The sequence below is a fragment of the Mus musculus genome, chromosome 2, assembly GCF_000001635.26.
Source record: "Mus musculus strain C57BL/6J chromosome 2, GRCm38.p6 C57BL/6J".
In the NCBI taxonomy this organism is placed as follows: domain Eukaryota; kingdom Metazoa; phylum Chordata; class Mammalia; order Rodentia; family Muridae; genus Mus; species Mus musculus.
In genome coordinates, this window is record NC_000068.7 from 173,080,140 (window position 1) to 173,206,078 (window position 125,939).

Sequence of the window (125,939 nt, forward strand, 5' to 3'; positions counted from 1 at the left end):
CTGTCCTGAAGGTAAAGAGAGGACCCAGAACAGCCAGTCCAGAAGGAGACTGAGGCCAACAGCAGCCACAGAAAGGGCTTTCAGCAAACACGGCCTTCCTGGTAACACAGGATTCCATGTCAACATTCCTGTTAGGATAGCGGGCAGCCAGCACATGCCAAAGCAGTGCCCTTCCCAGCCTTGGTCAATCATCAGGCCCAATGCCTTAATAATCACCTGCTTGGTCCCAAGGGCCAAACGTTTGAGTTGTGGTCCGTGGCCTGGGGTGTGTGTCTTGGCAGGGACATGTGGTTCCAGATGGACAGATGTCTCACATGTGGGATGAAGTTTCAATGTGATGCAGACATGGTATTTCCTCAGACTCAGCCTTGTTTTAAAGGAGGGGGGTACATGGTACATTCTCATAGAACAGCAGCATGCTCACTCAATGGGCACAGGCCTGAGCTGCACAGGGCAGCCGCACACACCTGACCCGCACTGCTCCTGGCTCTGCTGACTGAGGAGAGCTGCATCCTGCATCACAGCCTGTCCTCAGTTTCTCCATCTGCGGACCAGGAGGACGACCTCCCTCCCAGGCGGCTGTGCAGATCCCATCAGAAGTCACAGAGTAGAATGGGGTCTCGCGTGTCCCAGGTTGGCCTAGAACTCCGTGTAGCCAGGAATGACCTTGAACTCCTCAGTCTCCTCCTGTACCCATCGCTGTGTTAGCCCTGTGCTGCGGCTACAGCCCAGGGCCTCGTGCATGCCGGGCAAGCGCTCTACCAGTGACACACATGCCCAACTCTAAGACGCTCACTTCTTAGGCCCTCTTAAATATTGCTTTGTAATGGTGAGAGCCACATAACTGCCCTCACCTCCCTGCCTTTCCCCCTGCACTCTCTCTGTTCCTCCCTCCCTCCTTTCTTGGATCTCTTTCCAACCTTCTCTTGCCTTCCCTCTGGCGCCATCTACCTGCCGTCAACTGCAGGGCAGTTGCAGCTGACAGTGTCCAGTGTGGGCTTTTGTGAGCACCCTAGGACTCTGACCTTGTGGGGAATGGACATCTCTGAACTCTCATCCACAGGTGGAGTGGGCGAGTTTGGACTCTTTCCCACAGGGGGAGTCAGGGTACCCGGACTGAGCCACAGGTGGAGTGGAGTCAGGGTGAATGGCACTGTGACAAAGACTCTTGTTTCTGACTAACCTTGGCATCCGTTATTTTCACACTAAGTGGCCAGGGCTGACCATTAGGTCAGTGGATAGGACTGGACTGTGGAGCCTGGCTGGGGTCACCATCTCTCTGTTTATCCAAAGGGGTCACCCCAGCTTCCCACCAAAGTCAACCATCCAGGATTTGAGGCAGAGGGGAACAACACCCACACATCGCAGTACTCATAATGCCCTCTCCGTGGGAGGCTCTGGGCCAGGGGGCTAACTGGACATCTGGGAGCCCAGCTGACCGCCCCTCTTAATGGATAAGCCTGGTGGCCTAGCCAGGCTCCTAGTCTCCTCTTCCCAGAAAGTGGCTCCTACATCCCTCTACCATGGGTATCTGGAGCTGGTGGAAAGCCAGGGCTCTACTGAGGGGCAGGGAGAGCACTGTTAGCCCATGGGGCGCCTGGCTACACCTGGGCAGGGAAGAAATGAAACCCTTGCAGCCTGGGCCTTGGCTCCTGTAACCTCCTGAGCAGCGTGGGTTATTCAGCCACCGAGTCTCATTTGTGAGGCCAAACGTCATTCACCGTTGACCTCAGGGTGCTGTGAGAACCCCATCCATTTCCACACACACCTGGAGATTCTCTTTTCTAGGTTACCCATTCTCATTTCTCCTGAAGACTCCCCACTGCCACTAGGCACCACGTATGCATATGTCATCTTTAGGTCCTGCATCTGACAGGAGGTTGGTCTGGACCAAAGGCCAGCTCTGTGTCCTACTCACATGCTCCTTAGAATGTCACCAGTGCTGTCTTCGTCTGTACTGGCTGGCTTTGTGTGTCAACTTGACACAAGCTAGAGTGATCACAGAGAAAGGAGCCTCAGTTGAGGAAATGTCTTCATGAGATCTAGACATAGGATGTTTTCTCAATTAGTGATCAATGCGGGGAGGACCAGCCCACTGTGAGTGGTGTTATCTCTGGGCTGGTGGTCCTGAGTTCTATAAGAAAGCAGACTGAGCCATCCTGGCCTACAGTGAATTCCAGGACAGCCAGGGCTATACAGAGAAACCCTGTCTCGGAAAAAAAAAAAAAAAGAAAGAAAGAAAGAAAGAAAGAAAGAAAGAAAGTAAAAAAGGAAGAAAGCAGACTGAGCAAGCCAGGAAGAGCAAGCCAGTAAGCAGCACCCCTCCATGGCCTCTGTATCAGCTCCTGCCTCCAGGTTCTCTGTGTGAGTTCCTGTCCTGACTTCCTCCAATGATAGGCAGTGACGTGGAAGTGTAAGCCGAATAAACCCTTTCCTCCCCAGGTTGCTTTTTGGCTATGATGTTTCATCCCAAGAATTGAAACCCTGGCTAAGGCGCTGCCCTCAAGCCCCCGCTTCTATTGAACCGATGCACACAGGCACTGGCTGCATGGCTTATGGCTCACCGCTAGCAATGGAACCTAATTGTAAGTTCTAGAATGTCCAAAGAGCAGAAAGTTCTAGAATGTCCAAAGAGCAGAAAGGAATGAGGCCAGTTGGAAGAGCCACAGAGGTGTCCCTTTGCTCTGTTCTGAAAGCTTGGGGGTTGGGGGGATCTAGCAGACCTCAGTCACCTGCTGCAGGAAGCGGATGCTCAAACTGTCACCAGTGAGTGTCACTGACGGTTTTGCAATGTCCGGGTTTGCCTGTGTCTCTGTGGAGGGGAGATGGGTTCACAGCCTGGTGTGCCTCTCTCTGTGCCTCTCTCTCCTTCCCCCTCTGTTGCTCCCTCCCTTTCCCCTCTTCCTTCCCCCTTCCCCACTCCTCTTGGGAGTTCTGGTAGCCCTGAGTTAGGTTCCACCCCATGTTCTAGAATAGCTGGTCCAGGAGCTGGACACTGGGTTTCTTCAAAGGTCCCAGAGTGGTGCACACCTGTAATCGCAGCAGTCAGGAGATGCAGGTTGGAGGACCAGGAGTTCAAGGATAGCCTCGGCCACGTAGGAAGTTTGAGGCCAGCATGATCAACAAGAGACTCTATTTCAGAAAACCAAAACCACACGATGACAAGATGTTTCAGTAAGTAAAGACCCTTGGTGCCAAGACTCATGACCCGAGTTCTGTACCTGGGACCCACGTGACGCCCGAAGGGAGCCCAAGCTGGGCGTAGAGGCACACACCTTTAATCCCAGTGCAGAGGAGGCAGAGACAGGCAGAGCTCTGTGATTTTTGAGGCCAGCCTGGTCTACACAGTGAGTTCCAGGACAGCCAGAGCTGAAGTGGGAAAAGCACCCACACATTCTTTTTCTTTAACCTTCCCTGGGGACTTCTAGCACCTAGCCAAGCTTGCAGATTGCTGTGGCTTCTAGACGCTGGGGGCTCTTGGAGGGCTGACATAATCAGAAGCCCTTTATCAAGCAGCTTTTACCGTCTGGGAGCTCCCTCCAGGGGCCAGGAAGGGCGGGTCACTGAGAGAACAGAGTGAGAGGAAGGGGGCTGTGCAGAACTGGGGAGCCCTTCTGAGGTGGGGTTGCTCTTTTCCAATCACCAGCGCCTCTGACCCTGTGTACTGCCTGCTGCCTCTGACTCGATTCACTCATTCTGTGAATGAGAATGGCCCCTCCCCTGCCAGGCTCACGTGTTTGAGTATTTGGTCCCTAGTGGTTAGAACTGTTTAAGAATTAAGAGGTGTGGCCTTGTAGGAGGAAGGGTGGAGGTGGAAGTGGTGGGCGGTGTGTGGGGGTAGGGGTGGAATTTGAAGTTTCAAAAGCCCACACAGTCAGTTTCTCTCTCTCTCTCTCTCTCTCTCTCTCTCTCTCTCTCTCTCTCTCTCTCTCTCTCTGCCTCCTCTTGTAGATAAGAACGTAAGCTTGGGACTGGAGAGATGGCTCAGTGTTTAAGAGCACTGGCTGCTCTTCCAGAGGACCAGGGTTCAATTTCCAGCACCCACATGGGACACCTGTCTGTAACTTCAAGACCCAACACTCCCACACCGACACACACGCAGGCAAACACCGATGCATATTAAAAAAAAAAAAAGATTTAAGCCCTCAGCTGCTGCTCCAGCACCACCCTGCTCACACACCTGGCTGCTGCCCTGATCCCTGCCGAGATGGTTAGGGCGGTAAACCTCGGGAGTCGCCAATTAAATGCTGTCTTTTAAACTTTGCTTTGGTCACGGGTCCTTGGGAAGAACTCTGGAAGAGCTCTTCACCACTGAGCCATCTCTCCAGCCTCTCAAGACAGGAGAAATTTTTATATCATTGGGATTATATAAATAATATAAACAGGTAAACAAGTAAACATTTACTGATAATAAATCATAGAGACACTTATTTTAATGTCTTTGATATTTATATAATTTGGCAACCCCCCCCCCCCCCCTTTAAAAACAGGGTCTGACTATGCAGTCCTGGCTGACCTGAAACTCTATGTGTAGACCAGGCCTGCTTTCCCCTGCCCAGGTGCTGGGATTAAAGGCAGATACACGGCTCCCACCCGTTACTGCTTAGTTTCCATAGAAATGTCAATCTCGGGTGTCCTTCAGTTACTGTCTACCTTCGTTTTGAGACTGAGTCTCTAACAGGGACCTGCCATTTACTGAGTAGGCTAGACCAGGCTAGACCACATGGCCATCCAGCCCCAGGGATCTGCCTGTGAGTTCTGGGATCACGAGCACCAGCCAGCAAGATCAGCTTTTTACATACGTGTGTGCTGTGCTCAGTCTCAGCCTTATGTTTGCACGGTGAGTACATACCGCCTGAGCTGGCGCTCCACGTCCAGGTCATGCGACAACAGAGGCTCAAGAGGATATGGCCAAGATGAGGTTGGGAGACACCTCCTCCCAACCCCCACCCACCCCGAGTCCCGCAGATGACCCAGGCTGTGGTCACATTCTGAGTTTGCTGTCTTTCTCCATTCACCTACTCCATCATTCATTGGTTCAAGGAGTGTTCAGTTGCACCAACATTGTCTCCCACGCTGAGGTCGAGGCATCTGCCCCTGCCCTCCTCAGTGGTGGCTGCAGCCTCATTGATCGGTAGATCTTGTAGGTGTGGATCGGGCACCATGATAGGAGTGTTAGGTTGAATCTTAGATCTCCCTCAAAAGGCTTATGAAGTTAGTGGTAGATGGTAGAACCCTCAGAAGGTGGGGTCCTTGTCCACCCATGGTGGCCCATGCTTTTAGATCCAGCACTTTGGAGGCAGAGCCAAGATGATCTCTGTGAGTTCAAGGCCAGCCTTGTCTATATAGCAAGTTCTAGGCCAGCTAGAGCTACTCAACAAATACCCTGTCTTAAATATGGGTGTGCCCTTGAAGGGATGTGGGCCCTACCGTCCCCTTTTCTCTTCCTTTCTTGGGAGGCAGAGAGAGCAGGGTCTTATATTAGCTCAGGCTAGCCTCAAACTCACTACCGAGCTGATGATGTCCTAGAATGTGTGATTCACCTGCGTCTACCTCCCCAGAGCTGTGTGCGTCACCACACCTGATTTTATGTCGTGTTGGGGAGCAAACCCAGTGTGTCCTGAATGATGGGCAAACATGCTACCAAGTTGCCCACATCCCCAGCCCCGATTTTCCTATTCAAGATGAAAGCTGGTTAACATCACACATTAACGAGATGGACGTTTGTCTAATGTAGCGCAAAGACTGGAATGAGCAACTGGATGTAGGGAACACAGGAAGCAAGTTCAGACTGAGCCACCTGGAGTGGGGGTGGGGGCTTTCCCTAGGCATACCAGCGCAGAGTGGGTGGGCCCATCCTCACCACATCCTGAGCCTCTGCTGTCTGAAGACTCAGAGGAGCTTAGAGAGATGGCTCAGGCAGTAGCAGTGCCTTACAAGCAGGAAGACCTGAATTTGACCCCCAGGACTAACGTAAAAAGCGTAAAAAGCTCATAACCCACCACCTGGGACGCAGAGACGGACAATAGCACTCGCCACGTTTGCAGGGGATCCAGGTTCAGTTCCCAGCATATACCTGTGTGTGTGCGTGTGTGTATGTGTGTGGTTTTTTTCAAGACAGAGTTTCTTGGTGTAACCCTGGCTGTCCTGAAACTGACTCTGTAGGCTAGGCTGGCCTTGAACTCACAGAGATTCACCTGTCTCTCCCTCCCAAGTGTTGGGATTAAAGGTAGGCATACCACTGTCCGTCTATAAATAAATCTTTAATAGTAATAATGATGATAATAATAATAATGATATAGTTTGTGAACAGTTGAAAAAGAACCAACCAAGCAAAGGTGGACAACACATGAGAAGACACACGACACATGAGGTTGACCCCTGGCCTCCTCTTGTGTACCCACAGACGCTATTGTGCCTCACTCATGGGCTGGTGCCCAGGTCAGTGAGGTGACACTGGAGACCGTTGCAGAAGCTCCTGGCCTAGAGAAATGCTGAGGCCTGCCGGTCAGCACCAATAACGGCAGCAGTTATTAGTCTGCTGTGCACTATCTATCGCCTCAGCCACTGTCCCTGCGGACAGGCAACACTGGCTTTCCATTTCCAAGAAGCAGTCTTTGGTTGTGTCATTTTATTTATAAAACTCACGCATGCATGAGTGTATGCATGCGCGTGCGTGTATGTGTGTGTGTATTACATGAGCACACCGTCGCTGTCTTCAGACACACCAGAAGAGGGCATCAGATCTCATTACAGGTGGTTGTGAGCCACCATGTGGTTGCTGGGAGTTGAACTCAGGACCTCTGGAAGAGCAGTCAGTGCTCTTAACCACCGAGCCATCTCTCCAGCTCTTCTTTCTGGTTTTTGCCTAGGCTGTCTTTGAATTTACTATGTAGTCAAGGATGTCCTTGAACCTCTGCCTCCACGTTCTGAGATTACAGGCCTGGCCCCAACACTCTGCTCATGGTGGGAGTTGAACTGGGGCTTTGTGCTAGGCAAGCACTCTGTCAGCTTGCTAGTATGTAGCTCAGGCTGTCATCAAACTCACGATTCTCCTGCCTCAGCTTCTTCAGCATTTGCCTCCTGGGCTGCAATACAAGCTACTAATTTATATATATATATTTTTCGTTTTAAGACAGGAATTGAAGGTAAGTCTCAGAACCTGACCCCAGGGTGCAGTCCAGATCTGGGAATTAAGCCGAGTATCTGACCATCTGGGAAGGCAGCTTCTGTAACCTGCGTCTTGTCACTTAGAATGGCCGGGGCTGGTCATTCCACAGTGTCGATGCCATCTAGACAGACCAGGCTGTGGAAGAGAACAGGACACTTTGTCTGCATTCCTGAGATCCCCTCACTGTCGTCCAACCGTACTGCGTGCGGCTTCCACCCCAGACCTGGCTGGTATTTTTAGCTTGCAGCGAGCGCTTGGCACCCTGCACGGCCCTGAACACTGACCAAATTTAGAAATCTCAGGAGTCTCGGCACTATGAATGAACGGGCTCTGGTGAGTGAGCTGCTGCTGACAGGGCTCTGCTGCCGCTGCTGGGGAAGCCTGGGGATGCTGAGCAGCCAGAGAGAATCAAGACACCGTCACCCCTGAGCTCCAGCCAGCCCTGGGAACGGCAAAGCTAACACAATATGCATGTCCACCAGAGCCTGGCAGGTGACCAGACAGGGGTGGGGTGAGGGTGAAGATGAGGCTGCAGGGCAGTGTGGGGAGAAGAGGGGGACATGCCACATTTATGTTGCCAAAGTTAGTGTGTACTTCATCTGAAATTAGAACACTGGAGACAGAAAAAGTTCAAATACTCCAAGACCATAGACTAATTTATTATGTCTGTCTGTCTGTCTGTCTGTCTCTGACTGTCTGTTTCTTCTCTGTCTCTCTCTCTCTCTGTCTCTCTCTCTCTGTCTCTCTCTCTCCTAGACAGATAATAGACAAATTATCTGACTACATAGTCTTTTTCCATCTGGTAGATATCTTTAACCTCCATGTTGTCAATATTCACAGACACACGCTGAATATTCAAAGACACAGCCTCCATTTGGGGAAGGGCCTTTCCACCCAGCAAGAGGTTCAAGGGTCCAGGAGCCCCCAGGAAAGGCCTTGGCTCCTCTCAATGTTTCTGCCTCTGGTTCTTATTGTCACGGGTGCTGGGGATGGGACCAGCATAAGCTAAGCTAAGCAGGCATGCTCTCTACCACTGAGCTACCCCCACTCCCAGGTCTACATTACTCCTTTTCACAGTTCAGGCCTTAGAATAGAATCACTGTTTGAGAAATCTTAATCACGTTTGGATTGCTCTGCACGCTTGCAGCCATTAACCAGAAATGATGAGTACAGCAGGCCACCCTCTAAGCTCAGTTGCCTCTAAGAGAAATATTTAAAAAAATTTTTTTTAGATTTATTTTTATTTTATGTGTGTATTTTGCTTGCCTGGGTATCTATTCACTATTCGTGTGCCTGGTGCCTGTGGAAGTCGGAGGAGGGCCTCAGATCCCTCGGAACCGGAGGCAGTTGTGAGCTGCTATGTGGATGCTTGGAATTGAACCTGGGTTCTCTGGAAGAACAGGCAATGCTCTAAACAATGGAGACATCTCTCCAGCCCCCAAGAGAGCTATTTTACCAGAGCTGTTTGTATGACATCTCCTGGCCACAGGAGACTTTTGTGGCACTTTCTGTGGTGTCCAGCACAGCGGGCCTCCTGTTCTGTCCTCTGCTCAGGGTGGAAGCAGAGGCAGGCACACCATTTGAAACACTAGGTTGTGCAGGTTGCAGAGATGATTGGTGGTGACCGTGTTTATGACAGCCATGCCTTGGGAATGTGGGGCGGCTGGTGTGAGCATCTCACACCAGGTACTCACTACAAATCAACTTCTACGAAAGGCTGGGGCGAGGGAGTGTGAGCGGAGATGAGCACCACACTCCAAGTCATTCGCTGTCGTCGGTATGTTTCACTTGCCTTAGAGACAAAACCAGGACCACTGATAGGACCAGCCTGAGGCCTGTCATGGGCATCAGAAGAGATGAGCGTTCATTCGGGAGACCAGACCTAGGAAAAAACCTGTTCTTGCCACTTTCCAAAAGTGAGCCATCATGACATGGATGCCACCAATGGACCTCGATGTCAGCTGTAGAGGTTATCACGATGTAAAGCATGCTTTCTGTTGGTCTCTCTCTCTCTCTCTCTCTCTCTCTCTCTCTCTCTCTCTCTCTCTCTCTCTCTCTCTCTCTCTCTCTCTCTCGTTTTAACGGTCTTTGTAGGAGAATGCTGTCATCAACCTAAGTTACAAGGGGATATACTGTCTCCTGGCAAAACAGGCGTGAGCTGGGGCAGAGGTGAATCTCCAAGTCTCTAAAGGAAGTCCTTCCCAGGTAGCTCCCCTAACCTGCCACCCTCATCAACAAATTCTCCTCGGGTACAACACAAGGTAAGCTGCCAAGATTGAGTCCGGACTTTGTGTGTTTATGGAAGTGCCTTGAATCACCAGTACCAGTGTTTGAGAAGTTGACGCCTGCCCTCTGGTGGGCACTAGATGCACTGCAGCTGTGTTAGAGCCCAGTGCATTGGAATCTGCCACCCTTCAGCAACTGTGTGCTGCGCTCTCCTCCTGGATGGGGTTTGTCATAGAACAGAGTCAACATTCCAGCCAAACTTTGCTGTCCGATCCAAAAGTCTGCTTATAAGGAGATTTTTGACTGCTCTTTAGAGACCTACGAGGCTTGCTTTTTTTTTTTTTTTTTTTTTTTTTTTTTTATTTTGAGACAAGGTCTCATATAGTCCAAGTTGGCTTTGAACTCACTATGTAGCTAAGAATGACTGTGAACTCCCAAGCCTCTTGTCTCCCCAATGCTGGGATTACAAACCCTGCACCACTGCATGCAGTTTATTCTGTGCTGGGATCAAACACAGGGCTTCATGCTAGACAACCACTTTCCTGACTGAGGGACGGCCTCGCCCCAGCCTCTTAGGTTAGCATCCTAAGAACATGTTCTTTCCCTTGCATGCTCTTTAAAAAGGCTTATTTTTATTTCATGTGTGAGTGTTTTGCCTACATGTATGTGTGCGTACACTGTCCCCGGAGGCAAGAAGAGGGCGTCAGATGCCCTGCAACTGGAGTTACTAACAGTTGTGAGCTGCTGTGTGCCTGCTGGGAGCTGGACCTAGGTCCTCTGCATGGGCCAACAGTGCTCTATAACCACTGAGCCACCTCTCCAGCCTCATTTGTTCTTAAACTAAGAGTGTTAAAGTGCTGTGAAGTGCACAGAAGAGCTCCCACTGTGGTACTTCTTCTTTTCAAAAGATCTATTTATTTAATGTATGTCTTCAGACGCACCAGAAGAGGGCATTGGATCGCATTCCAGATGGTTGTAAGCCACCAGGTGGTTGCTGGGAATTGAACTTGGAATCGCTGGAAGAGAAGCCAGTGCTCTTAACCTCTGAGCCACCTCTCCAGCTCCCATGGTACTTCTTTAAAACTACAATGATTTGTGTGCACGTATAGCACTCATGTGTGTCAAGGTATGCATGTGGGCTCAGAGGACAAGTGTCAGGATGGCTTCAGTTCTCTCCTGGGGATTGAACTCAAGTCATTAAGGCTTGGCAGCAAGCACCTTTTACCTGCTGACCCATATTGCTGGCCCCACAATGGCTAAATATACAGTTAGTTTAGAGGTGTTCAGAGTGTCGCACTGTTGAGTAGCCTTCATGGCCTTTCTAAGTCTTCATGCTGAATAACGGTTCAATGGGTGTTGCAATGTCCTCATTAAACGCTATTCCTCTGTGCTCCCGCCCCTGCTGCCCTCTGTTCTCCTGTCCTTCCCAAGGATGCTGACTCCCCTGGGAGCTCCCACCACACCGCCCAGCAGAGCTCAGTGTTCACCTAGGCTGGAGAGCACTTGCTCTTTCAGGGCTGCATAGTGAGCCGTTGCACATATGGTCCACATTCTATTTTTCTCCTCGCCCACTGATGGGGTCTTGCTTCAGTGTGGGCATACACGACTCTCTCAGAAACCCCAGTCCCAGTTTGGTTGGGAGCCCAGCAGCGAGCTGTGGAACCACGTTGGCATTTCACTTGAATGTTCTGGGGAAATGTGCCTTCCCAAAACACCGCCTAGATGTTTCCACCCACAGAACACAGGGCACCAGGTCCTCTGAATTTCTCACTACACAGAGGTGACACCTTGTGTGTGCATGCCTCTGCACGTGCACGAGTGTGGAGGTCAGAGGTCGACACAGAGTGCCTAACCCAACCGCTCTATACCTTAGATTTTCAACACAGGGTGAGTACTGAACCTGGGACCCACGGAGTCAGCTATGTCAGATCCAACTGTCTCTGCCCCGAGGTACAGGTTACAGATGCCTGCTGGCACACCTTGCCTTCCACTTGGGTACCAGGGAGCCAAGGTCCTCCTGCTTGTGCAGAAGACACTTGCCACCCCACCCTCCGATATTAAATTGTTCCAAAAAATGTGTGTGTTTGTATGTGTGTAAGTGTATGTGTGTGGTGTGTATGAATGTGTCTGTGTGTGTGTATGAGTGTATGAATGTGTGTGTGAATGTATGTGTGTGGTGTGTATATGTGTGTGTGTATGAGAGTGTGTGGGTGTATGAATGTATGTCTCTCTGTGTGTTTGTGTGTCTGTGTGTGTGAATGTATGTGTGTGGTGTATATGAATGTGTGTCTGTGTGTGTATGAGTGTGTGTGTGTATGAATGTGTGTCTGTGTTTGTGTATGAATGTGTGTCTGTGTGTGTATGAGTGTGTGTGTCTGTGTGTATGAGTGTGTGCATGAATGTGTCTGTGTGTGTGTATGAGTGTGTGTGTCTGTGTGTGTGTATGAATGTGTGTCTGTGTGTGTGTATGAGTGTGTGTGTCTGTGTGTATGAATGTGTGTCTGTGTATGTATGAGTGTGTGTGTCTGTGTGTGTGTATGAATGTGTGTCTCTGTGTGTGTATGAGTGTGTGTCTGTGTGTGTGTATGAGTGTGTGTGTGTGTATGACACCACTATGTACAAGTAAAGGGCAACTTAGCAGAAGTTCATTCTTTTTTTCCCCGATGTGGGTCATGGGAATCGAACTCAGGTCATCAGGCTAGCCAGCAAATGCTTTTACTCACTGAGCCATCTTACTGGCCCAACAAGGCATTAAAAACAAAGGTTTTGTTTTGTCTTGTTATTTTTTTTTTTGTTTCTGTTTTTTAAACTAGTTGGTCATGATAGCACATGCCTTTAACCTCAGCACTCGGGAAGCAGAGGCAGGTGGATCTCCTGAGTTAGAGGCCAGCCTGGTGTACACAGTGAGTTCTAGGACAGCGAGGACTGCCCAGAGAAATCCTGCCTTAAAAAACAATAATAATGTCAGATCTCCTGGAGTTAGAGTTGGTCGTGAGCTGCCCAACATGTGTGCTGGGAGCCCAACTCAGGTCCTCTTCAAGAGTGGTATGTACTCTTAACTGCTGAGCCATCTCTCCAGCCCCCCAGGACATTTTAAAGACCATAATTATCTGGGTTTCTGGTGCAGGTGTAACCACGGTCACTCAGGGGGTGAGGACTGAATTCCAGCTCTGCCTGACCTACACAGAGGGAGACCTACAGACCAGGAAGCCTAAGCATGACTGTGGTCTCTCGGGTGGTGATGCCCTGCCTAGCATGCCTGAGGCCCCATGCTTGATCTCTAGGACAGCAAGAATGAAAAAGACTACCATTTGCACATCACAAAGATGGGTTTTTAAAAATCATTTTATTTTTTATTGAAATATGCAAAAGTTCTTCCAACAGTAAAAAAAAAAAAAAAAGAAAGAAAATATAAAAATCAAGTCACAATGACAACAGATGACAGATCACAGAGTAACCCTGTTTCATGTCAGTGTAAGTGGAATTCATTTTCAGCAAGAGAGAGCACTGTAGCCCGGATGCTGGGGGACTGTTCCTGTGCCTGCACCACAGTGGCTTCACGCGTGGGGTGCTTTGAACAGATCAACATTTTAAGCATATGAGCTTGGGGCCTATGGGGAATTCAGAGACGTGGCGATGTATTTGCACTAAGCAAAGATAGGGACTCTGGTCCCTGTAACAGACCCTGGCTAATCTCAGCTGTATAGCGATACCTCAGGCACTGAGTGCCAGCGCAAGGGCTGGGAAAAGATATTCTCTCTAGATAATGAAAATTAAAAAAAAAAATCAAATTCTTCACAAATGCACATTTCATTATCAAACTTCCTGGTCTCTTCTCACAGCCAATCATTTTTAAAATGTTAATAAAACACTTTTTAGCAAAAGGATCAGAAACTTAAATACTGAGAAAACATATATATATATGTTATATATATGTATTCTTTTTTTTTTTTTTTTTTTGGAGAGACAGTCTCATGTAGCCCAGGCTGGCCTGGAGTTTGCTATTTGGCTGAGGATGTCCTTGAACTCCCCACCCTCAAGACAGGTGCGACCCACATCACACCCAGCTAAGGAACAAAGCCAATGCTTGCAACAATGCCAGTGTAATTTCATAGCGGGCGAAGACTACAATTAAGAGAAGACAAGCCCGGCCTGGTGGTAAAGGCTCGTCATTCCTGCAAGACGGAGGCAGGAGAATGGACAGTTTGAAGTGCAGCTGGACTCCAAATTGAGTTCAAATCCAGCCTGGATAATTTAATTTTTTTTGGAAGTTGTGTGGGGGCTGGGGGTATGGCCTGGTGGTGGGGCACTTGTCTAAATTGTGCCAAGCCCTGGGTTTAACCCATAGGCCTACAAGATGGGGGAGGAGGGGCAAAAACTAAAGGTGAGCCTTGCTCTATGCCAAAGAAAGAGCTATGATATATATATATTTTTTTTCTAGTTAAATGAGCATTGTTTCTACCAATTCATCTTTCCGCAGCATTAAGATTCTCAGGTTGACTTTAGAATTCATTGAAAGCATCGTGGTAGCTTTAAATGTCATGGAAAATTCATTGGCATTTAAAAAAAATATACAATTCATTTTAGTGCTTAAAATCATAGTATCAGAAATATCAGCCGGGTGTGGTGGCACACGCCTTTAATCCCAGCACTCGGGAGGCAGAGGCAGGCGGATTTCTGAGTTCGAGGCCAGCCTGGTCTACAGAGTGAGTTCCAGGACAGCCAGGGCTACACAGAGAAACCCTGTCTCGAAAAACCAAAAAAAAAAAAAAAAAAAAAAAAAAAAAAAAAAAAAAGAAATATTGAGGGTGGGTACAACAACTCAAAAAATTTTCTGCTCTGACCACCAAGGCGTTAACTGGTCTGAGCCCCCGTGGACATAAGTATCACCTAGAATCTGTCCCTGACTCATTCTGGGCACCTGCTAGGGCCCAGATATGTGCACCTTCACTTCGAGCTCTGACTCAAGTCTTTGGAAATAGCTGCAGGGTTTTTTTTCCCCTTCTCTCAAACATTTCTACACACTATCTCAAACTCTGAGAACACTGTGCTGTGTCTGGGAACTTATTTCTAACTGGTTTCTTCCCCCAGAGGCCACAGCACGGAGAGGCACGACTGCTCACTTATCCATCACTTATCCATCATGTTAAAGATTATCTCGCAGGTAAGGCCGTGGTCTGGGCTCTGGCTCCCCGCTGCTTCTCCTTGGTGGCCCAGAGCCTGCTCCCCAGGGCACTGAGGCTCCCCTGAGGTGGCGCTCTCTTGGGTGGCAACATCTTGGGGAAAAGAGACAGAGAGAGGAAACGTGAGAGAACGACAAGGCACGCAGATGGAGGAACCAGAAAGTATATATTGAAGACAGTCAATGTTGTTGGAGCCCTGCTGTAGGCACCCCAGAAACGCAACCTGATTCTCAAACTCTGGTGGTCAAGTCTCCCTGCTTCTAGGCAGGGCTCTTTTGTGGGGGCACCGCAGGTACCAAAGACCAGCAGCTTCTCACCCATGAGATGGCTGTGGCATAGTTCTCTTCAGATGTGGGAAGCAAAAATATCACCATACATGACCCCGGAAGTGGCTCAGCAATACTTGACCCGAGTTTGAGGGGTGAATGTGTGCAGAGATATGATTGTCATGAAGCCATTTTGATTAAGGTGGCCAAGCCCTCCAGTGACCCACCTGTCCCCCATCTCACTGACTCTCTGGCTGGGGTTAACAGCAGGGGTGGGGTGGGGGATGGGGGAAGGGGCGGAGAACACCGCCAGGGTAAAGCAAAGTGGTCCTAAGGGACATACCTTCCTTGTGTCCTGCTTCTCCCTCCGAGGCCTGTGTCCTTGTCACTGGTCTCCTGTCCTTGTTGGGGGCTAACGTCTCATGCTCCGGGTCACACTTCTTTCTGTGTCTCTGCAGGTTACTCTGTGGAAGGTGACACGGGCCCCCAGTGAACATCAGTGTCCCCATGTGCAGTCTGCACAAGGCAACTCAGCAGGGAGAGAGAGGTCCTTGTCTGCTGGCCCCGAGTGGGTGCCTGAGGAGCCACGTGATGGGAGGAGGGGTCACTCCGGTAAGTCCTGCTCTGAGCTCTGCATGTGTGCCCCGTGGCATGCTGCACCCTCTGATTCGCCACAAGATACATCAGTAATTACGTATATTTTAAAAGGTGGCCTTCAGAAAGACAGTGGGCAAAGTGCACCTTTTAGATTTTGGGCCCCAAACAAAAAGCAAACACAAACAAAATGACCTTTGTGTGTGTGTGTGTGTGTGTGTGTGTGTGTGTGTGTATGTATAGGTATTTGTACCTGGATGAAGGTGTCTCTGGAGGCCAGAAGTGGGCATCAGATACCCTGGAGCTGAAGTAGCGTATGGTTGTGAGCCATCTGATGTGGGTACTGGGAACCAAAGGTAGGTCCTTTACAAAGTAACACATGCTCTTCACTGCCGAGTGTATGTATGTATGTATGTATGTATATATATATATATATATATATATATATATATATATATATATATATATGGTGTGTGTGTGTGTGTGTGTGTGTGTGTGCGTGCACTGCTATTTTGCCTGCTTGTATGTCTGTCAAAGTGCCAGGTCCCCTGGAATTGGAGCTACAGCCAGGTGTGAGCTGCCATGTGGGTGCTGGGAATTGAACTCTGGTCCTCTGAAAGAATAGACAGTGCTCTTAACCACTAAGCCGTCCCCCCAACCCCCCAGTGGTTTCTTTTAAAGGGTAACCTCCCTCTTATAACTAAGTCTAGCCAAAAGCTAGCTTGTTTTAATTTTTAAAATAAGAGCCATCAAAGAGAAGACAAAGATAAATTTAACCTTCCCACGATGCTTACACTCAGTTAAACGAGGCCTACCAGTGAACTAGAAACTCAATGCCCCATCGATTTCTAGGCTATGGGGGCCTCTCACCTGACTGCTCTCCTGTACTATGTCCTAAGTGCAGGACATAGGCCTCGTGTTTGAACCACACCGGGACTCAGAAAGGACGGCTGGGCGTGGTGATGGATCATGTCTGTAATCCCAGCTAAGCGGGAGCCAGAACTAAGACAGGTATAAGAGACAGAACCCATTTTGGCTGAATGGGCTTGCTAGCCCAGCTTAGGTTCGAGTTCATGCTTTGTACAAAAGGACCTGCCTTGCCAAGCTGCTTTCAGTTCGTGTGTCCTTGTATGACACAGAGGACAATTTACCAGCTCATCTAGGACTTCAAATCTACCTGGGGGAGTGTCTCGATCCCCCGCCGTGGGGAAGGTGCGCCCCACTCTCATTGCGATGACACCCGGGGTCTCCGCTGAACAACACTCCTTTAGATAATGATCTTAGGACAGGAAGTCTCTCAGCAACAGATGGAGGTGGGAGAAAATGCCATGGTGACCAGGAGATTCTTGTTCCCAAGACCCAGGTAGGAAATGCCAAGAGTGTCGAAGGTGCTCCTTGGTGTCTGGGGTGGGTGGCCCTTGGGGTTGAGTAAGAGAGTGAATGAGACTCATTGTCGACCCCGTGTGAAAAGAACAGATGGACTCACAGCTCCACACGTGCCCCTGTGGATTCTGATTGTCAAGAAGCATCTAACGTGGGTGCTGGGCAGTGGGGGAGTCAGCTGGAGAAGAAACCAAACGTAGACTACAAGGGACCTCCATCACCAGGGGCTGAGATACAAGAGGCCTCTATATCTGGGGTTGAAACATGCCAGGAATCCAGGACAGGAAGCAGCTAGGTTAAATATGGCTCTGAGGAAACGTGGCCCCCAGAGGTGGCTCCAATTGTTCAGTAGTCACAGATCGATCTGATCCGCTCACACCAAGGTCACTTCTCTTCCCCAGTTTCCCCTTGGGCTCCCCAAATCACAGCGCCACCTACAGGCTCCACTTCCAAATCACAGCGCCACCTACAGGCTCCACTTCCAAATCACAGCGCCACCTACAGGCTCCACTTCCAAACCACAGCGCCACCTACAGGCTCCACTTCCAAACCACAGCGCCACCTACAGGTTCCACTTCCAAATCACAGCGCCACCTACAGGCTCCACTTCTTCATGAGCTCACTCCTTTCCAGCTTGTGCCTAGGAGCTGCAGGGAGATTACAACAAGGCCCAAGGCCAGGAGAACACTGCCTAGCATCTGCTCAGTTACAGTTTGAGACGTCTGCGCTCCTTGCCGTGAGAGCGTGGAATGCCTTCTTTGCTTAATTGCTTTTTTCCCCCATTGCCTGGGTGACATGTACTGCCTCTCCCTCCCTAAAGCCATGCCTAACTTGGTATCTGTCTTAGGGTTTCTATTGCTGCCATCCATAACATGACCAAAAGCAACTTGGGGAACTTTGCTGGGATGTCCTGGAGGGGGACACTGAGGTCCTTCTTTCCCCCAACAGATTCGTTCATAAGTGGCCTACCCATGTCTGCTGTGAAGCCGTAGCAGACACTGCCTGAGAGGCCGTGAGTTCTCACTCCGCTGACGGAGAAAATGTGCGGGTCCCGGTTTTGCATAGTAGCTTGTTTTCAGTCGTATACATGGTGTGTTCAGGACTCCTCTGAGCACCCGAGACAAGCCATAGGCTGCTTCCCCAAGCAATGTAGGAAGCAGCGACTGACCTGCCTGCCATGAATAAAGATTAGGGCTGGGAACCTCTGATGTATATGCTGAGTTAATACACACAAATACAGGCCTGCCAGCCTCCGAAAGGATCACACCAAGGCTGCTAAGTGCGGCATATTTAGACTCTTCAGGACACAGAGACAGTGGCACGTGACAAATCTCTGAGCTGGGCTAGAAGGAACCTCGGAGATGTCACCTGGGTCAGCACTAGGGCCACCACTGGAAGGGGAGTCATTTTGCTTGGCCGGTGACATTCAGATACGGAGACAAACTGATGTGTGTGCTAGTGAGCAGATAACCTGTGAATATGCTTAGGTTGACAGATTGGGACAAATCAGGGTACACTTGCCTGCAGTCTCCCACCCCTCCCCAGCATCCTGCCAGAGAGCAAGTATGTGCATCTGTACCAGGCTCCTGGTGCCAGGACTCCAGAGAAAGAAACGTTAGATCCCAGATCAGGCAGTGGCTTAAGTTGCTGATCTATAAGTCCTAGTTGATCTTGAAACTCCCTGCTGCCACAGAGAAAGACACCCTACAGAGAGCCTGACACTAAAGGACCACCAGTGTGCGTTTGGGGCACCTATTAGACATGCCCCTCCCCTCTACATTAGAGAAACCTAGCTAAAGGCTCCTATTGTGAAACACCCTCTTTCTCTGAGACCTATAACGACCCTACTCTTCCTTATCAGACCCCGTGCTGCTGTCTGTCTGACCATGGCATGCTGCTGTCTGTCTGTCTATCTGACCATGGCATGCTGCTGTCTGTCTGTCTATCTGACCATGGCATGCTGCTGTCTGTCTGACCATGGTGTGCTGCTGCCTGTCTGACCATGGTGTTCTGCTGTCTGTCTGTCTATCTGACCATGGCATGCTGCTGTCTGTCTGACCATGGTGTTCTGCTGTCTGTCTGACCATGGTGTGCTGCTGTCTGTCTGACCATGGTGTGCTGCTGTCTGTCTGACCATGGTGTGCTGCTGTCTGTCTGACCATGGCATGCTGCTGTCTGTCTGTCTATCTGACCATGGCATGCTGCTGTCTGTCTGACCATGGTGTTCTGCTGTCTGTCTGACCATGGTGTGCTGCTGTCTGTCTGACCATGGTGTGCTGCTGTCTGTCTGACCATGGCATGCTGCTGTCTGTCTGTCTATCTGACCATGGCATGCTGCTGTCTGTCTGACCATGGTGTGCTGCTGCCTGTCTGACCATGGTGTTCTGCTGTCTGTCTGTCTATCTGACCATGGCATGCTGCTGTCTGTCTGACCATGGTGTTCTGCTGTCTGTCTGACCATGGTGTGCTGCTGTCTGTCTGACCATGGTGTGCTGCTGTCTGTCTGACCATGGTGTGCTGCTGTCTGTCTGACCATGGCATGCTGCTGTCTGTCTATCTGACCATGGCATGCTGCTGTCTGTCTGACCATGGTGTTCTGCTGTCTGTCTGACCATGGTGTGCTGCTGTCTGTCTGACCATGGTGTGCTGCTGTCTGTCTGTCTATCTGACCATGGCATGCTGCTGTCTGTCTGACCACAGTGTTCTGCTGTCTGTCTGACCATGGTGTGCTGCTGTCTGTCTGTCTATCTGACCATGGCATGCTGCTGTCTGTCTGACCACAGTGTTCTGCTGTCTGTCTGACCATGGTGTGCTGCTGTCTGTCTATCTGACCATGGCATGCTGCTGTCTGTCTGACCATGGTGTGCTGCTGTCTGTCTGTCTATCTGACCATGGCATGCTGCTGTCTGTCTGTCTATCTGACCATGGCATGCTGCTGTCTGTCTGACCATGGTGTTCTGCTGTCTGTCTGACCATGGTGTGCTGCTGTCTGTCTGACCATGGTGTGCTGCTGTCTGTCTGACCATGGTGTGCTGCTGTCTGTCTGACCATGGCATGCTGCTGTCTGTCTGTCTATCTGACCATGGCATGCTGCTGTCTGTCTGACCATGGTGTTCTGCTGTCTGTCTGACCATGGTGTGCTGCTGTCTGTCTGACCATGGTGTGCTGCTGTCTGTCTGTCTATCTGACCATGGCATGCTGCTGTCTGTCTGACCACAGTGTTCTGCTGTCTGTCTGACCATGGTGTGCTGCTGTCTGTCTATCTGACCATGGCATGCTGCTGTCTGTCTGACCATGGTGTGCTGCTGTCTGTCTGTCTATCTGACCATGGCATGCTGCTGTCTGTCTGTCTATCTGACCATGGCATGCTGCTGTCTGTCTGACCATGGTGTTCTGCTGTCTGTCTGACCATGGTGTGCTGCTGTCTGTCTGACCATGGTGTGCTGCTGTCTGTCTGACCATGGTGTGCTGCTGTCTGTCTGACCATGGCATGCTGCTGTCTGTCTGTCTATCTGACCATGGCATGCTGCTGTCTGTCTGACCATGGTGTTCTGCTGTCTGTCTGACCATGGTGTGCTGCTGTCTGTCTGACCATGGTGTGCTGCTGTCTGTCTGTCTATCTGACCATGGCATGCTGCTGTCTGTCTGACCACAGTGTTCTGCTGTCTGTCTGACCATGGTGTGCTGCTGTCTGTCTGTCTATCTGACCATGGCATGCTGCTGTCTGTCTGACCACAGTGTTCTGCTGTCTGTCTGACCATGGTGTGCTGCTGTCTGTCTATCTGACCATGGCATGCTGCTGTCTGTCTGACCATGGTGTGCTGCTGTCTGTCTGTCTATCTGACCATGACGTTGATGACTCTTTGACCAGAACTTCTTATCCAAACTCTGCTCCTGTCTCGCCCTTGAGGCACACACCTGAGACTTTTCTCTTAACCTAAAGCTAAATTGGATTCAAGCACCCAGCTGCACTTTAATTTTTAACAGCCAGAGCCACTCAGCCACCTTGCTCCGCCATTCCAGACTTATACACTCTGTGACGTGATACTTGTTTGTTAAGCCCTGACATTTGGAAGTAATTTGTTATGCAGAAATGGAAAAATGAATACACCAACTGACAGAATCCAAAATGAATGTGAATCCGTAGCCTGATTTCGCACCCTGGAAATGCCTGGGAATGGAATTGTTCCGTGAAGACATCTCTGTTTAGCTCACAGACAGTTGTCAACCGTCATACTGTAAAAGCCAGGCTGCACCCAGCCTGTGGCACACAAACCTTTAATCCCTACATTTAGGAGGCAGAGGCAGGTGAATCTCTGAGTTTGAAGCCAGCTTGGTCTACACAGAAGCTACCCGGGGCTACATCATGAGTTCCTATTTCAAAAGTCGGAAACAAAGAGCTCGGTTCTCTCGGGAGTCAGAGAACTCCCTGAGCGGTTTTCAGCATGTGTGGACAATCTGCCCCAGAGTCCCCCACAGCTGGACCTGATGGAACAGCAGTTGTACCAAAATGAAAGAAGTTAGAAACAGAAAGAACACTAATAAGAAACCATGGGGTTCTTTCATACCCCACAAAGAACATCACTGGCAGGCCATGTGAGCCTGGCCTGGCGGCCATCAGCTCCTCCGGAGACTACTCCAGCACAAGTTTAAGGCCAGAATGGACAATTTAGTTAGAGCTGGTCTCAAAATAAAAGATAGGGGGCCCGGTGCAGTGCGGTGCCTGCCTGGTACGGTACCTGGCTCAGGTTCTATCCCCCAAAGGCTGTGTGTATGGGGTTCCCTTTGGCCCCTGGAGGGAGAGTGCAGATTTATAAAATGAGTGAGTTTTCCCCATCCAGAGACTAGTGGAAACCGTCCGCAGAGGAGGTGGTCACTGTTTGAAGTCCTGACAGCCTCTGAGGCCGATGGATGCTTACCCAGCGGGAGAAACGTTTATCACACTTGAGGCACAGGTGCAGATTGGGGACGAAGTTCGGGTCATGGTACTTCCTCAGGTGCACGGTCAGTAGCTGCTTCTGTCGGAAGTGCTTGTTGCAGGCCAGGCAGGAGAAGGGCTTCTCTCCTGTGTGCATGCGCATGTGCGCCTTCAAGCATCGCTCCTGCGGGAGAGCGGGGACATAGCTGACATGGGGTGGAAGAGTTCCTTAGAACCATCTGTCATTATCATGCGTCCCCCTCAGGAGTGCTGTGGCCTTCCTCAGAGCCAGGTCCTGCTGCACGCAAGGGGGTCACGGTCATCCTTACCTACACATGCAGTTCGAAGCCAGCCTGGTTTACAAGAGACCCGCTTAGGAAACCTAAAAAAATTCTCTATGGTCCATACTTTGAAGATTTATTTTATTTCCTAATTCTTAATTAATCAACTAATTTGTATTATTGTGTGTGAGTGTGTTATGTGTGTGCACGCAGACCTGGGTCAGGCTACCAGAGGAGGTTAGAAGAAGGTGTCAGAGCCCCTGAAGCCAGAGTTATGGGCAACTGGGAGTCACGTCGCCTACACTTGTTAAGACGGAGAGTGGGAAATCCTGCCGCTGGTGTCCGCTGGTGTCCGCTGGTGAGATAGTGACCAAGCATCCAGCCACACTGAGATCGCCACACACTGCGAAGTGCTTTTGTGTATGTGGGTGGGATGTAGCCGTGATCACTGTGAGAAACCCAAAGCGAGGAACTAACAAACACTCTGAAAAGCTAAAAGAAAATCAGCACATTTAGAACTAACTCCTCGTCCTAAGGTTCCAGTGCTGGCTGGAGGGTTTGGGGCTCCATACTTTTCCTGATGGGTCTGAAACCCTCTTCAGGGAACTCAGGAGAAGCCTGCCTCTGTTCTCCCTGATCTGTGGGGTGTTTGTTCAGTATATGAGAACCCAGGAGTGCAGACATGCTAAAAAAATGACTCAGAGGGAGCTGGGGGCTGAGGAGCTGGGGAGCTGGGGGCTGGGGGGCTGAGGGGCTGGGGAGCTGGGGGTTGAGGGGCTGGGGGCTGAGGAGCTGGGGGCAGGGGGGCTGGGGAGCTGGGGGCTGAGGGGCTGGGGGCTGGGGAGCTGGGGGCTGAGGAGCTGGGGGCTGAGGGGCTGGGGGCTGGGGAGCTGGGGGCTGAGGGGCTGGGGGCTGGGGAGCTGGGGGCTGGGGAGCTGGGGGCTGAGGAGCTGGGGGCTGAGGAGCTGGGGGCAGGGGGGCTGAGGGGCTGGGGAGCTGGGGGCTGAGGGGCTGGGGGCTGAGGAGCTGGGGGCTGAGGAGCTGGGGGCAGGGGGGCTGGGGAGCTGGGGGCTGAGGGGCTGGAGGCTGAGGAGCTGGGGGCTGAGGAGCTGGGGGCTGAGGAGCTGGGGGCTGAGGGGCTGGGGGCTGAGGGGCTGGGGGCTGGGGAGCTGGGGGCAGGGGGGCTGAGGGGCTGGGGGCTGGGGGGCTGAGGGGCTGGGGGCTGAGGAGCTGGGGGCTGGGGAGCTGGGGGCTGAGGGGCTGAGGGGCTGGGGGCTGAGGGGCTGGGGGCTGGGGAGCTGGGGGCTGGGGAGCTGGGGGCTGAGGGGCTGGGGGCTGGGGAGCTGGGGGCAGGGGGGCTGAGGAGCTGGGGGCTGAGGAGCTGGGGAGCTGGGGGCAGGGGGGCTGAGGAGCTGGGGGCTGAGGGGCTGGGGGCTGAGGAGCTGGGGAGCTGGGGGCAGGGGGGCTGAGAAGCTGGGGGGCTGAGGAGCTGGGGGCTGAGGGGCTGGGGGCTGAGGAGCTGGGGAGCTGGGGGCAGGGGGGCTAAGGAGCTGGGGGCTGGGGAGCTGGGGGCAGGGGGGCTGAGGAGCTGGGGGCTGAGGGGCTGAGGAGCTAGGGAGCTGGGGGCTGAGGAGCTGGGGAGCTGGGGGCAGGGGGGCTGAGGAGCTGGGGGCTGAGGGGCTGAGGAGCTGGGGAGCTGGGGGCTGAGGAGCTGGGGAGCTGGGGGCTGGGGGGCTGGGGAGCTGGGGGCGGGGGGGGAGGGGCTGGGGGGCTGGGGAGCTGGCTCAGTGTGTATAATGCTTCTCTGTAGTTCTGTGATTAGATTAGCTGGATAGAGAGCCCCAAGCCCCTGTCTCTCTCCTCTCAGAGCTGAGCTTACAGGGACACATCACCCCAGGGGTCTTGGGGATCCAAACACCAGAGTCTCACAGAACTACAGGATCCCCAGTCTATCTCAAAATGTACGGTGGGGAAGTCATGGGGAAGAGACCCAGGGCTGAGCTCTGGACTCGGGCACTGTTCATCCCACAGTCAGGTGAAAGCCTGCTTCCTAGACATCGTGCGATGTGACTGGGAGACTCAAGGGTCAGAAAGCTGCCAAGTTCAGCGCAGCGACGGCAACATTTCCAAAATCTGAACTCTAGTTTTCTTTTGAGAGGCAAAGTTTCATCGACGGCAACAGGAGTCCCCTGAACTTCCCACTGGGCCGTCCAGTTGTCAAGAAAATGGCACCCGAGTGCTTATCACTGCATGCAGAATCTGTCTGCTGAGGACTTGTTCAAAATGAAAACGGCAACTGTGAAAAAGTGGGTAGAGGGCTGGAGAGATGGCTCAGCGGTTCAGAGCACTGACTTCTCTTCCAGAGGTCCCGAGTTCAAATCCCAGCAACCACATGGTGGCTCACAACCATCTGTAATGAGATCTGACGCCCTTTTCTCGTGTGTCTGAAGAAAGCGACAGTGTTCTCATAATAAACAAACAAACAAATAAATAAATAAGTAAAATATTTTAAAAAATAAAGAAAAGGTAGGTAGAGCTGGCAACTCAAACTTTCCCACTCCCTGGGCTGCAGAAGGCAGGGGAGGTGCTGGCCACAGCCTCTTTCTCCCCCCACAGGACATTACAGATTGCTGGCTCAAGATTTACTAAGGTAACAACCTTGAGAGCATCGCTGAGGACATTTGACGTTATTCATCATTGTGTGTGTATGGTGTGTGGGGGCAGCGCGTGTGTGGAGTCAGAGGATATCTCTGTGGCGTTGGCTCTCCCTTTCCACCCTTGCATGGGTTTGGGGGATGGAACCCAGGACATCAAGCTTGCTGGCGTACCTCACTGGCTGAGGGGCACTTACTTGCCAAGCCATCTCACAGCCCTTCAGACATTCTTGAGTGACATGCCCTCCTTTGGTTTGGCTTCCAGGCATGAAGGACCACATCCACGCCCAGTCTGATCTTGTAGGGTGTCACTGCCAGAGCTAGGGCAAAGACACACCACCGCCCTGACAGCAGATGCCCACTAGGGAGAAGGTAGACCATTCTGGCACCTCTTTGATGCTGTCCTGGCTTGTGTGGGGGCCTGAGTGTGGTGAGGATTTCAGCCCTCTCTGCAGCTCCAGATGATGGCCTGTGGTGTGTGTGTGTGTGTCTGTGTGTGTGTGTGTGTGTGTGTGTGTGTGTGCGTGCGTGTGCGTGTGTGTGCTCACGGAGCTCTGAAAATACACTGGATTCCCTGGAACTGACTGACTGACTGCCACCCAGCGAGGGTGCTGGCATTCAAATTGCAGCCTTCACGGGACTAGCCATCATTCTTCACTCTTGGACTCTTAGCGCTCCCTAGCTTCTTTCCTTCCATTCTTTTTTGTTGTTGTTGTTTGTTTTGTTTTTTGTTTTTCAAGACAGGGTTTCTCTGTATAGCCCTGGCTGTCCTGGAACTCACTTTGTAGACCAGGCTGGCCTAGAACTCAGAAATCTGCCTGCCTCTGCCTCCCAACTGCTGGGATTAAAGGCGTGTGCCACCACTGCCGGGCCCTTCCTTCCATTCTTTTAAAAATTCATTTACTTATATTTTACTTTAATACGTATGAGCGTTTTGCTTGCTTGCACATACATGCACCACGTGTGTACCACGCGTGTACCACGTGTGTGGTGCCCAAGGAAGTCAGATCCCCTGGAACTAGAGTTACTGCGCATTATGGGGAGTTATAAACCACCATGTGGGTTTGCAGGATCAACAACTGCTCTTAAGAGCGGAAGCATCTCTGCAGCCCTGGCCTCTTCCTTAAGGACGACTGCTTCCCGGATCTCCCACCCACTCACACACCTGCCTCACACAGCTCGCCTGCGTGCATGAGCAGTCACGGCGACACAGTACCTGCTTGCACGCGTAATCGCACTGCTTGCACTTGAACTTCTTCTCGTTCTTGTGGGTCCTCTGGTGCTGAATGAGGGCATAGCGCTCATGGAAGCCAGCGGGACAGTATCGGCACTTCATCTCCTCCGGGCTCTGGCTGTGCAGGTTACGCAGATGGACACCTGTGGCATGAATGTCCCCGTGAGCACCACTGCCAGGAAGGAGCTAAGCAGAGGGCTCAGTCTAAGATCTGTTCAAAGCTACAGAAGGTCAGCCATGAGTGTTGAGAACAGTAGCACCTTGTAGGGGGTTCGAAGCAGGGCTGGGGGGGGGTCTTCTGTAACAACCATGACTGTTGTCCTGCTAGGAGTCTAACCCCCCTCGTCCCATGACCTGAGCAATGTTAAGTTCCCTATAGGAAGCTCTTTATGCGGCTAACCCTCAGGCCTGGTGCGCACGTGGCACTGTATGATGCTGATCAAAGGACATCGGTATCCCGGAGGAGCAGCCTGTACCCCATATTAGACTCAGAGATGGCAGACCACCTTATTCTTAGGAGAGCCAGGATCTCCACAGCACCCCTGCAAGGGCTGCAGAGGTTGCCTCTGGCCTGTGACAGACTGGCTGTTCTTGGCTACTGGCTAGCTATCCTTTGGTCCTAGCAGACCGCAGTGGGCAGCGCTTCGTGGTACTTCAGGAACCACAGAAGCATGACAGAATATTTCAGCTGCTAGGTGAGATTGGGCAAATACCTTTACCCCCGCAGGAATATTTTTTAAAATCTCTGGAGTTTTCCAAGGCAACTGGTTGGACTTTTATTTTTGCAGACACTTTTACTGTCTCTCTTGTAACATAATTTTGGAGAGAGAGAGGGGGGAGGGAGGAAGAGAGGGAAGGAGGGAAGAGGGAGGGGGAAGGGAGGGAGGAGGAAGTAAGGGAGGGAGGAGGGAGGAGTAGGGAGGTCACAGAGATCTAAGGGCTCCCTCTGCCAACTCTCTGCCCTTGATAGCTCCTTGCCCTAAATAAATTCAGCCCTCTGTAACTCCCTGCCCTCCACACTCCCTGTCCACACCATCTCCCTCCTTCTATGCCAGAGGCTGCCCTCCCCCCTCTGCAGGCTCCCAAGTCCAAGCACAGAGTCGCTCCTGCAGGTCTCTTCCAGAAAGTTCTGTGTCACAAGGGCCCCCCACAGGAGAAGGCAGACTTTGTATCTTGCTGAAGGCTGCCTCTTACTGAAGCAAGTTTCTCAGGGAGAACCCTGTCTCAGTTTCTCCTCTCTACCCTCAGCTCCCAGCAGGGTGTGCAAAGGGCAGGCTGAGGAAGGGACAGGGACAGGGACAGAGTTGAACTTCGGACGCAGTTGCACAGTTGCCTTGTGACACTCAGATCATCAGGACCGCTGTCCCTAGCAGAAAAAGTCTCCATGTCTCCCAAGCCTCAGTGTCCTTACCTGTAAGAGCAAGTTCAACGTGAGATAAAACAACACCCGCGGATTAGATCAAACCTTCTGTGGACCTGCAGGACTAGGCTGGCCAGCTTCTGAACCGCACTTACTAAGATTAGCCACCAGAGGGTGCTACAGGACCTCTGTAAAAACATCTCTAGAAAAGTTTCCCAGGCCAGGTAATGGCTTCAGGAGTCTGAAGGCTGGCTCTGCAGATTTTCAAACTGAGGGGACAGGTGAGAGGGGACACTCACGCAGGTCGCTCTTCCTCGCGATGATGGTGGCACAGTGGGGACACTCGTATTTGGGCACATTCTCTCCGTGCTTCTGTGCTATATGGATTTTCATGGTCCCGCTCTGGGTGAACCGGACGTGACAGGTGGGACATTCATACGGCTTCTCACCTGTCACACAAACAGCAAGCAATTGACTCTCTGGAGTACGGCTTCCCCGGCTTCCCCGTGAGCCCCGGCCAGTCCCAGGGATGCTGTGTTGGGGCTTCTTTCCCAAGCAATGCGTTTTTGTAGGCTAAAGCTTTAGCCTCAAAGGCAGGAACAGGAAGGCAAGCCAACCAGACAGCAGCATCGCAGGGCCCCAGCTACGGAATTCCCTGACACAGGCGGCCCCTCACCAGCCCTGAGTGGGAGCCTGAGGGTGTACGTGGAGAGGAGACCGTTCGTGCACGGTCTTCAAATGATAAAGCAACTGAGCGGGTGCATGGCCCTCACCTGAGTGTGTCCTCATGTGGCGCTTCAGCTTGTAGGAGTCCCTGCTGGCGTAAGCACACTGGCAACACTGGAAGGGACGCTCACCCGTGTGTGAGCGGATGTGACGCTTCATCTTGCTTGCCTAGGACATGTGGAAGAGGGTCATCGTGATGGGTGGTCAGGGCTCCAGCTAACCAGCTCCATATGAGAGACGAGACGTTTGCATGGCGGCTCATGCCTGCAACCACGGCACTCAGGAAGCTGAGGCAGGAGGATTGCTATAGTCTAGGCTCCATCTGAGGTTATACCAGGAGACCTTGTCTCAGACACCGTTCCCCTCTCCACCGCCCCCCAAAATTCCCAGAAAAAAAAACCTATATACGATAGCACAGGCCTGCAATTTCAAACTTTGGGGGAGTTAAGGCAGGAGAATTGCTGCAAGTCTGAGAATACCCTGGGCCATACAGTGATCCCAAGGCTAGCCTGGACTGCAGAGACCATATCTCAAAACAGGAAAAGGAAAAACTTAAGTTAACCAGACCTTAGTATCAGGGTGTCCCATAAAACAGAACTGCCCAATCTGCTGGTGATAAACTTTGTCACTAGCTGTGTGCACAAGGTCCTTTGGGGTTAATGAGCAATGGTTGAAAGACTTTCATGCTAAATATCACTTCTACAAACGGAAGCAGAGCTCTCTGCTCAGTCAGTGCTCTGTGTGTTTCTATCTTTATTTCCAAGGCCTGGTCCGCTCACAGCAGTAAAGTTTAAACCACTTGTAAACACGCAATCCGGAAAAGCCTTCTGAAGTGGAAACCTGAACCATTAGCTAATGGAGAGTCACCTGTGAAGCAACCCCCAGAGTTCAGAGTCCTCACCAGTCCTCTGCTAACTGGGTTCAAGACAGACGAACCCCTTGCCATGAAGTGTGGTTCTGTGGGCTACTGGCTTCCTTTAATATATATATATGATTTATTTAATTTATATGAGCACACTGTAGCTGTCTTCAGACATGCCAGAAGAGGGCATCAGATCCCTTTACAGATGGTTGTGAGCCACCATGTGGTTGCTGGAAATTGAACTCAGGACCTCTGGAAAGTCAGCCAGTGCTTTTAACCACTAAGCCGTCTCTTCTGAGACAGGGACTCACTTTGTAGCTGAGGCTGGCCTCAGACGCGCAGTGAGCAATCCTGCTGCCTTAATCCCCTGAATGGTGGTCCTGCTCTTCTCACTGGGGAGATGGAGGCAACGGGAGCTGTGAATCTGAGGTCAGCCTGGTCTGCATAGTGAACTCCAGGCCAGCCAAGGTTACAATGTGAGTGCTGGACTAGCCAGGGCTACATCGTGAGATGCTGCCTCAAACACAAGAGTGACAAAGAGGGAAGCGGCAGAGAGTGAGCTCTCTTAGGCTCTGGAGGCCATTAAGTAGAAATCATGGGGGACCTCTCATCCACCCCTGACAGCAGGCTTCTCTGATGCCACACCCTCACCGCAAACCCTTCCTGGTGTCTCCTGGGGAACAGGGCCATCAGCTACATTGGGCCAGAGGCTTGGGAAGCAACGCCAACCCCGCTTACGCTCAAGAAGACGGCGTGGAGCTGCTTCTCTGGAGTGCAGGAGGACACCCAGGCCAGAAGAAGGTCCCCAGTGAAACAGAAGCTTCCAGATGAACAACTCAGTTTGGATTTTTTATTTTAAAGGAGAAATAGAGAAGCCAGGCTGTTGTGGTGCCCATCTTTAATCCCAGCACTCGGGCAGGTGAATCTCTGTGAGTTCGAGGCCAGCCTGATCTACAAAGTGACTTCTAGGACAGCCAGGGCCACACAGAGAAACCCTGTCTCACAACAACAGCAGCAACAACAACAAAACAAAAACAAAACCCCAAAGCAAAACCAAAACCAAGAAAACAAACAAACAAAAACCCCCAAAACAACCAACTAAACAACCAAAACCCAAAAGAACAAGTAGGAGGAGAAATAGTAATAATATGAGGATTGCAGGAAGGAAAGAAAAAGAATTTTTAACACGTTGTACAGGAGGGTTCGGGGTTCAGTGAGGCACAAAGTAGGAGGTCAGAGTGGCAACACAGGGCATCCCTGCTGGCTTCTTGAGGTTAGCAAATGCCCTACCACTGAGCTACACCTCCAGCCCTCTTTCTCCTTTTTATTTTGAGACCATGGGTTTAAGCTCACGATGGAGTCCAGGCAGGCCTCTAACCTGCCCCCAACTGGGGCTCAAGAGAGTGCAGAAGCACAAGAAACTGTTGTGTCTAATCCACTTTCTTGCTCCTGAGTCAAGGGTAAGGCGGGAAGGGTGCAGCTCGTCACCCTATTTTGATGTTAGCCAGCAAGCACCATCAAATGGTGGTGCTGCAAAGTGGTCAGCGCCTCACGGGCCATCTCTGAGTTGCACGGACAATGGACCCTTTGCCACCTGGCAGGATCTCAGAGCCTCGATGTCTCCTTGTCGGACACCTTCTGCCCCCTCACAACCTTTGCCTCAGATAGGAAAGCTCCTTTTAAAAATAGCCACAGCAGAAAGAGGTTCTTGGAATCAAATTCTGACCTGTCTGTGAAATGCCCCAATTTATGAAACACACTTGCGTCATTACTGGGTTTAAACTTTCTCTGTCCCCTTTCGCTTAGTTCCTGTTAGAAGTCTCTGCTTAACCCTCCTGTGCCGGGCTCACGAACAGGACGCAGCCAGCTTCTTGGAACCTTGGGCATGGTGGAACCTTGGGCACAGACTGCTAGAAAACGGAACTGACCAGGAGATGCCTGCCACACACGGCCTTTGTCTTTCTGAGAGAACTGATGGGAGGCCGCACAAGCTACTCAGGAAGCTGAGGTAGGAGGATTTCAAGTTTGAGGCCTGCTGGGGGCTGCAGAGTGAGTTCAAAGCCAGCCTGAGCCACTTCCTGAGACCCTGTCTTAGAATAAAAGGCATAGCTGAGGCCACAGCTCAGAGGCAGAGCTGTTCAAGGCCCTAGGTCCAAACCCTGGTACCACATACAAAACACACACACATGCACGTGTACACACAAACCACACCTGTTTGCCACGAGCAGAGCACGCAGCTAAATTCCATTGAGTCAGTGATCGTGCAGTGCGCGTGCACAGGGTTATATCATCACGCCAGTGGCTCTGTCTGTCAAGGTGGTGTTGAGGCAAAGCTCAAAAGATTGATGCCCAATTTCCAAGTCCTATGCTAGAGGAGGCATTCTGATTCGTGGCCCCAACTGTGACATAAGATCTTGGAGAGACCCATTCAGCAAGTCTGAGAGCTCTCTCCTTAGTGTCTACATTTTCATCTTGTGCATATGAGTGCTCTGTCTGCACCATATGTATGTCTGTATGTCCGTGCACCACAGGCATGTCTGGGACCCAGAAGCCAGAGAGAGCATAGGACCCTTAGGAACTGGCTACAGTTCACTGGTTACAGACATCTGTTTGTCAGCAACCATGTGGGCGCTGGGAACCAAACCCAGGTCCTCTGCAAGAGCAGCCAGTCCTCGTAACTGCTGACCAGCTCTTCAGCCCCTGCAGCTAAGAGCACGCAAAACCCTGCAGAGGACCCAGGTTCTATTTCTGGCACTCCTGTCAGGTGGCTTCCAACCGCTACAACTCCAGCTGCAGAGAATCTGTTCTCGCTTTTATGCTACCCTCGGTAACCTGCATATCATCCACAACAGAAATACATACAGATAAGTCTTGTTTGAGAGGAAGCAAGATGACTTGACTGGTAAAAGCACTCGCTTCCAACCAAGGTCTGAGCTTAATGGTCAAGAAAGAGAGAACGGACTCCATAAATTGTCTTCTGATGTTCACTATGTAGATCAGGCTGACCTTGAACTCACAGCAATCCTCCTGCCACAGTGCTGGGATTGTAAGTATGAGTCACGATACTGGGCATTAGCTAGATGGTAATGACTGTAGCTTCTATCATAGACTTAAAAATGTGTCTTTGGTGAATGGCTGGGTAAGACAGACGTTAGTGTCCCTCAGGGTGTACAGCGCTGACCGAGCACTAACCCTCAGAGCAACGATTTCTCGCTATGGTACAGGGCTGACCGCAAGGGAGCTCACCTCGACGCTGGCGTACTTGCACAGGGAGCACTTGAAGGGCTTCTCATAAGTGTGTTTGTAACGCCTGTGCCGGACGAGTTCTCCACTGGTGACAAACGCCATGTCGCAGTCCCTGCACTTGTGGGGCCTGGTTCCTGGAAAAAAATCGCACGGTTCACACTTTTTAAACGAGACTTAACTGCGAAACTTCCAGTGACTTTCTAGTTTTGAAATGGCAGTCTGAAAGGCTTCAGCAATTAAGAAGTTCTTTGAACTATAAATACCGTAGATGTACGGAGACAGAAGTGTGGGTAACAGTCAGTGCTTTTAGCTGAAACTCAAGAAGGCGTTGGGGGTGGGGGTGGGGTGGGGGAAAACTAAGCTGGGGATGGTGCGGCAGGCTTGTAACCCCAGTGCTCAGAAGGCTAAGGCAGGGGACTGGTGGTTAGAGATCAGCCTGCGCTACAAGCAAGAGAGACCCCCTAGTTCCAAAACAAACAAACAAACAAACAAAATCAAGCAAAACTAAACTCCCCCCTCCTGCTGGAGAGTGAGGTCCAAATGCTTCAGGGATGCTAAGGATGAGGTTTAATTAATAAATTGGTGTTAAAAACCAGAACCAGAGCTGGGCATGGTGGCGCACGCCTTTAATCCCAGCACTTGGGAGGCAGAGGCAGGTGGATTTCTGAGTTCAAGGTCAGCCTGGTCTACAAAGTGAGTTCCAGGACAGCCAGGGCTGCATAGAGAAACCCTGTCTCGAAAAACCAAAAAAAAAAAAAAAAAAAAAAAAAAAAAAAAAAAAAAAAACCCCAAAAAAACAAAAACAAAAAAACCCAGAACCAACAACGATAAGAAATCAACAGATGGATTGGTAGGCTGGGCCGGTCCCTAAAACAATCATTCATCTTGCTCAGGGAATTGAGACTGAAGGATCACAAGTTCCAAGCTTACTAGGACAACGTAGACCTCTGAAAATAAAAAGGAAAGGTCTGGGGAGATGGCCGTCGGGGGCGCACCTGCCTACCATGCTTGAGACCCCTCGGTTAGTCCTCAGTGCAAAGGAAAGTGAGTGGAGCAGACGCTGAGAGGAAAGGGAAATTATTTAAATGTTTGAGTTGCTGCTTCTGCAATTTGTTTTGTTTTTTTCTGTGCTGAGGATGGAACCCGGGACCTTTCCCTTCGTGGGCTGGGCAAGTGCCTTCCTCAGCTTCTGGGATTTTCTCCAGACAGTGAAGCCCCAGGTGAAGAGAGAACTCGCTGGGGCTCCCTGAGATTTATGGTGCGTCTGTGATGAAAGGCTACCCCGGCCGGGCACCTCACCTGTGTGGGTGTTCACATGGTTCCTAAGAAGAGTGACAGTCCGGAAGGCCTTCAGGCACAGGTGACACAGGTGTGGCCTCTCATTGCTGTGAATTTTGATGTGACGATTGAAAGTTGAGAGCTTGGAGGAAGTGAACGGGCAGGTGTCACACTGAAAGCTCTGAGGCTTTCCTGTAGAGAGAAGACACACACCAGTGTAGCTGGAAAGATCGTCCCTTGAGCAGCCCCTCAGAGGCCGACGTGACTTCCTTAGCTTAGTGCTGTTGAGGATTATGAGATGTCTCAAAACCTCGGGACACTCTGTTTTTGATGAAGAACACCTTGTTAAGAAGTACCCAGCTTCTGTTTCCTGCCACAGAACTGTCCAGGTCCCTAACCCACCCTCTCTGTTGTTAACAATAGACAACAGTGCCCTCCCACCCCCCACAACACCGGGAACTGCAGTTCCAGGGGGGTCTGATGCCCTCTTCTGGCCACTATGGGAACTGCACACAGGTTGTGCACAGAAATACATACATTCTTTTGTTTGTTTGTTTGTTTTTGTTTTTCCAGACAGGGTTTCTCTGTGTAGCTCTGGCTGTCCTGGAACTCACTCTGAAGACCAGGCTGGCCTCGAACTCAGAAATTCACCTGCCTCTGCTTCCCAAGGGCTGGGGTTAAAGGTGTGCGCCACCACGCCCAACTAATACATACATTTTTAACACATAAATTAAAAATAAATCAATCTTAGCCACGCAGCAGTGGCTCACACCTCAAATCCCAGCATGCAGGAGGCAGAGTCAGGAGGATCTCTGTAAGTTTGAGGTCAGCCTGGCCTATAGAGTGAGTTCCAGGACAGCCAAAGCTACAGAGAGAAATTCTGTCTTGAAAATCAAGAAACAAACAAACAAACCAATCAGTCTTAATAAACTGTCATTTACAGTGTGGTATAGATCAAGGAAGTCAGAAGACAAAGTCTTCTCCAAGCAGGGAGTCCCAGAAGCAAGTCTCCCATAAACATGGACCCAAGTGGGTACCCAAGTTCTCTGTTGTTGTTAAAATGAAGACCCCCCAGCCCCCAATGCCTTCCCAGAATCCTCCACCCAAGCCAGGGGAGCTCTGGGAAACTGGCATGAAGCTGAACAAAGCCACAGCCCACAGCCACAAGTGACTATTTAAATTTGTATCAAAAATAACTAAAAACAAAAACAAAATGTGCCCCTCATTTGAGTGCTGTCAGCCACACACGGATGGTGGCTACAGACCTGGAACCATTCCTTTCCTGTATCCCTGATGTTCCCTTTGGCAGAGCCAGGCCATACATCCTTCCCAGAAGACAGCCGTGAAGGAAGGATGCAGCCTCAGCTAACACTGCCTGACAAAGCTTGCGGGGTGGGGGGGGGGCTGGCTGAGGGCAGTTTCTAGCTTGTAGGGGATCTTATCTGCTGTTTGAAGACACTAAACTTGCTGACAATAACCATAGGAGACTCCCAGAAGCAGCCAAGGCTGGGAAGGTGTTTCTCCACAGAGGACACATAGGTGTCCAATACATGCTTGGAGAAACACCCACTAGAAAGATGTACATGAAAGTAGCAAGATTCCCCTCCACACCTGGGACCAGACCAGCAGAACTTGGTCAGGCTGTGGGGACAGCAGCCTCGGACACTGCAGGTGGCTGTGGAGATTGTTTGGCAGTTTCTCAGAAAGCTAAGCATGGAGCTGGAGAGAGAGTGTGGAAGAGTGCTTTCTAAGCAAGCACGAGGACCTGAGTTCAAATCCCCAGCACCCATGTAAGAAGCCAGGCATGGTCATGCATGCCTTTAACTCTAGTGCTGTGGGAGTTGGAGACAGAAGGAGCTGGGGTTTGCTGGCCTCCAGCCTAGTGAGAGAGGCATGGTCCCAAGAGAGTAAGTAAGGTAGAGAGTGATAGAGCAGAATAGTCTATGGCCTCTCCCTGTGGGGTCTCCACATGCACTCATGGGCATGCACACACACACACACACACACACACGCGCGAGTTAAACATGGGACAAAGAAATAATCCATCAATTCCACTCCATATGTACAGTCCCCTAAAGTAAAGTACATAAGTAGCCAGAGCAAAACCATTCACAACAGCCAAAGGGCAGGAACCACCTCAACATCCCCAAAGGAGGGATGAATAAGTGATTGTGGTATGTCCATACAATAGAATATTAGGCAGCCGCGAAAAAGAAAATGCTAATATATGCTACCATATGGATGAACCCTGAAACTATACTAAGCAAAAGAATAAAGAGCCAGAGAGCACATGGTTGAAAAGTATTATTATGGACATATGAGTCCAGACGTCCATATCCAAAAAAGTATACTGCTGGTTCCCAGGGCGTGGAGGCCAGGGATGGAAAGTACGAAGGTGGAAGAGACAGGGTGATAAAATGCTTTGGAATTAGCGTGCTAATGGTTGCGTGGTATTGCAACTATATTAAAAACTGAAAAATAAGCTAGGAGGGAAATTTGGGGCTTCAGCCTCATGACTGACTGTTCTGTGTCATTACCATAAGGCAAAGCGTCAAATCTCCGCCTCCAGAGGCAAAATCTACAGGAGGGGGCTCTGACCACGGACAGGGGATTGAAAACCTACAGGAGGGCTCTGACCACAGGCAGGGGATTGAAGCACTGCAACGCTGGCTGGTCCCTTTATAAACCGAGTCGCCTCCTTCCCTACCCTGGCCATTGGCTACTCGAGGAGAAAGGTGGCTTTTAGTGGTGTATTTTGGTTTTTTGTTTTTTTTTTTTATTCTGGCTGGACTGGGGAAGGGATCCAGGGTCTCATGCATGCTGAGAAAGCCACTGAGCCACTTCCCAGTCAGACAGAACTTTTTAAAAGTCACCTAGAAATTGAGATAATAGGATAGAACGTCTCCATTTAAATAAGTGAGAAATTACTTTGAAAGAGCAGCCCACTAAACCACTGTGAGAGTCAAATGCTTCCTGTGGGTTGCTAGGATGCTGTCTATTGCAATATGAGAATGGGGCCTCCACAGAGCCTCGCCGGCCCCTCCCTATCTCTGAGTGCCCACCACAGAGATTCCCTAACAGGGTTGCCGACGTCCATCCACACACGAAGGTCAGTCACTGTTCCTGCTGTCTTGACCCTCCATCCCAGACCCTAGCCTGGCTTCGTTCCACACAGTAGTCTCCAGCCTGGCTCTCCTTCCTGGCCTTCAGTCTGATTGCGTCTTTCTTTCTGACCCCCTCTTTTGCTGGTCCTCTTTTCTAGCCTTCTGCAGGAAGGACGCTCTGGTCTTATTCCCTAAGCCCCAGCTCTTCTACAGAGCTCGCTGCCCTGGTCTGTAATTACCTCACTGAACACTCACAAGGAATTTCAAGCCAGAAAGCAGAGGCTGGGGCCCGGCCTGAGATTTATGTGTGTAATGTTTTCTGGAACGTTTAAAAACAGCTTTTTAAATGTCTGAGTGTAAAATAAAATAAAAAAAAAAAGAAAAACACTTTGGGATTTGATTTACAATACAGAGCATCAGTTTAAAATTTCTTCCACTTCCTGATGTTCTGAAAGAAACTTTTAGAAGTCAACACTTCAGACTTCAATAATTGCTACCCTCCCAGGAGAGAAACAAGGGTTTCCCAGTGTGTCTTGGGGATGGCCAGCCTACCCTTGGTCTGCCTCCGCCGTTTTGGTTTTGCGGCTTTGGCTCCCGGCACACTTGTCTGATTGGCCGCTGGTGGATCTTGCTGTTCTTCGAGGCTTAGATGGGAAATGGTCAGGACAATTTCGTCGTCTTTTCCCTCTTTTGGTTTCATTTCCAGAAGGAGCAACCTCTCTTCTCTCTTGTCTGTCTCTCCCTGGGGCGGGAGCTGGTCCTTTTCATCTTCTTCGGGCTAATAAGTCAAAATGAGCAAGTGGAGGCAATGCTGTTAGTTACAGTTTGATAAAATTCTTCATTCTGGCAAGCTACGCGCACAGAAGGGGAAGCCGGCATGTGAGACCACGTATGGGCATCAAACGCTTGCTGGAAAGCCATCGGTGACTCAGCATCTGGGGTTCTGTGGGGACTCTGTCTTTGTTGGTGGTGGTTTTTCGTTTGTTTGTTTGTTTGTTTTGTTTTGTTTGCTTTTTTTTTCGGGGAGTGGGGGCAGGGTCTCAACTACTTGAGCCAGTCTCAAACTCACCATGTATCTGAGAATGAGCCTGAACATCTAATCCTCCTGCCTCCACCTCCTGAATGCCAGAATCACAGGGTACCACCAAGCCAGGGTTATAAGGTGCTCGGGATGAAACCCAGGCTTCGTGCATGCCAGGCAAGCACCGACTGAACTACATCTCCAGGCCATAATACTTCTTTTTAAAAAACGCAATGTACCTTATGCTAATAGCATCATTTCCTGCAACTTTTTAAAAGCCTTTAAACACACACATATTTATGTGTATTTATATATGGTAAGACATGTATACATATACATATATATGTATACATATATGAGTGTGTATATGTGTGTATGTGTGTGTATATATATATATATACATATATATATATATATATATATATATATATATATATATGTATATATATATATATATATATGGCAAGGTCTTGTTATTTTATTGTACTTTATTTTCCAACTTCAAACATATCGTCTATACATAACATCGCCCAAAGCTGCTTCAATCTAAGAAAACTCAGTTTTAGCTTTCTCTATCCCACAAGGCATCAGTGTGTAAGAACGATGCACCGTACCTTTTTCAGGGCTGTGCTTTCGTCCAAGTCTGGTGTTAACTCTGGGTTCTCCTCGGCCATTAGCACATTCTCTCTCAGCAGGTGAAAATGTATCCGCTGCAGCTCCTCTGGTGGGTACAGCTCTTCCGGGATGCTGACCGTCACGCAATGCTGAAGGCTGAGCTGGGGCTCTGGGTCGAGCCACAGCACGGATGGCAACTGCAGTATGCCTTCCGCCTCTGGTACCGTCCCTGAAAGCTCCTCAGAGTGTGGCACGCTCAGCCATCCCAGCCCCTGTAGGTGCACATCCTGGGACTCCAGGTGCACCGTTTGCAGGGTCAGGATCCGCCTGTCGCTCTCCACCGGGGCCCTGGCCTCCAGAAGCAGGCAACTGTTCTCGGCCTCCACCTCCTTGACAACTCCCTCCTGGGCTTCCACTCTTTGTACCCCGTCCTCCTCTTTCTCCTCCTCTAGGTCTCCAGGCTTCAACTTCTGCTCTTTGATCTGGGTGAAGTACCCAGAAGGGACAGGGACCTCAGCGGCAGCCATGGTGACGACCCCTGATGGAAAAAGAGCGTGCAATCTTTATGGGGTGCAGAGGTGCTGGGGCCTAGTAGACATGGGCTTTGATCAAGGTGCACAAAATGGGATCAACATTCCAGGCCAGTTTGGACTCTGTAGTGAGTCCGTGTCTCAACCCCACACCCATACCCTGCAAAAATCTCTAACGGGATTTAGGTGATATTCCAACATTCTAAGTCCCAGGCTGGGCTCGGGATGGTGAAGGGTGGTAGTTTGCGTTGGCATGGTTCAGGGCTGAGCACAGCCGGGGTAAGCCCCCCAACTCTGTGGGACACGCGAGGTTTTTAGGGCAGAGCAACCTCTCTTTGGCCTCGTGGCGCTTGGCAGCCATGTGCACACGGCCCACCAGCCTCCATGCCTGCCTCCCAAGCTCGGCGCCCCGCCCGTCCTGCCCCGCCCAGCCTCACCCCACCCATGCCCATGCTCCCTGGTGCTCCCCAGGAGGCAGGGGCACCCCAGGGCCTCACCACAGAGGCAGGGCCTGGACTGTTGACCGCGTGGCCGCCACCTTGCCACCTCGTGCTAAATTGCTCTTCGTGCAGCAGCCGCTGCCACCACCTCCCTCTACCAGAGCCCTGCGCAGGTGCTGGCGGGAAAGGGGTGGAGCCAAGGAGAGGAAAATGGTGGAGATGGAGGAATGGAGTAAGGGTCCCAGGACCCCAAGGGGGCGCTGGAGTCCTCGGGGGAATGATGGACAGAGAAGAAAAGATGGAATCCTGGGAGTGGGTGGAGTCCTGAAGGATGAGGGACAGAGTTGTGGAGTCTTGGGGGTGGGGCACTGTAATCCTGGGGCAGATGATGGACAGAGAGGGAGAGATGGAGTCCTGAGGGGGCGCTGGAGTCATGGAGGGGATGGTGGACACACAAAGAGAGATGGAATCCTGAGGGGGCGCTCGAGTTTTCCGGAGGAGATGATGGACAGAGAGGGAGAGACGGAGTCCTGAGGGGGCGCTGGAGTCCTGCGGAGAAGATGACGGACAGAGGGGGCGCTGGAGTCCTGCGGAGGAGATGATGGACAGGAGTGGTCCTGAAGGGGGAACTGGAGGCATGGCAGTGGATGATGGACAGGAAGGTGGAGGAGAGGTCCAGAGGGGCGCTGAAGTAACTTAAGGACGACGAAGTGGAGAGGAACCGACCTGGAGACTCTGGGAGGACCGGCAAGGTAAGAGTGCTGCAGGAGAAAGACCTGCAAGAGTCGAGGGGGCCTATGTGCAGGGGGTGCTGGAGGGTAGGATGGGGTTTGAGAAGAATCTTGCGATGTAAACTGGAGGCCCACAAGCCTCGTGGGTGCAGAAGTGGTAAAGGAACTGTAAGGGGGAGACGGAAGGGACAAGGGAGGCCGAAGGGAGACTGATGGAAACAAAGTTCTGTTGAAGTTTTGGAATATTGGGGAAAAAAAATCAACTGGCTTCAAATGCTGTCTTTGACCTTGTGTTTATCTTCAAACTACCTTCAGCCTCTATCAGTCAGTTGCAGGGCACCATCAGGTGGGTGGAGCCAGGACAGCGATGCAGAGAGGAGAGGCAGGAGGCAGGAGGCAGGAGGCAGGAGGCAGGAGGCAGGAGGCAGGAGGCAGGAGGCAGGAGGCAGGAGGCAGGAGGCAGGAGGCAGGAGGCAGGAGGCAGGAGGCAGGAGGCAGGAGGCCTCCGTGGGCTCTGTAGGTCTCTTTCAGCTCTTTCCACTTGATAATGTTCTCAGCAGAAGCATTCTTTGTGGGCAGGTGTGTGTGTGTGTGTGTGTGTGTGTGTGTGTGTGTGTGTGTGGAGTGGATGGAACATGAGAGTGGAAATTGGGGGGACTGTGGTAGACACAAAGGCCAACTGGATCTTTTCTTCCCTTGGAATCCCCCCCACTCGTCCGAGATCTTTTCTTGCTATCCCACGACTAGGCGTTTTGTTTTGCCTTTTCTTTTTCTTTTTCTTTTTTTTTTTAAAGGCATGGCTTATAACTCTCAACATTTAACACATTTCAAAAATGTAGTGTAATCATGTTTGCTGGTTGTGAAGAAACATGTTTGTTGGGATAATTCTTAAAGGACAGCACACAGTTTGAGGAACAGGCTTTTAAAAAAATTAAATAAACTAGCCGGTTTTCCAACAGTCTTGATTCAGACACATTCCCCAATACCTGAGTGTGGATCCCCCTCCTGTCTGTAGCCAGGGAAGTTAGTGATGTCCCCATGGATGCTTCTACTTCTAGCCTATTCTCCTCCCACTTTCTCATAGCTATGTCTCTTATTTGAATATAGCATATATGCAAATATTTTTTTAAAAAAATCAATAGTGCAACAAATGGAACTCATTAAATTTAACATAAACTCTCGTATCGTTCATGAGTTAAGAGTCTTGGGCCACTGTCTTTCTTCTCACGTCTGAGATTTGTGTGTCTGTGTGTGTGGTCACACTTCTTGTGGCAGTTGACTGCACGAGGGTACAGGTGTGCGTAGCACTTGTGGTAGGTTATCTTGTCACAGCTATACTTCTGGGCAAGCTGACGAAGGGATAGTTTGATGGTGCCACTGCTCAGGCGCAGCATGAGGTGCAAGGTGGACTCTTCCTGGATGCCGTAGTCCGACAGGGTGTGACATCCTCCAGAAGTTTGCTGGTGAGGATGGTCCAGTGGGATGCCTCCCTCGTCTTGAATTTTGACCTTGACATTCTCGATGGTGTTACTGGGCTCTATCACAAGAATGATGGGCTTTCCCGTCAGGGTCGTCATGAAGTTCTGCAAGTTGGTGTCCTCTCTGCCTCCTTGAGGAAGAGAAAGACTTTTTAAAATAATAACTTTTTAAAAAATCACTTCAGTGACTTTTCTGCTTGAATAATAACTAACTACCTGCCCAGTATCTTCATGAGTAATTTTGCATCTAGAAGATTTTCTCAGGATATATATTTTAGATTGATGTAGGACAAAAAAAAAAAAATTAAAAAAAAAAACAATTAAAAACCTCACTGCTATCTCTCTCTCTCTCTCTCTCTCTCTCTCTCTCTCTCTCTCTCTCTCTCTCTCTGTGTGTGTGTGTAGCCCAGGCTGGAAAGCCTGGAACTCTGTAGCTCACTCAGCTTGTTGTTTTGAGACAGCATCTCATGTAGCCCAGGCTGGCCTAAAGTGCTAAATCCTACTTCAATCTCCCTGGTTCTGGGATTGCTATGTAGTTCAAACTAGCCTGGAATTCTCTTTCTTCCAGTGTCAGTTCCCTGGTGCTAGGATTGCAGGCATTTTCCACCTGGCTTAGCTTGCCTTCCATTTTTTCTAAATGTCTGGGGAGTGGGGGTGGGGGGGGCAAAATGGCGCAGCAGGAAAAGGTGCTTGCTGCCAAGCCTGCCTGTGGAAATTTGATCCCTGGAACCTACATAGTGAAAACAGAAAAAGTTCTTTTTTGGTTCTTGCTTTTTTCTTCCTTAAAAAAAAAAAAGAAAGGTTGTATTCATTTTGTTTTGTGTGTGCGCGTGTCTGCTTGCACGCATGTGCACCTGCGTGTGTGTGGTCCCTGAGGAGGTCGCAGGAGGAGGTCCCTGCGTGTGTGTGGTCCCTGAGGAGGTCGCAGGAGAGCTTCTGAATTTCTGACCTGGGCTTAGGGATGCTTGCAAGCTGCCGCATGGGTGCTGAAGACGGAACCTGGATCCTCCGCAACAGCAGCACGTGTTCCTAGCTGAAGGCCTCTTTCCACAGCCCTTCCTCTTCTTGTAGATAAATTTTCATGTAGCCCAGGATGGCCCATGTACCTGGGGATGACTTTGAACTGCTGATCCTGTCCCCACTTCTTGAGTGCTAACATTACCAGCTTGTGCCATTGTCCCCAGCTCAAGTGCAGATGTGTATGTGTGTGTGCGTGCGTGCGTGTGTGTGTGTGTGTGTGTGTGTGTGTGTGTGTGTGTGTGTGTGTGTAGGTATAGGTAGGTATGTAGACATATATAGCTATAGACAGAGATGATATCGACATAGATATAGATGATATAGACACAGATGATATGGATTTTAGATATAAACGATATAGTTTACAGATATAGATGGAATAGATTATAGGTATAGAGATAGACAGGTGTAGGTGATATAGACATAGTATAGATGATATAGGTTATAGATATAGATGATATAGAGATAGACAAACAGACATAGACTTAAAGATATAGACATAGTATATATGATATAAAGGTAGACAAAGATGATATAGATTTATGAATGAGACACAGGCCAGTGAAATGAGGGAAATGGGAGGGGAAACTGAGGCAGACATGGAGGAGCTGAGTGGGAGTCTCATAAAGGGAGACAAGTGGACTGGGAAAGAGGAGCTGGAGAGAGGCCGAGAGGGAGATGTGGGAAGCCTTCCCTGTTCTGATTTTTGCTTGTGGTCCTGGAGATGGTATTTGGAGGGAGGTTTCACACCTCTGAAAGCTGTGCTGGTTTCCTGCTGGCAAAACTAAGAAATCAAGCCATTTAGGGCAGTGTGCTGTGACCCTGTGTAGCCCTGGCTGACCTGGAACTGCTCTGTAGACCAGGCTGCCCTCGAGCTCACAGAGATCTGTCTGCCTCTGCCTCCTGAGAGCTGGGCTTAAAGATGTGCACCACCAGTGCCTGGCTCATAGTCCCTCTAACCACCTCCCTTAGACACCCCACAGCATCTTTGTCTTAAATGCTGAGTGATATTTACTCATTTCTTGTTATTTATATATAACAAAATATTATATGTAAATATTTTGATGTCTAAACATTATATTTAATTTAACATGCTTATTTTACTATACATTGTAATTAAATATGAAAAAGTATACACATGATATGCAAACATAACTGCCCATGGTATGCAAATGTATATCTGGATGTGAAAATTCAAGTGTCTGTTTGCATATGACATGCAAGTATACATATGTGCATGTGACAGCCATGTGTGTGCATGCATGGTGGAAAGTTGTAGGTGGGCAGGGATCTCTCTCCCTTGTACTGGCCCAGCCCTGACAGATATTGGTGGGGAAACTTCACACTAGAGTCGGTCCTCTGGTCCTTTGTGATTCTGTCTTGCTACCTTGCTGACAGGTATGAAGAGTACATGCGACTTACATGTAATCCGCACAGCCTACACGTTTACAGGGTGTCACGGTGGGTAATACTTTTATTACCGTAGAGCAGTGAAACCTTCCAGAGCTTTTGACGTTGTCCAGCAGCGAGCTGTGCATTCACGCTCTAGGCGGTTGAAGCGACCCTGTGATGTGCTTCAAGGACCTTTATCATTGGAAAGTGGGTACCCAAGAGGCTTTGATGAGGTGAGCTCTGGCATCTAGCACCTCTAGCTTGGAGCTGTGTGTGCTGTTTCTCAAGATGGACTTGGGATATGTATATGTTTTGCCACAAGAGGAGGCGGCTGCCAGGGCTGCGTGTGCAGCCGCTATCACCTGCTGGTGTGTACAGGAAGTGTTGCCACACTGGCTGCTGCTTTGCCACACATGAGAACTGTTGATCAAATGGCCGGATCTTCTTCTGCATGGTTAGTTTCTATTTCTATTTCTTGTTGCTCTGAAGCAACGGGTGTGTGGATTATTAATTAATCCACATTTACATGGAAAGTTTGGTCCTTCTAAATGTTGAAGATAAAAAAAAAAAAAGCAAACAGCTTTTGTCCAAAATGTTCCTGAGGTCACTCTGACTTCAGCCCTAGGTGGCCCAGGACTGACTGTGTTGGCACATGTTGGTGGCCTGTTGGGCAAGCACTGTTGTTATACCCAGTGCTATACTTTGAACTTTGACCTGAACATGGAAAGAATGTTCTGACTTCATGAACAACTCAGTACTGCCTTGGACTTGGACACTCATGGAGACTTTGGGGACAAATGAGGCAAAAGATTCACAAAACCAGAAAGTTCATGAGTCAAAGAGGCAGTTCGTTAGAGGAATCGTTATATAAACATGTCCTTGGTTTCCAGAACTCTCCAGAACTTTATTGGGAAGGCCTCCATGTTATCCTGTTTGACAGTTCGAGAGCTAGCTTGTCGATGAAGAAAGCCTTTGCTACATTCAGTCTGTAGACCCTGATTGGCAAGCAGCCTTGAGAGGGGTTTTCCTATACCTGGCAGACAGTTCCAGTATTGGGGCGCTGAAGGTAGCTCATGTTGGGTGCTGAGTCCCCATTTTCCTTTGCATAGCATAGACTGGTGCAAATGGGTGTGCTGTAAGGGTTTTGAGATGGGAGTCTCCTGAATTGGCCTGCTGTCTTTGGGAGGACCTCGTGGGGGTAGGGGTGTTATGGTCAGAAGATGTAGTCAAGGGAAGGCAGAGAGAGATTCAACAGAATGTGCCCCGGGCTTTGGAAGTGGAGAGAGAGACTGGAAGTAAGGGAAGAGGAGGAGTCCAAAAGGTAAGGCAAAGGAAAGGACTGTCCCCAGAGCCTGGAGAGAGGACCCGGCTCACCAACTCTATAATGCCAAGGTCCAGAAGATATGTGTATGTCCCCAGAGCCACTCAGACTGAGCAGGAAGACAGTGCAACTTGCATCTGAATGTCCGATGCCCTGGTTCTCTCTTTGGGGCTATCTCAGTCTCCTGTTATATCTCAGTCTCCTGTTAGCTTCCTGCTTTCCTTGCCAGACCTCAAGGACCAGGGAGGGCCCATGGTTTGCTCCTGGGTTGGCCTCTCCAGCCTCTCCCTTGGAGATCTCAGTGTCTTGGTGCTTTCAGGGACCCACGTGAATGGTTCCTGTTGGGGGTCAGTGACCCACGTGAATGGTTCCTGTTGGGGGTCAGTGACCCACGTGAATGGTTTCTGTTGGGGGCTTCTCACACCCTGTCCAAAGCGGAATCCTTTATTCCCCATCCCACCCCACCCCAAATTCTGCCTTGTTCAGCCTTCCACTCTACTCAGTGAAGATCCTTATAGGTGTTTCTAGATGCTTCTGGAAAACATTGCAGAGACTCCTCCCTCTTTTACAACAGCATCTGTCCCTTCAGCAAATGGACTTACCTCACAAATCTCTCCAGAGCCTAGGCCTCTAACCCCATCTCTGTAGCCCCCACCCAGATCTGGCCAGTACCATGCTATGCCTCCACGTCCCATCATGCCCCAGGCAGAGCCTCCGAGCAGCCTTCAGGACTCATGAGAGCTAGTGCCCATCCTCTCTTCTCCATTTGCACTCCATGATTGCCCCACGGTCAGCTCTGCTCTTCCACGTGGTGCCGTGTTTCTCCCAAAGCCCCCAGGCCTGCTGTTCCCTGGAGGATTCTGCCCCTGATTTTCCTTCCACTATGGAAGAGTCTGGTCCTCAGAGTATCAAGACTGGCTCTTTGATCTTCTCAAAGTCCCCTGAAGTAAAGTTGAACCACTCCCCCGAACCCCCGTTCTCTTCTGGGCGGCCTCAGTGCTTCAGAGATGGCTTTTCTCAAGAAGGTGGAATTTTCCAACTTTGCTGGCAGTAGCATCCAGGTGGCATGTGTGCCATCACTATGCTAGGTCAGTGTCTTAGACAGAGGCAGTCCTCAGATGTTTGCTGACTGAAGCAGCCCAGGGATAGAGTGGCACAGTCACTTTGTTTGTTTGTTTGTAGAAACTTGGTCTGTAGTCCAGGCTGGCCTTGAACACCTATCCTTCTGACCAGGTCTGCCCGATGCTGGGATCACAGGTGTATATCGAGGCAGCCATCTGCAATCGTTCAGCTTGGTTCTGAGTAGCTTTCCCCACCCCTTCAGTATGAGGGATCAAGTCTAGGACCTGTAATGTGGTTGGTTAAGTGCTCTACCAGTGAACCAATCCAGTGCCTTTTCCTGGTTCAGATGGAGGCTTTGTATTTATGAGAGCTGTGTGGTGGTCTGGCTTATCTGCACTCATAGTCACGTGTATCATACTAGTTGAGTGTAATATGCATATTAAAATGTTAACTGCCAGACTTGTAAAAGTTCTAAGACTGTAATCAAACTGTGAAATCCAGTTCTCAGGGAGAAGCTGCCAGAAAGTCCTGGCCAACTTCTCTTGCTGAAAACACCCTTTGCTTTTTTTTTTTTTTTAAAGACTTTTTAACTGTTGATGGGTGTTTTGCCTGCATGTGTGTCTGTGAACCATGTGTGTGTCTGCTCATGAGTGCCAGAAGAGGGCGCAGGATCCCATGAAAGAGGAGTTACAGACAGCCGTGGGAAGTCATGGGTGCTGGAAATCGAACCCAGGTCCTCTAAAAGGACAGCCAGTGCTCTTAACCAATTGAGCCATCCCCACAGTCCCCTGAAAACACTCTTGGCTTTTTATGGACATAAGCTCTAAAGCAGAGGAGAATCCCAAGGCCAAGCCTGGAATGGTGGGGAAGAGAATTCACCTCTTGTGCAGGACACATTCAGGGATAAAGGGTTGAGGGACAATGCTCTCTCTGACAGCAAATAGCTTTCTGTCCGGCTTGCTCTTATGAGAGCTTGCCAGGAAGCTGGGAAGAAAAGAAAGAACGAGCGGACAGCAGCCAGGAAACTGGAAGAGCAGGAGGAAGGGAAGAGGCTTTGGAACCTGGCTCTGCGCTGCTGAGCTTGGCCACAGCTCTCAAGGAGAGGGAGAGAGGTGGCTTACTTCAGCTGGCCTCAGTGTGATTGCCCCAGATTAGGAAACCGCCCTGAGGACATCCTGGCGGGTAGGAGGGGGACGATGATCGATGATTGGTCCCTGAGAGCTGTACACTATGCGTTACAGAGGAGGTGGGCTTGGGGATGTGGCTCATTTGGTAAAGCAACTTTACTTAGCTTGCACAGACCCCTGGCTCCCATTGCTAGCTAGCACTGTGTAAGCTAGATGTGGTAGGCAGTACACAGCTCTGATCCCAGCACTCAGGAGGTGGAGACAGGAGGGTCTGAAGTTCAAGGTCATTTCCTGGTACCTAGTGAGCTCCAGGCCAGCCTGGGCTACTTGAGGCCCTGTCTCAAGAAGAGAAAGAGAAAGAAAAGGAAAAAGAAAAAGAAAAAGAAAAAGAAAAAGAAAAAGAAAAAGAAAAAGAAAAAGAAAAAGAAAAAGAGGAGGAGCATGTCATAGGTTGTTTCTCTCTGCACCTTAGTCTGTGTCTGTGTCTGTGTCTGTGTCTGTGTCTGTATGTGTGTCTGTGTCTGTGTCTGTGTCTGTGTCTGTGTCTGTGTCTGTGTCTGTGTCTGTGTCTGTGTCTGTCTCTGTGTCTGTGTCTGTCTCTGTGTCTGTGTCTGTCTCTGTCTCTGTCTCTGTCTCTGTGTCTGTGTCTGTGTCTGTCTCTATGTCTGTGTCTGTGTCTCTGTCTCTGTCTGTGTCTGTGTCTCTGTCTATGTCTCTGTCTCTCTCTCTCTCTGTGTCTCTGTCTGTGTCTGTCTCTCTGTGTCTGTGTCTGTCTGTCTGTCTGTCTGTCTGTCTGTCTGTCTCTGTGTGTGTGTGTGTGTGTGTGTGTGTGTGTGTGTGTGTGTGTGTGTAGACAGACACAGATGAGGAGGGAGAGGTCAGGCTAAGGAGTGGCAGGCAGCTCCGCACAGACAGCTGACCCACTGCATTGGTTGCCTTTCGATATAGTGGCCCTCTGCTGACACACTGGCTTGGGAGCGTGCTGTGAGGTCTCTGTGTGTACACACGCCCTTTGTGTGCGAGTCATATGCAGAAGGTTCCCCCAAACTGTACCTCAGGCTGCACCAAACAATCGTCCTCTCCCCCTCCACTCCAGTGAAGGACACAAGGACCTGAGCCTCTGGGGACCTGGCTGGGTCTGGTCTGGGTCTGGGGAGGAACGCTGGCTGTTTCCACATGCTCACAAGGGAGGCCTGCACCTGTCTTATCAGAACCTGAGGGCCTGGGGCACCAGTACTATAACCCTGGCACACACTGGTACTGCCCGAGATGGCGCTGATTTTAATCCTCAGGATTCTTGCTCCAAAGTCCTCTCATTCCATGTCACTGGGGCCCCGGTTTCTGTAAGGGGGACTGACATTGTCTGACGCATCTTTTAGAGGCTCAAGCCCAGGATGTCTGTAGAGAAGCCCACTCACATGGTAGAGAAGCCCTGGACCCCTCTGGTCTGATCTCCTTCTTATGGTAGCACAGGGGTCTCCCCCAGTGTTCAGTTGCTTGGTTAGAGTGACCCCACAAGAAGCTTGTGTGGTGGATAAGTGATGTATTTCTAAATCTAAGATAAAGGTTTCAAAGTAGCTTCCACGGAGGGACCAGGCAAGTCACTGCCTTTGGATGGAGGGTGTCAGGGTCTTGCTCACAGTAACACTTCTCTTTGGGTCCAATAGACTGCAGCGGCAGAGGGGTTCTTCAGGTGTTTATGGGTGCACGAGTCAAGTCGCCCCAGTTTAAAACTGGCAACAAGTTGAAAGATCATCAAGTTTTCTTGCCAACCAAGTAAAAGAGATGGATGTGTGGAGCAGATCTGGTGTGGGCCAGCGGGTGACCTATGTACCTGTCCACTGACCCTCAATTTTTTTCCTTTTAGGCCCCAGAACAAGAAGAGCTGGAGGAAGCTGGGTGGTGACACTTGGAATCACTTTAGTCATTCATTAAATTGTTGCTGTTCTCAAGTTCGAGTGAGTTCTAGAAACCTTAATGATTAACACTGCCCAGTGCCCTGCAGCTCAGGATGCTGGAGACTACTTCCTTGGTTTCCCCCCTGGGGATATGGGATGGGCAGAGTGTGGTCAAGGTCTGGAGGGTGGGTAGCATAGGGCAGGCATTGTCTGGACTCAGTGCTGGTTCAGTGTGGAGTGTGGTCTCACCTAGCTCTCTCCAGGCCAGTCCTCTGGAAGGATCTGTTGGCCCTTGTGACTTCTACCCTCCATGATCATGACGTGGGATACCCAGGTCACTGTCCCACTAACACCCACTCCCAGCAAAGCACATTTTGGGGACAGGAACAGCAACACAGTCTCTAGCAATTTCAGTTCCATGTACTAGGTGGTGGGTTGTGCTGTTCTTAGGTGTGTGCGTGTGTGTGTGTGTGTGTGTGTGCGTGTGTGTGTGTGTAGGACAGGTCACAACCCTGATGTCCTCAGGAACACTCTACATGTAAGACTCTCACTGGCTGGGGGTTAGTGTAGGCTAGGGAAATCACAGAGCCCAAGGACCTACTTGTCTTCACTGAGCTGAGGTGACAATGATGCCACAGGGCCTGATTTTTTAGATGTGGCTGTGGTTTGAACTTGGGTTTTCCTGATGTGTGGCAATCATTGTATTGATTAAGACATCTCTCTCTCCAGCCTCCCACAAGAACTATTCTATCATAATTCCCTAACACAGCTGATTGTAGCTGTCCTTCTCCAATACTCGAAGATAGACATTGGTATGTAGGTGAGTACAGACACACATGCACACTCACACAAACACACACCCACACAAACATACACACATACTCTCACATACCCCCCCACAGTCACACACATACACACATACTCTCACATACCCACACTCACACACACAGTTCACACACACATAAATACACACTCACACACACATTCACACATTCATATTCACACACACACACACACACAAGGGTGGGGAGAAGAGAACTTTCTGGATAACCGCATCTCTCTTTTGTGAACCAACCTCTAAATCTCCTTTTAAGGACCCTCCCATGTCCGTCTGGACCCTGAGGGTGCTGCATACCCACCCCTGCCTCCTTCCCATCCCCAGAGCCCGTGGGAGGGTGGAGAAGACACAGGCCTGGCTCCTGCGTGCTGGTCATGGCCCTTAGGAAAGGCCTTGGGTTTGGCAGGAGAACACTGGAGGAACGAAAGCCAGGTGTAGAGACTTCTTTGGGAAGAAGAGGTGGCTCAGTGGTTAGGGGTATGCACTTTCCTCCCATAGATCCTAGTGTTTGGTTCAGGGTGGAAGCTGAGAAAACTCACGTCAGATATGAAAGCTTAAAAATGAAAGCTTTATTTTCTGACCGCTCAGGATGGAGGCCAGTTCGGGCTCTGAACCACATCCCCAGAGAGAGAGTGTATAACATCTCTAAGGAATGAGAACACAAAGCAAGCTGTGGGGAGCTGCAGTGTTATCCGGTTGTATTTTGACATTGTGGGTTAAGCAAGGGAAAACCTGTTGGAGACTGGGCTGTGCCCAGGGCACCTGGCTTCAGGGTACTTAATTCATTCTCCTAGACATTAGTTCCGGAGCTCCGAGTGAGAAGGGGGCAAAGGAGCGGGTCAGCCGCATGTAGCTAATTAGAGCATAACAGGCAATGATTGTATATTTTTTTTACAACATATGCACCTTGGTTTAGATAATAGCAGTTTCTATATTCTTAACCAGTTAACAGACAAGTAAGAAGACACTCGGAGAAGCGAGGTAGGTGTTCGTTCCTAGGCCTGGGAACGTGAAAGTGTTTGATCCTGCTGGCAAGATGGAGAAGTTGTCCCTGAGATGCCCGGACTCAGACAACTGTTTACAGCAGGAGCTGTTCAGCTGTAGGGGGGTCCCCAGGTCCCCTAGAGCCTGGGACCTTGGGTGTCATTTCTCCCTGTGGTTAGATGGAGACTTAGTACTTATGGTGGTATTTAGAATTCTTTTGCTTGTTCCCAGCGCTAGGGTAAGTATTGGATCCTCATAACCTGTACCTAACTCCCGCACCAGGGGACCCAATGTCCTCTTCTGGACTCTGAGCACCTGTACTCATGTGTGTACACTCCCACACAGACACTCTTAAAAAAAAAAAACTTGGAGGGAAACTTTGCTGCCAGCCTAGGTGGCGCAGTGAGTTCAAAGCCCGCTGGCCTTCATTGTTGGACACGGCCAAGGCTGGTGTGAAGGAAACCATTCTTTGCATGTTGACTTGTGAGAAGGCCAGAGGTCAAACCCCCTTTCCCATGGTGTGTCCTTTTGTGCTGGTTCCCACCTGTAACCCAGCGCTGTCCTGAAGCTTGTGGGTCTTGTTCTTCCTCTTGCCACTGCAGTCCTCTGACCCTTTTCCTTGTCAGAGATGTCACTCGTGGGCTCATTTCTGGATCCGACGTTCCCTCAGGAAGGACACCTGATCGCCCATGCCTTCCCAAGCAGGACCCTACCATATCTGTGCTGTGAGCTTCTTTGTCCTAACCCCCAAGCTCCCAGCTTTAAAAGGTGTCTGACTGACCTTCATCGGTGGAATCAAGAAGTTCAAATGCCAAGGATGCCAGACAGCATGCCGCAACCACGGAGCAACACACTTGAAGTCTAGCTTCCTAACGCAAGTCTTCCCGCAACTAGCTGGAACACTTTATGACACTGCCTGTTCCAGAAGTTCTGTGGGGCAGACATGAAGGTAGAGGACTCTGGCCTCCATTGCTGATGTACTCCCACATACCTTTGATATTCTCTAGAACCTCCTATCAGGTCTGCTTTCTCCTGAGGAACATACTCTGGCTTCTTGCCAGCAATCTGTCTCGATGCTATGGACTAAACTGCCCGCTAGCAATTAGTCTGGACTTTAGTTGTTTTTGAAAGATGAATTGAGATGTAATTTTCTAATTAACAGTGGTTGTCAAATAAAGGGGGACAAAGTCTCTGTCTGGGCCTCGACAAGGCCACGGCCACGGCGTGGCAGGCTGGAGCCTCTCGAGGACAAATGCGAGGAACCAGTGGCTCAGGAAGCAATTAGCTTGTGGCTTCTGTTGCTGATGGGGGAACCATGCAGAGCAGAGAGGGCCTGCTGGGGAGTGGAGCTCAGATGGGGCTAGCTATGGTGGTTGAGCTAGCAGAACGGATGCAGGGACACGCTCCAAGGACCCCCCGTCCACCTCCCCCGTGCACGCTCACACTGCCATCGTACTGTGTGATGGAACACTTCTGGGTTTGCATTGTTGGTGCCTGGGTTAAAGATGTAATAGCTACCAATGTCTGTTCTAGATAATAACCCTTGAAGGCACGGGGATGGGAGGTATTTGTCATGGGGCTTACAGGCACAGGGGGACGTGTTTTCAGAATGGTTACTCCCCGCAAAGCTGTCTTATCTCAAGCCTGGTGATATTTCTAAGGCGTCATTTGTATTATTGTTTGTGTGACTCCTGGCTCCTTTTCCCTCTCCCTGCACGGGTGACTGAACCTAGCTGCTCACATAAGACAGACAAGCCTTTCCCACCAAGCTGCTTCCTAACTCTCTTTTAACTTTTGTTTTGAAATAGGAGGTCACCGGCCGTGAACTCATGGCTCCTCTGCCTCAGCTTCCCAGGTAGCCTGGGTGACAGGCCTGTGCCACCGGGCCTGGCTATGACTCTGCTTCCGCTTTCTCAATGGTCCCCTTTGCTCATGTGTTGATGACACAGGGCAACCAATGTCACAGAGGACCTGGGGGAGGGGGACGTCTCAGTTTTGACTCTTGGCTCAGGGTCTGGCTGGCACCTCGGGCCTCCAGATGTCTGCTTCTTTCAGATCTCTGTAGGGACCTGACCAGACACAGAGGGCACGGGGGCATCCAGAAAGGGCCAGTTTCTTACTTGACAAAAAAAAAAAAAAAAAAAGCACCAAGTCTCTAAGGAGATAGATGCCAATCTGCCACCCAAGACACACTGCCTCTTGCAGTTATTGCTAAAGATTCTTTCAAAACAATCCCACAATGGCTGGGTGGTGAGATCTAATCTGGAAGGCTTGTCTCAACTCCACTACAACCTTAAACTGGGGTCCATTCCCCCCACCCCACCCCAACCCCCCGAAGATAGGATTTTTGTCTAGCTCTGGCTGTCCTAGAACTTGCTCTGTAGACCAGACTGGCCTCAAACTCAGAGATCCACCTGTCTCTGCTCCTCCCATCCCCTGAGGACTGGGACTTAAGGCGTGTGCCACCACCCACCACCACCTAGGCTGTATCTCTTGGTTCTTGTCCCCTTGAAGGAAAGAATTCAGTCAAGAGAACTACCTGGATTAAACAGAAGTTTACTTCGTAAAGCTAAAGAACATGAATATAGAGAGATTGGAGTGTGCTTCCCTGAGGCACAGAGTAGCCCAGTGAGTTATTAAGCAGTAATTAAGCAACAAGTTATTACATTGTGAATTGCAAAGATTTTAGGAGTATTTCTGAGGTAGTAGCATCTTCTGGGGGTGAAGTATCGATTATAACTGGCAGATTCCTCCATGTTACTGTCCTTAAGTTTTTCCTTCGCCAGAGTCAACCTACACTCTTTATTCCACTTGATAATTTGACTCTTTTCTGGGGAGATATGAACATTTAAATATACCTTCACTCCAGATAGAGGATCTAGATAAGTCAAAGAAAAGATTCCATTCATGTCCAGCTCACTGAGCCAATGAGTTAATCAGGGTGACTTATGGAATGTGGGTGAGGGGTGATTTATGGAATTATTGATACCTCAAAGACACTCGTGTAAGCCGCAAGCCTGGAGCTCTCTGACAGGGGAGCTTTTCTCCACTGCAGTCTTTACTCTTATATAATTCTGGGAAGGGAGGGGCCTTGTGGACCTTGTAAGTTTCTGGGCTGTCTTGAGACTTGTGAGTTGTTTACTGCAGGTTCTTAAAGGTCCCCCCTCCAGGATGGAAATCTTTCAACTTGGAGAATATTGCTACATATCAGCATCCAGCCCTCTCTTCAGCCCTGTCTCTAGTATTTTCTCTTCCTTTGTATATTTGACATTTGTGTGTATGTGTGTGTGTGATGCTTCTGTGAACATGAGTGCATACATACATGTGTACACCTACAGGGCAAGAGCTATGGCACACATGTAAAGGCTTGGAGAGTTGGTTCCCTCCTTCCACCACATGGGTTCTTGGGATGGAACTAGGTTATCAGGCTTGATCTCAAGTGCCTTTACCTGATGGGCCATCTCACTGACTCCTAGTGTCTCTCTTAAGAGTGCCACAGAGCGGAAGACAGTCTTCTGGTCATGTGTGATCTATAGCAGGGTACTGCTTGGACATACTGTGATACAACGTCTAATGGAGTCAGAACCTTGGCGGGCAGGGTGAGTGAGTCCCTCTGGACCTCAGTTTCCTGTGCAGATGAAAGTGATGACATCCTTTGAAGTGGTACCAGGTGGGGACTGCGACCTAGTCCTGCTCTTTTTTTTTATTCCCTCAGTGACAACTTGATCCGAAGCTCAGAGGCACCTCTCAGAGTTTGCCCAAGAGCGTTTGAAGGACAGCTCTTTCCTGCACGTGTATGTCTAGACTCAGGGTTTCGCTCCAGCAGCTCGGTGGCTATATCTGTCTGTGTTATTGTCCAATTTGAAATGTTGAGTTCTTCACCAACAGAGTTCAGTGGCCTGGAAAGCTTTTCATCACGACAGACTGTTCGTTTCATTTCCTTATCATTTGGACTGACGTCTGAGAAGGCTTAGCTGGCTGTATAAGAAGGTTAAGTGACTTTCCCAATAAAAAACAAGGGCAGGGGGGTTTGATTACTTTTAAAGCCGATAAGAACAGGGCTAGCAAAACTGTCCCAGGAGATGGGAAGTTGACAGGATAGGACAGTTCGGAACTCTCTCTTCAGGGTCAGTATTGATCATGCCCTGCACGATCCTCACTGAGAATTTGCAGCTCTAATCCAGGCCCCATTTGATGCACTTGAAAACATCCCGTGCTTTTTTTTAAAGCACTTTCAGCGGGCACCAGAAATCTTGTTGACAACATTAATTTGCTTAGCAAAGCCTTTCTTGAAGCTCTGAAAGGATAAACTTTAACCTGCCCTCTATCAGGCTGACTATACATTAGAGGCCTCCAGAGTTGATGGGGTTTGCTGGACGTACATCCACCAGGTCTTGTTAATAGAGACACAGGCACAACTGGATAGCAGGCTGTCGGTAAGGGGCACAGACACAAGGAGCCCCAGAACCCACCAGAAAACCAGGGAATGTCAGGATGCACCTAAGATCCTAGCAAGGAGGAGGTAGGCGCAGGAGAATCTCTGAGGCCCACTGGCCAGCCAGCCTGGCTATACTGGCAAGCTGAGGGTTCAGTGAGAGTCAAAAAAAAAATAATAACTGAAAAAGGTCAAGGGTGACTGAGGAAGATACTTAAGCTAACTTCTGGACTCCACATGCACTCACACAGATGTATACACAGACAGACGAATGGGAAAACACTGTAAAAGCCGTAAGCTGCTGACAAGAGGGGCGGTCGAATGTGACATGTTTATGTTTGTTGGTTCTTTCTTTCTTTCTCTTCAAGACAAGGTTTCTCTTATTAGTCCTAGATGATTTGCTCTGTAGACCAGGCTGTCCTCAAATTCAGAGATCTTCCTGCCTCTGCCTCCCCAGTGCTGGGACCACCCAGCTAGGACATGGGTTCTATAGGTGCCTCATGTTATTGACTTAGGCACATTGGGTTTTAAATTTTTATTTATTATTTATTGTGTAGCGTGTGTGTGTGCGCACACGTGCGCATGTGTACACACACACAAGTGTGTGTGCACAACACACATACGTACCATGCCTTATGTGTGGAAGTCAAAGGATAACTTCTTGGAATCTATTCCCTCCGTCCACTCCGTGGATCTTAAGCTGAAACTCTTGGCTGGGTAGCAAAGACCCTTTTCCACAGGGCCATTTCTCTGGCCAGACATCTGATTTTAATTGCCTTGTTTGCCTGTGGGCTTTCTACTGACCAACCAATGATTTTTAAAGGAATTTTTGGTCATTGTCACCTACATGAGCTCGTGCAGATGAGGCAGTGACAGATCTGTACCTGGTTTTGCTTCTGACAAGAAGGGTCCATTTCTCGGATGCTTGGCTCCATTTTTCTTGAGTAATCCTCCATTTTCTCACCTATCAGAACTGTGGAGACTGAATTTTGGGAGCTTGAGGGAACCAAAGAAAAACTGTAGATATACTTCATGTGGAAACTGAACTGCAGGCTCTCTCCTATCTGAGCGTGAAGTGATGGATCGGTTAATCAGAAATCTGAAGGCTCGAGACGGGGTGCAGGAAAGGAGACATCGAGAAAATTGGAAATGTCGTCAGGACATTTGGCATGATAGGTTGCCACTGAGATAGTGTCAGGGTTTAGGCAGGACATCAGCTTCTAAGGAAGATGGATTGCTCAACAAAGTTTGATTTTGACTGAGTCCATTGCAGGGCTTTTACTCAGGCAAGAGAGATTAGGGCAAACATGAACTGGCAGCAGCTACCAGCTGAGTGGTATCCACCAAGCAATGTTAAAAGGGAAGGGCAGGCAAGACTATTATACCAACACCCAAATGGAGACAACCCAAGTGCTTATTAACTAACGAGCAGGAAAGGCTCAGTGTAGCCTCATGGTGGAATATCTTTCAGCCGTGAAAAACTCGTGAGATGTGTTGCAGTGTAAATGAACCGAATGGGAAGATGCCAGTCACAAAAGCCCACAGAGCAATCGTATGATTCCACATAAGTGAACCCTCATAAAGGGCAAGTGTATGAGCGTGGAGAGGGCTGGTGCTTGCCGAGGGCCTGCAGGGGGTACTGATGTGTGTGGAGGGGAGTGTGCTGTTAGGGGAGAGATGGTGAGGTGTGCTGAAGGGGCCAGGGAGGTGTCTGCACACGTCTGTGACTGCAGTAGAAGTCGCTGAACTGGACATCTTAGGTGAAGTCAAGCAACCATCAATGGGATCTGAAGAGAGAAGCCGCGACCAGTAGGGGAGACAGAATTGAAGAGGGTGCTGGCAAGAGGTTCTCTGATCACAAGCTGGGAAACTGAATGTCTATATATGTGTGTGTGTATGTATTATATTATGCTTGTGTTTGTATGTGGGTATCTGCATCTGCACATGGTATGCCTTAAGAAGAGGGCATGAGGTTCTCCTGGAGCTGGAGCCGGAGCTGCAGACAATTGTGTTTCCCGATGTGGGTGCTGGGAACTCAGCTCCTCTGCAAGAGCAGTATGTGCCCTTACCCCCTTGAGCCATCTCTTCAACCCCAGGCAAAGCACCCTTAACTCCTGAGTTCTCATTCCTAAGGCTCTGCCCAGGGACTGTGGCTACCGGGTGTCCCGGTCTTATTTGAGTACTTCATATTTGTTCTTATGACTAGTTGATTGGTGGGGAGTGTGACCATGAGGGTAGCTAACTGGCCTGACCTTGCCTGTCTCAGTCACCATGTGTGTGCGCTGCAAAGCCTTTCTTTGATCTGCATTCTTCTCTGAACTTCAGACTAATCAGGTAACATGGGTGCTGGGAAGGACTTGGGGTCTGGAGCCTAAAGATTGTGCTCCAGCCTTGGCCAAATCTGTTTTCTTCTGTAAATATTAATGTCTGGCAAGAGATCTTATGCCCTCGACCTCAAGATTCTCTTTCCCATTTCCCTTCTCAGCATCTTCAGAGATAGCCCCACGCCAGCTACGACAGAGAGAACTTCATACTTAACTTTCAGATATTTTCGACACGGCACACCTAGGCCAGTGAGATGACTCAGACTGTAAAGGCTCCGCTGCCAATCCTCAAGACCCAAGTTCAATCCCCGGGACCCATGCCCTCCCATGTGGAGAGAGAGGGAGAGTGCTATAATTTGTTCTTTGACCTCCACGCATACTCATCCCTCTCTCCAGTAAATAAATTAAAATAATTTTAAAATAAAAAAAAATGTAGAAGTTGCCTCTGACTTCTCTTAGGATTGTTAACTTAAAAATGCCCAGGAGCTCCATGCCTGGTTGTCCCGGGCTGGACATTAGCCTCATTTCTGTGATCTGTCACTGGAGTCATGTAGTGAAGTCCAGGTTGCAGAAAGGAGTGTCCTGACTTGTCTTGGTCCAAGATCTGCCCGTGGGACCAATGTATCACTCTCCTGTCCTTCTTGAGTCCTGTTTACCACATTCTTGTTTTGATCCCAAGAGACCTGGGAACACAGAGCACAGCACTTCATTTGTTTGAACCAATTGCCTGGGTGGAAGACCAGGAGGCCACTGGCTCAGAGCCATAGATAAGCCTGTCTCTTCTCGATACGGTGGCATGGCTTTGAACAGACAGTGACTTCTGAAAGTTGAGGGCTGAGGAGGCTGTGAGGAGGAGGGGAGGTAGAAGAGGAGTTTGTTACAGCAAGAAAGGTTAAGGTCTGACTCACCAGCTCTGGGTGGGAAACTAAGTAATAAAATAAGTGTGTAATTGTGGGCTGCCAGGCAGACAGTGGGCTAATACCAGAGTGACAGCTGAATGCTGTGGAGAGACTGAGCCACAGGGACGAGTGGGCGAGAGGGAAAAATAAAGAAAGAAAGAATAAAAGCCAACACAGAGGGGGAGCGCCCGGATTCCTGTCACTTCGTCTTAGGAAGAATTAAGCAGCCAGACAAATTGCCAGTGTACTTTGTTTGGGAAACACGATCAGACAGACAGTCTGGGAGCAGAGCTCTGGGGAGGGGGCTCGTCCCTGGAGGGTCCTGAGAGTGGCTTGGGAATAGTGGGGACTTGGTAAGGTTTGCAGGTGTTGCTGGTGCTCAGGGAGACGGCACTTGGAGGCGTACCTGTGTCTCCCTGATGCCCCGTGCTCAGAGAAAGTTAGAATGTGCTACCAAGAGACCTCGGGATCAGGTTGGGGAAACTGAGGCAAGCTGCTTGTTCCATGCCAGACACGTGGTATGATCCTTGCTTCTTTCTGATCTTCGGTCTCCTCCCAAGCTGCTGTGGCGATTCATACACCCAGCCCTGTGTTACAGTTCCAGGGAGGGGTTTCATGGCACCTGCATGTAGAAAGCAGAACACGGTGTCTTGGAGATCCCGTGACTTTCTTTCCTCTCCTTTAGAAGGCTCCTACTGCCCAAGTGAAACCTGTGTTTCCGTGAGTTGAAAGAATGGAGGGAGCCCAGATGCTGGCGAAGGCTCAATTCAGATGAATTGAGTTCAAGTTCACATGGCAGCTGGCTTATATAAGGTCATGGAGAGAGAGAGAGAGAGAGAGAGAGAGAGAGAGAGAGAGAGAGAGAGAGAGAGAGAGAGAGAGAGAGAGAGAGAGACCTTGAAGAAGGTCTCTGTGCCCGAGACCTGCTATGGATCCTGTGCCCTTCATAGGACCTCCTTAGCCACAGCAATGTTCTTAGTGAGGTGTGGACATTTTTCTTCTGGAAGGTTCTGGACATGTCTCAAAGGTTCTGAGCAAATGGAAAAAGAGATGTTGCTTCCTTTGAAATGGACAATCGGAGAGGGGCTGACATAGTGGAAGGTGGTCTCTAACCTTCCTGGAGAGCAGAATTGAAGTCTTTTGTCCTTCTGACCAGCTAGAAACAAGGGCTTGGAGGGCAAGCAGGCCCAGCATCCTCTGGGTAAGTTCCCGATGAAAGAAACACCTGGCGAAACAAAGGTTTCTAGCATGCAGTCCAGGCCTTGCTAATGTTTCATGAAGACAAAAGAAGGTATAATTTGTTTCCAGAGAGTAATTTTATTATCTCTTAATGCAAAAAAGGTAAGATAAATTCCCTATTATTTTATAATAACCATATCAATTTTATAATACCACACTGGTAATAACCACTTCAGAGCAAGTGATGAACGTATAATTGCCTTTCTTACGTATTAGCATATTGTAATTTACCACCACAATTGTGGTGGCTTTTTTTTTTCCTTCCTTCATTTTGGTACTTTCAATATTGAAAAACTTTTTCTAAAGTGGCTTGTTCAGGCTTTCATTGTTGAGTGCAGCCATAAGCCCCTGTTTCTGCCGTCATCACTTCTCTTTTCAGATGGTAAATTGCCCTGAAAGGTTTAATGAATAAATGAATAAATTAATTAATAATGACCAGAGAAGGTGTTCAGCTGGTACCTGGTGAATGGTGACAGAGAAACTTTTATGGAAGATGTGCTTACCCAGCCCCCACCCTAACACACACTCCCCTGCTCCTAAAGCGCTCTTCTGGCATGGTTGGCCCGTGAGTGGGACAAGAAGGAAATTATTACTTAATCTCAAACACAGAAATGAATCGTAAGGTGAGCTGCACAGCGGCCTCATGTTCAGTGTTGGAGGTGACCAGTGGTGGAGTTGGGGTGATGTTACATAGCAGGGTGAAGCCAAATGGACACAGGATGCCCATCCTGTGGGCAGCTGTCCCAGCAACCCCAAAAGGTCCAGAAATTTCAGGAGGCCCTATGATGCTGGTGACAGCTTTTTAAAGGCCAGTCCACTCTCTGCAGGGGTCAGAACATCCTTGACCTTTGCCCTCTAAAGACCTACAGTAGCTCCTCTGTTTCCATAACAACCCCCAGACTCATGGGCATGGTATGCTTGTGTGTGTGGGGGATAGCAATCATTTAAGCTAGTGCTGCTAGTAAATAAGCAAGAAGAAGCTAGTGTCAGGGCTGGGGAGATGGTTCAGTAGATAAAGGCACTTGCCACCAAGTCTGACAACCTGAGATTGATCCCTGGGACCCACATAGTAGAAGAGAACTGGCTCTCAAGTTGTCCTCTGACTCCCACAACAACATGTACATAAACACACACACACACACACACACACACACACACACACACACACACACATGAATGCAGTATGTTGGAGGGGCTGGGAAAGGCAGAAAAGGCAGTGCTCCACCATGAAGAAACCAGGAAGGGTATTCCAGGCAGAAGGCAGGGCAGGTACAAAGGCCCTGAGTGGGTGCAAGGCTGGCTCAAGGACGGCTAACTCGTAAAGGGAGAGTTGATTTTGAAGTTCCACGCTCTCTGCGGCTCTGAGAGGATGAATGTCCACTCTCTGATAAAGGAAGCTTATCTCCAAGCTGTCCTGAGAGACAGCCAGTCTTGGAGCTTGCTTTCCGACGGTTGTCTTAACCTGAGGAGCCTGTATCCCTGTGCCTGGCCTCGTGGCCTTTACAGACCGAGCCCTTAAGTAGCCAGGATTCTGTAGGGATCGACTGACGGCAGCATCTGTGGCCAGCTTGTTCTATATCAGGACGCCGTGGTCCCCACGTTTACCAACCCCGGTAGTTTCAACCCCCTGTACGAAGTTAGACTTCGTCTTCAACTTACTTTTTTTTTCCCTTAAGGAACAACACGTGCCACCTAAAACTTTCTTTGACAAGCCCGTAACTAGAATAATTAGATACATAACGAACAATGGAGAGCAGAGAGATTCTAAGTATATTTTGAGCGCCGTGTCCCCACCACCCGTTCCCTGCAAATGTCACTTGTGGAACATTCGTCTGTTTGTCTTGAAGCACAAAACTTTTCTCTCCCCTGTTCTTTTTCAAAGTGGCTGGGAGTGTCCTCGGTCTCCGCACTGAAGCACGGCAAGTCACTCCCCGATGAAAGTGCTCAGAACCTTTATTTTTAAAGCCCGAACTGTGCCCATCAAAGCTGTGCTCAGAACACATCTTTTTAGGTTCTACCGAGAAACATTCATCTACAAATGTCACCCAGGCTCTCATTTAAATAATGTGACAGCTCAGAGAAGCTGCTGGGTGAAGGTGGCTCCTGATTGTTAAAAGTACAACAAAGAAAGTCCCAAAAGTCCCCTCCCCACAAAGAATTGATCGTTAATGATTCACAGCTGGCACTTGAGACGTGGTCCCCACAGAGGACCTACTGCATGTGTTCTCTCCCTTTCTCTCTTCCTGAGCTGGGGCTTCGAGGATCTTGTAAGGATGCCAGGGACTTTTACCCAAAAGGGAAGGAGGAAAAAAAGCTCTAAGTATATGGGTTTATTATGTGTCGATCAAAACATAAAATAAAGAACTTACAAGAAAATCAATCTCAGGAAAACGAGATCCTAAACAGACCTAAGAAACAGATTGAGTTGAATGTTAAAGTTAAAAAGTAAAGATAAGGCAAGGCTGTGTGTGGTGGCGCACACCTTTAATCTCAGTACTCTGGAGGCAGAGGCAGGCAGAACTCTGTGAGTTTGAGGCCAGCCTGGTCTACATAGTGAACTCCGAGCTTACCAGAGCTAAGTGGTGAGATTGTGCCTAAAACCAAGCCACATCAGACCAGACCAAACCAAAACAAGACAAAAAACCAAATGGACACGTCCCACCTGCCACCAAATCACACCAAAGAGTGAAAAAGCAAAGATTCCTTTTGAAGCTTGCTTCTCACATCCTCCGGGAGTACAGAGATGGCCACACCCAACTGGATGGATACAGCTTTGAAAAGCATGTATTCATAAAAATGTTTTGACCCAAACACTGGAACTTTCCAACTGCCACTGTGGAGTAACTGCAGTCTCCTTTGTTTTGTGGCTCTGTGTGTGTGTGTGTGTGTGTGTGTGGTGTTGTGCATATGGGATGGAGCTAGAAGTCAGCACTGGGTGTCTTTATCTTCCTCTATTGCTCTCTACTTTTTTTTTTTTTGGTTTGCTTGTTTGTTTTATTAAGACAGGGTTTCTTTGTGTAGCCCTGGCTGTCCAGGAACTTGCTCTGTAGCCAACATTGGCCTTGAACTCACAGAGATCCATTTGCCTCTGCCTCCTGAGTACTGGGATTAAAGGCATGCTGATGTACCGCCATTTGAGCTGGAAGGAGGGCCATTGGCCTGTGAGCTGGGTGTTGGCGCTTTCAGAACAGAAGCCGGGCTCTGAGCCCCGCACCCCGTCTCGACCTGTAAGTGCTGGACAGGCACAGAGGAAGTGGCAGCTTCAAGTCTTCTTTGGACCAAGCCCATTTTCTGTAGAAAATGACAGGGCAGAGTGTAACCCGGAGAAGTATCACAGAACAGAGGTGGATGAGACCAAGCAGGTACCCTGAACCCCAAGTTCCCCTTGCTGTTTGAAACACCAGATAACTGGGGAGACACCCCCCTTCTGTGCTGCACACTGCAGGTGCAGCTTCTTTCCCACCTTTCGTGCAAAATGCAAGTTTCTCTCTGCTTGGGTGGAATGGACACCTGGTTGGCATGTTTCCCCAGCAGAGTCGGGTTCTCTTCCAGACAAATGGGGAATGTGTTTGTATGTGTGAACAGCCTGGTTCGGTCTCCACCTGTGAACACAGCAATAATCCCTAGGTGCCTCATTTCCTCTGTATTCAACTGGGAAACATCTCCGGATTTCTAAGCTTCCAGCCCCAGTCAGTAACCGCCCAGTCTTGGTGGCCAGACCTCCAGGCTGAGCCATGTGTCCCTCAGCCTGAGCTGTGCAAATTCTGCCCTTGCCAGGAGAGGAGCTGACAGTGCATTCGATTTATTGAGTTTTAGACATTCTTTCCGGCGTGGATCAGAACAGATATTTTTGTTCTGAGCGGCAGGTCCCAGGCAAGCTGGGAACAGTGCCTAGTTACGGGGGAGCTCGGGGAAGGGGTGCACTTGGTTCTCAAGCAATTATCATCCTCCAACAGCTAAACACACCCCAAAGCGATCCATTTTCTCACTGCAGAGCAAAGGCATCGGATCGGTTTTTGTGGTAACTATGCAATTAGCTCTCCCTGGCACTGCGGTGACTTCTTGGGGAGTGTGTTTGCTACAGAGCACAGTGACAACTGATTGTGATCTACGACATAACATTTCAGAAAGTGGACTCTGATTTCATATCGTGGAGTCAAGCCTTTCATCAGAAACAGTTTACTGGCTAAGTTAAGACAGAGGTCCAGGAGGGGCGGCCCAAGCTGGTTGTAAGGTGGGGGTCAGGAGGGGCCACTGGTCTGTCTACTGAGACAGTCTGCTGTCTCATGATCCAGCCTCTTAAGAGACCCCGAGAGGCTGTACCACAGAGCTCTCCTGTAAGTCCCTGTCTTTGGATATCCTGGCTTTGTGCAGCTAGAGGTATTCCAAGCACTGGGTGCTTTATACAGAGTCTGCAGGAGAAGCCACGTGCAAACCAAGGCTCAGAATAATCGGGAACTGGGAAATCTCAGGTAAAAAATCGACCTCCCTTTGTTGGAACAGGCAAACAGACAGAGAGAGCAAGGTGGGGCTGGGCTAATTAGCGCCGACTTGAACTTTTCGTTTTGTTCTTTTTCACTCTTGTGGTTATATCGAAGCCTCGAGAAGCCTGAAGTCAGGCGGGAAGAGTCCTACAGTGTCCTGTGCGTGCCAAACAAGACATTGTCCTAGCTGGGTGTGGTGGTTCACAACTTGCTCAGCAGGTGAAAGTAAGTCTGCTAACCCTGACAAACAAGTTCAATCCCTGCACCCTATCTTTAGCCAGAGGGTGTTCTAGCACTCCTCTAGAACCCTGGCTCTCCTACAGTGAGATGGGAGGCAGAGACAGAAATCCAAAGTCAACAGGCTTGGGAAACTGAGGCAGGAGGATTGCTATGAATGTGAGGCTAGCCTGGCCTGTAAATTAAAATCTTATCTCTAAAAAGGTGGGGAAACGACATAAAGACATAGACATACCTTCCCAAGCCTCCATCAAAAAGAGCAAACATGGTGACCGGCTGTCCTACGCAGGTGAGAGAGAAGCCGTGGGCTCTGTAACAAGGGACAGGGCTTTACAAATGGCAATGACCTTGGAATTTATCTCTCCTCTCAGTACTGCATGGTTCTGTTAAGCCGAACGGGGCACGGACAGGCTTCTGAGAGCTAAGGATCTAGGGGAGACTGCTCAGGCCTTGGAGTCCTGCTCCCTGCAGACTGGACAGGCTTCATCTTCACTGCTTTATCTGCTCGTGGAAAGGCCAGGGTCAAGGGCTTTAAGACAAGACGTGTGGTGACCTCAAAATGAAACCCTGTGTCTGCCCACTTGTCCTGAAAGTTGTCATCTGAGCCCAAGTGGCCATATTAGCTGTCAGAACCATACAGAGGTGACATTGAGCTTTGGAGGGCCAGGTTGTTCATGGGCTGGGGTACCATGTGATGCTGAGCTTCCAAACATCACCATCTCACACGCCAAGGTGCTGCCATCTACTCTGCCATCCACCCTGATGAAGAAACCATGGGGAAATTAACAAGGGCAGCTGTGGCGCACACCCCTGTCACTTCTACACTCAGGAGCCTGAGGCAGGATTGTGGGTTCCAGACCAGCCGGGCTGTAGAACAGTCCTGTGTCTAAAAGAAGAAGTCATCGAGAACTGGAGGTATGGGTCAGCTGTCCTGTGTGTCTCTGGTATTTAGGAAGCCTGGGCTTTACTCCTCAACACTAACAGAATCACACAAAACAGGGGTTTTGAGAGTACCCATTCCATGGGTCTGGAATTCCAGCGGTGGAGAGAGCTTGTCCTCAGAAGGCTCTAACGGCTGAATGTTTGCACATCTCTTGTGCGTCTTCTGAGTCCACTCTTGTAGCAAAATTGACACCTCATTCCTGAGCCCCAGGTGAGGTGTTTTCCTCTTAGATCAGCGTTTTCATTTCTTTGTTCTAGAATGCATGCAAGCAGGCCTGGTGGCTTAAATGAGGAGCAGCATTTGTGGTCAGGCTGACTCCACATGGTGGAAAGGGAGCTGATGCCTGCCAGCTGTTCTCTGACTTCCACAGGCACGGAACAAAGGAGCCACCACACTCTGTGGGAAAGCTGTGGCATAACCCTGGTAGGTCAGAGTCTGCCAGCTGGACACCACAATCTCATGGTGTCCCAGGCCATGTGGAGGAACACTGAGGGGCGTCCTCAGTGGAGATGGGCAGACATTGGAGACCTTCCTGTACCCCAAAGTAGGCTTTGGATCCCTGTTGTTACGCTGCCCCAACTTTTCCCAACGTTTTCTAGAAAGGGACTGGACTACAAGGCCGGATCTTTGTTTTCTTGTTATTGCCCCCCCCCACCCCCCAAGACAGGATTTCACTTTGTAGCCCTGGCTGTCCTGGAACTCTCCCTGTAGACCAGGCTGTCCTCAAAACTCACAGAGATCTGCTTGCCTCTGCTTCCTGAGTGCTGGGATCGAAGGTGTGTTCCACCACTGCCCTCCCCCATTTTTTTGTTTTTAGGGATGAAATTCTGAGCTGGAGAGATGGACAGTGGTTAAGAGCATTGACTGCTCTTCTAGAGGACCTGGGTTCAATTCCCAGCACCCATATGGCCGGTCACAACTGTCTGCAACTCCAGGATCTAACACCCTCACAGAGATGTACATGCAGGCAAAACATCAGTAAGCCTAAAATTAAAAAATGAATTATTTAATAAAGGAGTGAAATTCACACAACACGAATGAACCATTTAAAGATGCACAGTTTAGTGGCTTGGGTACATCATGTCTAACCACCCCTCTTCCTAGTTCCAGGACAGCTAGAGGGGACCAAGAAGAGATGTTAAGGACCTTTCAATTCACCATTCATTCAATTGAAAGTCTCCTCCCTCCAGGCTGCAGAGAGAACAACTAAATATTTACCCCTGACAAACATCATTGGGGTGGATGACCCAAATCGCCCCGGTGACGATTCTAGGCTGCAGTGTTTTCCTGCTGTCGGGAACTTCCAGAGAGAGGTCAGCCAGGTGACCTTCCAGTGGCCCATCCTCAGTAGAGATGCCAGAGAGACCTGTGAAAGGGCCTTTGACTCTAGTGTGCTGTTTCTTGCCTCCTTCTAGAAAAACTTAGCCACTGTTTCTTTGCTTTGCCAGCAGGAGTCTCTGTGATTTCTGATCGCTGCATGCAGCGGCCTCTCAGCAGAAGTCTTACCTTGTTGTCGATGTAGGGAGGGACCCTTCCATCCTTGGCTGGGATGAACTGGGGAGGCTGTGGTCTGGGAGTGAAAGGTGCACCTTGGGAAGACAGGACATGGCTTGATCTCTAGTGATGAGTAGATTTTCCTGGCTGTGAAGTTCTCTCACACACTAAGATCTAATATGGAAACCTAAGGCTCACATCGGGGGAGCCAGGCTCTGCGGATAAAGGGAACTCGGGGTATATCTCTCTGGTTCTTCATTTTAGTCTGGAGGAGGCTTGATGGGATACCCCAGCCCTGAGGGTACCATCACAAACCCACAGACCCGGCTTCTGCTGTTTCCAGAGAAACAGCTCAGCTGTGGAGTGGATGCTCTGTCAATAGCTTCCAGGCCATGAAAGCTCACCAAGACATGTCCCCAGCCACTCACCAATCTTCAGAATTCTCCACCGGGAGACCCCATGAAGTCCACGGTGTTTCTCACGATTTCCTGGTCCGTAGACTCTGTCCGTGGCCACCACCCATCTTTCTCTCACAACCCTTGCATCTTGATGGGGCCTGGCCAGGGTTAGATTGCTTTTTTTCTGGAGGCAGGGTCTTGTGTTGCTGTGTCTGGTCTTGAATGTATTATGTAGCCAAGGATGACCTTGGACACTTTAATCCTCCTGTTTTCACCTCCTGATTGCTAGGATTGCAGGTGTTTACCACCATGTCTGATTCATGGGGGTCTGGGGATCAAACCCAGGGCTTTGTGCATGCGGCCTTCATCTTGCTTCCTAACTGCTCTATTCTGTATGGGCTTCTAGAGCCCTGAAGACAGCCTGTCTGAAGAAACCATCAGGCTGATGTATTACCCAGCACTCTTTATCTCTACCTGCTCAGGAGGTCAGCAACATCAGGAGGGCCAGAGCCTGGCTGGGAGGCTCGGAGTCCTTGGCTTTAAAAGATTCCTTAAATGTATGGCTCAGCCGTGTCTGTTTGTCTCGTGGCTTCTGAGGACAAGTGTAAGCATGTCTGGGAAGGTACTTGTGACCGTAGGACCCACAGTTTCTGTCTACGTCATCACTATTGATCCTAGTTTGTATGCAAATACAGCTATCAATGTTGTCCTCACAGGACATGAGCTGTGGACATGGGGATGGGGCAGGTGTGTGTAGCCTCTTTTTCTATAGGACCACTGAGTGAGTCAAACTCACTATCCTCCTGCCTCTGCCTCCTGGATCCATGTATGGATTATACTGTACATGGCAGGATAATCTATCTACCTATCTATCTATCTATCTATCTATCTATCTATCTATCTATCTAATTAACTCTATTGCTATCTCTCTTTTGCTTTTTTGAGACAGGTTTTCTCTGTATAGCCCTGGCTGTCCTGGAACTCACTCTGTAAACCAGGCTGGCCTCGAACTCACAGAAATCCACCTGCCTCCGCCTCCTGAGTGCTTAAAAGCATAGCTAAAGGTGTGCTCCACCACCACCCAGCTCAGGAATTTTCTTAGAGCATTCAGCACCACATGTATGGGCTGGCTGTGTGATTAGCCAAGTACAGAACAAAAAAAAATGAAGAACCCTTGGTTCTAAAAGGATGACGAGACATTTCTCTTTTTCTTAGCTTTCTCCACCTGCATGGTGCCCACAACTTGCTAGTTAAAGGTCACACTTTCTCAGGCACCAGAATACTGACAGACATCAGAAGATGCCTGAAGATGCCTGGACCCAACCAAACTCCCTCTGCTGAGGCACAGGTCCTTTTCAGGGTCGTCTACTGGGAAGGGTGGTCACAAAGGCCCAGGAACAGAGAATATATTCTTCCAAGAGCCAGCCATGCGCATAGCTTCTTGCGTCGTCCTGGGGATGAGTATGCATGTGGTGTCGGCTGTGTGTCTGACAGTGAAGTCCTAGAGTCATACAGAGCTGATAAAAGCCCTAGGCTCAAAGTCTGTGGAACTTCTATTCTGCTCAAGAATACCAGTAGCCATCCAGCCAGTGTTTGCTGAGTGAACGCATGTGATTCCTTTCTCGAGCCTCAATTTCCTGATCTCTAAATTGGAGAAGACAATGACGATCGGAGAGGACCATGGGAAGCCCGCCTTTAGGAAGTTTGTTCTTCACAGGGCTGGGACCCAGAGGGCACTGGAGAGAGTGCAGTTAACAAATGGGACTTTAAATAGTTCTTTATCTTGTCACTCAAGGATACAACCGATGAGACTATCGTTGAGGTAACATGTAGAGTAGGTTCAGGAAGGAATCATGGAAGAAGACGGCTTTGATGGCTGTTCTTGGTTGTCACCCTTACTACACTAGGAATGGACTGCAATCCAGAAAGGGAGGGCACACCCGGGAGAGATGTTTTTGCTTGGTTTGAAGTGGGTGAATCCACTTCTAGTGTGGATCTTTGAGGTAGGAAGACACAAACCACAAACTCTTTTTGGTTTTTCTTTGTTTTGCTTTTCTGAGACACAGTTTCTTTGTATAGCCCTGGCTGTCCTGAAACTGGCTTTGTATAACCAACTGGCCCTAACTCACAGAGGCTCTGCCTGCCTCTGCCTCCTGAGCGTTGGGAGACACACATCTTATTCCAGATCTTGAAGCAGGAATTCACACCTTTAATCTGGGCCACACCTTGTGCTGGAAGTCTATAGAGGGACACGGAAGAAGGAAGCTTTTGCTCTCTGCCTGATGCCCTCCCGATGCCAACACATCCATTCCTTCACTGACATTAGCACCTAATTCTTCAGGATTCCAGCATACACAGAGGATCAGCAGAGACAGTCAGCCTTGTGGGCCGAGCAACTACTGGATTCTTGGACTTTTCATTCACAGCCAGACATTGTTGCATTAGCTGGACTGCAGCCTGTAAATCATTCCAAAGAGTCTCTCTCTCTCTCTCTCTCTCTCTCTCTCTTTCTCTCTCTCTCTCTGTGTGTCTCTCTCTCTGCCTCTCTCTCTATATATATAAATATATGTGTGTGTATGTGTATGTGAAACCATACATATACACATATACATACATAAAACATATTCATATATTAACACACACATATATAACACAAACAGATAGATGATAGATAGATAGATAGATAGATAGATGATAGATAGATAGATAGATAGATAGATAGATAGATAGATAGATGATAGATAGATGATAGGTAGATAGATAGGTAGATAGATAGATGATAGATAGATAGATGATAGATAGATAGATAGGTAGATAGATAGATAGGTAGATAGATAGATAGATAGATAGATAGATAGATAGATGATAGATAGATAGGTAGATAGAAAGGTAGATAGATAGATAGATGATAGATAGATAGATGATAGATAGATAGATAGATAGATAGATAGATAGATAGATGATAGATAGATGATAGATGATAGATAGATAGATAGATAGATAGATAGATAGATAGATAGATAGATAGATAGATAGATAGATGATAGATAGATGATAGATAGATAGATAGATAGATAGATAGATAGATAGATAGATAGACAGACAGACCATATGTTCTGATACTCTAGAGAACCTTGACTAATACAGCAGTATAATTTTGAGTCTGTTTCTGAGTGTCTGGCCTTCCTCTCTTCCTCTTTAAAGCAGCTTTACATCTGGAAGCAACTGTTTACAGACTTGACAGAAAGCCACTTTGACTTAAGGGAACATGAGTCTAAGGAACCCCTGAGAGTCTAGGGGGCCTCCATATGTCTGTGTGAGAAACCACATGGGAAACTCCCACCCTGTGGGAACCCATGGCCCTCTGCCTGTCCTGTACAAGCACTGAACGTCACATAAGGTGGGCTGGGCACTCTCTGGGACGCCCCCAGCAGGGCAGCTGGCAACCAACACCCAGCAGTCCCTTTGAGACTTCTTCAAGATGAAGCAGTAGGAAGATGCCGTGGCTCACAGTGCCTCCCTGGGAAGGGGACAGAGGGCTGCCCAGTGAGGCCTCTTGCGGGCAAGAAATCACCAAAGACAAGGGAAGACCGGACCTCAAGATGTCCTCAGTTAGGGGTGAGGACACGCTAGCCAGCTTTGCCTGACTGTCCTCAGAATCCTGCTGTATGTCTCAGTTCTCCTAGAGGATCATGGACCCCCAGGTCATTTTGAAACCCAGTTTTGACAAGATCCAGCATAGTGTATGTGGGGATTTGGACTAATTGGAAGGTCGTGGGGACCCCTGCTCCTCCACCATCATTGGGCTACTATATCCCTCCCAGGAGGCCCACAGCAGAGGTACCTTGGATGTATGTAGAGTGATTAAAACTCCAGCTGAATTAATAGTCTCTCCTTTTTTTTTCCCAACTTAACCTTCCAGGGTTAAGTTGAAACAAACGGCAGTTTTAGCAGTGGAGTGGAGACTGGCCAAGACTCTCAGAGGAAGTGTGCACTGGAAAGGCTGGTTTAGCCCGTGCCTGATATGGAGACACTGAGCAGGACACTCTGGCTGGGTTGACAGCCTATAGTTTACATAGGGTGAGGCCACCCTTCATGAGCAGTCTCAGTGACCTGAAGAGGAAGCCACTTCTTCTGTACCGACACGGAAGGTCCAGTGGACGGACCCCCAGAATGCTGGCAGTTGGGGTGCAGGAGGCAGTAGCTCTTCACACAGCTTTGCAGAGTGAGTCAAGCCCCCATAGTTCAGGCCAAAAGCACTCTGTTTGGGATGGCTCTCACAGTGCCTCAAATCTGACACAAGTCTTAGTAAGCAGAGTCACAAAGTTGCCTGTCACCATCCTCCTGCCTACAGGGAAGTGGGCCATGTCTCTGCCCCTTACTCTGAGGCCAGCTGTGGGAGCCGGGCCTGCCCATGGGCTCTCTCCCATTGACTTCTCACTCACTTCTGAACTCCGACAAGCAAGCTCTCAGCTCGCTCAATTGGCATGAAGGTCTGTGGCTCGCAGAGAAGTCTTTACAACTGTGGTAAAGGTCTTGTTGCTCAAGTGCCACCCAGCAGCACGGCCAAGCCCCCTCCCCTCCTTTCTCCAGACACTTGGGCATTCAAGACGATTCCAGGCAGCTCCAAGGGTGATGGTGTCTAACGCAGAACTTCTTGAAGAAGACACTGAAGGGTCTACAACAGACAGCAGTCCTCCCAAGGGACCCCACAGTCCTCTGTAGCCCAGCCTGCCTGATGCATACTCTTCTGGCTCTCGCCAGCCGGCTGGGACCTGTTTAGTGACCTTTCTGCCTCAGTTTCCTGGTCTGTACCCGGGATCATCAGAGTTCCATTTCAAGAGGTAGTAATGAATGATATGACAGAAAACATTTAGAGCAGGGGTCAGTATGTACGTATGAGTGATTACTGTGAGTCAGGTATTGTCCTGTCAGAACAAAGCTTACAGCCACTCCTAATCTCTGCAGTGTTCATCTTGGGATGGCCAGAGAATCCACCACACACCTAGTGAGGTAACACACCCCAGCTAACTCAGCAGGTACAGACATTATCTAGAAGTCTCATGGCTCAGAGCTGAATTTCCTTCTCATGACCTTTGGCCGTGGGAGTGACACCTCACAGCTGTGGTGTTTTGACAACCAGCAGCCACCGGCACACAAAATGTGCAGCCAGCAACATATGAAGTCCAAGAGGCGTCTCGGCTAGGCCTGCCCTTGACCCCCACCTGACAATTAAGGCAAGAGCCTGCAGTTTGCATCAGCAACAGGCAGGGTCAAAGTTTAGTCAATCAAATGTTGTGTAAGGACTCACTATGGCTGATAGAGGGGCCTGAGGCCTCCCAACATTCATTAACAACCACAAGTTCAATCATTATCTCCCTGGAGTTTATTGTGTTAAGTCAGTTCCAAACCGTGCTGACCATGGCTATGATCCAAAGGCCTGCCCCTTACGTCAGAGGCGAGCCTCCGGGTCCAGCTGAGGGGCAGGGCTGTCCTCCCTTCTATATAGTATTTAAAGCAAGGAGGGCGGGCTACCAAGCACAGTTGGCCTTCCCTCTGGGAACACACCCTCGGTCAACAGGGGAAATCCGGCAAGGCGCTCAGCGATCTCTGATCCAGACCTTCCAAAAGGAAGAAAGGTAGGCAGGGTCATTTCATTCACCTCTCCAAAAATACAATGAGGGGCCCACTCATGTTCTTTACCCTGACAGCCATGGCTCCCTAGCCACTTGCAACCCATGCAAAGTCTACGGAAGGACCGAGAAGGGGCCCATGGGTGCTCCATGGTGTTCATGAGTCCCTTTTTCTGTTTCAGGTGGCACCAGAGTTCCTGCCTCTCTCCACACCATTGCAATTATGCCTCCTCAGCTGCATAACGGTCTGGACTTCTCTGCCAAGGTCATCCAGGGCAGCCTCGACAGCCTGCCCCAGGCAGTGAGGAAGTTCGTGGAAGGCAATGCTCAGCTGTGCCAGCCGGAGTATATCCACATCTGCGATGGCTCCGAGGAGGAGTACGGGCAGTTGCTGGCCCACATGCAGGAGGAGGGTGTCATCCGCAAGCTGAAGAAATATGACAACTGGTGAGTCCCCTCAGCCCTAACTCTCTGGCCCACAGCCTCCCTAACTCTATCTTCTTAGCGTTTGGAGAATGAAGACCTTGCCGTAGCAAACACCTGAGAAGCTTAAGAGATGCCCTGTGAGGTTAGCATAGCCAGCCACTAGATTCTGGATAACTATACAAAGCAACTCCTTTCCCCAGGGCCAGGTCACAGTCTAGCTAATGTCCACCTGGTCAAGCTCCTGTTGTCCTTGTTTCCCGCAAGGCTTGGAAGGACCTGGCGTGGGCAAGAGAGGTACATCCCCGAGGATACCTTGCTGAAGGAGTCCCTGTGACTTTTTCAGTTGGCTGGCTCTCACTGACCCTCGAGATGTGGCCAGGATCGAAAGCAAGACAGTCATCATCACCCAAGAGCAGAGAGACACAGTGCCCATCCCCAAAACTGGCCTCAGCCAGCTGGGCCGCTGGATGTCGGAAGAGGACTTTGAGAAAGCATTCAACGCCAGGTTCCCAGGGTGCATGAAAGGTGGGTGAGACCAGACCCCAGGCCTGACAGTGTGCTGTGTACATAGTTCATGTTCCTAATGGCGACCTGAGCTGCAAAGCGTGGCCCACGTGTGAAGTGCACTGTCTGGTTCTGTTTCATGGGTGGTGACACACAGGAATATTAAAATGTTCTCTGCAAGTCCTGGTGGCTCAGGCCTGTCAGCCCAGACACGGAAGCCGAGGCAGGAGCATTCCAAGTTTCTGCCAGCCTGAGCAATTTACACTTGGTCTCAAAAGAAAAACTCAAAAGGTAGCTGTAGCTATGGTTCCGTGGTAGAGTGTTTGCCTAGAATTTCCAAGGCCCTGGGTTCAATCCTTAATAGACAAAATAGAAAATACATAAAATGCTTCCCACCCATGTGGATGTTAAGCTGCCAAACAGGAGGGTTATGAAAAGTTTAATTTCAGCACTTTGCAGTTTCCGACGGCCTCCTAGACCAGAGGTTCGTGGCCAAAAGGCATGATGTGGAAGACACGGCTGTGGGTACCATTAGGAGGAGGAGCCGAGGATGCTCAGTGGGCCTCCGTGACTTCTTACCTATTTCTGCCCACCCGCCTCTGCAGGCCGCACCATGTATGTCATCCCATTCAGCATGGGGCCACTGGGCTCGCCGCTGGCCAAGATTGGTATTGAACTGACAGACTCGCCCTATGTGGTGGCCAGCATGCGGATCATGACTCGGATGGGCATATCTGTGCTGGAGGCCCTGGGAGATGGGGAGTTCATCAAGTGCCTGCACTCTGTGGGGTGCCCTCTCCCCTTAAAAAGTAAGTACATTCTTTCCAGATCGAAGGTGGAGGGAGAAGTTGGGGAAGGGTTCAGCGGGTGGGGTGCTCTCCTGGCGTGCATGAGGCCCTGAGTTTGATCCCAGACACCAAATAAACTGAACATGCTGGGTCAGGCCTACCACCCCAGCACGCAGGAGTCAGGAGAACCAGAAGTTTCAGGTCCTTCTCAGCTCCGTAGCTGGTTCGAGGCCAGCCTGGAGACTTGGGCAGGGATGTGCACCACAAGCTCACTGTGGCTTGCTTGTTTGCAGAGCCTTTGGTCAACAACTGGGCCTGCAACCCTGAGCTGACCCTGATCGCCCACCTCCCGGACCGCAGAGAGATCATCTCCTTTGGAAGCGGATATGGTGGGAACTCACTACTCGGGAAGAAATGCTTTGCGTTGCGGATCGCCAGCCGTCTGGCTAAGGAGGAAGGGTGGCTGGCGGAGCATATGCTGGTATGTGGTCAGGGAACCCTGGGAGGAAATTTGGAGGGCCTGGGGTGGCATAGGTGAGCTATGTCAAGGTTCCCCAACATCTGGGGACTTGAGGGCAGAGTGGAGCAATACCAAGTTGACTCTAAGTACCCCAGCGTTTGTCTCTTTGAAAGGGACTCAGACACACTGGGGCTGCAGTGACCCTGGGGGATTTTATTCTTTGGTACCCCATTAGTTTATCCTGATGCGTGAGGGATGGATCATGGCGATCTGCCTTTGGGAAGACCCTACGCGCTTTCCCAGACCTTTGCTGCAGGAAGGAACACAGATCTTCCTTTCTTAGACAACAGCACCGAACTCAACCCCCTCCCCCACCTCCCTCCCATTTATTCCTCAGCATCTTCCTTTTCATTTTCTGCCCCCTCCCACCCTCCGCTAGTTTGGAAGACAGTCCTAGGTTTATGTTGAAGATACACACCCTTCATTTCTCTCTTTTACCATATGAAGGATACAGAGTAATGGGTTTTATTGTGAGTTTTCTACATGCATGCCAAGGACCAGAGACACTAAAGCTGATCCCGTCCATCCCTGCAGATCCTGGGCATAACTAACCCCGAAGGCAAGAAGAAATACCTGGCCGCAGCCTTCCCTAGTGCCTGTGGGAAGACTAACTTGGCCATGATGAACCCCAGCCTGCCCGGGTGGAAGGTCGAATGTGTGGGCGATGACATTGCCTGGATGAAGTTTGATGCCCAAGGTGAGTCTTCAGGTCTGGCCAATGACAGTGGTGGCCCCTGGTGAGTGGCTGGCTTCAAACACACTACACCACAGTCTCCTAAACTGTCAGCACCGGGCATTCAGGGTGAGCAAGGCCTTCGCAGTGCTGTCCTGCCGGCCTTCGGTGAGGATCATCTGGATAGAGAGGGACATGATAGGCTGTTTGCTTGCACAGATCCATGTTTGTACGATGTGGCTGGGGCCACCGAGACAAGTCTATGGGTAAAGGCACTTGCTGCCAAGCTTAATGATCTGAGTTTGAGTCCCAGAAGCCTAAATGGTGGGAAGAGAGAACTGATTCCTGCAAGTTATCCTCCGACCTCCATATGTGTGCCCCAGAACACTCACTCACACACACACACACACACACACACACACACACACACACACACACACTCACACACACTCACACATACACACACACACACACACACTCACACACACTCACACATACACTCACACACACTCACACACACACACTCACATAGTCACACACACATACACTCACACACACACTCACACACACACTCACATAGTCACACACACACACACACCACAAAATAAATAATAATACTTTTAAAAGAAGAGAATGTGTTTTAGGAACCGTGAAGAAGCAGAAAACTGCAGAGTCTGAGCTGTGGTGTGTAGATCAAAATGGCTGGCTGTGTAGTTTAGGGACGGGAAAGAAAAAGATGTGAACTTTAGGACATGAGCTAGCCTGGCAAAGCTTTAAGAACTCTGGGATGCTTGGCTTGCATTCATACCTCCTTCTCTGGCCTGCAACTTTCCAGGCAACTTAAGGGCTATCAACCCAGAAAACGGGTTTTTTGGAGTTGCTCCTGGCACCTCAGTGAAGACAAATCCAAATGCCATTAAAACCATCCAGAAAAACACCATCTTCACCAACGTGGCCGAGACTAGCGATGGGGGTGTTTACTGGGAAGGCATCGATGAGCCGCTGGCCCCGGGAGTCACCATCACCTCCTGGAAGAACAAGGAGTGGAGACCGCAGGACGGTGAGTCCCTCGAGAGGCTGTGTGCTCTGGCTTCTGGGTGCCACCTATCTGGGCCATGCTAAGGGGTATCTCTCTCGTTCTCTCTCTTGCAGCGGAACCATGTGCCCATCCCAACTCGAGATTCTGCACCCCTGCCAGCCAGTGCCCCATTATTGACCCTGCCTGGGAATCTCCAGAAGGAGTACCCATTGAGGGTATCATCTTTGGTGGCCGTAGACCTGAAGGTGAGGCATCTTCTATTCAGGCTGGGAACCTGGGGTGTGGCGATGCAAAGAAATCCAGGAAATATTTTTCCAAGCTGGTTCCAAAGATCTCCCTCCTATATCCAGACTAACTGGGCAGTTTTAAACATAGGGCCAGCCTTCTGATCACCAATGGCTTCTCTGGGTCTGTGATCTGAGGTAGCTCAGGTTGTTCTGCTCCACTGAGTGATCTCTCTGCTGTGACTGCCCTTAGCGGTTTCCTGTTCATTGTCTCTCTAGGTGAAAGGTTAACTCAACAGAAAACTCGGCTTGTCAGACCTAGAGTGGCTCACAGCTGTAATCCTAGCACTTGGGTGGCTGGGGCAGGGGGATTGCTTTGAGTTCAGGGTTGGCCTGGTCTACAGAGTAAGCTCCAGGCTATCTTGGGCTACCGAGTGAAACTTTCTCATCAAAACAAAACAAGAAAGGAAGGAAGGAAGGAAGGAAGGAAGGAAGGAAGGAAGGGAAGAAGGAAGGAGGAAGGAAGGAAGGAAGGAAGGAAGGAAGGAAGGAAGGAAGGAAGGAAGGAGGGAAGGAAAGATACAGCATGGTTGAACAGTGACATAGAACTAAGATGTCCTAAGTCTTTAATGATCTTTGTCTCCCTGCTCAAGGTGTCCCCCTTGTCTATGAAGCCCTCAGCTGGCAGCATGGGGTGTTTGTAGGAGCAGCCATGAGATCTGAGGCCACAGCTGCTGCAGAACACAAGGGTGAGTCACAGTCTACAACCCAAACCCTCTTCTTGGTGTCTGTCAGGGAGGGAGAAATCTGGCCTGATTGGGTCAGAGGTAAATGGTGGTCTCTCTGTGGCAGGCAAGATCATCATGCACGACCCCTTTGCCATGCGACCCTTCTTCGGCTACAACTTCGGCAAATACCTGGCCCACTGGCTGAGCATGGCCCACCGCCCAGCAGCCAAGTTGCCCAAGATCTTCCATGTCAACTGGTTCCGGAAGGACAAAGATGGCAAGTTCCTCTGGCCAGGCTTTGGCGAGAACTCCCGGGTGCTGGAGTGGATGTTCGGGCGGATTGAAGGGGAAGACAGCGCCAAGCTCACGCCCATCGGCTACATCCCTAAGGAAAACGCCTTGAACCTGAAAGGCCTGGGGGGCGTCAACGTGGAGGAGCTGTTTGGGATCTCTAAGGAGTTCTGGGAGAAGGAGGTGGAGGAGATCGACAGGTATCTGGAGGACCAGGTCAACACCGACCTCCCTTACGAAATTGAGAGGGAGCTCCGAGCCCTGAAACAGAGAATCAGCCAGATGTAAATCCCAATGGGGGCGTCTCGAGAGTCACCCCTTCCCACTCACAGCATGCGCTGAGATCTAGGAGAAAGCCAGCCTGCTCCAGCTTTGAGATAGCGGCACAATGCTGAGTAGATCAGAAAAGCACCTTTTAATAGTCAGTTGAGTAGCACAGAGAACAGGCTAGGGGCAAATAAGATTGGGAGGGGAAATCACCGCATAGTCTCTGAAGTTTGCATTTGACACCAATGGGGGTTTTGGTTCCACTTCAAGGTCACTCAGGAATCCAGTTCTTCACGTTAGCTGTAGCAGTTAGCTAAAATGCACAGAAAACATACTTGAGCTGTATATATGTGTGTGAACGTGTCTCTGTGTGAGCATGTGTGTGTGTGTGTGTGTGTGTGTGTGTGTGTGTGTGTGTGTACATGCCTGTCTGTCCCATTGTCCACAGTATATTTAAAACCTTTGGGGAAAAATCTTGGGCAAATTTGTAGCTGTAACTAGAGAGTCATGTTGCTTTGTTGCTAGTATGTATGTTTAAATTATTTTTATACACCGCCCTTCCTTACCTTTCTTTACATAATTGAAATTGGTATCCGGACCACTTCTTGGGAAAAAAATTACAAAATAAACTTTTATAGAAAAAGTAGATTTCATTGCCTCTTTTTGGTTTTTATTAGAAAGGGAGAACACACTGATTAAACACCCTGGGGCTCTAATCTTGCTCCCCCGGGAGCCTGGGGGATTCACAGCTGAAAGGAGGGGACTTGTCAGGGGCCAGATGTATGAGGGACGGGATGTGTGAGGGACCGGAAGGAGGGGAGAAAGCAGAGCACCGGCTTCCCATGTTATAAAACATTGTTACCACTAGTTGGCGCTCTTTGGCAGCGTTTCGGGACAGGTCTGTGCGTTTGCACAGCTGGATCTAGAGGGTTTAAGGTGAATTTTAAAGAGAGTTTGAGCCTCAGGGCTCAGCCATCTCCAAAAGTGCAGTGTGAACAAGCACAGGCCTTTAAGCCCTTTTATGAGCAACACTTTTCTCCGTTTCCACGGGCCTAGAGAGTGTGGAAAAGACAGAAGGAAGAGCGTTAATTGTCTTTTCGTGTGTGCTCAACAGAGCGGCTGCGCCACAGGCTGCCTGGGAAGGGAGATTGCAGGGGTAGGCCCAAGGTCAACCTCCAGCCCTTCCTGAATCTCTTCTGCTCCCTGCGTTTATTGGTTGTTCCAGAAGAGTCTAAACAAACCATAAACTTTATATAGTGTATTATAGGGTGCGTCGGCTCCCCCTGAGTGTGTTGTTCTTTGGAAGAGCTGGCTCAGATCCCGCCACCCTCCTCCAGCACGCCCCAGCTGCTGGCTCATTCCCACAGTTATTTAGACACCTCCGGCCACTCCCTTCGAGAGTCACCTCCACGGGTCCACAATGCTCCAGGGCCCTCCCCAGACCCACAGTGCAACAGGGCTCCAGGAGCATCCACCCGGGTTGGGACTCAGGAGCCTTCCCTTCCCCTTTAAGTGAAGCAGGATCGGATCCTTGAACCAGAGCCTTGGACTACTCATGGGCTTCTCAGGGGAGCTAAGCAGCTCGGGCCTGGCTGGCTCCCTTGCTCTGTGTCCCTGCCAGGAATACTGGACCCCAGGAAGAGGAGCTTATTCTGTGCAGATGTTGCACTAATGGCTCCAGGTGGGCTCACCTGTGGGGAAGAGCTGATCTCCGGTTCCACCGTCCTCCCTCTTTCCTAGCTGACAGGCTCTGACACGTGACAGCAGGGTCTTCCTGTACCTCACCTATGTTCCCCAGGCAGTACTAGCTCGGTAAGGTATGGGGATGAACGGGATGGCCCAGCTCAGCACAGGCCTTGGGGTGTGTGACACAGAGTACAGCTGCATGTCAACAAATCGAGACTGCCTCTTTCCTCAGTGTGCCCTTCGGTGATCGACTGCATGGAACTCCGAGCCTCAACTTCCTTGGCTGTAAAATGGGTAGATTTGCATTCTCTTGAGGATGTCTGAAGGAGTGTGACACAGAAAGGGAGTCTAAGAGGACAGTAATTTCTTCTGCTTTACTTTAGACCTTCGGTGTGGCTGAGTGGAACCATATCGCGGTGGGGCCCTGTCCTTCCCCTCCCTGACTCAGATGAGCAACTGTGGCTCTGGGTGGCACTTGGTGTTCATTGTGGCCCCCATCCCCATCCTCCCTTCTCAGAGATGTCAGGGTGAGGGGTGCGAGAAGGAAGGAAGGCAATCGGGACCATGAACAGCATTTCTTTCTATGCCCGAAGGTCACAGTTACCCCCTTTCCCAAGCCAGGAACAAAAGGGTTTGAGCCCGAGTGCAGCAAATCTGCCTTTCTGGGGTGGGCACTGAGCTAGGGTTGTTGTTTGTAGCTCTTATGTAGCTCTAACATGCAGGAGGCCCTGGGCTCAATCCACAGTACCACAAAAAGAGAAGGGAAAGAGAGAGAGGAGGGAGGGCGGGAGGGAGGGAGGGAGGGAGGAAGGAAGGAAGGAAGGAAGGAAGGAAGGAAGGAAGGGAGGGAGGGAGGAAGGAAGGAAGGAAGGAAGGGAAAAAAAAAGTAAAAATTGCTTTCCAAGAAAAAGAATTCACATCTATCCCAAGAAGAGTATTCAGACCCTGAAGGCCAAGTTGCTGACTACCACGGCCAAGGCCTAGGAACCATCAGGAAAAGCCCCACCATAAGAAGTAGTGAAAGAAAATGTATTTCTTCCACGCTAGGCTACTGGGTCATGTTAGAACAGAAGAAGTGATCTACCTAGGCAGCGCCTGCCCCAGATTTCCCCTCCCATCTGCGAGTCCTGGTCTCTGGCCTCATGTCTCAGGGTTACCAGTTCTGCTAGCAGATGATGTGTGTACACTTCCTGTCATCCTCACCCCAACCTGCTATTCCACAGAAGCCCCCAGCTGCAAGCTGGTATTTATATCAAGTCTAGAGACCCCTACCCCCACCTCTGATGAAACACTGAGTCTGAGCCTGTCCGTAGGTGTAAAGTTCCTGACGTGGGGACAAACTGTGCCTTGAGGTGGAGCACCTGTTGGCTGAGGTATTTCAGAACCGTGCCCTTCTCTCCCACCCTGAACTTTTGCCTGAAGTTTTCCTGGCTAGCTCTCACAGGAAGCTCAGCAGAGTGAAAGGGGTCTCCAGGAGAGGCTCAGGATGCAGGCCAAGCACACTTCAGGAGCCCTGTATCCATGACAGGAGGGCATCTGGGCAGGATCAGTGTGGGGTTAATTATCTCAGAACCATGTCCTCGAGTCACGTTCTCTTAGCCATCTGGGTCTCCTCAGCATGGGCACAAAAGCTTAGAGGTGTCTGAAATGCATGGAGTGGGGACTTGGGGGCTGCCACAGAGGAGCAGCAAATGTCATTAGTCCACACTCCTCCCTGAGAGTTCTTCCCCTGCACCCCAGGTCCCGTGGTCCAGCAAGGCTGTGAGCCCCTTGGTAATGGGATATGCAAATGAGCCAGTGTTTGCCAGCCTGAGTGGCAGACCTGCTCTCCAGGAGAAGCAATTTACAGCAAAATATGCTGTAAATATTTGTTCAGCTCAGGAAAATGACTTTAATTGCATAATTAAACTTGTAGGCTCTACTTCCAGCTGAAGGGGTGGGGAGAGGCGGGCAGCCCGCAGCTGTCCCTTGGAACTTGTTGACAATGGGGACCAGCCACTGGTTCTGTACTTCCTTCAGGCCCTTCTGCCTGAGGAGAGGGTGAAGGAATGAGTGAGGGGAGACAGTGGGTATGAGAGATAGGGAGCAGAGCAGACCCCAAATCAGGGCAGCACTGGCGAGGGCTCTGAAGACCCTCAGGCAGGCCCTAGCGCCAACGCCCAACTATCTCCAGCGTGTTCCACTGTCCGGGGGCGCCAAAGGTCAGTCCCCTTACATGGAACGGTACCAGCAGAGGCTGTGACGGTGGCACAGGGATGGCATCGCACTGCTTGGTAGGTCGAGGTGAGAAGATCACAAGTTCAAGGCCTGCCTGGGCTCTGAGTGAGTTCAAGCTGTGCCTAGACAACTTAGTGAGACCTTGTCTCAAAAATCAAAGGTAAAAACAAGGTCTGGGAAGCAGTGCAAGAGCAGGGTGCTTGCCCAACATACGTCAGGCCCTGTGTTCAATTCCCAGTGGAAAAAAAGCAAACAGGCAAACAAAAACAAAATGGACGGAAAGAGGAAGGGCGTAATGTCACAACTCTGCACCAAACCCTTGCAAAATCAAACATTCCTTCCTTTGCTCTCTCTTTCTCCTCCTTTCCTTCCTCTCCCTCCTCTTCCTCCTCTTCCTCCTCTTCCTCCTCTTCCCCTTCCTCCTCCTCTTCCTCCTCCTCCTCCTCTTCCTCTCCCTCCTCTCCCTCCTCCTCTTCCTCCTCCTCTTCCTCCTCCTCTTCCTCTCCCTCCTCTCCCTCCTCCTCTTCCTCCTCTTCCTCTTCCTCCTCCTCCTCCTCTTCCTCCTCCTCTTCCTCCTCCTCTTCCTCCTCTTCCTCTTCCCTCTCTTCCTTCTCTTCCTCCTCCTCTTCCTTCTCTTCCTCCTCCTCTTCCTCCTCTTCCTCCTCTTCCTCTTCCTCCTCTTCCTCTTCCTCCTCCTCCTCTTCCTCCTCCTCCTCTTCTTCTTCCTCCTCTTCATCCTCCTCCTCTTCCTCCTCTTCTTCCTCCTCCTCCTCTCCCTCCTCTTCTTCCTCCTCCTCCTCCTCCTCCTCCTGCTCTTCCTCCTCCTCTTCCTTCTTTCTTAGACATGGTCCGTGTAGTCCAGCCTGGCCTCTAAACTTTCTGTGTAGCAGAGGGTGATCTTGAACTCCGGATCTTCCTGCCGCTACCCTTCAGCACTGGGACCACAGGTGTGTTCCACCTCACCAGGGTACGTGGCACGGAGGAGTCACCCAGTCAGCGCCTGCTAGACAAACACTATTAACCGAGCTACAGCTTCGGTCCAACAACCACACTCTCTATTGTAAGCAGAAAAGCCAGTCAGCAAAGACACAAGTGCTGGGTGACTCCATCTCTGTGAAAACCAGAACAGGCCAGTCTGGGAGACAGAGGTGGGTTGGTGGTGACCAGGCATCCAGGGAGCAGGAGGCTGGGCAGTGTTCGGAGGGTACAAAGTTCCTCTGGGAAACATTGCAAGGCAGATTGTTAGGGAAGTTTGTACAGCTTTGTGAATATATTAAAATCCATTAAATCATGCATTTTAATGGGTGGCTTTTATGGTATCTAAATTATAGCTTCATAAAGTTTGTTTTTAAAAAAGAAAAAAAAACATAAACAAGCATTCACTTAACGCACATCAGAGACCAGCTGCCTTCCAAAGAGAGCGCTGGAGAGCAGCATTTGTCACCTGCTGAGAGATATCTGTGTCTCGAAGGAATTCTTCCTAGAAGAAATGGCAAATTTCAAAGCCGTGGAACAGCCACAAGCTTACTTCAGGCTCCCAGGTTCAAGACCACTTAATTCCAGGCCTGTGAGCCTCCTAGGAAGTCATCTCATTAATGGCTGGATAAAAAACTAATGCCAGCTGGGCTTGGTAGTACATGCCTTTAGTCCCAGCACCTGGGAGGCAGAGGCAGGTGTGTATTTCTGTGAGTTCGAGGACAACCTGGGCCACAGAGAGTGTTCCAGGACAGCCAGGGCTACACAGAGAAACCGTGTCTTGAAAAAAACAAAATAAGGAAATAAATAAGTAAATGAATAAATATTTAAGTAATAAAAATGAATGAATGAACAAAAGAAAAGAAAAGAAAAGAAAAGAAAGGAAAGGAGAAAGGAAAAGAAAAGAAAAGAAAAGAAAAGAAAAGAAAAGAAAAGAAAAGAAAAGAAAAGAAAAGAAAAGAAAAGGGAGAAAGAAAGGAGAGAAACTAAGGCCAAAGAAGTCAGGTCCAGCAAAAAGTCCTTTAGCCAGCAGGTGGCAGAGCTGAGACCACCAGGTCTCTCAGGTTCCAGGCACAGACATTGACCAGGTAGGTGTTCCTTCTAAGCGGAGGAAAGAGACCCTAGTCCAGCGCCTAGGACCCTCACCAGTCCTGCCATCAGTAGGAAGCCACAGGGTTAGCCATTGTGCTGCCATTGGGAAGGGCTGGCCTCAGAGTCAGGAGCCTTTCACCATTTGTCCTAGGCCAGAGTCTGCTTCCGACCCTGGAAGAAGACAGGCAGAAGCCTCCAGGCTGCCCTTCCAGGGGCTTGCAGAACCATTTAGGCCTGACGATAAGACACCGGGCTGGCTTTGGGAGAACCCATCAGGGAGGTGGAAAGAAACCTGTTTGGTGTCCCAGAGGCTAGTGAGAGGACAGCATTGGGATCTTGTCACCCAAAGACCTTGGCCACCATGTCAGATGCCATCCCACAGAGTATGGGGCAGCTCTCCAGGGTTGGGCAAAGGTAGGCCCGTGCACTCAGTTTTGCTTATCGACAAGTTCCCTGTCCAGGCTGAGGCTCTGGGTCCTGGTAAGTAGACCTGGGAGCCTGAGTTGCTCAGGACTGACCGGTATGGTCCAGACCGGTTTGGTCCAGTTGGAGTTTCTTGGGTTAAACCCATCCCCTGTGGCTGGCATGCATCCCCTGCCCCATGCCCCATCGTTAATAGAACACTCTATCTCAAGGGTGAACTCAGATCTAGCCGCACGGTGGTCAGAGGCCAGGGCTGTCTGTCTGAAGGGTTGGCGAGGGTTGGAGAAGAGGGAGCCAGGGGCTTCCTGACTCGTTCATACGGCAGTTGCTCCCCTCTTATGTAAAGTGGAGCTGAACGCCATTAGCTGATAGGAGATGAAATTTACATTTTGAATTAACGGGGATCATTGACAATGCTTCTTTCTGACCCCGGGAAATTAAACATCAAGTCAAAGGGAGCAGTGGGCAGGAGAGACAGGGCGCAGTCAAGCATGCCAGATTGGCTTTTTCTTCTTACTGTGTTTTTTCTTCCAACAGGCCGCAGGGGATGAGAGGACTCTGCCGCAAAGTCAGCCGCAGAGAGAGATGGGAAGGCAAGACAGTCATTGTCTCCACCCCCCACCTTGGGCAGAAGCACAATAAATCTACATGGCTGAATTAAATTCTGATCTGTCCGATTTCCCCCGTCGCACCCTCCCTTAATAATGGTTATTTATTGAGCACTTACTGTATGCCAAACACTTAGCTAAGCACTTTATAGATAAAGCAGAAGTGAGTTTGTCTTCTTGATGCCTCCTCACTTCCTGCCGGGGAAGGAGTGTGGTGGGAAAAGTGGAGAAGAGAGTTTTATGAAGCTTGGAGTCATGTTGGAAAGGTTGGCTCATCTTTAGGGTGCAGCACTTGGGAACCTGTGGCCCTAAACCTACTGTCACAAGTCTGCAAAATGATACAGGCTGCCCTGTCTCAGGACCTGTGGACAGTCCCATCCGGGAACACCAGCTCCCTGGCTAGCCTTGGCTAGCTAGCATCTTCACAATTTCTGGGCCTGAGGAGAACTTGAAAACAGCAGCTGGAGTTGAGGGAGAGAGGCGAGAAGGGAACCACACCCTTCTCTGGCTTCTCGGTGAGGATCTTCCTTCTTGAAAAGGATCAAGTCCCCATGTCCTTCTAACTCTCTGCAGAACAGGCATGCTCTGTCACTCAGTCTCTCAACAGCGCCATGGGGTGGGGAGCCCTCCTACTGGTTGTCTTGACTTTGTGGACAAATGGTCTCCCAGAACCTGGGTCAAAATCCGAGTCATCCCTGTGCCCTCAATACCAACCGGGTCAGATGTGGGTAGACCTTGCAGTTTCCTGAGTATAGTACCAGCAGAAGAGACATGTCTCCTGGACTTTCTTGTGCACTAGGGATAGCCATTGCATAGCCATGGAGAAGAGGGCAGTGATGAGAGACCCAGCATCTCCCAGTGCTGATGGAGTTCAGCGGGGCACTGGGCACTGAGTGAAGATGCCTCTGCTGTCCCCAGTCAGTCATGCTTCTCTGCCATGGCAGATAGCCAGGATCAATCCATCACTTTCCAATGAATAGTCAGCAAATGTCCTCTGACTGCCTGCCACTTAGAGTCAGCCCAAGTGCTTAAATGAGCTTATGGGGATTGGCTTTTCTAATGAGTGGGTCCCGCAGGAAGATCCCTCCTTCTCTAGGGGTCATTGACAAACTTCTTGAAGTCCCAACATTTCAAGAGTGACTCACGGTGTGTGTGTGTGTGTGTGTGTGTGTGTGTGTGTAAGACTCACAGGTTCTCACTTCTGTTGCACTCTGAACTGTCTGGTCACTTTTGGGCCACACTCCAGAGTAGGCAACAAAGTCTGTGCAGCTGAAAGTGGGTGTCTCTGGGGTGTGCCTTGTGAATTCATCCAAGCACTTATCCACCCATCTATTCCTTCACTCACCCATCTATCCACATAGCCACTAACTTACCATCCATCTGATCTTCCACCCATCCACCCATCCATCTACCCATCCATCCACCCATCCACCCACCCACCCATCCATCCATTGACTCATCCACCCATTCATCTATTCTTTCACACATTCACCCATCTACTCATCCATCCAACTATCTATCCATCTATCCATACAGGCATACATACATACATAATCTACTCATCTACCCATCCATCCATCCATCCATCCATCCATCCATCCATCCATCCACTCACCCGTCTATCCACATATGTACTAACTTACCATCCATCTATTCTTCCATCCATTCACCCAGCCACTCATCCATCCATCCATCCATCCATCCATCCATCCATCCCTCTAGCCATCCATCAAAACATACACACATACATCTATTCATCTATCCATCCCATTTACCCATCATCCATCCATCCATCCATCCATCCATCCATCCATCCATCCATCCACCAATCTTCCCTCACACCTACCCATCCATCTACCTATCTACTAATCAATATGCCCACATACTCATTCATCTACTCCTCCCACCCACCCACCCACTCATCTATCCATCCATTAACCTAACCACCTACCCGTTCATCCATCTGCCCATCCTACCATCTACCCATTCACATAGCCCTCCACCTACATATTCATCATCCACCTATCCATATAAGCACCAACTCATGCATCTACCTACACATCGTTCAACCTGCCTATTCAGACAGCCAGCTTTCCTTTTTCCCCCTTCTTCCTCCTTCCCTCTCTCCCTGTTGCCTGTTGACTCCTTTCCCTTCTATTTGGTTACCTATGTAGATATTCTCCAACCATCTATGCGTCTAGATGTTCTACATCATCCATGCCTTCACCCTCTTGCCTTCAGTCTCCACTCACTCAATCTCCCTCCATGGACCAGTTATAACCCCTGTGCCTATCCTCAGTCTGCCTTCCACCTTATCACTAAGACAGCAACTGAACCATCATAGCTCTTCCATATGCCATCAGTACATCTGTCACCACTAAAACACAGGCACACAGGGAGCCCAGGAAGAGCTGGGAGCCATGAGGAGCACTCTTGAGTAGTCCATGGGATGACATGGAATTCTAAGATGTTGATGCATGGAACACAGCCTCTGGGTTTGGGGTGCAATGGAGAATCAATGGAGGAGAAGCTGCATCAGTGGTGGCCCACTGGATGGATTGAGGCCTTAAGGACAGGAGAACTGTACTGTGCCCAACCTTACACTGGGGAAGTTGGTGAAAAGCCACCCATATGGCTGACCTAAGCTGTATTCTGTTTGTTAGGGAGTTAGGTTTGTGGGGGTGAGGTGTCCAGAGTAGCCCTCTTCCCTGGCTGCTCTTCTCAAGTTGGAGAGATGAGGTCTGTAGTGACTGTGCATTCAGGCCCAGAAGTCTGGCTTTCCTCTCATTACATCAAGGCTCATGTCCCCAGCTCTAACCTCCAGGGAACCCGGGCAGCCGGAAGTCAGAAGCCAGCTGCTATCAGCATAACTAGTGGCTTGGTGGCCAAGCCAAGTCCCCATGATCAATTTGTAATGGCCATTTTGGAACAAAGAGATGGAGGGAAACAGACACTTCCCAGCCCTGGCCCTTGCCAGGGACAGAGTGGGCCTTTGATGGCTTCACACATAAGTGCCGGCCTGCTGTTAGGCAGAACTTTCCAGCACCCAACAAGTTCCAAGTTAATTTCCAGGGAGGAAATTAGATGAGAACTGGCTTTTAAAACACAGAGAATCTTGTGTTTAAAAACTTGGTTGCCAGGGAAACTCTTTCTCCAGCGATAGCTTTGCCACCGAATGATAAATTAAACCCTAACTGAAGGGTAATTAAGGAGATTGGTGGAGCTGTGGAGAGGCTAAGGCCAGGCAGCTGCAGGAGGTGCCTGAGTCTTTAGGTGTCCCCTCATCCTGGAAATCAGGCCCCTGACTGCAGGGGCTTGAGTGTCCCTCCAAGGGGAGGCTAGCAAGCAAACAGCTGGGTGCCATGTTCAGTGAAAGGCCAGGTACTGCTAGAGGGAACATAAAATGTCATCCTGTTACCCTGTGAGTTGGTGAACTCCAGGAGTCAGTAATAATGACACTGTGAGAGCTGTGTCTTGCACCCCTGCGGTCTGCGTAATGTTGGCAAGCATCAGGCAGGGGCTAAAGCTACTGCGATCTACCAACCTGGGGGAACAAGACAATTTAGCATGGAGAGCATGGTCCCAGCCAGCTAGCAGTCTCTCTGTTCATCCATCTAACCGGCTGTTGGAACATCCATCTACCTACAATCTATCTACCCACTAAGCCAGCCATCTTTTCACTTCCTGGCTCACTCACCCATCTGTCTAGCTGTCTATGTGGCCAAGCACCTGCCACTACCCTACGCACACATGTGCAATTGGGATTCATAGGAGAATGGATGAACGGATGGGAGGATGGATGACTGGGCAATAAATGAATGGGCAGCCAGGTGGAGAGACAGATGAATGGGCAGATAGATGGATGGATGGATGGATGGATGGATGGATGGATGGATGGATGGATAGATAGTGAGACTAATGGGTGGATAGACTGGTGGATAGATGCATGGATAGACAGATGGACAGGTGCAAGAGTGGATGGATGGATGGATGGATGGATGGATGGATGGATGGACGAATGGACGAATGGATAGAATGACTAATGGGTGGGTAGACTGGTGAATGGATGCATGGATGGACAGATGGACAGGTGCAAGAGTGGATGGATGGATGGAGTGACTATTGGGTAGATAGACTGGTGAATGGATGCCTAGATGGACAAATAGATGGGTGCAAGGGTGGATGGACAGGTGGACAGATGGATGGATGAATGGATGGGTGAGTAGGTGGACAGGTGGGTAGATATTTGGCTGCCTGGTGGGATGGCTGGATGGCTAGAGGGATGGGTATGGGCTGAGTGTCCATGGATACCTCCATTTAACTATCTAGTGGTATTCTAAAGCCAATGACTTGCTTTGGTTTCTTAGGGGTCTCTGTTGCCTGTAGATTTCCCAACCACTTTCTCCTTTCATCACAGTTACTTGGGTGTTCTTTCTATCCTCTTTCAATGAGGCTGCAAAGGAGCTCTTAGAGCCATCTGGGAGGAAAGGTTGGACTGTCACCCTCATCTGCAGTGCAGAAGGGAGGGGAGCTGGGCTTCATGGCCCTCTCTACCTGTCTGTACTTCTGCTCCTAAGAGGGACTCATAGGTGATATAGAAAGCCACCATCCCAGGCTGCCCTGTGCCCAGCCCCCAGCACTGTTCCATGGAATAAACACAGCTGGTGCCAGCGTGGTCAGCAGGGGTGAAAGTCCAGGTCAGGAACCTCCTGCTGATTCCGGATGGTGAGACTTTATCCCTTGTGACATCTGGCCTACTTCTTCTATCCCTTTTCAGGAATTGTTCACTGGAATTCACCATCTTTCACCTCTATCCAAGCCCCCCCCACCCCCACCCCCTGCTCTCATAACCAAATCTGTGGTTGGAGATAGGGTCTGTATGCTCAGCCAACTCAGGGACAGCTTCTTCAGAGGCAGCCCAAATCAGTGTTCTGGCTGGAACAGGGCTTGTGGACCTTATTTTGTACTGGAGGAAACTGAGGCCCACAGTGGTGAGGTTGGGCCTTGTGGAAGGGCTGGTGACATCCAGGGTTTGGAGGCTCTTCTAAGCTTGTCTTCTGAACCCTCCTCACAGGCAAACGTGGGGACCAATGCTCAGGGTCTTTTGAGGGCCAAATGGAGAAGTGGGCCATGTTGAGTGACTCCAGGGATTGTCTCCCTATTCCTCTCTCTGATCCCCAGCTCATGGTCCAGGGCCCTGAGACGTGTGGGAGCCCAGTACTGAGGACACTTAAGACAGGCTGCTCCCTAGAAGGCCACAGAAACCCAGTGTCCTGCTGACCACTAGGGGGACCTCTCACCTCCACCCAGTCACAGTCCCTTCTCTTTCAGGCTTGACCAGTGTTGGTGACTAGGCACAGGCTAGCCCATCCTATTTTAGCTGAATGGTAGGTGAGGGGCTCTGGGACCAAGTGGCCCAGGATTTCTTTTGGGGTCCCTGTCCAAGGGATGAACTAGAGTGGGTTCTCAAGTCTAGAATGAAAACGGAGTTTACATTTATGTCCTGGCAAATCCCCACAAACCCCCAACCCATTGAGGGCACCCCAGAGCCAGGCTTTCAAAGAGCCCCTTCCCACAGATCCAGGGTACATTTGCTTCTACATTATATCCATCCCTCCATGCCCCTCCACTCATGTTGGCAGCAATGCTAACTGCACTAACCTGTATTCTGGCACACAGCCCCACTCCCTGCCTTAGACCCTACCTAGATAAACAGAGGGAACTGGGTTATGCATGCCCTCTCCTTGTCAGATAGGGAAACTGAGTCTCAGAGTTTGAGCAAGGTGGCCTCAGGGCTCATGTGACTTGCTCTCACTTGAAACAAACAACCAGGGAGAGTCATCCAAGGTCGCCAGAGCCGCCACTGCAGCAAGACACCACAGTGTTGTGACTTCTGGTCAGGTCCCGACACGACGCGCCGCGGGGAGGGCGGAGGGCTGAGGGCTGCGGCGGGAGGGCGGCACGACGCGCCGCGGGGAGGGCGGCGGGCTGAGGGCCGGAGGGGCCTCTTTAATTCATGAGCTGCTGGCAGAGGCCCCGTCTAGGGGAAGATTGATGGCCGGCTGGAGGGAGCGGTGGGTGGACTCATAAAACTGTCGGCAGCGACCATAAATCAGATGAATATTCAAGATGCGGCTTCGCCTCCAAGCAATTCCCCAGCCCTGCCGAAGCAAGATGGATCACTGCAGGAAGGTGCGCGGTGGCCTCAGAAGCCCTTGGCTCCCTCCCTCCCCAGAGTGAGGTACTCTGGACACCCAGAACTTCTGTTTCTGCCTAGAAACTCAGGAATCCGCAGAGAGGAAGAGCCAATTGCAGACCCCAGACCAAGGCAGATCCCCCTGGGCACACACTTGTGACAGTACAATCCATCTCTGTAAGACACAAATATCAACTGCAAAGGACTCTGTAGGGTGAGGGATGAGGGTAGGCAACAGAAAACAGCCCCCTCTCAGATCCAGGCCTAGAACATTCCATGCCCTGAGAGTGACCGACATCTCCGAGCCAAGCAGTGTTGGGCTTTCATGTTCTGGACAGTGGATGCACGTGGGGCTGGGACCTCAGAGCAAACTCAATTCCACCTCCACCCCAACCGCCACTCCACCCCTGCAACCGCCAAGCTCCCTCCATGTGACCACACTGACTTCTCCTTCTCATGGCTCTGTCTCTTTGGACTTGTTTAGGGAAAGGCTAATGGGAGTCTGAGCTAGTCTTTCTAGAATGTTCTCTTGAGCCAATAAATCTAAATGAGATGCTGGGAGGTGGGTTATGAGGAACTTCTGGGTACAGCCTAGAGTCCAAGCCCCTCCTAGCTCCTACCCAAATCTCTATGAGCCAAGGGGCCTCTGTTCATGTCTTCACCAATTGCAGGTGCTGGCTGTTTTAATGGCTTGTGGTCAGATGGTATCTTGAGGGAGAATTGCGTACTCTGCAGAACTCATACAGCCTCCTGAGCCCCCAAGCTGATCAGAATGAGCTCCACAGGGCTGCAGTGGGGCCTGAGACTATGAAGGCTGAGACTCAGACAGACCCTCTCCAAGCTTCCTGTGCCTGTCACTACATTGGGGTGCAATCCCTCTTCCCACCAGCCAAAGGACTGTGTGACCAGCACTGTCTGCCTCTCTGTTGTCATCTTAGGCTGCTGTCCTCAGGGCCTTTGCACTGGCTATTCCTATTGCCTGGACTTCATCTGAATGCAGATGTCTGCCCCTTGACTTTGGTGGCAGCCAACCTACATGGGTCAGGTGCTGGGAGCATTGCCATGGCAATCCCTTCATGACTCTCAAGCATGGCCATCAAGAAACAGACTCAACAAAGTATGGCACTTGCTCCAGGGCACAGCTGGGGACAGGGAAGAGGCCTGTCTCAGAGGAAGACTGTGGACCTATGCCCCCTTTGGAGTGGCCCAGAGTCTGCCCAGGGAGGAAGCTTCTGCTCTGGGTCAAGGGGATGTGAGATGCAATGTTCACACCTGAGGAACTGCATTCTTCCAGCTGAGCAAAAGGGAAGTGCTGGGCCCACTCACTTCCCTGTTTGTAGTGCTTCTTTCCCAACGCTGGGCTCCTTGCAAACCATGGCACAAGCCAGCTTAGAGTGGTAGCTCACAGTGGGCCTTGCCCCAGTGAGGAAAGAATCAAATGAGCATCACCATGGCAACCAGCTGTCAACCTAGGGGCTTAGCAACCAAGGTCAGGGCCCCTTCCCCACGGGGCTGCCTTCTCTCCCCCAAGCCAAGGAAGCTAATATCTCCATGGAAGGGTAGAGGCTGTTGCCAGAGACTCTTGTGGGCCCTGACAGTCGTTCTGATTTCTCTTGCAAACACTGAAGGCATAAACCCCCTAAACACCCCCTCTAAAGCTGTTTCCCCCTCACCCCCCCCCCCTCAAGAGGTAAAAGTTTCTTGTTCTAAACTTCAGAAGAGCCTTAGCAACCTGGGCACGTCCTGGGCAGACAAGTGCGTCATGGAAAACTTGGAGCTTGCTGATTGGCTGGTCTCTGCTGCAGCGATGCGAGTCCCTGAACACTCAGGAAAACAACATAATGTATTCCTGTCTGCAGCTCCGAGCAGAAGCTCATTTCGTGTCTTGTGTTTCCATTTCCCGAGGATTAATAAGTGTGGAGGGGACGCGGGCTTCGTGCCGAATATTTATTTAGTCAATATACACATCAATTTAGCAAATTAGAGATTGCAAGCCATTTCTGAGCACGGCTGTAAAAATAATAGCTGTGCTTTAACTGGTAATGGATTCGGGGGAGGATGGCCGCTACGTGCTTGGCACTGAATAAGGACACAGAAGTTTAGTTTGTCGAACTTCACAAAAAGCCTGAGTCACTGTGGGTGTTTGTGAAGGAGAAGATAGCTAGATTCCGGAGACAAAGCCAAGGAATGGGCTCAGGGTCTCTGAGGAGACCAGCAGGGTCCTGACACCCAGTGGGAGGGGACAAAGAGGGTCTTAAGATACCATAGGAGGGGACAAGGAGGCTCCTGAGCCACAGTAGGAGGGAAGAGGAGGGTTCTTAGAAAGAATGGGAGGGAGCAAGGAGGGTCCTGGGGCATAGTGGGAGGGGAGAGGAGGTTCCTGGGAGGGGACAGGAGGGTCCTGAGATACAGTGGGAGGAGAGAGGAGGTTCCTGGGAGGGGACAGGAGGGTCCTGAGATACAGTGGGAGGGTAGGGAAGGGTCCTAGGATACAGTGGGAGGAGACAAAGATGGTTCTGAGACCCAGTGGGAGGAGCGAGGAGAGTCTACGCCGCCCCCATAGCTGTGTGGGCAGGCTTTGGAGATTCTGGCTCTGTTAGATGTGGTGGTTTGTTCTCTAAGATAAGGCATTCACAGCCGCCTCCCCCTCCCCCCCGCAGCTGTGACAATCCCAAAATGCCCCCAGACCTAGGCTCCGTTGGAGTCTCTCTCAGTTGGGGTGTATGAAGGAGGGGAGAGTCTCCGGGCTGTATGTTTTGTTTATGGAGGCCCCACCTGCGAGCTAGATCTGCAACCTGCAGAACATCTTACAGTGCAGTCAATGCTCCTTGGTCATAGGTGGGAACCTGGAGGCTCAGAGCACCCTACTGAGCTAGGGACTGTGAGCTTCCCCCTCCCTGGTCCCTGGGAGGATCTTCTCCTCCTGTCCTCTCAAGTGTCCCTTCCTCTGAGCCCCCTTCCCCTGGCCTGGGCTGGTCACCTTCATGATCCATGTTCCTTCATCCCTTCTGAGTTCTCCACAGGCCTTGCTTGGCCTGACCCAGACTGCATTCTTGTCTATTGAAGAAGAACCTACCCAGCCCCTGCCTCTGCACTGATGAACCAAAGACTTCCAAACTGGTCCTGGTCAGTCAGCAAGCAGCAGGCAGAGATGCCAGCTGCCCACACTATGTATCAGGCCCATATCTTTTGGGGGGGGGGGTAGAATCCTTACTCTTTAACTTCTAAGCACATGAACTTGTGCCCAAGTGGTGACCAGCAAGGCAAAAGTGGAGGAGTCATGTGTGTTATTTTCCAGAAAAATTTCTTCCACATCTACTTCTCTTTCCTGGCACCTGGGAAGGGGACTTGATGGCTGGAGCACCAGCAGCAACATTGGATTATGAAGTAGAAATATTGTATTAAGTATAGAGGAGCTTAAGGGAGAGGGGATCTGGTCTTTAGTGATTTTTAGGTGTCTTGCAGAGTCTGAGCTTCCTTCCTCTGGGATTTTATTATTCAGAGGTGAAATAGATTATTTGGTTTAAGCTACTTAGGATGGTTAGTTTTAGCCATCAACTTGGCACAACCTGGGAAGTCTTCATAAAAGATTATCTAGATAAGGTTGAGAATGTATGTAGGGGAATTGCCTTGATTGCTAACTGATGCAGGAAAACACATCCCACTGTGGGTGGCACCATCCCCTAGGCTGGTGTCCTGAGCTTTGTGACAATGGAGAAATCTAGCAGAGAACAAGCAAGAGAGGAAGCATAAAGTCATTTCTCCTGCTCCTAATGATGGGTGTGGTGTGCTGAGCTGCTCTAAGTTCCTGCCTTGACTTCCCCACAGTGATGAACTGCAAACTGAATTTGTAAACTGAAGTAAAGCTCTTTACCCTCTAAGTTGGTTTTTGTCAGAGCGTTTTATCACACCAACGGAAATGGGACAGGACAGAAGTTGGTACTGAGGAAGTGGGGCTACTGCTGTAATTAGTCTGAATTTTTAAAGAAGCTTTGTTTATTTGTATGTGCATGGGGCACATTACCTACATGTATGTTTATGCACCATGTGTGTGCAGTACATGGGGCAGCCAGAAGAGGGCGCCATATCCTCTAGAACTGGAGTTAAAGATGTCTGTTAACTTTCACAGAGGTGCTGAGAACTGAACCCAGTTCTTCTGCAAGAGCGGCAAGCTCTCTTAACCATCTCTCCAGCCCCACATATATTTTTTGAGGGGAGGAACATGGAAGACTTAGGGGTGGAAAAGCCACGGGATTCTGTGGGCAGGAAGTTTAATGGCCCTTTCTGTGGAGCCACGGCAGACAGGAGTACTGACTGTGTTGTACACAGGGGAAGCCCAGCTTACAAGGTTTCAGAGAGGAATGAAGCTGGAGGCCATTTGTGTGATGTTTTAGCTAAGATCTGTGTGTGCCAATCATCTGGGGCTGAAAAGGTAGCTGTGATCATATCATCAAGGAGATTAGAACCAGTGAGGTGAAACTTTGGGTGTTTTGTCTGGATAATAGGATCCAACCAGTCTCTATGTATCCATGCATCCACCCACCCACCCACCTACCCATCATCCATCCATCGTCTACCCATCCATTAATAATCTATTCATCCACTAATTCATCCATCCATCCATCCACCCACCCATACATTCATCTACCTGCCCATCTATTCACTCACTCATCCATCCATCCATCCATCCATCCATCCATCCATCCATCCATCCATGCATCCACCCACCCACCCATCCACTTATCTATCCATCCATCCCTATTTCAGTGTCCATATTGCCTCCACCCTACAAGAGGTGAGTGCTCTTGGCGGCTGGAGATGGGTGGTCGCCCAGGCACATTTGTAGCTGGGTTAAAACAGGGGATCACACCTGGAGGTTCTGAAAGGGAGGGATGAAAGGAGGGGTGAGTGCCAGGGCACAAGTGTGTGTGATGGGAGTGGGGGGTGGGGTTGGAAAAATGACCTCACTTTAGGCTCAGGAAGGTCTTTCTTTTTGTTTTTAGAGTCAGGGTCTCACTCAGTAGCTCATGCTGGCTCTCTATGCACCTGCCCCTGGCTCTGATGCACAAGCCACCTAGTCCGACTCAAAGTGCTAGAATTACAGGTAGGCACCGCCAGTTCTGGCTCTAGGAGAGTGCTCTTGATCAAGGGACATGGTGCAGAGCCTGGACCTAGGGAATAATGTGATGCTAGAATCATACCCCAGGCAGAGGGACCATTGGTATAGACCCATGCCTTTCCCGGTGTGAGCGCTGCTGTCACACCCACTTGTAAACACTCTGTCTCCATTGTTGCTCTTAGCCTCAATGGTTGGTGGCCAAAACAGGACCTGTCACCTAGTCCTGGGACACTGAGCCTGCTCCTGCTGCTTTGCAAACACAGGTGGCTTCTCAGACCCCTCACAGCTGCCAAGGACACGGGCAGACCCTCAGTTCTGCTGAAGCAACTTTTGCCTCCAAATTAACCATGCTGCATCCTGTGTCTTGTTCCCAGTGCCCCGAGGAGCATGAAACTGCAGGCCTACCACTTCCCCTTTCCTCTTAGCTCCCCGTCTTTGTTGAGACTTCCCAGGATCCTCTCTCGTGTTCACGACAGAAATGTTGAGTTTGCCCACTGAAGCCTCTTACAGACCCTGAGAAGGGAGAACTGTCAACCCCTAATTTGCAGGCGTAGAGAAGCCAAGTCGGGGATCAAGGATACACAGGAAGTGGTAGAATCAGGGTTTGACCCCAAACAGTCTAGTTCCCTAACCTATGCTGCAACTATTTGTGACCCTGGTTTCTGACTGAAGTCAGAGAGGGGCTCGGTGTGCACAGGCCAGCAGAAGGAGTAGCAACTGGTGGAGACCCGAGCTAGGGTAGCTTGGGAAACCCAGCAAAGCTGGGAAGGAAACCTGGGGCTGGGCTTAGGGTCTCCCTGCAGGACAGGGCTGATCTGCAGATGAAGGGTTTGGTATTTGTAAGGCATGGGGGAAGACAGCAGGGATGGCTGTGCTGCAGAAAGGGACTTAGGGGTGATAGGGCCAACTCAGACCACACGGTGAAGGCTCTACCCACAGATTTGGAGATGGGCAGAAAGCTGGGTAAGAAGGGTTCTTAGCCTTTGCTGCCAGTGGCCCAGGTTCCAGTAGGAGATCTCTGGGGTGCATATAGAGCCGTGGTTCAGCGCCTCTGTGGGCGCCTTGAATCTTCCAGAACAAAGATCTTTCTTGAGGACCATCTGCTCTGCAGCATAAAGCCCGCCCTGGAGACTTCAGAGAGGGGTGTACGTGCCAGAGTCCAGCATCTAGCTCCTGGCCCGTGAAAGGGTGGAATTCTGCCCAGAACTTATGCTCCAAGCAGGGACAATCTGGTTGGGGCCAGTCCTAACTGGGCGATATCCTGTGCTCAGAGAATAACAAATTCCCTGAGAGTTTTGAAGACCTAGGGCTGAACTCTGAAGACACATTTCAGCTTTGCAGCAAGCTGCCCATGTTGCAGAATCTCCTGGGAGAGCCGCCTGTTGGCTGTCCTGGATACAACTGTGGGTGTCCACACTGGTAAGCGGACTTATCCTTATGTTCTGATTAAGATACATGAGCTGCTATTGTTATCATCATCATTGGTAAGTTTACTATGTAGCCCTGGCTCAGCTGGTACTAACTCTGCAGCCCAGACGTTGATCTTACAGTGATCCTCTTGCTCCAGCCTCCCGAATGCCAGAATCAGAGGGATGTGCCGCCATGCCTGGCTTCAAGTGATCTGATTACACTTTTAACGCCTGTTACAGGTGGAGGAGTGGTCAGGAACACTGGCCGTCCTTCTAGAAGACCGGGACTTGGTTTCCAGCACTCACATGGCAGCTCACTATCTTCTGTAATGCCAGTTCCAGGAGATCTGTCACCCTCTTCTGGCTTTTGCAAGCCCCAGGCATGCAAATGGTGCACATAAAACGAAATATACAAAACCCATAATATAAAATAAAATAGGCAAAACACATAATATAATATAAATAAAATTATAAAATAAAATATGCAAAGCCCATAATATAATATAAAATATGCAAAACCCATAGTATAATATAAAATATGCAGAACCCATAATATAATATAAATAAAATTATAAATAAAATATGAAAAACCCATAATATAATATAAAATATGCAAAACCCACAATATAAAATAAAAATATTTTTTAAAAAGTAATTTCGTGGACGGAGGGCACCACTCATGCACCCATACAAGTCACCCTCAGTCCTATGTCTTGACCAGCATAGGCAGTGGAGAGAGAGGTGGGGTGACGTCTGAGGCAGGAAGGAGTGAGGAGAGGCTGCAGGCTGGAGACAGAGAAAGATGGACACCAGGGTCAGGAGGGGCAGGTTTCCTGTTGCCTGAGCACAGGGTGGGTGCCCATGAGTGACCAGTGTGGAGAGATGCGTCCCTGCTGTGGTGCACAGGCGTGTGAGTCTTGGGGTGGCCGGTGGGGAAGCTGGTGTGAGGTACCTCAGGAAGCAACTAAGCTTGTGTTAACTGATTATAGTCCATAGGGCTATTCTGCGCATAGGCACATTGACGTCTGATGACAACATATGCCCCCTGCTCTCAGGGCACACGCCTGTGGCTTATAGATTCTTCTTGGAGGCCTGGAGGAACAGAGAGAGACAGGATCTGCCAAGGTCACAGAGGCAGACAGACCTCCATACTGCCTGCTCTGTGGTAGTCCTGGCAGGGGAACATCTCAGGGACCGACTTCTGGATCCTGGGTCTCCTGACATTTTCTCAGGTGGCAGAGTGAACTTCCCTGTGGATTCTTTCAGATAAGACATATTCCAGCTGCTAGTGTAACTTCAGTTTTTTTAAAAAAAACCTCTTTCTCTTTTATCTTCCACTGAAACCATTTCTCAGTGTGGAGCAGAATGTCAGACAGGAGAGGGTAGAGGCTTATATCAGTCTTCCAGCATGTGTGCTGTGTTTACAGAAGGCATGGATAAAGTCAGGCAAAGGAAGGTGCTGTAGTCGGGGCAAATCTGTTGGGGCTACAGCTGGCTCAATAGGAGGGTGACACAGCTCTGCTATACATACAGAAGGCAGTGGGAGAGTCACTGTGTACAAACTCCTGATCTCTAGAAGCACCCTTACAGACAGACACACTTTCCACCACAGTGTGGGATTTCTCACCACACTGGAGGACCCTCAGACATCTGAACAGTGGAATGCTAGAAACACCCAGACTCTTTGGTTGCCCTCTACTGGAAGCCCAAGCTTCTAGTCCTCCCTCCTGCTCTGCATCTTGAACCATACACAAAGCTGTAGAACACAGAAACCAGCAGGTCCCTAAAACACCCTGACACTTGCTTAGGGTCCAACTCCACGCTTGGCCTACTGACACTGCCAGGGTGTAAGGGAGAAGAGGGAAGGAGAGGGAAGCCCACCTCAGCAGGCTTGGACCACCAGGCTGGCCCTGGGGCATCCTGGACAAAGCCAACAAAAACTGGGTGGTGATGAAGCCGTGTGCACAGTGCTCCCTCTCCATGTGAGGAGGGGCTCTCAGTCGCCATGTTTCTGATACTCCTGCAGCTGTCTCAGAGGACCGAGCTAAGAGTCCAGAGATAATACATGACAGACACAGGAAAAGGCCTCACACCTGGTAAGCTGACAGGCCCAGTGGATGGGGAAAACTGAGGCCCAAGAGAATTAAGAAACGAAGCTTAGATTTATGACAGCGTTTCTGAACCTGGTTCAGGGCTCCCCAGAGGTGAGTCCCAGGTACCCCAGCCCTTGTGTAATCCAGCAGAGGTGATTAAATGAAACTTCACGTGTTCAGAGGCGCCTAGGCTTTACCCCTTAGAGACTCTTCCAACGGATGAGGAAAGCGGGTGCTGTGTTCTTGACATGTACAGGGTCAGCTTGACTCAGGAGACTGGCACCACCTGGGGCCAGGGGAGGAGGTGGGAGGGAGTTGAACTTAGTTCTCATTCAGCAGTCCCCACGTCCCCACAACCACCGTGCTGTTGCTTCTCTGTGGCAGACATCAGTCACCCACCCAGGCAGGCTTCCAAGGGTGCACTTCCTCTGCTGACACACCTAAAGGTGACCCTAAGTTTGGCCATATCACCAAGAGTGGGCTGCGGAGTGCCACTGTGCGTGGCTCTTGCTGTGTGACCGGGGCCAGCGGTCTGCTGTCTCTGGGCCCTGAGTTGGGGGTGGTGGGGCAGTATGATACTTCAGGGGAGCCCCCTATGAGGCTCAGGCAGACTAGTCAGAGAAGGATGTGTGAGCTAAGACCTCAGAGGCCCGTGACCTGAGCACCTGAGCACGTTGTGACCCAACCTGTCACAGTTGGGTGCAGAAACAGGAAAGGCGTTCTGGGAAATGAAAACATCATAAGAGGCTGGGAGGCGGGACCTGGCCAGGTGGGTGTGGAGCTGGCTGAAGCAGTGTGGTCAGCCCACCCAGGTTGAGATGGAAGCAAGCAAAGGGGGTGATGGCTGGATCTGCACAGCTCAAGGCCCAGTTTAGGGGCTGGGTCTTGATCTGAGGGGCCATAGATGGTTAAAGTGAGAAGATGACTAGATCTGTATCCCTGACGTCCCTGGTTGCCGGGCAGAGAATGAACAGAGAGGTGAAGAAGGCCAAGGTGGGGAATGGAGGCTTCCTCAGGGAGACAGCGGTGGCCCCCCCCCCCCCCCCCCGTTAGTATGCTGCTGCAAGCTGGGGAGGAGGAGTCTGAGGACTCCAAGAGAGAGGGGCCAGGGATGTCAAACCACCTGATCTGAGGACAGCTGGAGACTCTTTTTATCTCCCCAGGAAAAAGCCAGGCTCCCCAGAAATTCAGAAAGAGAACGGAAGGGGATCAGTACCCAGTTTTCCCAAGAGAGTCGGGCTGGGGGCCAGGGAGAGCTCCCAGGCTGGCCTGAGGTTTATGAGACCGGTGAGGAACGGTTTGCCAGGAGCTTGAATATCAGCAGGGAGGATGGGAGTCAGGGGATGACACCCCATCCCACCCCATCTCTCCCTAGTCCCCACTCCACCCACCCCATCCCATCTCATCCCACCATATCCTACCCTACCCCATCCTACCTCATGTCCTTTCATTTCAGGTAAAAAACCTGGAGGGGTGGGAGGAATCTCAGTCCCCCGTGACCTCTGGTTTTAGCTACCAGGGCTGCCCTGAGCCAGAATGGGCCAGAAAAATTAACGATTATCCCAGTGGTTCTGAGAAGGCCACTGGCCACAACGCCAGCACTCCGAGGGAACTCGGGTCATTGTAGACACCAGCTCTGGCTCAAAGTCTGGGGTCCCAGTGAGGTGCTTGCCACTGAGAAAGTGAGTTTAGAGACTGAGTTGGCAGGGTGCTGTGTTCTTAATAGACACAACAATGGCCATGGGTCCTGGCTGGAATGTCCTCCCCAGGGATCGCAGTGGGTGCAGGGGATGCGAAGGAAGTGGGGAGACCCATCCCTGCTGGGACAAGAGTAAAACTGGACTTGCTTCCCCAAGAAGACAAAGACCCCGAGCTAAGGGAATGGACTTCGCTCTGGAGACTCACAGAGACAAAGGGACTGGCTAGGAGCAAAGTCTCACCTGGTCCTTCTACTGAGGCCCGAAACCAGGTGGATGGGAACCCCAATAGAGACGAAAGAACCAAGAGGGGGAGTTCAAAGGGGCTCCTGGCAAGCAGAAAGCACAGCAGAGCATGGCCAGCGAAGCCACTACTGCATGCTTCCCCGCTCCAAGGTGGGCAGACCCAGCAGACCCAGCTCAGCAATCTCTGCACACTAACTTCCTGCCCAGCAGATGATACCGTTCCACAACTCTCTGTTTGTCAGCACCAACATGAAGCCAGGCACACACAGAGAGAGGACGTTTGCTTAGGACGTTTACATGGCCCTAGCGGAGGACTTGGGTTTCCCAGGCAGCTCTGGTGCACGGTGGACCAGGGGCCCTTCGCTTACTCTTAAGTAACGGCCTCCCTATGAAGGTCAAGGCCAGAACAGCCCCTTCTTTGTCCCTCAACTCACCCCAGGCTCAGGTAGGTCAGATGGCGCCTGCAATTAGGAACTCTGGTGGTGTTGGGGGAGCCCAGGCCCCCTGCTGGGCAGGGCTATAGCGTGGGCTGGGACAGATGCTGATGTCCTGGAATCTGAGGACTGTGGTTCCTGCCTAGCCCAGAAGAATGCTGACAAAGGTGGAAAGCTACAGCTTCGGAATGGACCTGTGGGTGACCGTGTGGCAGGTCCCCATGCTGACCATGTGGCCGGTACCCATGGGCAGGTCCATGCTGACTCAGGGAAGAGCTAGGACATCTTAATGGACGAAGGACAATGGAGGCCTGGCCTCATGGTGGGAGGTTGAGGGCAGGAAGGAAGAGTACCCAGAGGAGAGGTCACTGCCCGAGTTGAGCCAAGATGTCACCTAGGACTTTCTGAAGGAAGGGCATGGATCCTGGAGAACAGGAGGAACATGTGGAAGAGAGAGAGGCCTGGGGTCAAGGTGTCCAGGTTTCCGGATCCACTGGATAGCAGGGTCACCGGTGAACTTCATTCTTTTAGTAACTCCCGAGCGACCACCGGCGGGGTGGCTGCTCTTGGCATTGGAACGCGCTAAACCAATAGATGGATGCTTACAGGACGGATGCATGGGAAGAGGGTTATTCAGGACCCACCAGCCAGCATAGCACATGGAGCCTGAGAGATGGGCCAGAGGAAACTGAGGAAAAAGAGCAGGCGACATTTCTGCAAAGAGCCTTGTGCAGGAGAGCTTGGGAGAGGCTGAGGGGCCTGGGTGTGGCTGGGGCTGAAGGTGGAAAGAAGCCAGGAGGAGGGCACAGGCCACTGGGGTCTGGTCAGCCAGAAACAGAGAGGGTATCATGAGAGAGTGAGGTCTCCGGCTGGTGAGATGGCTTAGCAGGTAAAGGTACCTCTTTGTCAGGCCTGACAACCAGAGGGCAGAGTGGTCACCCCTTTAATTCCAGCACTCAGGAGGCAGAGGAAGCTAGGATCTCTGAGTTCGAGGGCAGCTTGGTCTACAGAGTGAGTTCCAGGACAGCCAGGGCTACACAGAGAAAGCCTGTCTTGGGGGGTTGGGAGAGATGGACAACCTGAATAAACTAACTCCAAGTTGTTCTCTGGTCTCCAGATACTGTGGCATGTACACACACACACACACACACACACACACACACAGTGGGGTGGGTCTGGGCTGTAGAGTTGACCTAGAGTTTGAGGAAAGGAAGCACAGCAGGGTGCCAGCCCCATGGTGGTCTTGTGGCACAGACAGACCCCTGCTGGTAACCTCTGCAGGGGCAGGGACATGAGACAAAGCTCACTTCAAGGCTCACATCAGGCAGATCTCACAGCAGAGCAACTGCCCTTGCTCCACAGAGGGCTCTCAGAGGGACGTTGGGAACCCTCCTGGCCTGGCTCCTGGGCTAGTCCGGCCCTTTGCCCACCTGTTAGCCAAGTCCGAATTTTGAATCATCTGTTTAAAAATAGATCAAGGGTGCCACCTGGTGGCCGAAATCTCAGCCATGGACGCTCCGGACCAGACCTCTGTCCAGGTGTGTCAGTGTCCCAGGAGGGCGCAAAAGACATTCACGCACACTTCCCAGTTAGCACAGGTGATCCTCAGATGACACTGAAAGCCAAGGGACCCTAAGAAACCCAGGGGCTGGAGTTTCATGCCCAGTACCAGCCTTTCTTCCCACACTCTCCGATTTCCTTCCAGACTTTTCTCCACACACCCAGATACTTTCTAATGTAAAAAGTGATTCGCAGCCCACAGAGTCAGGAAACTGCTGGGCTCCCACGCACTTCAAGATGGGGTTTCTCCCTCTCTGTCAGCCGAGATTTCTCCTGGTGGGCTGAGAGTGCTTTCGAGATGCCACCAGACAGGGCGTGACCAGGAGCCAGGTGAGCTTCCCGACATCTTCTCCCCTTGTTCTCCCTCCACTGAGGAAGACTGGATGACCACAGACCTCACCAAGAGGACAGGGAGTGGGACAGGGGACAGATATCACACTACCGGGCTGCTTCTGTCCACAAAGGTGGCAACTCAGGACAGTCACTGTCCTTAGCTTGCCCCAGGGGCTCCCTAACTCGTGGTCCTGCCTGCTGGAGGTAGGCACGTAGTAGCCAGGACAGAGCAGATCCACCCATGGGGCACCTCAGCCCCAGGGTGGCGTCTGCTGTGCTTCCAATGGGCTGTGCTTCTCAGTGGAGGCTCCCTGGCCACCTGTCCTGTTCTCCCACTCAGAGGACTTCAGAGCACAGAGACCACATCCCCGTTGTTGTCTGGGAGACTGGAGCAACTTCACAGTCACCTGTCTGCTCTTGTCACTTGTGGACGAGGCGATATGGGACAGGAAGTGATTGTCTCATTGGATGGACCTACCCATCCAATGAGACTAACTGTAAAGGAGCTGCTGATACGGGGACCACGGCATCTCAACTGCTTACAGCCACTTCCGAGGACCCCCGGGGTTCATTTATGCTTTCCATTTTCCAGATGGGGAAACTGAGGCCTGGGGAGGGGAACAACAAATTGAGTTGCACGTTTGCTGAGTGTCCAAGGACCTTGTCAGTCACTTCCCACTTGGGAAAGCTCTGGTTGAGGGGCGGGGCTCTCTCTGGCCATGTGACTCATGGCTGGACGTGGCTAGGTCTGGTGTGTGACATGTGGTGTGTGACATGTTGTACTGGAGTAGTTCAGGGTGTCACAGCTCAGAGCACAAACTGACTGGAGGACATCAAGCACTCACCAGGGCCTCCTGAGTCCTGCTGGAGGGACCGTCCCACTCACACCAGGTGTGAGACGGTAAAGAGGGACGGCAGAGGAGGAAGGAGGCTCCCTGCTAGTCCTAGGTAAAGTTTAGTGATATGAGTGGTGACAGCAGATCATTCGAAGGATGAATATGGCCAGTCACCTGGCTAGACATTTTCTCACCTGGTCCTAAAAACAACCCCCAGAGGGAGGAAGGTGATGGCCCCATTTAACAGATTTGAAGACTGAGGCACAGAGACTAGGAGATAGGAAGGCCTAACCTCTGAAGCTGAGGTGTCCCGATATCTGTCCTCCGTGTACCTGGAATATTACTCATGCATATTTTCGGATAGCTTGAAGGATTGTGGGCTGGATGTGTGCCCTGGGACCCCACAGGCAAATCACCACTCTCGGTTGGGGTCCAAACTTCATCTTTGTCCCTCCCCCGCATCCCGGAGGTATTTCCACAGTACAAGGGGCTTTCTCCTACCCACAGGGGTCATGAATCCTTGCTCTTTGCAGGCTGTGTTACCTCTGGCCAGTAGTTCAACATCCCTGTGCTCTTGAGATAGACAGCTCTTCACACATAGGCACGGAGGGTGCACTGGTGCCTGTAGGAGTCGGATGGTGTCAGCAACTGCGGGATAAGCTGTGGGCTCCAGGAGGGAGCAAGCAGGTCTTGGGTGGGTGGGAGCTCTTCACAGACAAAGCACGTTGCGGGGTTGTCCCTGATAAGGGTGCAGGTCCTTGAACGTTGAGCGTTGGCGTCGGTTGGAGAGAGCCTGTGTAAGGAGGAACCTAGCTTGAAGTGTGTTTACAGTTTAGGGGTTGTGATGTAAAACTCCAGAAACTTAGCCACGCGGGCACAGCCCCGGGAGTCCTCCGCCCGGCCCACCCGAGACCCTCAAGTTCCCTGGCCAAGCTGACTGTGTGGTGCTCTGGCCAGACAGTACGTGACCAGCAGAGGGCGCTCGGCCCAAGGCTGTGAATCTGCAAGAGCCAGGACACCAGCGAGGTGGCCACTTCCCTGCCCAGCGCCTGAAGCCATCAAGAGTGGCCAGAGGAGTGGCACTGGAAACCGATTGTGTAGCAGGATAATTAGGGTCCCTCGGTGCCCTTGGTGTGTTCAGGTGCGGGAGAGCAGCTGAGACATCTCAGCTTTGGGGCTGGGGCTGGGGGAAGGATATAGCAACCCTTCCTACCATACAGCCCCGCCTGTGTCTTGTTCCCCCCTGCCCTGTCCCTGCCCTGGCTCTGGAATGACCGAGTGTCTGTCCTCACTCGCCCTTGAGTGAACTCTGTGAGGAAGGCATTGCCCTCACCTTTGTCCCACTTTACCAAAAGACCAGAGCAGGTGGACAGGGTCCCACTCAAGTCCCATCTGACTGCACAGCCTGGGCTCCAGCATCAATCTAACCTCATTCTTTCTTTTTCATGGTATTAGGAAGGTTGACAGAGCAACAGACAGACAACCACAGATCACTTCCTGTCTGGCACTGTTGGTGATCTGGACTAGGGAACTCGGCAAGGTCTGCCCGGTGGCTGAGGGACACTCTGAGATGAAGGCTGGGGATGTCCTTCCGCGGGGCTGGCTTCCCAGAGGCCACGGCTGTGTTACCTTCGCTGTAGAAACACAGTTTTTTCAGGAGTGTTAACAGTTAAGGGCTCTGAGGCAGGGGGTTATCCTCGAATTTGTTTTAGGAGGGTCAGAGCTGTTAAGAAGGCTACTGAGGTGGCTGGTGTGTAAACCTTCTCTCCAGAACCTCCCTCCTGACTCCTAGGCCAGCCACACCCTCGGATTTAGCTGCTGGGGGCGGGGGCATTGAAGCTGGAGGTAGGAGTAGCCAGGCCTGTGACTCCTCCCTCTGACACTCCTGTCTAGGCCTGTGACTCCTCCCTCTGACACTCCTGTTCCCTGAACTTTCCTCTAGTGATAGTGTCCCAGGCCAAAGGACTGGGGGACAGCAAGCGGGCCACCAAGACACTCTGGGGAGGAAGGTGACCACGGAAGAGGGTTGGGGGTGGAAATTAGGTTTAGGGGCCATAACCTGAGGTTGAGGCCTGCCCCTGTCCCTTCAGCAACTGTCTAGACTCTGAGCCTCACTTTACCTCCCTGGGCATGGAGGCTGCACTGGGCTGTGGGCCACAAGTGGGTGTCCAGGGAGCCTCGTATCCCAGCCTCTCATGGGAGGAAAATTGTTTTCAGGGAGTGCAAGACACGGGTTCCCTCCCTCCTCTACTGGACATTGGAGCCCTCCACTCTCCTCAAGATGGTCTGGTGGTGGGATGGCCAGGGGGAGGGCTCAGGCCTGGGTAGGGGGATGGCCAAGGGGTAAGGTTCAGGACTGGGTGGGGGGAGGGCTCAGATCTGGGTAGAGGGTGGCCAAGGGGGAGAGGAAAATCTGACCCCACCTCTCAGCAGTTCACTGTTCTTTTTTCTTTGTATTTAAGATAGTTATTTTAATATACTATATTCTGATCTGTTTCCCCTCTCTTGTCTGCCCCCTGCAACACACTCACTCCATGCCTCTTTTTTCTCTATCTTAAGAAAACAGACAGGCAAATAAAAAAGACAAACAAAAAAACAAATAAAACAAAAGACCATGAGAAACGCACATCACGGACGCATACACACACACACACACACACACACACACACACACACACACACACGCACCCATGAATGCACACATACATGCACATACACACCCATACGTGCACATGAACGCGTGCACAGACAGATGCATGCACACACGTGTGAGCACACACATTCCAATAAAAACACAAAATTGGAAACCATAATATAGAAGCAAAACTCTAGTAAGGTTTTTTTTTTTGAGTCCAAATAAAACAACACAAGATAATAATAATAATAATAATAAAGATATTTTCCAAAAATACCTTCAAATTTGTGCTGGCCATCTACCCCTGGGCATGGGGCGTGCCCTTCAGTGTGGTTTGTATATCTAGTGAGACTCCCTTGGAGAAAGTCATTTTTCCCTTGTGACAGGATGTCAGTTGGAGATAGCTTCTTGGTTAGGGATGGCAGATGGTGTCCATTGCCCCTTCTCAGCACTGGAACCCCATCTGGTTTGCACCCGTGCAGGTCCTGTGTGCAATGCCATGGTCTTTGTGAGTTCACATGTGCATGAGCAGTCCTGTGGTGCCTGGAGACATGGATTCCTTGGTGTCCTCCCTCCCCTGTGGCTCTTATAGTCTTATAGTCTGCCTCCTCTTCCCCAGAATCCCCGAACCCTGAAGGGAGGGAAATGATGGGGACACTCCATTTAGGACTAAGTCTTCCAGAGCGTTCACTCTCTGCACTTCATCCCCAGTAGACTCTATTCCCATCTACTGCAAAAGGAAGTTTCTCTGATGATGGCTGATCTATGAATATAGCAGATTGTCATTAGGAGTCATTTTATCGCCATGTTCCTTTAGCGGAACAATAGTATTTCTTCTTCCCATAGGCCCATGGCCTCTCTAGTCCCAGATTTCTCGACCCCGAAAGCAGTGTCAGGCGTGGGTCTCATCTCATAGAGTGGTCCTTAAATCCACTCAGACAGCGGCTGGTTACTTCCACAACCTCTTTGCCACTATTGTGCCAACGGGCCATGTTGGCAGGTCAACACTGTAGATCAATGGTTTTGTACAGGGCTTAGTATTTACATCCTCCTCTGGTAGCGGGCAGGGTACCTTCCAGTAACCATGGACACTCGTCAGTAGTACTGAAGGCTTTGGTTAGACACCAGCTTGACTTCTCTGTGTTCGGTGAATTACAGCCATAGGACCTTGCCTTCATATTGTGGGAGGTGACCAATAGCTTTGGCAATAGCCTGGGTTGCTTGGGGGTTTCCTTGGGAGCCCTTTCACCAGCCACTCAATTAAATGTAATCCATACCTTGTCTTGGATTTCACTTAGTGTCAGGAGACATCTAGCTGAGACTTCGTCTTCCCTTTGATAGAGTGATTATATTTAGATTTCTTTCATGTGTGTATATATTCTTAAAAGCATCAACTACAGTAGGTTTCTATGATTCTTCACTTGTCACTTAGTGTTAGCTGTGCCTCCCCATACTCCTTCCTCTGATCTTCCCTCCCATTCCTGTAACCCTCCCCCCCTCCCCCCCTCCCCCTCCCCCCTGTTCTATCTCCTCTTCCTTGGGGAAATAGAATCTCCCCTAGTTCTCTACTCTACACCTACCTCTTTCCTAATTCCTTATCAATGCCTAGTACTAACCGTTGTGGTTCATCACATAGCAGCACAATTATCGAGTAACCTAAAAGCTGACATCCACATATAAAAGATTACATATCAGAGTTGCCTTTTGAGGTCTGGGTTACCTCATTCAAGATAATTCTTTTTTCTAGATTCATCCATTTACCTGTAAATTTCATGGTTTTTTTTTTTTTTTTTTTTAAAAGCTGAATAGTACTCCATGGTGTAAATGTACCACATTTTCCTGATCCAGTCATCTATTGATGGGTGTCTGAGCTGTTTCTGATTTCTGGCTATCTATGAATAGAGCAGGAGTTAACACAGATGGACAGGCGTCTCTGTGTGAAGAGCCCTCTGGGTATATGCCCAAGGAGAGGCATAGCTGGATCTCCAGGTAGATCTGTTCCCAGCTTCTTGAGGAAGCCCCCACCCATGGACTTTCACAGTGACTGTAAAAGTTTGTACTCACACCAGCGATGGAGGCGTGTCCCCTAACTCCACATCCTCATCCCTGTGAGCTGTCATTTGTTTTATTGACCTTGGCCACTCTGACTGGTGTAAGATTAAATTTTGAAGTAGTTTTGATTTGGATTTCCCTGATGGCAAAGACGTTGAACATTAAACAAAAATTTTTGTCAGCTATTCGTGCTCAATCTTCTGAGAAGTCTTGGTTTAGACCTGTACACCGCCATTTTATTAAAAATTGGGTGATTTGTTTTCTTTATGTCCAGTTTTTTTAGTTCTTTATGTATTTTGGATAGTACCAGACATATAGGCGGTAAAAAATCATTTCCCATTTTGTAGACTGTCACTTTGTCCAAATGCTGGTGTCCTTTGCCTCTAGGAGCATTGTCCCGAGGTCCATTTATTAAATACCGACCTCAGCGCCTGTGTTAACGGTGCTCTGTTCAGAAAGTCTCCTCCTGTGCCAATGAGTTCAAGGCCATTCCCTACTTTCCCTTTTATCAGACTCTGTAACTGGTTTTGTGTTGAGGTTTTGATCCATTTGGAGTTGAGTTTTGTGCGGGGTCCTAAGTATTTGCATTCTTCTACATGTGGACAATCCGTTTGGCCAACACCATCTGTTAAAGATGATGCCTTTTTTCCAGTGTGTATGTCTGGCTTTTTTTAAAAAAAATCAAAGATCAGGTGTCTCTATAGGTATGTGGATTTATGTCTGGGTCTTCAACTCAATTCCATTGATCAATGTGTGTTTTTGTCAATAAGATGTGGTTTTTATTACCATAGCTCTGTAGTACAACTTGAAATCAGGAATGATGGAGGAGACCTCCATCCATCTTTTTATCATTCAGGATTGTTTTAGATATCTTAGTTTCTCTCCCCCACCCCCATATGAAACTAAGAACTGTCCCTTCAGGTTCTCTGAAGAACTGTGTTGGAATTTTGATGGGGATGGCATCAAATCTGTAGATTCCTTTTGGTAAGATGTCCAGTGTTAATTCTACAGATCCAAGAGCTTGGGAGATCTTTCTAACTTCTGATGTCTTATTCAATTTCCTTTTTCAAAGACTTGAATTTTCCATCATACAAGTTTATCTCTTACTTGATATTTTCTAGTATCTGAAGCTATTGTGAAAGGTGTTGCTTCCCTGATTTCTTTGTCCTTTGTATATAGGAGGGCCACTAATTTTTGTGAGTTGGTTTTGTACCAACTCCTTGGCTCGAAGTGTTTATAAGCTGTAGGAGTTCCTTAGTAGAATTTTTAGGGTCGCTTATGTATACTGTCATGTCAGCTGCAAATAGCAGTTGACTTCTTTCTGTCCAATCTGCAGCTCCTCGATCTGCTTTAGTTGTCTTACTGCTCTAGCTAAAACTTCAAGTACTATATTGACTAGATATGGAGAGTGTAGACAGCCTTGTCTTTTTTTCTGATTTTAGTGGAATTGCGTTGAGTTTCTTCCCATTTAAGTTGAGGTGTCTATGGGCTTGCTGTAAGTCACCTTTACTGTGTTTAGGTCCTTTGGATCCCTGATCTCTACAAGACTTTAAGATGTCTCATATAAGGGCTGCTGCACTTTGTCAAATGTCCTTTGTGCATCTAGTGAGAAGATCCTCTGTGTGTGTGTGTGTGTGTGTGTGTGTGTGTGTGTGTGTGTGTGTGTGTGTGTTTTCTCTCAGTGTATTTATATGGTCTATTACTGAGGTGATCTTTGCAGGTGTCGTACAGGAAAGCAAAGAACACAAAGAGATAAGAAACCTCAGTGGAAATGGACTTCAGAGTCTGACAACAGTTTGTTTATTCTCAATGTATTTAAACCCAGTAAAGTCTGGGGGGGGGGAAGTATTTGTGGTGTAATACAATCACAACTGCACAAAGATAATTACATTGACCTGAACTCAGGACGTATGCCATCTCTTCCAGAAAGGTTCTAGAGATAGGCTACCTGTTCTAGCTTAAGGGCCTAAGGGTCTGGCCTGGTCTCTGCCACACGGTTAGTGCAAAGGTCATTTGAGGCATAAATTTTACCTCTTGTAGGCATACATTTTTTTGCAATCTACTTTTAGTAGGGACTCAACCTCTCCTCTAGCCCCCCCTCCCCAGCAGAGGTCCTGGAAGATAAAAGTTATTAGGATATGGGGGGAAGTGGACCTGTTCAGCAATAGTCCTTTGGGAGTGGGCTTGATTTTTCTTTCTCAGCAGTTCAGTCCTGTAGCAAACACCAAAAACAACTCAGCACCAGTAGAGGAGTCCTCTAGCAGGCAGACACCACACATGTATCTAGGTAGGCAGATACCACACACGAACCAGCAGCTACAGTCCAGTCCTTTCTGCAGGTGGACTCCAGGCATGAACCAGCAGCTGTAGTTCAATCCCGAAGAAACCCACAAGGCTTGCCAACAACCTGAGATAATGCAGAGGAAGCAACAAGCGTCCACAGGAATCTCGTGAGCAGTTCTTGGGAGAAGTTCTCTCAATGGCAGTGTTACCATGAGTTGAGCTCAACCATGCTATGTAAGGTGAACCAATACATGTGTGCTGAAGAAAAGAGATGTGGAACAAACCAAGCCAATACTCAGTGCTTGTCTCCCATGTCTGTGGGGTCACATTTATACTCCTTCATCATGGGTCCTTTCTTGTGTTTGCTACATCAAAACATCCTTTCACCTGTGTCTGCTTCAGCAAAACACCCTTTCACCTGTGCCCCCTCCCCCACTAAGCACCATTTGACATTAACTAAAAGTTTCCATTTCAACCTCTGGTCCTGGTTGTGGGAGCTTGGGGGAACCTGTGACAATAAGAAACATTTAGACTACTAGGTATTTTCAGTCCTAGTTGTAGTAGTGTGATATGTGCAATTCCCAGCTTTCTGGATGGAAGAATAGGTTTTTCATTTTTCCCATTGGAAGGATAATCCTGTTTCCCTGGAGATCTGTAGGCAAAAGGACCTCCATGCCATGTTCCCAACAGATTACACTAACTTACTTTCATATGTTAAACTATCCCTGCACTTCTGGGATGAAGTCTTCTTGATCATGGTGGGTGATCTTTGCGATATGTTCTTGGATTCGGTTTGAAAGTATTTTATTGAGTATTTTTGCATCAATGTTCATAATGGAAATTGGTATGTAATTCTCTTTCTTTGTTGAGTTTTTATGTAGTTTTGGTATCAGGGTAACTGTGGCCTCATAAAATGAATTGAGCAGTTCCTGTTTTGTGGAATAATTTGAAAAGTATTGATGTTACCTCTTCCTTGAAAGTCTGGTAGAATTCTGCGCTAAAATCATCTTGCCCTGGCCTTTTTTGTGGTTGGGGGTCTTTAAAACAACTGCTTTTGGTAGTAGGGGTTTGGGTCTCTTGAAATTGTTTATCTGGCCTGAATTTAGTTTTGATAAGTGGTACCTATGGAGAAATTTATTTGTTTCTCTTAGATTTTCCAATTTGGTGGACTATAGATTTTTTTTTAAGTACATCCTTACGATTCTCTGGATTCCCTTGGTGTCTGTTGTTTTGTTCCCCTTTTAGTTTGTTTTCTTAATTTGGATATGCTCTCTCTGCCCTTAGTTAATTTGGAGAAGGGTTTGTCTGTCTTACTGATTCTCTCAAAGAACCAGCTCATTGCTTATTGATACTTTGTATCGTTCTCTTTGTTTTTATTGGATCAATTATTTCTTGCCTTTTACTTTTGGGTGACAGTTCTTTTTGTTGTAGGTCTTTCAGGTGTGCTGTTACTTACTAACACGAGATCACCCCTCCCTTCATTTATGTAGGCACTTAGTGCTATGAACTTTTCTCTTAGCACTGCTTTCACTGCGTTCTTTAAGTTTGGGTATGCTGCCTTCATTTTTATTGACTTGTAAGAAGTCTTTCATTTCTTTACGTCTATCTTGAACTATATTATTATTATTATTATTATTCAGTAAAACGTTGTTCAGTTCCCATGAGCTTGCTAAGTTTTCTATTGTTTCTGTTGTTGTTGATATTCAGCTTCAATCTGTGGTGGTCTGAGAGGACGCGGGAAGTTGCTTCAATATTCTTGCATCTGTTGAGGCTTGCTTTGTGTCTGAGTACGTGAATTTTGAAGAAAGATCTATGAGGTACACAGAAGAACGTACATTCTTTTGTGTTTGGGTGAAATGTTCTATAGATAACTGTCAGCGCCATTTGGTTTATCACGTCATCTAGCTCCTACAGCATCTCTCTGTTTAGTTTTTGTCTGGATGATCTGCCTACTGGTGAGAATGGGCCTTCTGAAACCTCCCACTTTAAGTGTGTGAGGGTTGGTATGTGATTTAAACTGTAGTAATGTTTCTTTTATATACTTGGGTTCCTTGTGTTTGGGGCATAGAAGTTAAGAATTAAAATGTCCTCTTGGTGGATTTTTCCTTTGGAGAGTATGTTGTAGTAGGTTTGTCACTGTGGGCATGGGCTTTAAGAACCTCATCCTAGCTGCCTGGAAGTCAGTATTCTGCTAGCAGCCTTCAAATGAAGATATAGAACTCTCAGCTCCTCCTGCATCATGCCTGCCTAGATGCTGCCATATTCCTGCCTTGATGATAATGGACTGAACCTCTGAAGTTAGTCCCAATTAAATGTTGTCCTTACGAGAGTTGCCTTGGTCATGGTGTCTGTACACAGCAGTAAAACCCTAACCAACACATGTGTCCACTTCATCTCCATTCCCCAGAGACTCACTTTTGGTTCAGACCCAGGGTCCCCCAGCCCTTTTATACCTGTCTCTCCGAACAATGCACTGTCTGACTGGCAGGAGCCCCTCATTCTATCACACTCCCAACTCCCTGGGGACGCTGCTTCTACCTGTGAACAGGATCCCTTAGCTCTTCCTGGGACCCCTCTCGGCCTTTTCTCCTAGCCCACCTTTATTCCTCTCTGCCACCCACCAGCATCCCTATCAGGCAACCCACAACTATAACACTTTCCTAAGATCCAGAGAACATAACTGAAACCAAGGAACAGAACACCCATCCAACAAAGACAAGACCAGACATCAACACCTAAGATGACCTCAATTGTCCCAAGCCCAGATGCTAGCATAAAAACACCATAACAGCCAGGACAATATGTCTCCAGTAGAGCCAGCAACCTTACTCCAGTGGGCTCTGAGAAATGTAATACAGCAGAAGCACAGGACAAAGATGTCAAAATAGCTATTATGAAATGATCGAGGACCTTAAAGAGGATAAGAATAAATCCCTTAATGAAGCCTGCGAAAACACAAATAAATGGGGGAATGAAATTATGAAGACAATTCAACACATAAAAATAAAAGTGGAATCATGAAAAAAAAAAAAACAAGGTAAAACTGGAAATGAAAAACTTAGAAAGTCAAATAAAAACTTCAGAGGTAAGCCTCACCAATTAAGTACAAGATGGGAAGAAAGGATTTCAGGTGTTAAAGACAAGGTAGAATGAACGAATATCTTGATCAAAGAAAATGTTCAACCAACCAAACAAACAACATCAACAACAACAAACCCCAACCAACCAACCAAAACCACTCCCCCCCAAACCAAATCAGAAACAAAACAAAACAACAAACCCATCCAGGAACTGAGATACTATAAAAAGACCAAATCTATGAATAGAAGAATGAAAAGAAACTCATGTAAAGACACGGAAAATATTTTCAACAAAATCATAGAAGAACATTACTTTAACCTAAAGAAAGAGACACCTACCAAGGTACAAAAGCACACAGAACACCAAATAGAATGAACCAGAAGAAAAATTCCCCATGGCACATAATAAAACACTGACCACATAGAACAAAGAATATTAAAAGCAGAAATGGAAAAAGACCAAATAGCATATAAAGGCAGATTCATTAGAATAACACCAAGTTTATCATTGGAGACCCTAAAATCCAGAAGGGTCTGGATAGATATTTTACAAATTCTAAGAGATCACAGGTGCCAGCCCAGCCTACTATACCCAGCAAAACTATCAGCCACAAGAGACAGAAAAAGAAAAATTTTACATGATGAAACCAAATTTAAGCAGTATCTGTTTACTAATCCAGCAGTACAGAAAGCACTAGAAGAAAAATTTCAATTTGACCAGGTTAACCACACTCAAGAAAACACAAAGAATAACCCCAGGCCAGTAAATCAGGGTGGGGCACACACCATAAACAACAAATTAACCATCACTGATAACTCTCAATATTAACCATCTCAACTCTCTAATAAAAAGACACAAATGATCAGATTGGATCAGGAAACAGGATCCATCTTTCTGCTGTATCTAAGAAACATGCCTTTACAGAAATAATAGACATTACCTCAGGATAAAAAGGTGGATGAAGATATTCCAAGCAAATGTATCCAAGAAGCAAGCAGGTGTACCTATTTTATTCTCTGACAAAATAGATTTCAAACCAGAACCAATCAGAAGAGACAGGGGAGGCACCACATGCTCAGCAAAGGGGAAACCCACAGAGAAGATTTCACAATTCCAACACTTATGTGATGAATACACAGGCAGAAAAGTTTATGAAAGAAACACTGCTACAGCTAAAATCACATATTGAGCCTCACACAGGGATAGTGACTTTATAACCACTCTCATAAATAACTCTCTATGGCAAATAGACAGGTCAGCCAGATAAAAGCTTAGCAAAGAATGTTGAAGCTAAAGGATGTTGTAAACCAAATAGACCTAGCAGATATTTATAAAACATTTCACCCAAACAAAAATGAACATACCTTCTTCTCAGCAGTTCATGGACCTTTCTCCAAATCTAGCCATGTACTTGGACACAAGGCAAGTTTCAACAGATACAAGAAGGTTGAAATAACACCTGGTATCCTATCTGACCTTTATGGGTCAAAGCTGGATATTAACAACAATAGAAAAATGTACAAATTCATGGGAATTGAAAACTTGCTATTAAATAAAAAATGAGTCAAGATAAAAATTAAGAAGGAAAATAAAAGAACATTTTAGAGTGGAATGAAAATGAAACAGAACATACCAAAACTTATGGGGCTCAACAGAGGCATTCATAGCACCAAGGAGACACTATATGCTACAGGTAAGATAGCAACACATGTGAAAGGCCAAGAAAAAAAAAGCAGATAGTACCCAAAAGGAGTGAACGGCAAAAAATAATCAACCACAGGGTTGATGTCAATAAAATAGAAACAACATCAAAAAGACAAGCAATGAAACAGAGTTTGCTGTTTGAGAAAATCAGTAAGATCAATAAACTCTTAAACAATCTGACTAAAAAGTAGAAAACAAATCTAAATTAAAAAATTAGAGATGAAAAGGGAGACATAACATCAGACACTGAGGAAATCCTAAGAGTCATAGCACATACTTTTCAAACCTGTCTTCCACCAAACTGGAAAACCTGAAATAAATGGATATATTTTTTGATATATATAACCTATCAAAGTTAAGCCCTTAAACAGACCAATAACCCAAGTGAAATAGAAACAGTAATGAAAAGTGTACCCCCCCCAAAAAAGCCCAGAGCCAGATGGATTTCAGCACAGAATTCAAAAAGAATTATTTCTAATACTCTTCAAATTATTTTGCAAACTATAAACAGAAGGAATGTTGCCCACTTTGTTTTAAGAGGATAGTTACCATGCTACCTAAACCACACAAAGACCCAACAAAGAAAGAAAATTATAGATTAATTTTCCTTTCAACACGAATGCAAAAGTTTACGACAAAATACTTTCAGAGTCCAAGAACACATCAAAAAGATTATCCTCCGCAATCAAGTAGGTTTCATCCCAGAGATGCAAGGATGGTTCAATATGCATTAACCAATAAATGTATTCCACCACATAAACAGACTGAAAGACAAAACCTACATGATCATCTATCTCATTAGATGCAGAAAAACTTTTGAAAAAAATCCAACACCAATTTCTGATAAAAAGTACTGGAGAGTTTAGAGATACAAGAGACTTACCTCAATACAACAAAGGTGATTTACAACAAGCTTATAGCCAACACCACCGTAAATGGAGAGAAACTCAAAGCAATTCCACTAAAATCAGAAACAAGTTAAGGTTGTCCACTCTCCCAATATATATTCAATATAGTGCTTGAATTCTTAGCTATAGCAGTTAGACAACTGAAGGATATCAGGAAAGGGAGAAGTCAAAGTATCTCTATTTGCAGATGAAATGATTTTATACATAAATGACCCTAAGAACCCCACTAGGAAGCTTCTACAGCTGAAAAACACTCTCAGCAAAATAGCAGAATACAAAATCAAAACACAGAAATGAGGAGCTTTCCTCTATGACAAATGGACTTGAAAGAAAGAAAGAAAGAAAGAAAGAAAGAAAGGAAGGAAGGAAGGAAGGAAGGAAGAAAGAAAGAAAGAAAGAAAGAAAGAAAGAAAGAAAGAAAGAAAGAAAGAAAGAAAAATATCTTAGGATAATTCTAACCAAAGAAGTGAAAGACTTGACATCAGAAGATGAAAAGATCTCCCATGCTCATGGATCGGTAGGATTAACATTGACAAATGAGCATCCTACAGAGTCAATGTAATCCTCATCAAAATCCCAAGTTCTTCTCAGAACCGGAAAGGACAATACTCAGCTTTCATATGGAAACACAGAAAATCCAGCATAGCTAAAGTAATCCTGAATAACCAAAGAACTGATAGAGGTATCATCATCTCTGACCTCAAATTATACTACAGAGCTAAAATAATAAAAACTACATGGTACTGGCATAAAACCAGACACATTGATCAACAGAACTGAATTGAAGACACAGACATAAGTCCACACACCTATGAACATTGGACTTTTGAAAAAGAAGTGAAAAATGCATACTGGAAAAAAAACAGCAGGTTAAACAAAGAGTGTGGGTCAAGGTGGACGGCTGCATGTAGAAGAACACAAATAGATTCGTATTCATTGCCATGCATAAAACTCAACTCCAAATGGATTGTAGACCTCAACACAAAACCAGATACACTGAACCTGGTAGAAAAGAAAGCGGAGAATCGCCTTGAACACATTGGTACAGGAGACTTTCTGGACAGAACACCGATATATCAGGCACTAAGATCAACAATTAATAAATGGGACCTCATGAAACTAAAAAGCTTCCGTATTGCAAAGGATACCATCATTTGGACAAAGCAGCAGTTTACAGAGTGGGCAAAGATTTCTTACCAACTCCATATCTCATAGGGGGTTAATATCTGAAATATGTAAAGAACTCAAGAAACTAGATATCAAAAAACAACAACAACAAATAATAATCCAATTAAAAATGGGGCACAGAATTCTCAATAGAGGAAACTCAAATGGCTGAGAAACACTTAAAGAAATCAGGAAAACACAAATCAAAACAACTCAAATTCCACCGTATACCAGATCAAAACCACAAGTGATAGCACAGGCTGGCAAGGATGTGGAGCAAGGGGAACATTCCATTGCTGGTAGGAGACCAAACTTGTACAACCACTATGGAAATTAGTATGGCTGTTTCTCAGAAAGATGGGAAATGATCTACCTCAAGACCCAGCTATACCACTCCTATCACAAGGACACTCGTTCAACCATGTTCAGTAGTGCCCTACTCATAATTGCCAGACATTAGAAACAATCTAGATGCCCCTCAACAGAAGGATGGATAAAGAATGTGGTACATTTACACAATGGAATATTACACACCTGTTAAAAAAATGACATAATGAAATTTGCAGCCAACTGGATGGAACTAGAAAAAAAAATCATCCTGTGTGAAGTATTTGCTGTATGTGGATATTAACCATTAAATAAATAAGCAAGTGTGGTGGTTTGAATGAAAATGGCCTCCACGGGCACACAGGGGGTGGCACTATTAGGTGGTATGTTCTTGTTGGAGGAAGTACACCACTGGGGTGGGCTTTATGGTTTCAGAAGCTCAAGCCAGTCCTAGTGGCTCACTCTCTTTTCCTGCTGCCTGATCCAGATGAAGAACTCTCAGCTACTTCTCCAGCACCATGTCTGCCATGCTTTCTGCCATGACAATAATGGACTAAACCTTTGAACTGTAAGCCAGTCCCCAATTAGACATTTTCCTTTGTAAGAGTTGTGTGGTCATAATGTCTCTTCACAGCAAGAGAAATCTTAAGACACTAATCTCCAATTCATAGACTCAGAGAGGTTATGTGTAGATGAAGGAACTATGAGAGACACACGGATCTCCCTGGGAGGGGGAAATAGAATAGATTTTATGAGTGGACTGGGGGCAGGAAGTGAAGGATCAGGTGGGGAGAGGGAAGGGAGGTAGGTAGAGGGAGGGAATGTGGGGGGAGACAGCTAGAGTTGAGGGGTGTTTGAGGGGTGGCATGAAAACCTGGTGCAGTGGAAAGTTTCTGACATATATTAGGGTAGCCTTTTTTGGTTTTGCTTCTGGTTGTTTGTTTGAGACAGGGTTTCTCTGTGTAGCCCTGGCTGTCTTGGCACTCACTCTGTAGACCAGGCTGGCCTTGAACTCAGAAATCTGCCTGCCTCTGCCTCCCAAGTGCTGGGATTAAAGGCATGTGCCGCCACTGCCCAGCAAATCTCTCTCTCTCTTTTTAAAGGCTTATTTATTTTATATGAGTACACTCATATAAAATACTCTCATCAGACACACCAGAAGAGGGCATAGAATCCCATTACAGATGGTTGTGAGCCACCATGTGGTTGCTGAGAAGAGCAGTCAGTGCTCTTAACCGCTAAGCCATCTCTCCAGCCCTGAGGGGATCCTAATTAAGTCTTCAAATAATAAAGGGGAGAGGGAGTCCCAAATGGCCATCTCTTGTCACTAAATGAAGCTTCCAGTACCAGCACTGGGTTATATCCAATTAAGTTGGTAGCCAATAAACCACCCAACCCAGCCTGTTGCCAAGAGAGTAGGTTGCTCTTCACAAACTGACGGCAAGACCTCACTGCGGAAGGTAACAGCCACATAACTCATTGAACATGGAGATGTCAAGCTGGTGTCTGTATACATTTTTTACCCCCATGTTCTAGTGTCTTTGGTATGGGAAGGTACTCTGCAGGCTACCAAAAGAGAGCCATAAACACGAACCCAACCACAGAACCTTTGACCTACAATCTAACCTGCAAATTATGTCAGGGCAGTGGTGGCACAAAGCTTGTGGGAGTGACCAGTGTCCGACTTGACTTAAGGATCACTCCACACTGCTTGGGTGACCAAGAATTAGAGCTCAGATAGGTCAAAGAACTAGGGTAAAACGAAATCCTCCTGGTCTAAGAAAAGGTATTAATAAAATGACTCCTGATGACGCTCTGCCATATTCAGTAATCAGTGTCTTATCCGGCCATCACCAGAGAAGCTTCCTCCTGCAGCAATGGGAACAAACACAGAGAGCCACAGCCAGGGAACATGCAGAGAGCGAGAGACCTTGGAACACACAGCTCTAAATGGGATGTCTCTCCTCTTCTCGGCGCTCAGGGAACCCCGTGAAAGGGAAGGTTGAATGTGTAAGAGCCAGAGGAGATGGAGGACAGCAGGAGAGCAAGGCCCTCTGCATAAACTGGGCAAAGCTCATGTGAGCACACAGATGTGAGCGCACAGACACTGAAGCAGCAGGCACAGGGCAGACAGGGGTCTGCACCAGAGCCTCTGCATATGTATAATGGCTTTCAGGTTAGTATTTTTATGGGACTCGTGTGTGTGTGTGTGTGTGTGTGTGTGTGTGTGTGTGTGTGTAAACGAGTGATTTTTGTGCCTTCTCTTGGAGCCATTTCTCTTTTGTTTGTCTTGTCCAACTTCGATATGATGGGTTTGTTTCATCTTATATATATATTTTTTTTTTAATTAAAAAAATAGCAAACACATTGTACTGGCTGGTTTGGTGTGTCAACTTGACACAGCTGGAGTTATCACAGAGAAAGGAGCCTCCCTTGAGGAAATGCCTCCATGAGATCCAGCTGTAAGGCATTTTCTCAATTAGTGATCAAGGGTGGTAGAGCCCAACCCATTGTGGGTGGTGCCATCCCTGGGCTGGTAGTCCTGGGTTCTAGAAGAAAGCAAGCTGAGCAAGCCAGTAAGCAGCTCCTGCCTCCAAGTTCCTGCCCTGTGTGAGTTCCTGTCCTGACCTCCTTTGGTGATGAAGAGCCATGTGGAAGTGTAAGCTGAATAAACCCCTTTCTCCCCAACTTGCTTCTTGGTCTTTGCCACTGCTCAGACCACCTCACAATCCCCACTGTGAGTTAAGATGTATCCCCCTTCTTTAAGAAACTTTTTCTGTATTCTGAGGGCTTCTAGAAACTTCCGCAGCTGTACCTGGAATGGACCCTGGTTTCTGTCAGCCTAAAATTGCTTCCCTCTTTCCTGGAACACACTTCACAAGGAAACTTCACCTCTCCCTACCACCAGGGAGTGAATTTGGCGCCACAGGAATCACGATTGGTTCAAGAATCAGCATTTGGCCTGTTCCCAACCAATCAGTGTTCTCTGTGGGACATTTTCCTACTTGAAGTCTCTGCTAACAGGTGAGGCCCTACTATAGGTGACTGGCAGTCACACAGAAAACAAGCTGTTGCGTATGAAGGCCGAACATACAGCTTGAGTGCCGGGATACAGCCATTTCTGAAGCCCAGTATCCTAGGGCCTCTGGGAGACTTGATTCTATCCATTTCCCCAAAGCAACAGGATCCGGAATGAACTCCCCGGTCCCCTTCCAGTGTGAGCTCTCTCCCCGAAAGCACAGGTGAGGCCCCTTCAGTACTCAGGGTGAGGGATCCACATCCGCCATCCACAGGCTAAGTTTTCTTCTCCCCCTGAGGGAGGGGCAGGTGGGATGGAGAGCTGAGGACCGCTGACTCAATCACTTCTTGCTTTTAATGGCTCTTCGTTAATTTCCTCTCCTGAGAGATGGCTTCGCCCTTCACCTCCAGCCTCCATTAGCCACGCAGCGCTTTATCAGCACATTTATGAGAAATTAATTGCAGAGGGAGAAGCGGCGCCGGGCAGCGAGGCCTCTGCGTGGGCATGCTCAGGAGCTGCAGTTTGTGCCCCATCGACACTGGGCCCCCTTAACTGTGGACCTCTGGCAGATTCTGAGATGCCTCTGGGTTTTCAGGTAAGGTGGAGAAGGAAGATGACTGGAAGGGCCAGCCACCCTGCACTTAGCTTTCCTTGACAATGGGTTGCCCCAAGGCAACATGCTTTTGAGACTGCAGCACACCACTGTGACTTGGTCCACAGCAAGCGAGCCCCACGGCCCAGCTTCCAGGAACACATTTGCTGGTAAGCCAACCTCTGGCCTTGATTCCTTCGCCCAACTTTCCAGCTCTGTTTCCTTTGCTTTTGGCTTTCTTTCCTCTCCAAGTGCCCCCTCATCTCTGTTGCTGTACTTCATGCTCTGGTCAGGTTGTGTCCCTACAGAGTACATTCGGGTTCGGGTCTCAGACTTCCTCCCTCACCTGACCTCAGAGACCCGAACTTAGAGTCCTCAGCACAGTTCTGAGGATCAGAGGCTGCGAGCCTGGGTTCCATAGGCAAATTGTCCATTGCAAGCATCCCTGCTGAGCTGTGTCATTGATACCCAACTCTCTGTAGCCCCAGGGCCCAGTGCAGCCCACAAAGGCCCCAGAGGCCCCAGGGGATTGAGAGTAAGGAAACCTTGCTATGAGCCACAGTTTCTCCACCCAAGTGTCTCCCAAGGCTCTTGTCTGTGTAGCAACTCTTTTCTGAAGGCTTCCGCTGTATACCCTTGGCCCATCCCTGCCCTCCACTTTCCCACAGCCTCGGCTTCTGTGGCCATAGTGGCTCTCTGACTCTGGGGGTAGCCTTTTAATACTAGTGGCCAATCAAGAAAGTGTCTTACTACTCTGGCCCGTGACTGGTTAGGGGGTGGCTTTCAGCTGAGTGGAGAAGGAGTTCTCCCTGCACTGGCAGCCATACTGGGGTCAGGCGTTGTACTGGCTAGTTTTGTGTCAACTTGACACAGCTGGAGTTATCACAGAGAAAGGAGCTTCAGTTGAGGAAATGCCTCCATGAGATCCAACTGTAAGGCATTTTCTCAATTAGTGATCAAGGAGGAAAGGCCCCTTGTGGGTGGGACCATCTCTGGGCTGGTAGTCTTGGGTTCTATAAGAGAGCAGGCTGAGCAAGCCAGGTGAGGCAAGCCAGTAAAGAACATCCCTCCATGGCCTCTGAATCAGCTCCTGCTTCCTGGCCTGCTTGAGTTCCAGTCCTGACTTCCTTGGTGATGAATAGCAGTATGGAAGTGTAAGCCGAATAAACCCTTTCCTCCCCAACTTGCTTCTTGGTCATGATATTTGTGCAGGAATAGAAACCCTGACTAAGACAGGCATCATCTTTACCAGTACAGAGAAAAGCAGAATGAAGGGGCTTGGGGGATCTGGGTCAGCCAGAGCCCCTGGATGCACATATTCCTGAAGCAGGACTAAGCCTGGAACACTCTACTCACAAGCCACAGCTTGTCCAGTGTGCAGGCACACACATCACAGCTTTCTGTCATCAACAAGCAAGCCAGTCTGTTTATCCGCAGAGGTGAGAGGCAAGCCTGGCTGGAGGAGAGTGGAAAACAAGGATGGAGAGAACTTGTGGGATGAATGGAGGCTGGAGAGAGCATGCAGGGGGTGGGGCCAGAGAGAGAGAGAGAGAATGTATGCTGGGTGGGTGGGCCGGAAGAGAGCATTCAGGGTGGGTGGGGCCAGAGAGAGAGTGTGTGTATGCTGGGTGGGTGGGGCCGGAAAAGAGCATGCAGAATGTGTGTGGGGAGAGAGAGAGAGAGAGAGAGAGAGAGAGAGAGAGAGAGAGAGAGAATGAATACTGGGTGGGTGGGGCCAGAGACGTGGGGACAAAATAGTGCATGGAATGGATGAAGGTGGCCAGAGGCTTCTGAGGCACAGGGCCTCTTTGAGCCGAGAAACTTCTGGTGAACAGGAGAGGCCATGGGTGTGTGGGAGAGAAGAGAGGACATGCTGCCCTGACTGTCCCAGCTTCAGCACTAAGAATCACTGGGTTTCCTGACAGACAAGTGCAGGTAGCTGGAATGAGAACCAGACACCACATCCCGGCCCTCCCCGCAGGAACAGGCCATCCCATTGGAGTGTCATATGGGTGCCTAAGCCCCTTCTTAGGCATGGTTAAGGCTGGGGAGCCTTAGGATGGCTGGGCTGGGGACGACACCAAGATTCCCTGATACCCTGTGCTGAGCGGCACCAACACACACCAAGACAGACTGACCCAAGGGCATAGCTTCTAAGTGCAGCAGCCTGCACCTTACGGGGGGCAGCAGAGCAAAGGGGGAGAATGTGCGCGACACTTGGGGGCTGCACACGCACTGAGAGGTACTTGGCCCACTCAGGAGCCGCCTCTGGGTAGCTGATTCTTCCTCTTTGCCTTCATCTTCAAAGGTCCACTGCTCTTCACCCAGCACTCAGAACCTCAAGGTTTTGGGAAGCGTTAGTGACCATGGCCTGTACATTTGATGGTGTCACATCACCAAGGCCATATCTGGCGTACAGTAAATGATTCCTGCCCGTTGATTGGCCAAGGCTGGCTGATTGACACATGGGCCAGCCAATCGTTCCCTACAGGGCGAAGGCTCGAGGAGTGGGAACCGTTTGCTCTCTGGAAGTTCAGCCAAGGAATCCAGTGAGATCAGAGATAGAAGGGAAGGATTCTAGAGAGGTCGAGTGGATTTGGCGGCCCTTGAGAGAGAAGAGAGTGGGCCAACGGCCTTACCCATCAGGCCGCCGTGACCAAACACCCTGATGGCAAGAATGTTGTTCACGGTGCATGAATCCTGAAAGACTCAGGTCACAATGGCAGGTTCAGGGTCTAGTGAGGCACTCTCCTTAAAATGA

At 49.5% G+C, this 125,939-nt stretch overlaps 3 protein-coding genes and 3 long non-coding RNA genes across 15 annotated transcripts, besides 1 other annotated feature; 4 read left to right on the forward strand and 2 right to left on the reverse strand.

Annotated features, from left to right (window-relative positions):
• The first annotated feature begins 2,640 nt into the window (after nt 1-2,640).
• Nucleotides 2,641-58,061, forward strand: Gm40011 (predicted gene, 40011). 7 transcript variants are annotated; one of them, XR_867075.1, is made up of 7 exons: nt 2,641-2,766; nt 3,012-3,174; nt 7,928-9,432; nt 14,489-14,561; nt 15,305-15,458; nt 16,293-16,803; nt 17,772-18,031. XR_867075.1 is itself a non-coding variant. In XM_011239899.1 (6 exons), the coding sequence occupies exons 2-6, from the start codon at nt 3,116-3,118 to the stop codon at nt 57,955-57,957; spliced, it is 585 nt and encodes a 194-aa protein (XP_011238201.1). In that variant the 5' UTR covers nt 2,641-2,766; nt 3,012-3,115; the 3' UTR covers nt 57,958-58,061. The 7 variants fall into 7 exon arrangements, 4 of the variants coding, with proteins under 4 accessions (XP_011238201.1, XP_011238202.1, XP_011238199.1 ...); XR_867074.1 differs by having other exon boundaries at nt 16,293-18,031; XR_001783590.1 differs by having other exon boundaries at nt 16,345-18,031.
• Nucleotides 6,508-8,728: an enhancer, noted in NCBI's record as "VISTA enhancer mm1693". NCBI's record gives its function as "enhancer in: nose[4/10] | heart[9/10]" and the evidence as "EXISTENCE:transgenic organism evidence [ECO:0001131][PMID:17130149]".
• On the reverse strand, nt 13,470-39,386 carry Ctcfl (CCCTC-binding factor (zinc finger protein)-like). 3 transcript variants are annotated; one of them, NM_001081387.2, is made up of 11 exons: nt 39,150-39,386; nt 38,122-38,660; nt 37,039-37,264; nt 33,404-33,574; nt 32,105-32,238; nt 28,044-28,164; nt 27,570-27,719; nt 25,893-26,053; nt 21,743-21,925; nt 15,190-15,310; nt 13,470-14,643 (listed from the first exon to the last, which is right to left on the reverse strand). In NM_001081387.2, exons 2-11 carry the CDS (start codon nt 38,647-38,649, stop codon nt 14,528-14,530), a joined length of 1,911 nt encoding a protein of 636 aa, NP_001074856.1. In that variant the 5' UTR covers nt 38,650-38,660; nt 39,150-39,386; the 3' UTR covers nt 13,470-14,527. The 3 variants fall into 3 exon arrangements, with proteins under 3 accessions (NP_001074856.1, NP_001342114.1, XP_017174656.1); NM_001355185.1 differs by having other exon boundaries at nt 13,470-14,673; XM_017319167.2 differs by lacking the exons at nt 33,404-33,574; nt 37,039-37,264; nt 38,122-38,660; nt 39,150-39,386 and adding an exon at nt 32,368-32,415 and having other exon boundaries at nt 14,207-14,673.
• Ctcflos (CCCTC-binding factor (zinc finger protein)-like, opposite strand) lies at nt 44,610-53,065 on the forward strand. The gene is made up of 3 exons (NR_040321.1): nt 44,610-44,776; nt 49,088-49,178; nt 49,848-53,065. It is a non-coding gene; the product is annotated as a CCCTC-binding factor (zinc finger protein)-like, opposite strand (long non-coding RNA).
• Nucleotides 58,062-61,772: 3,711 nt separating the features above from the next.
• On the reverse strand, nt 61,773-67,993 carry Gm36691 (predicted gene, 36691). Its single transcript, NR_168322.1, has 5 exons — nt 67,424-67,993; nt 67,008-67,090; nt 64,794-64,868; nt 63,301-63,439; nt 61,773-63,128 (listed from the first exon to the last, which is right to left on the reverse strand). It is a non-coding gene; the product is annotated as a predicted gene, 36691 (long non-coding RNA).
• On the forward strand, nt 62,666-66,528 carry Gm36749. 2 transcript variants are annotated; one of them, XR_375362.3, is made up of 5 exons: nt 62,937-63,858; nt 64,436-64,546; nt 65,291-65,473; nt 65,759-65,924; nt 66,319-66,528. It is a non-coding gene; the product is annotated as a predicted gene, 36749 (long non-coding RNA). The 2 variants fall into 2 exon arrangements; XR_375361.2 differs by having other exon boundaries at nt 62,666-64,546.
• Nucleotides 67,994-72,933: 4,940 nt separating the features above from the next.
• Nucleotides 72,934-79,135, forward strand: Pck1 (phosphoenolpyruvate carboxykinase 1, cytosolic). The gene is made up of 10 exons (NM_011044.3): nt 72,934-73,032; nt 73,209-73,473; nt 73,796-73,977; nt 74,562-74,765; nt 75,038-75,225; nt 75,799-75,961; nt 76,773-76,997; nt 77,090-77,221; nt 77,854-77,949; nt 78,053-79,135. Exons 2-10 carry the CDS (start codon nt 73,250-73,252, stop codon nt 78,505-78,507), a joined length of 1,869 nt encoding a protein of 622 aa, NP_035174.1. The 5' UTR covers nt 72,934-73,032; nt 73,209-73,249; the 3' UTR covers nt 78,508-79,135.
• Nucleotides 79,136-125,939: the final 46,804 nt, after the last annotated feature.

Excerpts from the sequence above, each read along its gene's own strand:
- Gm40011 (XM_011239897.1), top strand. The coding sequence starts at position 3,116 with ATGATCAACAAGAGACTCTATTTCAGAAAACCAAAACCACACGATGAC. Across the intron at positions 3,175-14,488 it reads CACGATGACAAGATGTTTCA|AGGCCACAGCACGGAGAGGC; the intron begins GTAAGTAAAGAC and ends TTCTTCCCCCAG. Across the intron at positions 15,459-17,224 it reads TGGGAGGAGGGGTCACTCCG|TTTCCCCTTGGGCTCCCCAA; the intron begins GTAAGTCCTGCT and ends TCTCTTCCCCAG.
- Ctcfl (NM_001355185.1), bottom strand. The coding sequence starts at position 38,649 with ATGGCTGCCGCTGAGGTCCCTGTCCCTTCTGGGTACTTCACCCAGATC. Across the intron at positions 33,575-37,038 it reads ACGGCGGAGGCAGACCAAGG|GAAAGCCTCAGAGCTTTCAG; the intron begins GTAGGCTGGCCA and ends TTCTCTCTACAG. Across the intron at positions 15,311-21,742 it reads ATAAACGTTTCTCCCGCTGG|AGTAACCTGCAGAGACACAG; the intron begins GTAAGCATCCAT and ends CACCTTCCACAG.
- Pck1 (NM_011044.3), top strand. The coding sequence starts at position 73,250 with ATGCCTCCTCAGCTGCATAACGGTCTGGACTTCTCTGCCAAGGTCATC. Across the intron at positions 73,474-73,795 it reads CTGAAGAAATATGACAACTG|TTGGCTGGCTCTCACTGACC; the intron begins GTGAGTCCCCTC and ends TGACTTTTTCAG. Across the intron at positions 77,222-77,853 it reads TGGTGGCCGTAGACCTGAAG|GTGTCCCCCTTGTCTATGAA; the intron begins GTGAGGCATCTT and ends TCCCTGCTCAAG.